This window comes from Lagenorhynchus albirostris, chromosome 13, assembly GCF_949774975.1.
Source record: "Lagenorhynchus albirostris chromosome 13, mLagAlb1.1, whole genome shotgun sequence".
NCBI lineage: Eukaryota > Metazoa > Chordata > Mammalia > Artiodactyla > Delphinidae > Lagenorhynchus > Lagenorhynchus albirostris.
The window spans coordinates 58,533,439-58,657,958 of NC_083107.1; the positions used below are offsets into that span (position 1 = coordinate 58,533,439).

Genomic DNA, 124,520 nt, shown 5'->3' on the forward strand with positions numbered 1-124,520 from the left:
AAGCCTAGTATAAGCCTAGTATAAGTAGGAACTCAGTAAATATTAGTTGAATGTGAAGTAAATGTTTTCATTCTTAAGGTTTTTTTGCAATCCCCAAAGACATCTAAAAATAGAACTCAAAACATGGTCATTATTTTCTCAATACTGTGAGTAAACATAAATGCGGTAAAAGTTTGATGTAACATGGCTGGTTTATTAGGTGGCTATTAGCTCTGACTACTAACTAATAAAGGAATCCCACAGTATGTCCATTTGTTTTTGTTTTTAAACAAAGAAGGGTTACAAAATTCTTCAAAACAATTTGTAATATTTGTACTTCAAGAATGAAGTACAGTTATAAAGCAGAAACTAACACACCATTGTAAAGCAATTATACTCCAATAAAGATGTTAAAAAAAAATCAAGTACAAGTACTGGTTTAAACTAAGTAAAGTACAAGTACATTGTTTTAAAGTAGGCTCTCAGTTTATGTATTCTTACTAGTAATAAGTTCTTTGCAATTTTCACTCACCTCATGGCCTGTTTCCACCTGTAGACATCACACCATGTTTTGTGAAGCTTTCCTGATTTCTTTAGAGGTTCTATAAAAAATAAAATGCCATTGATAATGACAGGTACCTTGTAATGTATACCATCCTTTTTTTCCTATAATTTCATAACTAAAAGTTTTTATTATATATGCAATTGATTGTTTAAAATTTCTAATAGTTAAAATACATAATGTAAAATGTAAAAGTTCTTGTTTCTCTTAGTCTTTTAGTTTTTAAGTCACTTGGTGCTGAGTAGGCACAATGATTTGTATCTTTGGGGTGACTAATAAAAAATAAATTCTTATGTATTTAGAAGCATAGCTGGAATACTCTAACATGGCTTAGGGGGCTTTGCTGAATCAGAAGAATTCAAAGCAGTTCATCTGACCTGAAAATAATGAAAGCCAAAAATCTAGAGGTTTTCCTAAGTATCCCACATTAAATGAAATCACCTACATCAAGTGACAAGTGAAGTAGGTTTATAAGAGGTTTTTCTGTAGGGGCTAATTGAGATGATTCACAATCAAAAGTAAGTACAAATCCTTTTGGAGAACACTCTATGAATTATATGGTTTTGTGAGCAGTACAGCGGTTTCCAAGCCAGCTGTGTGTTTTATTTATTTTTTCATTATCTGAAGCCTCTTGGGCAGTTTGGCCAAGTCTCTGAATCTCTGGGCTTTCAGTTTCTTGATCTGTATAATAGGCACCGTAGTAATAATAGGCACCTCACAGTGCAGAAGTGAGGATTAAGGGAGATGAAAGCTGAGGGTCAGGGGCCAGGATGCAGGAGTGGACAGTGGGGGGACCAAAGGCTTACTCAGTCACCTTTGTCATTTTGTCACGTCCCTGTCCTTTATCCTAAGTGAATCTGTGTTTATTCCCAGCTTGGTTTGCTCTTTTTTTCCCCTTAACTTTACAGAAAATTTGTCTTAAAACATTCTTTTTTGTGCAAATGCTGTTCTTTGTCCTAAAGGAATATGAGAATCAATGGATGGCCTTACTGGCTCTGTCAGTCACTGCCAGTTGCCACCCAATATCCATTTTCCCTGTTTCTTATAGTAACCCAGTTAAAAAACTATATTCCCCCTTCTCCTTCACAGGTAGGTGTAACCATGGAGATAGATTCTACCCACGAGTTACAAGTAGAAATAGTGTGAGTGACTTTTGGGAAGTTTCCTTAAAAGAGGAAACACATCTTTTTCTTCCCTTTCCTCCTTCCTGCTGGCTGAACACCAGTGAGATAGGTGGAGTCCTAGCAACCTTCTTGGACCAAGAGGTGAGACACCAAGGATGGCAGGAGAGCAAGGAGGAAGGAACCTTGGTCTCTCACACCAAGGAACTGCTTGAATAGCTCTAGATTGCCTACGGAGTTTTTTTTTTTTTTAATGAAAGAAAGAAATAACCTTCTAGCTTATGTAAGCCACTATTATTTTGGTTTTTCCAACATATACAAATGAGCCCAACCTTAATGATATGCTGGTCCTCTAGGAAGTTGTCTTGAACAAAGAACCATTTTTAATTCTTATAAGTGTTCTTACTCTTCCCTTGATCCTATGTGTGCTTTCTACATATCAACAGTAGATTTTCTACTCTTCAAAAGCCTCTAGTGTAGCCCTCCAGTCTTTGTTTTTACCTTTTCTCCCTTGCATCACCCATATTTTAGATATTATACACTCATTTGAGCTCCTCAGATAGGAACTTGGAAAATGGGGCCACTCTATTGGGGAAGAAAGAGGGAATTTTGGCTAAAATTAAGTTTTTAGTTTTTTTGTGGATTATAGGAAAAGCAGAGTTCATTTGTACTCAGCAGACATTTATTAAGCATATACCATGTAAAAGGCATTGTGCCGGGTCCTGGGAGGAAATATAAAGATGACGTTGTTCTGGCTTCCAGGAGCTTACAGTCTAGTAGGAAAGATGAGACACACAAATAACTACAGCATATGATGGATTGAGAAAAAATGCAATAAGAAAAGTATAAAGTGCCTAAAACTTTCAGAGGAGAAAAGATGAGTTCCACTTGTGTGGATTAGAGAAAATGTCATGAAGAAGATAGGATTTGAGCTGGACTTTGAACAGTATGTAGAAATGGTAAAACAAACAAACAACAACAACAACAAAAAAAGGGGGGGGAGCTCAGCAAAGGATCAGAGGTAGACAGTTACAATGCATCAGTGGATTTAGGGATCCCAGGCAACATCAAGGATAGAGTAGAAGGTAAAGCTAGACAGGTGGATTAGAGACAGATAAAGGGTGGTGAATATCTTCTTGGGAGCCTACTCCAAAGTGGAGAGAATAAGGAGTCACTGAAAGATTTTAAGCAAGGGAATAACCAGACCACATGTCTTCAGTCAGAAGATGACTCTTGTGAGTGTAGAAGAAAGACCAGCTGCAGAGAGGCTGGGAGTGGGCACCTTTAATAATCCATGTAAAATGTAATGATGGCCTGAATTAGGGAAGCGACCATTAGAAAGGAAAGGAGGGCACAGATAGAAGCAATATTTCAAAGGTTACTACATGAGCTAAATGTATGCTTTGCCCAGGAAAAAGAGTCGGACTGTAATTCCCTGATCCAGAAGTAGAAAATCTATCCATAAAAGAATTTTTAAAACTACTCTACAGTTACATAAACTGGAAAACTAAAAGAAGGCTGAATATGCTGTAATAATGGATTTATCGGTTCTAAAATTTTAGCAGAGCCTTAACATTTATTTTCCCGAGACATCAATTGGGGGTACACTGACTGACCCTGCTAGGAGATGGGGAAAGAATATTGAAAAGCATCTCAGGAAAGAAAGGCAACCATCACTTCTATCCCATTGTTCATCCTTTGCTCAGGTGTTATGGTAAATAGCAGGTGGCAGGGTATTTTACAAGGTAAGGTTCTTTCACTTCTCCTTAGTTATCCCTTTACCCACCCTTATGCACCATCTCTACTCACCCTTCCCCCCCCCACACACACACACACTCCATAAGGAATCCAGTGAAAATTTAAGAGAAGGAGGTGGCTTTCTAAAGAGCATAAGAATTTTCTAATATTTGCCTCTTCATCGCTCACTAAAACCATGCCAGCATAGCCCCCTGCAAAATGGAAAGGGCTGGCATAGACTCATATAACGGCATTATGTTCTCAAATAGCTTTCAGATAAATAACACCCCCCTCCCCCAAATCCTAAATAGCTACTTCCTCATTCTCAGGGGATACATTCTAGAGATTTCCTCCAATGGATAAATTTGAGCATCTAGTCAGCTGCCACTTTGTCTTTTTATTTTTCTGATTATTGAGGCAGATTTAAATAGGTGTTAATACCTAATAATCTCTCTTTTCTCAATAAGGGCAGGAGCTGACAACAAAATAATCATGAACCTATGAATCAGAATAGTGTCCTGTGTAATATTTTGCAAGTTATGGTTTAGTTCATGTTATGTGGGGCACTGAGAGCAATACATGAAATAAAATAATGAGCATTTTTTTCTTCCGTGATTCCCAAGGTGATTCCTGGCACTCCTGAAAGCAGAAGTGATTAATCAAGTCACTGGAGACAAACAGCAGAAATGTGATTGTCAAAACTATGGATATCGGTTAAACTGTGTTTCACTCATGTAAGTTGCGTGTGTGTGTGTGTGTGTGTGTGTGTGTGTGTGTGTGTGTTGGGAGCTGGTCAGTGGGAGAATCAGCATCTTCGACATTGTCTCTGAGAGAAGATTAGCAGGGATTATTAATTTAAAAGATTCTTACATTTAATAAAAACTCAAAAGCTAAGAAAAATATTGAGCAACTTATACTCCAGTCCTAAAATTCAAAATCAAATTCCTTAACCTGGGGTCCACAGTCAGGACATCTGTAAATCTCCTGAAATGATATGCAAAATTTGGTGTGATTTTACAGTTTTTTGCAGAGAGGATGGGCTGGTTTCTAAAAATTCTTAGAGTGACCCTTGACCCTCAAAAAGGTGAGCTCCAGTCATTAAAGAAAAGCAGAGGGAGGAAGAGGGAGAGAGAGAAAGAGAGGAAAGAGGGGAATAACGAGAATCCAGGAGTCTCATCAACTCTGTCCCCAATCAAATCAATCAAATGTATGTGAAATTTGTACAAGGCACTTATCTATTAACCTTTATATTTATATTAAAAATTAACAACAGTATGATCATCTTCCTTTCAAAAGCCTCTGAGGTTTCAAGCTGGTTTAGATTGCATTTCAGAGCCCATGATATTAGCAGAAACATAGATATTAATTAAATTCATGGAAACTAGAAGGAAGGTGTGTCAAAAAAGTTATTTCTTGAGTATGAACTTCTGATTGTTTATGCTAAATCCTTCAGAAGTGCCTTTAGTTAAATGGCTATACCATTTGCAACAAATATAATTTTATATTAAAAGGAGCTATAAAAGGGACAAAAGGGTTATACAAAGGCAAATTTCTATATTTTTAGAATACTATTGTTTCAGCATATAAAATACTAATTATAGTGGATTCCTATTCTCACTTAAGAATAGAAAGCTTTCAAGTGAAACCTAATTCTTCTCATCATGCTCCCAAAACCCCTGCAAAGGATTTAGAATTCTCACTAATGTTCCTATGTAACTAATTAGCACATATTTTTCTGTACATAGAGGAGTAAACTCTGATAGAATCCTCTATCCCTTTTCTGTGTTACAAAAGTCATAAATTAACCTCCTTCCATTCCTAATCTTTTCCATTCTTTATTCTTAATCCCGAAGAGGCATACACATATTGGATTTATCTGCCATGTAAAACAAGCATTCAGTCGTCCTTTCTTTAAGATTACTCTCAAATTTTAATTCAGCTTCAACTAAATATGTAAATAGGCAAAACTCTTCAGTCTAAATGTTTCATTAGTTAACAACCTTTAAAGACAGATTATGACATCATACAAAAATTAAGCAAGAAAATGAATGAATATTTTACAAATTGTTTTAACTTTGAATAAAAAGTAATTTCTTTAAATGACTTCCTTAAATAAAAGTTAGCATATTTTGAATCTAAATTAGTAAGGATTTATGGGATTTCTTCTCTTATGAAAATATTTGCCCTCTCAATGCCTCTCAAAGTACATAAGAGCACATACTTACCCCATGTTGCTTGCTGTGGTTATATCGTCCTCAGATCAAGGCTTATCTGGATTCTGAATTAACTTAAATGTTATAAAAAGAAGCAGTAGAGGTTTGACTTCCCCGGAAACGAGACTGTCATATGCTAACTAGGCTTTTAAATGAGGAAAACTAGTGTCTCGTCTAATTATATAAGCTCCAGGTCAAATTCTAGCATCAACTAATCAAATAACTGAACTGCATTTAGTTTCAAGGAGTAAAAGAAAGAAAACTGTTTAAGAGGAATGACTTTAGTATCTTAGAAAACTGGAGACTTGAGCATTGAAAAGTTACTTATATGTCAATAAAAGTTAAATAGTTTAAAAGCAAAGTATATATCTTGCTACCTTAAATAATTTGAAGAAAAATATTGGGGAAAATTTAGTTTTCAGTAAAGCAGATATTTCTATATTTTCCAGAAGTTTTGAATTTGCATTATATGTCCTGGTCTCTGAAAACATCCTCTCACCTTACCTTAACTTGCCCAGTATTTATCTCCTTGTAAATTCCAGTACAATAAAAGTATTTAATTCTAAAGCCATACCAGTTAATACTAAGCAACATATCCAAAATGTCTAATTGTTAAAATGTATCTTTGAACACTTATAAATAGGGTCTTTTGAAATTAAATACAAAGTTATTATCATGAGAAGCTATAAAAAATACTATTTTAATCTCAACATTTTAAAAGACATCTCAACCCAAATTTATAGTAGTACAACAAAAAATAAAAAAGGATTTAGCAATGATATATTGAGAAATACAAATTTTCACAAGATTTTGAGGGAAGAAATATTATATAATATGGAAGTTATCTATTACATGCACCATCTTGCGGGGGGTCAGTTTTGGAGAAATAGTTTCAGTAAAAACACTAGGGTCTTTATTGTAATTTTAATATGTAGCTGTCATGTACTGCTTTGGTAATTTCAAAATTATGTTATCTAAAAGGTAAAGAAGCTTTTTAGGCATAGAATATATGAGCACACACTGATATACTTTTTAAAAATTGAGGTATAACTCACCTATGTCAGAGAGGAATTTTCCTCTACCCTTCTAGATTCTTCTGGCTGGTCTAAGAATTACAATTGAATTTGACATGAGACAGATTAACAGGAGAAAATCAAACAAAAGTTTAATAATGTGGGAGGGAATCAGGAAAACTGAACAGCTCACTAAAATGGCCAAAGCCCTCCCTTAAAAACCATATCAGCTAAAGACAAAAGAGGATGTTGAGGGTAGTGGTTTGGGACTTCAAAGGAGGGCAGTTCAAGTGGAGATGGAAACGCAAATGCAAACGCTTGGTAAACAATTGTTTGTTGGGCCCTACAGAGACAATGCTACAGAGTGGACTCTGACCTCTAGGCCCTGCTCAGCTTCCCCGGCCACACCTAGCCTAAATTGTTTGCAGATACCTCTATTCTGGGAAGAGGTCCTTTATCTAAACTCTTTAGGCAGCTCAGGGGGGAGGTAAAAAGAAAGACTTCAGGAGTCTTCTGTTTCTTAAAAATAATCTCCCTAAATTAATCCTCATGCCAGAGAGACACATTTTGGGGTGGCAAATTTTGCTCCCCTACACATAACATACATAAAATTTGCCCTTTTAATATGAACAATGCAGAGGTTTTTCATGTTCACAAGTTGTGCAACCACTAATTCTAGAACGTTTGCATCACCCCAAAGAGAAGTCCCATGCCTCTGAACTCCTCCTCCCTGGCAACCACTAATCTACTTCCTGTCTCTATGGATTTGCCTATTCTGGACATTTCACAGAAAAGGCCGTATAATATGTGGCCTTTTGTGACTGGCTTCTTTCACTTAGTACAATGTTTTCAAGGTTGATTTATGTTAGAGCATGTGTCAATACTTCATTCCTTTTTATGGCTGAATAACATTCCATTGTACAGATATATCACATTTTATTTATCCATTCATCAGTCGATGGACATCTGGGTTTTCAGTATTGGGCTGGTATGAATAGTGCTGTTATAAACATTTGTATACAAGTCAATTTTCTTGGATGCATACTTAGGAATTGCTGGGACATATGGTAATTATATGTCAATTTTTTTTTTCTTTAAAGATTTATTTATTCATTTTATATTTTATTATTGCTGCGTTGGGTCTTTGTTGCTGCACACGGGCTTTCTCTGGTTGCGGTGAGTGGGGGCTACTCTTTGTTGCAGCGTGTGGGCTTCACATCGCGGTGGCTTCTCTTGTTGCAGAGCACGGGCTCTCGGCACGCAGGCTTCAGTAGTTGTGGCACGCGGGCTTCAGTAGTTGTGGCTCGCGGGCTCTAGAGCACAGGCTCAGTAGTTGTGGTGCCCGGGCTTTGTTGCTCCACGGCATGTGGGATCTTCCCGGACCAGGGCTTGAACCTGTGTCCGCTGCATTGGCAGGCGGATTCTTAACCACTGCGCCACCAGGGAAGTCCTATGTCAACTTTTTGAGAAACCTGTTTTCCTCAGCGGCTGTACATTTTTCATTCCCACCAGAAATATTTGGGGTTTCCAATTTCTCCACATCCTTGCCAATCTCTGTTATTATGTCTTTTTAAATATAGTCATCCTAGAGATTAGGAAGTGGTATTTTTTTTTAATATTTATTTATTTGGTTGTGCCAGGTCTTAGTTGTGGCAGGCAGGCTCCTTAGTTGTGGCACATGGGCTCCTTAGTTGTGGTAGGCAGGCTCCTTTGTTGTGCCATGTGAACTCTTAGTTGCAGCATGCACATGGGATCTAGTTCTCTGACCAGGGATCGAACCCAAGCCCCCTGCATTCGGAGCACGGAGTCTTAACCACTACGCCACCAGGGAAGTCCTGGGAAGTGGTATCTTATTGTGGGTTTAATTTGTATTTCCCTAAAGAGTAATAATGTTGAACATCTTTTGTTTGCTTATCAGACATTTGTATATCTTCTCTGAAGAAATGTCTATGCAAATCCTTTGTCCATATTTAAACTGGGTTCTCTTTTTATTTATATATATTTATATATGAGTTCTGTATACTGAAAACTAAACCTTTGCCAGATATATGATTTGCAAATGTTTTCTCCTATTCTGTCGATTGTTCTTTCATTTTCTTGATAGTTTCCTTTAACACACAGATATACTTTTTTTTTTTTTTTTTCTCGGTACGCAGGCCTCTCACTGTTGTGGCCTCTCTCGTTGCGGAGCACAGGCTCCGGATGAGCAGGCTCAGCGGCCATGGTTCACGGGCCTAGCTGCTCCGCGGCATGTGGGATCTTCCTGGACCGGGGCACGAACCCGTGTCCCCTGCATCGGCAGGCGGACTCTCAACCACTGCGCCACCAGGGAAGCCCTACTTTTTATATATATATATACATTTATTTTATTTTTGGCTGCGTTAGGTCTTCATTGCTGCGCGTGGGCTTTCTCTAGTTGAGGGAGCGGGGGTTACTCTTCGTTGCGGTGCACGGGCTTCTCATCGCAGTGGCTTCTCTTGCTGCGGAGCACAGGCTCTAGGCGCGCGGGCTTCAGTAGTTGTGGCTCACGGGCTGTAGAGCACAGGCTCAGTAGTTGGGGTGCACGAGCTTAGCTGCTCCGCGGCATGTGGGATTTTCCCAGACCAGGGCTCAAACCCTTGTTCCTTGCGTTGGCAGGTGGATTCTTAACCACTGCACTACTAGGGAAGCCCAGATATACTTTTTAAAGATGACAAAACTCAGGCACAGGATGGGAAATTGACTTTGTCAAGATCTGCATAGTTTTTCTTAAAATGAGCAAACTCTCAATTGAATCACGTTAATTTCTTTTCTTTCTTTTTTTCCCCCCCACCTTTTTTGGCCACACCATGTGGCATGCAGGATCTTAGTTCCCGGACCAGGTATTGAACCTGTGCCCCCTGCAGTGGAAGCACGGAGTCTTAACCACTGGACCGCCAGGGCAGTCCCTACATAATTTATTTTAAACTAATTATAAGATGATCAAAAGAAAGTTCAAAAAACCATAAATGAGTGATGGTTTTATTGGCAAAATTACAATATATAGGTAGTGTATGAAGTTACTGCAGATGACATTTAGCTGTTTTCCTTACAACTAAAAGCTGCAATTACCACATTAAAACTTCAATGCAGAATATCTACATGTGGAGCTTTAGCCTCAGGCCTGGAGCAGCTGTGAAATGAAAGTTACCGCACCATTCTAGTCCGTGGATATCAGTGTATTGTCCTTCACCTTCCACCCTGCAATAGTAAAAAATAAGTGTGTTCATTAACCAAGACCAAAAATTTATGGTCCAGATATGATTGTCCAGTATATTATATACTATGTCTGAAGAATTATATCTTTCCATTATCAAATTTTGTTCTAAAACCTGACATCCTGCTTTCACATCCTACAAACAAAAAAAGAAATTACTATTCCAAACAAATATTGTCATTATACAAATTTTGGTGTCTAAGATTTTAGGATTACATATGCTTAGTTTAGACCAAAACAGTCAAAAAAGTGAAAAGTTTATATTGGTTATCTGGCTTAATTAGTTCATTCATTTATTCAACCAATGTTTATTGACCTTCAACTATGTTTGAGGTGCTGTGCTCTATGCTGGTGTTTTCTGGACTCTTCAGAGTGGTGAAAATGCACTTCACATAACCAAACAGACCTTTATCCCATGGGTTAGAGTTTTCTCCCTTTATTAACATCAGTGGGAAAAGTTTACATGTTGTCATCACAGACTTGGCATCAGAATAGGTGAACACTTTCTACCCTCCTCAATATGTATCAACCACTTCATAACAATTAGGTTGCATTTTCAATTCTGGAAATAATAAAGGGGTAGTTATAAATGAACCATAAACCTCTGGATGACACGGCATGGTATTTGGTGTGAGGATTAAGCTTGGGAAGATACATGGTGGAGGGTAGGGGTAGGGATTTGGAGGAAGGTGGTCAAAAGGTACAAACTTCCAGTTACAAGATAAATAAAGTACTAGGGATGTGATGTACAACATGATAAATATAATTAACACTGCTGTATGTTATATGTAAAAGTTGTTAAGAGAGAAAATCCTTAGTTCTCATCACAAGGAAAAATATTTTTTTCTTTTATTTTGTGTCAATGTGAGATGATGAATGTTCACTAAATTTATTGTGGTAATCACTTCATGATGTATGTAAGTCGAATCATTATGCTGTATACCTTGAATTTATACAGCAGTGTATGCCAATTACATCTCAAACTGGAAGAAAAAATAAAATTTAAAACTAAAAAAAAAAGTTTATCAAGATATTTCAAGTGAAAATAATTTTTGGCCTAAATATTCTCAATAATTGCAACAAGCTTTCCATTTCCAATATGACTGCAAAAAGTTCTATAGGAACAGAAGTCAAGAGGAAATAAATGAAAAGTCTAATAGATTATCACCAAGAACGATATTTTCTTTTGGAGGCTCATGATGGCCTTAGCCTCTCTTATAACATTTTTTTCCCCAACATATAACCCAAATTTTCCAAAATATATTATAAATATATTTTGACTAAATACATTACAAAAGAAATTTAGCATTAACTAAGCTTTTAAGCGAATGTGCCTGAAAAGACTCTTTTAGAACGACAATGACATTTTATTTTAAACTTACCTATTTTCATTGAAATTTCCAGTGTACTTTGCCCCAGTTGGGAATGTATAAGTCCCCAGTCCATGAAACATATTGTCCTTAAAGTTTCCTTCATATACTGCTCCTGAAAAATGCTCAAGTCTTCCCAAACCATTCATCTGTTTGTAACAAAGGAAATTACCTCAGTAACTAATCTTCAGTTCCCTAGAACATTTCAAAAATGTACACATATGTTTATCATCTACTTTGTTATTATTTAATCTATCATTGTATCATCCTTTATTTTCACAAAAATAAGATAACATTTTATCACAGTCCTTTGTATGTATCTTTCTGTGAAGCTCACCAAGTCAATGTTTCTGATCTGGGGCACTTGAACATCTTGGGGGTCCATGATGATAATAACAGGAGTCCTCAAGATACCTTGACTATATCAAAGAGCTTAAAGGACAACCAGTTTAGTTAGCCCAGAAATGGCACAAAGAAGTTGTTAAGAACAAAAATTTGTATTCAGGCAGACCTGAGAACACATTTTTGTTTCATCACTTACTAGCTGGGCAAGAAATCTGAGCCTGATTTCCCTCAATTGTAAAATTGGAACATTAATGGTATCTGACTCATGAGGCTGCTATGAGGATTCAATGAGAAAACTATGTAATGAGTTCACTTTGCTCAATGAATAGGAAATAAGAAAGATGATAATGATGATAATTAGCTCTCTGCATGAGTTTAATACTATTCTTATGTTCATATATGTTAAATATAATCATTTTTTATTTTTATTGCATGGTCTACTCATATGTGTTTTTTGATTAATGGTGAAATGCCTGGAATCATTTAACCAATAGAGTTACTTATCCACTGTCAATGCTCAAAACAACAATAATACCTTGTCATCTTTCCAGCTTCCTGTGTAGACAATCCCATTAGGAGTGGTATGAATACCTATGCCATTTCTCTCAAATATTCCAGAAGATGTTCTTGTACAATCCCCATCTAAACAAGAGAGAAATACTGAAGATTATAAAAGGGAACCCTGTTTGACAAAGTAATAAAATATTTATGTTCAGGCTTAATCAGAACTGCATCCCCTATGGGTCTCTTTGGCTTCCTAGCACTGAAACTGATGAGACCAGAGATGAGGAGCTCTGTGGACCAAGGTCTTGTAATCATTGACACTCAAGGGCCCAGAAGATTGACATATGGCTATGGCCCTCCCATAGCTTTCCAAGGCACACTGTCTATACTTAACATTAGAGTTTAGATTTAAAATCTGTTCCTCCATTAGTATTTCTATGTTATTTTATTTAATGGAGTTAATATCTCAGTAGTAGTTTTATAAAGTGTAACAGTCTCAGTTTTGTACCCTTAATCTACTTAATTTTAGTCTGTATAGAAAAAAGTAATTGAAATGTATGCTTACCATACTTGTCTCCATTTGGAAATATAAAGTTTATCTTAAATACTTCTGGAGCTGTTTTAAAAGATTTCAGAAAAGTCACATAAGCTTAAATATTTTTACATCATAAGACCTATAACATATTTGCTTTAAGAGCTAACCAAATAGACTCACTTCATATGATCACAAGCATATCATGATTACATGCCATTTCCATAGTCTAGTGTAGGGTCCTGGGGAAATAAATGATTTTGTCTAGATGATCAATTTTTACTTGTTTATTATAACAGCTTTATTAATATATAATTCACATACCACCAAAGTTACCCTTTAAAAGTATACAAAATTCATTTTTTAGCATACTCAGAGTTGTGTAACTGTCACCACAATCTAATTTTTCAATATTTTAATCACCCCCAAAAGAAATCCTGTACATATTAGCAGTTACTCTCCATTACCCTAAAACTCACCCAACCCCTGTCAACCACTAATCTACTCTCTGTCTCTATGTACTGGTGTATTCTAGAGAGTTCATAGAAATGGAATCATACAATATGTGGTCGTTTGTGATTAGCTTCTTTTACTTAGCTTCAAGGTTCATCCATGTTGTAGCATGTATCAGTATTTCACCACTTTTTATTGCCGAATAGTCCATGCTACAGAAATAACGCATTTTGTTTATCTGTTCATCAGTTGATGGCCAGTTGGGTTGTTTCCAGTTTTGGCTGTTATGAATAATGCTATGAACATTCATGTATAATTTTTTGTGTGGACATATGTTTTTATTTCTCTTGGGTATATCATCTATTGATTGTCCCACAGAGGTAAGGTAGAGTGAGCAATCTCTGATTTGGCAGTGGAAGGAAATAGAAAATAAAGAAAGACAGTAAGTGAGAAGGGGTGGGGGAGGGAGTGGGGTCCAAACAGAATGAGACTGGAATGGAGACCAGGTGAAAAAGGGACAAAGACAACCGCAGGCCTGGGGGGTGGGGGAGGGGTGGAATCGATGCCTCAGGGCCCTGGGACATTTAGTGGACTAAAACATTAGCAACTAATTTTTTCCAATACTGAAGAAAACGTATGTGAAGATAAGTAAACTATAACTTCTAGGACAATAGTCTACTAGAATGTTACTCAAAGTGTGGCCATCCATTAGAATCATCTGGGATGCTTTACAAGTTCCTACGCCCTTCCACACTGCTGAATCAGAATCTCTGTGGATGGGACAAGAGAACTGATCTTTTTAATTGAAAAATTAATGAGTGCCAGTTGAGAAAGGCTGGAAGCTCATCCCCTCTGAGGAAACAGAGTTAATAACACAATAGGCAGAAGACTTAAACATCATCAGAGAGAAAGGGAGGGTATAGCAGCCTTGAGACAGGAGCAGATGCTTATGAAAAAATAATTAGCAATCTAGGAAATGAATAATGTAATTGTTGAAATAAACCTCTTTAGAAGGGCTGAATAGCAGAATGAATACCGTTGAAAAGTAAATTAGTGAACTGGAACACAAGGTTGAAAATTTTTCCCGGAAAGAGGCATAAAGGAAAACAGATATCACCTGACAAGGCCTTTCATATCTCCCCTCACCCCCAGTCTCCTCCAGGAGCCCCCAGGAGGTCTATCCCTAATGTAGTACTTAGGGCCCTATTAAAATAACGCTTTTGTGCCGGAGTCCCTTCTCACACTCCACTCCTCTGGGTCAGGATCACGGATTAGTTAAATCTCTTTTCCCACCCTAGTGTCCAGCTCAGTGCTTAGTACTAACTGGTAGGAACTGAAAGTTTAGTGAATGAGTGGCACTTGGGAAGCATTCGCTAAAGGCTTACTAAACGTGATCATACAAGAAACCGAACTATTTCAATTGCCCTTAAATGGTTCCACATCCGAAACTTTGGACTGTTAGAGCTAGAGGGAGGGAACCAAAGAGATCGAGACTGGCAACAGAGAGGAAACTGAAACCAGAGACGTTGGCACTTCCCTAAGGTGTCACAACAGCGAATCGACGGCCGAATGAGAGCTAGAATCCAGGTCTCCAGATTCCCACAGCACGGGTTCTCCGCGCCCCCATCCCACCACGCTCAGGAAATATGTCACACCTGTACCGGAGTTGCCAGGGGCCGGCTCCGGCTCAGTGCGAGCTCTACTTAAAGGGGCGTTGGGAGGATGGGACACTCACTTGACAAAGGGGTGCTGGAGAGATTTTCTGGACTCTGCGATTCCCCCTGGGCCGCCAGCTCTGTGGCCTGGAGGGAAGGAAACAGTAGCTCAGCGCAGACTGCGACTTGGTTGCTAGGGCGACCAGGCACCTCTCACCCGGAAGCGAATAGGCAAAGGCCCGAGGTTGAGCGAATCAGAAGGCGCCAGGGCTGGGCCGCTGCAGCTGGGCCGCTGCGGAGCCGCTCCAGGTGAGATCCCGGTGGGCGCCGCGTCCTAACAGACGCCACGGGAAGCAGTGCTGCGAGCCCGGGGCGGCCTCCCCTGCCGCGTATGAGGGATGTATTTCCGTGTGCGTGGTCTGCGCGTCGCCCCAGTAGTCAGTGTGCGGACCCTTCTACCAACTCCCTGTCCCGGAGTGGTCAGGGTCTGAGGCGCCTCCCGGCCCGGTGGGATACAGCCTGTCTGGCAGGGGCCGGTGAGTCTGGAGCATTAGGATCCCAGGCCCTGAGACCGGGCCTGGCGGGGGTCGGCAGCTGAGGCTGTCCACGCTCAGGCTGGAGGCGGGGGGAGCTGATTTCAGGCTCGGAGCCGGATAAAGGGTGGGATTGGAGGGGCTTAGGTTTCGTTTCCTGTCTCTGTCTCCATCTCCACTGGGTGGCTATCTGGGGAGAGGATTTGCTGCGATGTATGCTGGAAGAAAGGTACCAGATCTGGGTATCTGCAAGGAGCTGGATATATGGGGTGAGTCAGAGATTTGCCTGGGAGGGGAATGGTTTGTGGTCAGTTTTCAGCGCCCAGCTTGGTGATTCTGTTCCTGGGAGCCAAACTTGGATATTAAACAAAGGATACTCTTCCAGCCAAACTTAGGTTCCTGTGTCCACGGTGAACAAAGATTGTTGGAATCTTCCCAGATTTTGGCGTCTTGTGGGCCTACCTAGCCGGGAAGAAACTGCCATTCCCAGGGCTAGCTAATTAACAATTAACCTGTGAACACGCCTTTCATATGCAAAACAACCAGTCCTGCATCCTTACTTCCAACCACCTCCTTTGTCTAACCACCAAGCTAGTAGTTCCTCTGCCCTAAATCAGTCTGGGGCCAGGTACCTTATGCCTCAGCGTCTGTGGGAATTACTCAAACTAGCCAATCCTAAACTGATTACCCTGCCCTGCCTCGCCTTTCCCGTGGAAAACCCAAGAAAGGCTACAGCCTATGCCTTACTCTTGTTCCTTTCTGCCTCCTCCTGACACTGGTGCTTCCCCCCGTGGCCCACCGTGGCATGGCATGCCTCTCCTTTCTAGGGGAGTTGTAAGTAACATTAAACTTTTCTTTCAGTGGTATTGATCTCTCTGTGTCAGCACTCAGTCACCTTTACAAATTAAGACCCAGGCATAAATCGGGGGGGGGGCTGGCTTAACAGTAAGTTTTGTTTTTTTGTTTTGTTTTCTTGTTTTATTTATTTATTTATTTAGCTGCGTCGGGTCTTAGTTGTGGCACGCGGGATATTTCGTTGCAGTGCGCGGGGTCAGTAGTTGTGGCACGTGGGCTTAGTTGCCCCGTGGCATGTGGGATCTTAGTTCCCTGATCAGGGATTGAACCCACGTGCCCTGCACTGGAAGGTGGATTCTTAATCTCTGGACCACCAGGGAAGTCCCAACACTAAGTTTTGAATTGAAGATACAAAGTACATGTTTGGGGGGTAAGAGGGAAATATGGGGGAAAGAATTTCATCTTTGGAGTTGAATGGATTGTTTCAAACCCTGGCTCCAGACTTTGCTTCTATAGTTGGTGATATTAGGTAAGTCATGTAATTTATCTGTTCTCTAGTTTCCTCCGCTATAAAATATAGAAAATAATATTTAACTTATAGGAGTTTTAGAGAAGTAAATGAAAAATCTTACCTTTCCCCTCAATGCAGACTTGTATTTCCAACTATTAATACCTTCTACATATCTCCATTTGAATATCTAGAAGACATCTCAAATGTAACATTCATTCTGAACTTGTGACACTCCCTGTATCTTTTCCTCCCCACTATTCCCATTTTGATCACATGGCTGAGCACAGGACCCCTATTCACCTAGTTAATCTAGGCCCTAAAATCTTACAGTAATTCTAGACACTTCTTTCTCATACCTTGCATCTAATTGATCTGTTAAAATACATTGAGAATCTATGGCCACTTTTCAGCTCCACTTGCTCCCACCCTAGTCCATCTCACTGTGGTTTTTTTGTTTGTTTTGTTTTTTATCTCCAGACTGAACAACTGCAGTAGTTTCTAACTGGCCTCCTGATTCTCCTCACCTCCCTAAAGACTTTATTCTTCACAAAACAGCTAGAGTAATTTTTTTTTGACTTTTTTTCTAGATAATTTTAATCTGAAGTTTTAAAAAAATTTTATTTTCTATTGGAGTGTATTTGATTGACAAATATATTTGATGTGTTAGTTTCAGGTGTACAGCAAAGTGATTCAGTTTTATTTATATATATATATATATATATATATATATATACACACACACACACATGTATCTATTCTTTTTCAAATTCTTCTCCCATTTAGGTTATTACAGAATATTGAGCAGAGTTCTCTGTGCTATACAGTAAGTCCTTGTTGGTTACCTATTTTATCTTATTTTATTTTTTAAAGATTTTATTGATACAGACCATTTTTAAAGTCTTTATTGAATTTGTTACAATATCGCTTCTGTTTTATGTTTTGGTTTTTTGGCTGTGAGGCATGTGAGATCTTAGCTCCCCAACCAGGGATTGAACCCACACCCCCTGCATTGGAAGGTGAAGTCTCAACCACTGGACCACCGGGAAGTCCCTGGTTATCTATTTTAAATATAGCAGTGTGTATATGTCAATCCGAAGCTCCCAGTCTATCCCTCCCCCCACCCTTCCCTCATGGTAACCGTAAGTTTGTTCTCTAAGTCTGCAATGTTCTCTAAGTCTGTGAATCTGTTTCTATTTTGTAAATAAGTTCATTTGTATCTTTTTTTTTAAGATTCCGCATATAAGCCATATCATATATTTGTCTTTCTCTGTCTGACTTACTTCACTTAGTATGATAATCTCCAGGTCCATCCATGTTGCTGCAAATGGCATTATTTCATTCTTTCTTTCTTTATTTTTAAATATTTATCTATTTATTTATTTTGCTGCGCTGGGTCTTAGTTGTAGCACATGGGATCTTCGTTGCAGCATGTGGGATCTTTAGTTGCGGCATGTGGGATCTTTAGCTGTGACATGTGGGCTCTTTTAGTTGCAGCATGTGGGCTCTTAGTTGCAGCATGCAGGATCTAGTTCCCTGACCAGGGATCGAACTCGGGCCCCCTGTGTTAGGAGCACGGAGTCTTAACCACTGGACCACCAGGGGAGTCCCCTACATTATTTCATTCTTTTTAATGGCTGAGTAATATTCCATTATATATGTGTACCAAATCTTCTTTATCCATTCATCTGTCGATAGACATTTAAGTTGCTTTCATGTCTTGGCTATTGTAAACAGTGCTGCAGTGAACACTGGGGTGCCTGTATCCTTTCTAACCATGTTTTTCTATGGATATATGCCCAGGAGTGGGATTGCGGGATCATATGGTAGCTCTGTTTTTAGTTTTTTAAGGAACCTCCATGCTGTTCTCCATAGTGGCTCTACCAATTTACATTCCCACCAACAGTGTAGGAGGGTTCCCTTTTTAGAGTAATTCTTTTAAAACCTAAGTCAGTCGTACCAAGCTTTTGCTTCTGCTCTCTAGTGACTTTCTATTATATTTAGAATAAAATTCAAAGTTCTTCCCAGGACCTACATGGTGGCCGTCTACTTTCTGACCTCATCTCGTTTGCTCACTATATTGCAGACCCACCAGACTCCTTACTCTTCATCCAGCCCAGTGCATCGAAGATGTTCTGGACTTGGCCCCTTTTCACCTACTATTGCTTCTGCTTACAATGTACTTTTCACAAATATTTCATGACTCATTTTCTGAATGTTCAGGTGTCTGCTCAATATGACCTCAGAAAGATGACCACTCTAACTCAACTGCTCTATCTAAAAATAGCACTCTTTTTATTTTCTTCATAGCACTTAACTGATATTATGTATTTAGTTATTGTCTGTCTTACTCTGTAGAAGATAAGCTTCATGAGGCAGGAATTTTTGTTGTCTTTGCTGTTATATCCCTAGGACTTGGCACATAATAAGTGCTTAATAAATATTTGTGGAATGAATAAATAAATGAATGAATCTCCATTCTCACATCAGTCATTTATTCAACCTTCAGCCATTCTTCAAATACATATTGAATTTCTTCTATATGCCAGACACTGTGTTAGAGGTACATTGGTAATCAAAATAGACATAATCCTTGCCTTCAGAGAGCTTTTGGGGAGGCGGGAAGATAAACATAAAAGAAACAATAAATATGAATAATTATGAAGGATTTTGAAGAAAGGTCTCTTGATAAAGAGACCTAGTTTAATTTCTACATGTTTGTGAATTTTCCAGATATTTCCCTGCTTTTGATTTCAGATTTCATTCCACTGTGGTTGCAAAACATACTTTGTATCATTTCTGTCTTTTAAAATTTATTGAGGGTTTTTTTTTTATAGCCTAACATGTAGTCTGTCCTGGAAAAGTTTCCTTATACACATAAGGAAAATGTATATTTTTATTGGGTAGAGTGTTCTATAGATGTCTCTTAGGTCTAGTTGGTTTATACTGTGTTTCAAGTCTTCTATTTCTTTTAGATCTTCTGTCTACAGTAAGTCCCCTACATATGAACCTTCAAGTTGTGAAGTTTCAAAGATGTGAACATGTGTTTTCATGTCCAATCACATAAGTTAGCTCATGTGTCTGGCAAACATCGTCACGTGTACATCCTCTACAAGTAGTTGTGCTTTTGTGTACTTTACAGTACAGTACTGTATAGAGTACAGTAGTACAGTATCTTTATTTCAAGCCCAGGATGTCCAGAAGCAAGCGTAAAAGCAGCAGTATATAGCCGATTGTGTTAGTTTGGTACCCAGGCTAACTTTGTTGGACTTAGGAACAAATTGGACTTACGAATGAGCTCTCAGAACAGAACTCGTTCGTATGTAGGGGACTTACAGTAGTTGTTCTTTACCATTGTTGAAAGTGGGTATTGAAGTTTCCTACTGTTATGCATTGTCTATTTCTCTGTCCATTTCTTTTTTTTTTTTTTTTTTTTTTTGGCTGCACTGGGTCTTTGTTGCTGCATGCAGACTTTCTCTAGTCGCAGTGAGCAGGGGTTACTCTTCATTGCAGTGCCTGGGCTTCTCATTGTGGTGGCTTCTCTTGTTGCGGAGCACGGGCTCTAGGTGCATGGGCTTCAGTACTTGCAGCATGCAGGCCCTAGAGCTTGCGGGCTTCAGTAGTTGCTGTGCATGGGCTCAGTAGTTGCACTGCGTGGGCTCTAGGGCACACGGGCTTCAATAGTTGTGGCATGGAGGCTCAGTAGTTCTTGTGCACGGGCTTAGTTGCTCCATGGCATGTGGGATCTTCCTAGGCCAGGGCTCAAACCCGTGTACCCTGCATTGTCAGGTGGATTCTTACCCACTGCGCCACCATGGAAGTCCTCTCTGTTTATTTCTGTCAACTGTTGCTTTATGTATTCTGGTGCTGTGTTATTAGGTGCAATATATTTGTAATTGTTAATATCTTCCTCATGGATTAACTCTCTTATCATTATGAAATGTTCTTTATCTCTAACAACATTTTTTTTTTTTTTTTTTTTGTGCTACGTGGGCCTCTCACTGTTGTGGCCTCTCCCGTCGCGGAGCACAGGCTCTGGACGCGCAGGCGCAGCGGCCATGGCTCACAGGCCCAGCCGCTCCGCGGCATGTGGGATCTTCCCGGACCGGGGCACGAACCCATGTCCCCTGCATTGGCAGGCAGACTCTCAACCACTGCGCCACCAGGGAAGCCCTCTAACAACATTTTTTGCTTTAAAGTCTATTTCGTCTGATATTAGCATAGTCACTCCAACTTCCTTGTGGTTGCTGTTTGCATGATTTGTCTTTTTCCATCCTTTTATTTTTCATTTATTTGTATCTTTGAATTTAAAGTGATAGCATATAGTTGATTCTTGTTTTTATACAGTCTGATAATTTGTCTTTTGATTGAATTGTTCAATCCATTCACATTTAATGTTATTGGTATAGTGGAATTTACATTTACCCTTCTACTTTTTGTTGTCTATATGTCTCTTGTCTATTTTGTTTCTCTGTTCCTACTTTACTGCTTTCTTTTGCATTATCATTAAATGAACATTTTATAATTCAGTATTTTAATTTCTTTAATGATTTTTTCACGATATTTTTTTGAGTTTTTGTTTTTTTTAGTGACTGCCCAAAGGTTTATCTTGTACGTCTTGACATATCAGAATCAGCTTCACATTTATACTAGCTCAATTTTAGTAGTGTATTGAAATGTTACTCTCATACAGCTGTATTCCTTTCCCCTCCTTTTTGCAGTATTATTGTTATGCATATTACATCTATTAATATTACAAATGCAACTGTACATTCTTTTCTATTTTTTTAATTGAAATGTAGTTGATTTAAAATGTTGTGTTACTTTCAGGTGTACAGCAAAGTGATTTAGTTATATGTGTGTGTGTGTGTGTGTATTTATATTCTTTTTTAGATTCTTTTCCATTATAGGTTATTATAAGATACTGAGTATAGTTCCCTGTGCTATACAATAGGTCCTTATTGCTTATCTATTTTATGTATAGTAGTGTGTATATTTTAATCCAAAACTCCTAATTTACCCCTCTCCCTTTTCCCCTTTGGTAACCATAAGTTTATTTTTTATGTCTGTGAGTCCATTTCTGTTTTGTAAATAAGTTCATTTGTATCAATTTTTTTAGATTCCTTATAAAGCGATATCGTATGATACTTGTCTTTCTCTGTCTGACTTACTTCACTTAGTATGATAATCTCTAGGTCCATCCATGTTGTTGCTAATGGCATTATTTCATTCTTTTTTATGGCTGAGTAATATTCCATTGTGTATATATTACCACATCTTTATCCGATCATCTGTCAGTGGACACTTAGGTTGCTTCCCCAGCTGTACATTGTTACTGTTATTACTTTACCATCTGTAATCATTTTCTTAACCCAATACAACTATGCTCCCACTGATCTTCTTTGTTCGTTATTGGCAAATATATTACATTTCTGTACATCACAGGTCCAATACTACATTATGTACATACTATTTTATACAATTGCTTTTTAACTCGGTTATGTGAAGAAAGGAGAAGAATATACATTTACACTGTTTTGTTGGTTTTGAGGGGAGGGGGTTTCTGTTTTTTTGTAATTACACAATTGGTGTACATATTGGTGTACATATTACACAATTGGTGCTCCTTGTTTTTTGTGTGGATTCAAATTATCATCTAGGGTCACTTGCTTTAGCTTGAAGAGCTTCCTTTAGTATATTTTTGTAAATCAGGTCTGCTGTCGACAAATTCTCTGCTTTTATCTGAGAAACTTTTAATTTCACCTTCATTCTTGAAAGATAGCTTTTCTGGATATAGGATTATTGGTTGACAGTTCTTTTCTTTAAGTCCTTTGAATGTATTATGTCACTGCCTTCTGGCCTCCATCGTTTCTGCCAGAAAGTCAACTGTTAATCTTACTGGGTTTATATCTGGAAGTGTCAAGTTGTTTTTCTCTAAATGCTTTCAAGATTTCTCCTTGTCTTTAACTTTCAGCATTTTTACATACTGTGTCTGTTTAGGGATCTATGGGTGTATCCTACTTGGACTCCTTAGAGCTTCCTGGCTGTGTAGGTTATTGTCTTTCAATAAATTTGAGAAGTCTTCTGCTGTTATTTCTTTTAATATTTTTTCTGCTCTTTTCTCTCTCTCTCTCCCCACTATCCTTCTGGTGCTCCTATTATGCATAATACTAACTTTGGACTTAGTTTGGGTGTAGTTAGTTTGGCTTAGTTTGGGCTTAGTTTGTTCTTCTTTTTTCTGGTTCCTTGAGGTGTAAATTTAGATTGTTTATTTGAGATCTTTTCTTTTTCATAATGTAGGCATTTATTGCTCTAAACTGTCCTCTTAAAACTCCTTTTGCTGCATCCCATAAGTTTTGGTATGTTGTGTTTCCACTTTCAATTGTTTAAAGATATTTTAAAATTTCCCTCTTGATTTTGTCTTTGACCCATTGGTTGTTCAGGATCATGTTATTTAATGTCCACATATTTATGAGTTTTCCAGTTTTCCTTCTGTTATTGATTTCTAGTTTCATACCATTGTGGTTAGAAAAGATGCTTGATCTGATTTCAGTCTTCTTAAGTTTGTCAAGACTTGTTTTATAGCCTAAGATATGATCTATCCTGGAGAATATTCCATGTGCATTTGAGAAGAAAATGTAGTCTCCTGCTTTGAATGGAATGTTCTGTGTATGTCTGTTAGGTCCATTTGGCTTAAATTATAGTTCAAGTCCAATATTTCTTTACTGATTTTTCTTTCTGGATGATCTGACCATTGTTGAAAGTGTGGTATTAAAGTCCCTTATTATTTTTGTGTTGCTATTTCTCTCTTCAATTATGTTAATATTTGCTTTATATATTTAGGTGCTCTGATGTTGGGAGCATAAATACTTACAATTGTTAGATTCCCTTGATGAATTGACCCCTTTATCGTTATATGATGATCTTCTTTGTCTCTTGTTACAGTATTTGACTTAAAGGCTATTTTGTCTAAGTATAGCTACCCCTGCTGTCTTTTTTTTTTTTTTTTGCGGTACGCAGGCCTCTCACTGCTGTGGTCCCTCCTGCTGCGGAGCACAGGCTCCAGACGCGCAGGCTCAGTGGCCATGGCTCACGGGCCCAGCTGCTCCATGGCACGTGGGATCCTCCCGGACCAGGGCACGAACCCGCGTCCCCTGCATTGGCAGGCAGACTCTCAACCACTGCGCCACCAGGGAAGCCCCCCTGCTGTCTTTTGGTTTCCATGTGCATTTACTGTCTTTTACATACCTTCAGTTTCAGTCTATGTGTGTCTTTAAAGCTGAAGTGATTCTGTTGTAGGCAGCATGTAGTTGAGTCTTTTTTAACTTTTTAAAATTTATTTTTATTTATTTATTTTTGGCTGCATTGGGTCTTTGTTGCTGCATGCAGGCTTTCTCAAGTTGCGGTGAGCGGGGTCTACTCTTCATTGTGGTGTGTTGGCTTCTCATAGCAGTGGCTTCTCATGTTGCGTAGCACAGGCTCTAGACACAAGGGCTTCAGTAGTTGTAGCATATGGGCTCAGTAGTTGTGGCTTGTGGGCTCTAGAGCACAGACTCAGTAGTTGTGGCACATGGGCTTAGTTGTTCCGCGGCACATGGAATCTTCCCAGACCAGGGCTCGAACCTGTGTCCCCTGCATTGGCAGGTGGATTCTTAATCACTGCGCCACCAGGGAAGTCCCGAGTGTTGTTTTTTTATCCATTCGGCGACTCTGTGTATTTTGATAGGCGAATTTAGTCCATTTACATTTGAAGTAATTATTGATAGGTAAGGGCTTACTATTGCCATTTTGATTGTTGTTTCCTGGGTGTTTTATAGATCCTTTGTTTCTTTCTCTCTTGCTGTCTTCCTTTGTGATTTGATGATTTTCTGTAGTGGTATGCTTTGATTCCTTCCTCATTATCTTTTATGTATCTACTATAGATTTTTGCTGTGTAATTTGTTTTATTTTGTTTTGTATTTTTGCTTTTTACCATGAGACTGACATAAAACATCTTTTAGTTGTAACATTCTATTTTAAGCTGATAACATCTTAACTTTGATCGCATGCAAAACTCTACAGTTTTACTTCCCCCAGGCAAAGTCTCTGAGCTAGGGCTGTGTTTCTGCAAGTGTATATGTAAATATAAATTTTACTTATCAAATTATGTATTAAATACATGAAAACATCTCTTCTCAACTAGAGTTTTTTAAACCCTATGCAAGACCTAACCAGATCAGAATGTAGCATTGGACCCTACACACCCTATATATGATTTGAAACTTCTCCATGTGTTTCTGATGCACATCCTGGTTAAGAAATCTGTGTTAGAGACGCTCACTAAATATTAATCCTGAGGGGGATATGCTCGTAAATCTTTTGTGAAGCAGTTTATCCATGCTTGTCCTAAACTGGCCCTTTTAAAGTATGCATTTTCCTTTTTTTCTTTAAAATAGGCTATTTCCATAACTTGACAAACAAAGGATTATTATACTTGTCTGATTTTTATAATGTCTGTATTACTTTTTTCTCTTGCAGGTGAAAATGAGTTCTTCAGTAAGAAGAAAAGGCAAGCCAGGGAAAGGAGGCGGAAAGGGGTCTTCCAGAGGAGGAAGAGGAGGCAGAAGTCATGCTAGTAAATCTCATGGGGGTGGCAGCGGTGGCGGTGGCATTGGTGGCAATAGAAAGGCCTCAAGTAGAATTTGGGATGATGGCGATGACTTTTGTATCTTCAGTGAATCAAGGCATTCATCCAGGTTATTATACTCTTTGAATATTCAAATGTGAAAACAGTATCAATTCCTGATCTAACAGATGACTAAGACAAAGGGGGAAAATGTCAAGTAATTCTGGCCAAGTTATCTTCCTCTTGTTTTAAAGCCCCTTCTTTGTAACCTTTTCTAAAGGCATGATGGCAAATAACACCTTTTGTTAGGCCGGGGATGGGGGTGGTGCTTTGAAATCTGAAGTTAACTTTAACTTCCACATGACACTGTGAATTGAGTATAATATTGTTATTGTAATCAGTATTACTAGGAAAGTAAATATTGGAAATGGTGAAGGTGATGAAAATTATTTTAAGTATTTCTTAGGCATTGTAGTTTGAAGGTCTCCAAATGAGATCTGGCTATACTCCATCTGTCTAGTTGATGAATTATCTATTTTCCAACCAGATCAACCAAATAGGCAGTTAGATTCAAGAGACTATACTGTATAGGATGTTATAGGCCATTATAAGGATTTTGTTTGTTTTTGTTTTTCTTTAAGTTTTAAAAGTCATGTTCATTGAAGTGTAATTTACGTTCAGTAAAACTCAACCTAAAATTTGACAAATGCAATCATCGCCATAAACAGCTCTTCAAAACTCCCACATGCCCTTTGCAACACACTCCTCCCTGATCCTTAGGAATCCATTGATCTGTTTTCTGTCAAAGGGGTCAGATATAAACATTAAAATTATTTATTATAGAAAAAATCATAAGCACATAAAACCAAGTTTTTAAAAGGATACTTTAGAATATATAATCTTTAGAATAGTTCAAAGAATGGGATTTTAAAATAACCTTTGAAAATTAAAGCACAGTTGGAAAGTTGTCTTAGCATAGTTGTAGAATAGCTAGTCTAGTTATTGTGTCAAGCTTCAGGCTGGGGCTGGTCAGTAGAAAAACTATTTTAAATAATGGGATTGAATTCTACAGACATTCTCAATGGGGCAGACATACGTTCTCACGGGTATTTGGCACCTCAAAAGTTCACCCCTGCTACCACCAGGAAAGGTCAAGGGAAGCAAAAACATCTCTTCTGTATATATCAGTCATCACATGTTCAAATACACCTTACCTACCTGAAGTGCTTCTTTCAAGTGCCACAATTCTGTCTTTCAAGCACCAGCTGTGAGGTTTGTCAGCATCTTGAACTGGACTGAGCCAAGTCACGTGCCATGACCAAAAAGGCCATTATAAGGACTTCGGCTTTGCTTTGAGTAAAATGGGAAGCCATTGAAGGGTTTGAGGCAAGTGTGTGTGACATCAGTCACTCTAGCCAGAGTTACTGCTATTCAGTATATCCCTTCGTGTGAATTAGAAAATGGTGCCCCTTTCTTTGGGCAGTTATAGCTCCAGGATGGATGTCTTGGCAAGCAGAGCATAGACTGGATTTTAGCTTTTGCTGTCCCCTCCTTCCCTACTTTAGGACCCTTTGCATAGTGTATAGTCTGTGCACCCATATTCAGCGGCCCTGCCTCAGTGTGCTCTGTGGAGAATAGACTACAGGGGGACATGGGTTGGAAGCAGGAAGACCAGTTAGAAGGTACACTCCAAGTGGCAATTTCATAGGCAATTTAATATATAAGTCTGGAGTTCAAGAATAAGATCTAGGCTAGAGAAGTAAATGTATGAGTCCTCTAGGAGTAAATGTGCTTTAAGGCTATGGGACTGGATGAGATAGGATATAGAGAAGAGGTCTGAACTTTGAGCCCTGGGGCACTCTAGGCTTTAGAACTGAGAGAGATTAGGAAAATGTGACAAAGTAGATTGAGGAGTTGCCAGTGAAGTAGGAGGAAGACTAAGCTTATTTCTGGAAGTCAAGGAATGAAGGTGTTTTCAAGGGAAGTATCCAATCAGATTGGATTGGATACTTAAAGGGAATACACAAGTTGTATAAAAAATGCTTCTAATAGGTCAAGAAAAATGTGTTCTGGGAGTTCCCTGGTGGTCCAGTGGTGAGGACTTTCACTGCTGTGGCCCCAGGTTCAATCCCTGGTCGGGAACTAAGATGCCACAAGCTGCGTGGCACAGCCAATATAAAGAAAAAAGAAAAATGTGTTCTGACAATTGTCCACTGGATTTGGCAATGTGGATAGCATGGGCAACCTTGACGAGAGCTGTTTGGTTTAGTATACTTAGTGTGGAGAAAACCCTATTGGAGTGTGTTTCAGAGAGAAGAGGAAAGAAAGTGGTGACAAAGACAATGATTTAGATAACCCTTTGAGGGAGTTGCTCTCTAAAGGGCAGGGGAGGGAGGAGAGATAGGATAATAGCTTGAGAGGGATATGCAGTCAAAGGGAAGATTTTTTTTTTAAGATGGTAGATGTTATATAGCATGTCTGTAAGCTGATGGAAATGATCCAAAGGAGAATGAAGAACTGATGATCTGATGATGCAGAGGGAGGGATAAGTGCTGGAATGATTTCCTTGAGGAGGTTAAAGAGATTGTGTATACAGTATACAGAGGGACTGACTTTAGGATCGAGAATGGTTCATCCTTAGGAACTGGAAGGAAGGCAAAGTATAGGGGTTTACAAATAAGAGGTAGATGAGATAGGAGCATATGGAAGTTCTCCCCCTACCCACCCCCCCACCCCCCCCTTTTTTTTTTTCTAATCATGAGGAAACAATCAGACAAGTCCAAATAGTGAGAATTCTACAAGACAGCTAGCCTAAGTGCTTCAAAAAAGTCACTGCCAGGAAATAGGTGGGGGAACTATTCTAAATTAAAGGAGTTTGAAAAACAGCTAACTAAATGTCATTTTAAACTAGATACTCATTAAGAAAATCTGTAGAAGACATGATTGAGGCAGTTAGGAACTTTGAATATGGATTATATATTAGATGATATCAATATAAAATATCTTGTGAGTGATAAGAGTACTGTGGTTATATAAAAGTATGTCTCTGTTCTTAGGAAATAACATGCTGAAGTATTTAAGAGTGAATGTGATGCCTGCAACTTACATTCAGATGGTTCAGCAGAGCATGCATGTACATATATGAGGGAGCATATATATATGCATCTGTGTGTGTGGAGAGAGAGATATAAGAGAAGGGCATAATGTGTGTGTGCATTTAAGTATGGCAATTGTTAACAATTGGTGAATCTTGGTAAATGGTGTTAATTTCTGTAGATTTAAAATTTTTTGAAACCAAAAGGGGTAATGATGAATTTGGGCTAACGTTTCTTTTCAGAGGTTGCAACTAAGTGGTTAAAAACCAGTCTATTCTATTTTCTCCTTTGGTACCCAGTTTTGCCAGTGTAAGTGTGTGGTTCTTTTCAAAGTGTCAATAATATGTTGGATTTTCAATGCAGAGAAAGTTTCTGCCATTTCCCTAGATTTGTGAAAATTTATAATGAAACATGCCAAGTGAAAAAAAGAAATTTAGTGAGTAAAGTTAAACTTTAGAGCTGATTATTGTTTTAAATATTAAAAAGTATCCCTAAAAAAACCTAAATTCCAAAAATGAAAGATTGGTGAAATAAATTCTAGTACCTCTATATGTATGTGTAACCATTTAAAAGTTAAGTTGTAGGAAAATATTTAATTTGGGGGAAATGACAGTTTTATTTTGATAAGGAAATAAAGCAAATTATAAAAGATTATATGTGCTGTACAATTTTATAAAAAATGTATGTGAAAAAGAATGATGTGATTTAAGATGACTTCTGTTTTCTTCTTGGTTCTCTACTTTTCTACAGTGAACATGTATTATATGATTTTTGTAATCAGGAAATAATAATTTAGGTAAATATTTCAAAAATAGGGCTAGGGCTTCCCTGGTGGCGCAGTGGTTGAGAGTCCGCCTGCCGATGCAGGGGACATGGGTTCATGCCCCGGTCCGGGAGGATCCCACGTGCCACGGAGCGGCTGGGCCCGTGAGCCATGGCCGCTGAGCCTGCGCGTCCGGAGCCTGTGCTCCGCAACAGGAGAGGCCACAGCAGTGAGAGGCCCGCGTACCGCAAAAAAAAAAAATAATAATAATAATGCCTAATATTCACAAGATAGGACTCTCTGTTGTTTTCAGATCAAGTACCTCAAATAGAATGAAATATGTACTCTTTGTATGTAGCACATTTCTTTTGAACATCCACTAGTGCAGAAGGAGTCACCATAGCATTACTTTCTCCAGAGGACTCTTGAGTTAGTGAAGCCAGATTTAATGATGAAGCATCGAATCAGGTTTTTCTCCAGCAGTTTCAATATAATGAAATCTGGTAAATACTGTAGAAAATAGAGAATCTCTTCACATTCATTGTCATCTTTTGTAGGATATTTGACAGTCCAGTCATGTTATATATATTTGGGGACCCTGAGGAGAGTGTAAAAGTTCTGCTAATGGATAAATGTGTAATTTTGTTCTTGTGTCCTTTGCAGACCTAGTAACAGTAGCGTGAGAAAAGGGGACGCACACCCCAAATGGAAGCCTGAAGCCAAAGCGCCCCTTCAGACTCTACATATGACTTCTGAGAATCAAGAAAAAGTGAAAGCTCTTCTCCGAGACCTGCAAGAACAAGATGCAGATGCTGGATCTGAGTAAATTATCTTATTTCAGTAAATTACTGTATTGAGGAAGATGCACTGGCAGTGTGAGGGTTCTGTGTGTCTTTGGAATACTGTATCAGTACTGATCCTGTAGTGGCTGTATAACTAGTTGAAAGTGAGCCAAGAGAAATACAAGAATAATTATTCAGCAACAGTTTTAGAGTGAGTTTGTTTTGCAATATCTGTGAGCAATGGTACAGATTGCCTTTTCATCTTTACTTTTTCTAGGACAGTGCTAATAAGGATTCAGTAGTTGCTTTAATGATAACCTTTCAAGTAAAACCTTGTAGTGAACAAGTAGAAGCATTGTTCTAGGAGCAAATATTGAGTTGATCAGATGAAGTCTTATGATTACACTTCTCATGACCATCTGCCTAAGAGAAAGATTGTTTTAGACTTTTGGCTGTTTTGCTTTGTGATTTCAGTTGCAGAGGTTAATCCTTTCCGTTTGCCAGAATTAATGAACGGTCAGTCATGAACAGCTCAATTTCCATCCTATCTACAAATTGCATATCTGTCTTAAATTTAGGAAAGGTGGTTATGCAGCAAAGCAAAAAAAAAATAGCGATGGTTTTTATAAATGAGAAGAGAGAGAGGATAGCCAAGGCTTCTGTAGTTAAGAACACAGATTCTGGGTCAGACTACCTTGGTTAAAATCTCTAGTCGCTCTTTACTTTATAACCTTTGGCAGTTACTAATCTTCTCTTAAATTTTAGTTGATCATCTGAAAAAAAAAATAGAGATTCCAATCTGGCTGGGTTATTGGGAAGATTTTCAAAGAGATAGTACATATAAAACATTTAACGTAGTACCTGGCAGGTAATAAATTCTGTTACTTGCCGAGATATAAATTAATAGGTCAATAAAAATAAATCAGTGACTGAATAGTGGTCAGGATTCTCTGTCCTTTGGTTCCTTGAATTAAATTCTTAGACTCTTACTAAATTTTTCTTTGAGGTAAGTAGAAGTTAATATATGAAAATGTTACTTTTGCCAGAAGAGGTGTTTCTGGGGAGGAAGAAGATGATGAGCCTGATTATGATGATGAGCAGTACTGGTCAGCTGGACGAGAAGCTTCCCTTGTTCCCGACTCAGATCCTTTGGAATGTGCTGGTTCAGGCCTGGTGGAGCCTCATCATCCGGAAATTACAGTCTCAACATTTGCAGTGCAAAAACTTTCCAGGTTTGCTTTCATCATTTATGGGAAAATTGAAGGAAACTGAAAGTGTATTATAAACGCACCTACCACTCCTCGAATACTTTCGTGTGTGTGCGTTCCAGTGGTACCTGATACGCCCAGTATCCTCTCTTTTAGGATAGGGAGATGAAGGAGGCGTTAGTATTATCAGGTACACTTTTCCAAGACACACACCCTGCCTATGTATAGTTGTGCCTTCCCATATATGCATTTAAATGAATTTCTCTTTTGAGGTTTGATATTACTCAGTCGTTTTTGTCATGCTTCTCACTTGGCAGGTATGGTTTCAACACCGAGCACTGTCAGGTAGCCCTGAGAATTTGCAATGGAGACATGGGGGCATCACTGGAACATCTGCTCACCCAGTGTTTTTCAGAGACATTTGGAGAGAGGATGAAGGTCTCTGAGGCCGTTGCGCGTATAAGCTTGGATGAGTGTGTGGAGCAGCGACAGGAAGAGGCCTTTGCTCTCAAGTCAATCTGTGGAGAAAAATTTATAGAAAGAATTCAGAACAGAGTCTGGACCATTGGATTAGAACTGGGGTATTTGACGAGTAAATTCTGCAAATCCAAGCAAAAGGAAAGTACCAAAAATATACAGGAGACGTCACTTGAAATCTGTAAATTTTACCTCAAAGGAAGTTGCAAATTTGGATCAAAGTGCAAATTCAAACACGAAGTGTCCCCAAATCAAATTGTTGGAAGAGCAGAAAGAAGTGTAGATGATTCTCATCTAAATGCTGACGAAGATGCATCTTTTTTATACGAACTTGAAATTCGATTTTCTAAAGACCACAAATACCCCTACCAAGCTCCCCTTGTGGCATTTTATTCCACCAATGAGAATCTACCTCTGGCTTGTCGTTTACATATTTCTGAGTTCCTTTATGGCAAGGCCTTGACATTTGCAGAAACTTCAGAACCTGTTGTATATTCTTTGATAACCCTTTTAGAGGAAGAATCAGAAATAACCAAGTTACTAACATATACCCATCACAAGTACAGTGTCCCTCCTGTGAACTTTCTGCCAGTATCCTCTGGGACCAGAATAAATAATCCTGTCTGTCGTAAACCAGTGATTCCAAGTAATTCGTTTCTTTCAAATCAAATTCCAGAAGGTATGTAAGTCATTGATGTGGTGTTGTGGAGGCGGGATTTGGAATGATGGATTACAGCAATCAGAGGCTCTGAGGGCTGGTGTAGGATCTCCCCTGAGCTATGACCTGACTTTACTTGTAAGGCCTAATTCTGTCACTGTGTTCTGGCTCCCTGAATTGAAAGTTTGTAGTGATGTATAAGTTTATTCTAGCAGTCGAGGGCTGGAAGAACCTTAAAGCATCCTTCCAGAAAAGTCTGTTTCGTGTAATCCATTTGGTTTCCTGTGATTACTTCTGTTATTGTATATAGGATTACTTTAAAATGAGTTTTTAGAGATACTTCTCTTTCTATACCACCATCCATCCCCTCCTGCTTTTAGTATGCTAGACCCCCAAAAGTCATTAGGGGATGTCTCTCTTTATGGGTCCCTAAATCCTCAAATAGAGAAATGTTTGTACGAGCCTCTGGCTTCCTCCAGATCCGAGTGTGCCATGCAGAGTCTTACATCACAAGTAACCCCCCTTTCAGAGTTCACCGTAGGATCTCTCTTATTTTTTGCCACCTCTCTTTCAGAGCAGCAAGTTTTATTATTTCCCAGGAGTTCCTAGGTAAATGTCAACAGGTAGAGAACAGTGAAACTGCACCGAGATGCGGATGCCGGACAGCTGGCTAGGTTCCCTCACTGGCCCCTTGACTCGCTCCCGACCTGCCGCGAGTTCTAGCACTCAGATGTATTCCTCAAGAAATGACAAACTGTGTGTCGTGAACTTTTTTTTTAAGATAACAGCTTTATTAAGATATAATTTACACACCATAAAATTTACTCTCTTGAAGTGTACAATTCAGTGATTTTTAGTATATTAACAGAGTTGTGCAACCATGACCACTGTCTAACTCTGGAACGTTTTCATCACCCCAGAAAGAAACTCTGTACCTGTTAGCAAGTCACTCCTCATTTCTCCCTTCCCCCAACCCCTAACAACCATGAGTCTATATTCTGTCTCTGTGGATTTGCCTATTCTGGACATTTCATGGAGATGGAATCATATAGTAAATATGTGGCTTTTTGTGGTTGGCTTCTTTCACTTAGCATGATATTTTCAAGGTTCATCCATGTTGTAGCATGTATCAGTACTTCATTCCTTTTTATTACTGAATACTATTCCATTATATGGACATACCGCATTTCATTTATTGATTCATCATATGATAGACATTTGGGTTATTTTGTGTCATGGAATTGTAGGTACACTTGCAAATATTTGAAACTTTCAGTTAATTTCTGAATGTACAGAGTCTACTGGATTAACAAGGCAGGGCATGATTTTGTTTTTTGTTTTTTGTTTGTGGTACGCGGGCCTCTCACTGTTGTGGCCTCTTCCGTTGCGGAGCACAGGCTCCGGACGCACAGGCTCAGCGGCCATGGCTCATGGGCCCAGCCGCTCCGCGGCATGTGGGATCTTCCCAGACCGGGGCACAAACCTGTGTCCCCTGCATCGGCAGGCGGACTCTCAACCACTGTGCCACCAGGGAAGCCCTTTTCTTTGTTTTTAATTTGATTTAACCAGAGCCACTGACACTTGATTAAAGTTTATTTGGAGATGCATTTTAAGTTCTTTAGCAGTAGAAGTAGTAGTGTGGAAATGAATGAACTTGTTTTATTCAAGCTTTAACTTTTTCTCCATTTTATGATTTTGTTGTTGTTGTTACTTTGTTAGATAGTGACTTTTCCCTGCTAAAGAAAGGGCTCCATATCGAAAATGTTTCCTTTTATCCCCTTCAAGTTGAAAAGGAATCAGAGCCTGAGGAGGAGACAGATGAGGATGAAGGTCCTGCACCAGTTATGGTGGAGAATGAAAGCTATGTCAACCTTAAGAAAAAGATTTCCAAAAGATATGACTGGCAGGCAAAATCAGTACATGCTGAGAATGTCAAAATCTGCAAGCAGTTCCGAATAAAACAGGTAGGGTATTCTGAGAGAACGGCTAGCATTGCCTCCCTAATGTATGGATGAAGGGATTGGGAATTAGGAAGCTTTGGCTACTCTCCGTAGTATACTTTCAGCTCTCTTTTACTCTGATTGGGCAAAGTTTCTGCATGCCATAGCAAACTTGGGTGCATGTTCCAGATAGTTTTGGAAAATCCAATGGCTGATGAAAATGAAACACATATATACCAAATATTCTGAGAATCATGTGGCTTTGTTACTATGATAGAAATCTGATAAGTGAAAGGAAAAGTAGTACTGTGATTTACATTAGAAATAACAGTATAGAAAAGGAGAAGGAGAAGGAGGGACTCTTACCCCATTTCAAAGGCTCACAGGATAAATAATTTGCCCAAGGTCACATAGCTGGTAAGTGGCAACACAGGGTTTCAAGCTAATTCTCTCTGTTTTCAAAGTCCATGTTGTTTTTACCCCATTCAGGGGTAAAAATAAGATTATTTTAAAAGAACTCATAAGTGAAGTATTAGGGCAGAGTTGGATGGAGGATAAAGACGAGTTGCTTAACCAGTTTGGGGATTAGATTAGATGCTATCTAAGGCCCTTCCGATTCTAAAGTTCTGTGATTCTGATTTTTGACAGAGTATATATAACACTAGTACATATATACCGCAACACCCATAGAATGTCAAATTGACTAGAAAATCACACCATAAATAATAAGATGGTGGAAATAAAAAATTACACATTCAGTTTGAACAGTGTGTTTAGAGGTGATAAAATTACATGCAGAAAATGTGTATGTTAATATAAATGTTAGTATAAATTTCTTACATTAGTCAAAAATATATCCACAGTTTTAACCTACAGTACAATGTTTATAGCATTGGCCATTAGATGTCAAACTGAGTTACATAGATGTGGTGATTGGCCAAAAAGAACCCTTTAAATGAGGGAGTATTCAGAAACAAAACAAAACAAAACAAAAAAGATGAGGGCATGTCAGAAGGACGCAGGAATCAACCTGGAAAATCTCCCAATAGCCAAAATGAAATAATGAGAGCAACAAAATAAATTGGATTATATCGTAGGTATTGGATGTACAGTATTGGATTATAAGCCAGGAATTAAAAAAAAAGAAATCTATAAATCCATACCAGTTTATTTTTATTTATTTATTCTCGACAGATAAAAATTGTATATATTTAAGATGTTAAAAAAAAAAAAGAACCAGTTAGTGAGTTCTGTTACCGTTAGTGATTTTGGTAAAAATCTGATACTGTGTAGAACTATGCTGTCTTGTATGGTAGCCCCTAGCCATGGGTAGCTATTTAAAGTTAAATTTATTAAAATTAAATAAAATAAAACATTCAGGTCCTCGACAGCACTGATCACAGTTCAGGTGCTCAACAATCGCATGTAGCCAGAGGTTGCTATGTTGGACCGCGCAAACAGAACATTTCCATCAGCACGGAAAGTTCTGTTGAACAGTGCTAGTATAGAGACTTACAGAAAGAGCTGGATAGGTGCTAAGAGGGGTTATTTCTCTTATAAGATCCTTCAGTTCATTCAGATGTAGGAAAGCCACACAGATCCCACAGCTTATTCTGGCTGATTCTCGGAACAGCCTTCTGACTAAAGTCACCAGCATCCAACCCCCAACACATCTGCACTTTCTGTCTCTAAACAAATTGGTGAAGAAAGAGCAGAAAGGGGAGGTCTAACTATGGGATTCCACATTCAGAGCTTTGTGAAAGGTGATTGAAAGTAACCAAATTGATGTCTTATCTTTTATTTTATTAGGCCTCCAGACAGTTCCAGTCAATTCTGCAAGAAAGACAATTACTCCCTGCTTGGGAAGAAAGAGAAAACATTCTTAAACTGTTGAGCAAGCACCAAGTGCTTGTTATAAGTGGTATGACTGGGTAAGAATGTGATTTATTTCTAATTCAGCTTTCATCTATAGATACGGTGTGTGCCCTGGTTACCACCACCAGTTCTACTTTGAAAAAAAAAAAAACAGTTGCTGGTGTTATTTGTGCTTTTTCCTGTTAAATATTGAATAATATTTCACAGAGGCAAATAATGTGGCAACTGTAGCCTATAGAGCCAAATTACAAAAAAAGAAACAAAACTCAGAAATTTAGGATTTTTAAAAAGTTTTATTTATTTAATTTATATTTATTTTTGGCAGTGTTGGGTCTTCGTTTCTGTGCGAGGGCTTTCTCCAGCTGCAGTGAGCGGGGGCCACTCTTCATCGCGGTGCACGGGCCTCTCACTGTCGTGGCCTCTCCCATTGCGGAGCACAGGCTCCAGACGTGCAGGCTCAGTAGTTGTGGCTCACGGGCCCAGCCGCTCTGCGGCATGTGGGATCTTCCCGGACCGGGGCACGAACCCATGTCCCCTGCATTGGCAGGCGGATTCTTAACCACTGCACCACCAGGGAAGCCCAGAAATTTGGGAATTTATAGATATTGTATACCTCTGCCTTAAGACAATTTTAAGGCAAAAGGCCTAGCTGAAGGCTTTTAACAAGGCCCATTTTAAAATGTTAAGGACAGTTCCAGAACATTTAGCTTGAAACTTCAGAAATGAATTTTCTAAATTTATTCTTATTTCCTTAAAGCTTTTGTTTAAGAACAACTTAGGGTACATTATTTTTCCTGTTCCACACTCTCCGTATGTTATCCAAACCTACTTGGCAGGGACAAGTTGCAGGCTTAATCTAGTTCTGTATTCAAGGGTCTTCAATTTAAGAATTACATTTGTGCCCAGACTCACAGATATAGTAGTAACTTCGTATCTTCCAGTTTCTTATCTTTTAAACCTCGGTCAGTACTTTGGTATAGCCAAAGCAATACCACACCAATGGGAAAAATATAAAGTATTTTAATAATCATAAGATAATATTCCTGTTTCTTTAGGATTCACATGTAGAGTTCACATTCCTGAAGGCATTTATAGAGCTTAACCTAATGTTTATTCAGTAGTCCCAGTTTTACAAATAATAGTGAACTATTATTTGATTGCCCTGTTAACCTAAGTGCAAATTCCTAGGAGTTACCAGCTATAGGTAATAAGTCAGTAGGTAGGTTTAGAAGGTAGATGAAGCTGAACAACTTTTATTCTAATTAGCTTCTTACTTTCCTCATTGGATATGATTGCTTCTTTAGTTAACTAGAGCACTTGAAAATTCTTATTTTAGGACTTATTTGTTTTGACATACAGATGTGGGAAAACCACACAGATTCCACAGTTTATTCTGGATGATTCTCTGAACGGACCACCTGAGAAGGTGGCTAACATCATCTGTACCCAACCCCGACGAATCTCTGCGATCTCTGTCGCCGAACGTGTTGCTAAAGAAAGAGCAGAGAGAGTGGGTCTGACTGTGGGATACCAGATCCGGTTAGAAAGTGTCAAGGTTTGTATGCTTTTCTTATTTCCTGATGACAGAAATTTACAATTTTCAAGTATGAAGAGCCCTTGGGGTCTGAAGATTCTGGGCAAGTTGGAATATATACTTCAATAGGGCTGAAGTCCTTTTAGAAATATTTTGGTTTAAACTCTTTTTGGGGTGTACTTAATTTCCTCTGTAAAGACCTTCTATTCTTTATTGGCAAAAGTGATCTAGTAGGTGCTGCTTTGTTCCTAAACTGGGACTTAATCCATTTAACCAAATATGGAATGAACAAATTCAGAATTGATTTCATCACTCACTGTTATTTTTATGTTTTATAATAATTTTTGAATGCTTTCTATGAGTCTTAAAAGTTTGATGTAAAGTAGAAAAGCTTTTGTTGTTGCCAGCAAGAAACTATGCATTTAGTTTCTTGGTTTATATTAAAATAGAACTGCTGGTGTTTTCAGTATTCTTTATCCCTATCCATTAAAAATGGCTTTGCCAGGAAAGTGTTTCCTTTTTTCAGAAAGTTCATTAAAGCTTTCTATGCCCTTTTACGTGTAAGTCCTCAGCCACCAGACTGTTATACTGCACCACAGGAGTGCTGCTAAGAAGGCTAGAGGGGGACACAGCCCTACAAGGAATCACCCATATCATTGTTGATGAAGTCCATGAGAGGACAGAAGAAAGGTAAGGCAAAGATTTTACAGATGAATACCCACACACGTCAAATGAAGACATGGCTGAAAGGATTTTATTCTGCTTCCAGTTAAGTTCCTTAATGCTAGTAATGGTAATTGCCATAGGGAAGGCTTAAGTTAGAGAAGAGGAACTGCCTTCCTGGTCTCCAGGGTCTGTGACACGAAAAATGCTAGGAGAGCACATGTTCATCACTGGAAGAGTCATCCTATTAGATGGACATCGTCTAATAAGAGGCACCATGCTGAGCTGGGTGCTGTACTTAGCAGGAATATCAGATGTAATGCATGCTATAGCTGATGGATTGGTCAATATGTGCTTCCTTCTTTGTGCATTTGGTCAGTCATTCAGTCCTGACATTCATTCATGTATTTATTGAGCCTGCATTAAGTGCCAAGTGGCCTATTAATTGCTGGGGATACTGTAGTGAACAAACATATATGTTTCCCCTTTATGTCTTATCGTCTGGTAGGAAAAACAAATAATGAATAGGTAAATAAACAAGTAAGTAAATAACTACAAATTGGAATAAGTACCATAAAGGAATAAACAGGATGCTGTGTTTGGGGAGAGAGAGCCACGAGATAATCAGAAATTATACCTCTGAAGAGATTACATTTAAATTAAAAACAGAAGTATGAAAAGGAGTCTCATGAGATATATGAGGGCAAGGTCAGCATTTGCAAGGACTCTGCAGTGGTAAAGGGCTTCATGAGTCCAAAAACTGGAGGAAGGCCAGTGTGCAGCTGGTATGTAGTGAATGAGGGGAAAAGTGACAGCTAAAAAAAGCAGGAGACTATGCACCATTAATAATAAAGCATTTGGATTTTACTTTAATGGAATTAGAAGTCATTAAAGGGTCAAGGTATAAAATCAAAATTCTCAATATTTTAAAATGAAGGGCCAGATAAATAGATGGCATTGATCATAGTTTGTCGTGTAGATCATGCTCTAAAGTAGTAAAGAAGTAGTGGGAAAAAGAGAGATGATCCTGTGCAAATCATGAGGCTTTCCCAAAAAGGACTATATTGTTATTAATATCTTGAGAAGAAGAAAGTCTAAGTAAAGTTGATGCGCTGACAGAGAAGCAGAAAATAGATCATAGCAAAACTAAAAAAAAAGAAACAAACATGAAAAGAGGTCCCAGCTATTGCTGATAAAATGTTTTTAAAAAATGAACGGGGAAGACATGTAAACAGAAGACTATTTGTTAGAAGAAATAAATACACTAATATAGAAGTAATTAAGAAATATAAAGAAATTTGAAACTAAAGAAAAAGATTTTTATATAAAAAGAATATATCAGGGAATTTCATGGTGGTCCAGTGGTTAATACTCAGCACTTTCACTGCTGGGGCCCTGGACTTGATCCCCGGTCAGGGAACTTAGATCCTGCAAGCAAGCGGCGTGATGTGGCAAAAAAATTTTAAAAAGAATAAAAAGAATAGATCAAAATAAAAGGAAATATTTCCTAGAACAAGACAATAATAAATTTTAAATAGCTATGTAGAAAACACTGAAAGTCTTTGAGGGGCAAATAATGTTTTTTTTTGTTGTCGTTGTTTTTTTTTTTTTTTTTTTTTGCAGTACGCGGGCCTCTCACTGCTGTGGCCTCTCCCGCTGCGGAGCACAGGCTCCGGACGCGCAGGCCCAGCGGCCATGGCTCACGGGCCCAGCCGCTCCGTGGCATGTGGGATCCTCCCGGACCGGGGCACGAACCCGTGTCCCCTGCATCGGCAGGCAGACTCTCAACCACTGCGCCACCAGGGAAGCCCGCAAATAATCTTTAAGTAGAGACTCCAGAAAACAGTGGGGAAAAAAATAAATGGTAAATAATGTCACTTTGCACCTAAATGTTGAAATGATCATTTGAAATAATTTATTTTAACAGAATCACTGAACAACCTAAAAGAGGGAATCAAATAAAACATTCAGCCAAACTAATAATATTTAAATGATTGTATTATAAAAATAAAATTTTAATTTTAGGGGAAATTATATCCAATGTAATTTTGAACATAAAGAGTAGCTTTGGGTTTCATAACATTTATACTTCCACAAACTCAGTGAAACTGGAAGATAGCACTGGATCTGGTTCCTGGCTGCAATGATGTTCTCAAAAAGAGATTTTTATAAAACCTAATGACCTATAGAATATCAACAGTTAAAGTATTTTCACATCCGAATAAAGATAAATTACACACTGGAGAAGGGAGATTTGAGCATTTACAAATACCAGTCTTTGGGAATGGAGTACACAAATTATAAGAAAAAGTAGGGGAATATTTGCTAGCTCTGACTGAAAGAGGCAGAAAATAGGGGGTGGTGGTGTGATGAATTGGGAGATTGGGATTGACATATATACACTAATATGTATAAGATGGATAACTAATAAGAACTTGCTGTATAAAAGATAAATAAAATTTAAAAATTAAAAAAAGAAAGTAAAATCTAGGAACCAAGATCAGTTAAAAAATAAGTAAGATAAAAGGTTGAATATAGAAAATTTAGTTATATTTGTTTAAAATTTTTAATACATTTTCTGATCATAGAGATAATGACATTATTCTAACACATTTAGGCAATATTAAATGTCAAGAAGAAGAATTTCTGTCCCTTATAGAATTGCTAATTACATGTTAACAATTTGTTCTGTTTTCTTCTGGGAGTATATTGGGAGTTAGCAGAGAGATGTATCTCCACAAACACTATTGGGATTATATACTGTTGTGTGCTGCATGTGGTCTAATAGTTAATATGAGAGCATGAACTACCTTTGAAATTATTGCTAATAATTGCATGAGGAAATTCTAACATGTGGATGTACCATAAGTTACTTAACCATTTACCTATTGTTATATTATTTTCCTTTTCCCTAAAAAAGAAAAAGAATAGTCATAAATGTAATTAAATTAGCTCATTAAAGAAAACTAAGTAGTTCAAAAATACACTCATTAAAAATTCAAACAAGGGCTTCCCTGGTGGCGCAGTGGTTGAGAGTTCGCCTGCCGATGCAGGGGACACGGGTTCGTGCCCCGGTCTAGGAAGATCCCACAGGCCGCGGAGCGGCTGGGCCAGTGAGCCATGGCCGCTGAGCCTGTGCATCTGGAGGCTGTGCTCCGCAACGGGAGATGCCACAACAGTGAGAGGCCCGTGTACCGCCAAAAAAAAAAAAATTCAAACAACACAGATAAAGTGAAAGTCCCCTGTAACACTCCCAAACCATTCCCAGTCCCTGCCCCAGAGATAACTACGGTGATCAGATTGGTGATATGTCCTACTGTACATTGACATATATGCTTGCTTTATCAGAAATAGGTACTTTTATTTCCAGAACTTTTTTTCTAATACAAATTATATATTCATTTAGTAAATCAACAAACATTTATTGAGCACCTACTATATCCCAGGCAGTGCTCCAGGTACTGAGTAGTATCTTGTAGAACAAAATAACCAAAATCCCCATCCTCATAGAGCTTATATTCTAGTGAGAGAGCCCAACAATAAGCAAGATAAAGAAGTAAAATATAAAGTATGTTTGTTAAGTGCTAAGAAGAGAAAGGGTAATATGAAATGCAAGGGAGGGGAACATTTGAAATTTTAAACATGGTGGCCAGGGAAGGCCTAGCTGCAAAGGTACATTTTGAGTAAAGACTCAAAGTGAGTGAGTGAGCTACCTCTTGAATGTCTGGGAGAAGCCCTTTCTAGGCACATTAATAACATGTGCAAGGGACCTGGGGTCCATGTCTCAAAGACAGCAAGGAGGACAGTGTGGCTGGATGGAGCCAAGTGATGAAGGGGGAGAGCGACAGGAAATGAGCAGTGAGGGTACAGATCATGTCACATAGGGCCTCGTTAGTGAGGACTTTGATAAGAAGTCGTTGAAGGATTTTGAGCAGAAGAGTGGCACAATCAGATTTACATTGGCACAGAATTATTGGTCTACCGTACTGAGAATAGATTTTAGAGGGGCAAGGGCTGAAACAGGGAGGCCAGTTAGGACATTGCTGTTCTGCGGTACATATTGTTCTACAACTTGGGTTTTTTTCACTAACAATATCTCTTAGAGATGTTTTCATGTCTGTATCTAGAGCTCTACTTTATTCCTTTTATCTGCCTCATGTTATTCCTTAGAATGGATGATATTGTCATAAGTAACCATTTCTTGGTTGATAGACATTTTGGTAGTTTCCACTGATTTACAAACAATGCTATAATGAAAATCGTTGTATATACCTCTTTATCTACATGTAGATATCAAGAAGTGGAATTATCAAATGCAATGATGAATGCTGTTGGTATTTTGATTGGCACTACACTGAATTTAGTTTATTTGGTGGGAAATTGATATCTTTACAACATTAAGTCTTCACATCTAGGAACATGACACATCTTTCTATGAGTTATAAATTTTTTTCACATAAGTCTTACACTTACTTGAAATATGTCAAGTTATTAATTTTCATGTATTAAATTTGTTTGATCCTCAGATGTTTCTTTTATTTCCTTTAGTGACTTCTTACTGCTAGTTTTGAAAGACATTGTGTTGCAGAGACCAACTCTTCAAGTTATTCTGATGAGTGCAACTTTAAACGCTGAGCTCTTTTCAGAATATTTTAATTCCTGCCCAGTTATCACTATACCAGGTGATTAAAATCCATCATTAAATATGTATTGTCCTAATAAGCAAATATAATTATTTTAAAGTTCATTTGAGATATAAATGAATGAGTATTTATATCTTTTTCTAGAAAAGAACTGATTAGTTTATAACAAATAAAATCATAACCATATAATGAAATTATTAAAGAGGTAATGTTATATTCATTTGCTGGGAGATTTCAATTTATATGTGCTTTTAAAAAAGAAGTCTAGGTTATTAGGATTTCTAGCATTCTGTTGTGTTTAACATCAAAATGTGAGTTTATAATGGTAATCTATCATAAAGGGAAAAGTTGTATCTGTGTATAGCATATTTGTTCATTGCTGGATTCTGCTAAACTTCTGGATATTGGTCCACTCTGGGACCAAGTGAAATTGGACAGTCTGTGTCTTCTTTTGGTGCTTTCACAGTCTCATTGTGGGATTAATTTATCACCTTGGGCTTTGGTTTATCATTCTGCAGTTGATTGGTAAAGAACAATTTGGAAACACTGAGTGGTGAATAATTCGTTCTAGTTGTAGAGGATATCGACAGTAGATTTAAAGATGAAATTATATGCTTGATCTAGAATACAATTGTTGACTGTTTAAAGGTCCCCTGCAGGGAAGCAGAGGGGGATACAAAGGTTTAACAGATTTTTTTTAAAAAGAGGTTAAAAAAAGTCTTATTAGCAAATGATCATCTCTCCAACTATGCACTTCTGTTTTATTTACTAACTAGAACCTACTCCTTCCATTTTTATCATGAAAAGCTTTTTCTGAATACTTGTAAGACCACAGAGTAAATAGTACCTTACTGTGCCAGGCTTCGTTTTAAGACAATTTTACATATACAAACAGTTTCAAGATAGTTGAACGGGTATTCTGAGACTTTTCTGTTTTATTTTCTTGTTTTCCTAGGTCGTACATTTCCTGTTGATCAATTTTTTCTGGAAGATGCAATTGCTGTGACAAGGTAAGGAAGATATTAATTAAAGTTTGGTGAAAGTCCTTGAAAACAGAATGACTATTTTACCTCCGTGTGCCTGGATACTAATAAACGGGTTAATTTTTCTTCTAATTTTTCTATTTGAGCATTTTGTTTTCCCCTTTCAGCGAATATTTATTATACAAATTATTTGAATTCAAAGGCAATATTATATATTAAGAGTACTGACTCAGGAATCCCTAATGTAGACTAAGGACCTTGGGTGATAATGATGTATGGATGTCAGTTCATCAGTTTTAACAAATGTACCACTCGGGTTGGGGATATTGCTAATGGGGGAGGCTATGCGTAGGGCAGGGAGCAGGGGGTGTATGGGGAATCTCTGTACCTTCTGCTCAGTATTGCTGTGAACCTAAAACTGCTTTAAAAAGTAAAGTCTGTTTAAAAAATGATGGGGAATTCCCTGGCGGTCCAGTGGTTAGGACTCGGCGATTTTACTGCGGTATACCCTGGGTTCAATCCCTGGTCGGGGAAACTAAGATCCCACAATTTTTGTGGCATGGCCAAAAAAATAAAATAAAGTAAAAATAAATAAAAAATAAAAAATGATGGACCAAATCTATGGAGAATTTAACATGGAAAAAAAAAAAGTACTAATTCTGCAGACAGACTACTAGTATTTAAATCCCTCTACTTACCAACTGTAACACTGGTGAGTAGCTTAATCTCTCTGTGACTTAGTTTCATCATATGTAAAGTGTGCATATTAAAAGTAGCCTCTTCAAGAGTTATGAGAATTAATTAATATTTGGAGTTAATACTTGCAAAGGGCTTAGAACTGTGCCTGGCATATATCAAATGCTTTATATATGTTAGCTATTATTATCATTATTATTCTGCCTTCAAGGAGTTTGCAGTACATATGAGTGTATAAGTTCTGTACCGGATAGAAGGTGGTAATGTCTGTTGGATATCAACAGATTTCTCCCCTCTGAAAGCTCTGCTTCCTCTTCCTACTCTTTGACCTTGAAGATTCCCCAGGGTTTTATCCTTGCACTGTTTCTTGTCACTGTTAAATTCTTGCTTGGCTCTCTAAGACTCATGTGATTTCAGCTGTCACCCCTGTGCTGAGAACTCTCAGATTGGTATCTTCATTCCTGACCTCTGAGCTCCAGAATGGAAACAACTTTGATGTCTGACACCTTAAACTCAACCCAGAAGTTTTTCTTTCTCTTTGCTCCTTCCATTCCTAATAAGCCCCCTCCTAATTCTACGTTATTTAATGATACACTATTCTCAAGCTAAAAACCCTGAAACAGTGGCTCTCAAACTTTAGTGTGCAGTAAGCATACTTGGAGAGCTTATTAAAATTGTTGTTTTGTGGGCCCAATCCCACTTCCATTGAATGTGAATCTCTGGGGAAATCATCTTTCAGCTAGTTTCCCTGTCTTTTTTCTCTCACTTTTCCAAATTCACTGCCTCCAGAATTATCTTAAAACAGAGCCAAAAGCATTCCAGTGTGTTCCCCACCAGCAATAGGGCACGGCAGACAGAATCCTGGACTGGTGGAAGAATAGCACTTGAATTGGGCAGAAGCAGAGCAACATTCTGCTGAATGAGCATGGAAAACAGGTGAATAGTGTCATTCCTCACCAACAGACCCGCATCCACAACCACACATTTCTTTGTCTTCTTTCCTCAGGTATGTGTTGCAGGATGGGAGCCCATATGCGCGCTCCATGAAACAGATGTCAAAGGAGAAGCTCAAGGCGAGGCGCAGCAGAACCGCGTTTGAGGAGGTGGAGGAGGACCTGCGCCTCTCTCTGCACCTCCACGATCCGGATTCCACCAAAGATGCCGTGCCAGATCAACAGTTAGATTTTAAGCAGCTCCTGGCCCGCTATAAAGGTAAGGTGCTTCCTGGGGGGAATATTACAATTATGCCAAAGATAACTAGTTTTTCTCACGCCATGATCCAGAAGAAGAAACGTGGCTGTTGTTTCATAGTTACCTTGTCTTTAGTTCATCAGAACAACCTTAAACTTAGAAAAATAACAGTTCTAATACATATTAGATTAAAATTGTTATTATATTTACCAGTGGGTTTTTTCCTGATTGTAAATGTGTTCATTATAGAAAAATTGGGAGGTAGTAAAATATAAATTATATTCTTGAGTGTTTTGTAACTTTGCATTTTGATATGATTTCGAATTCAGAATTAAAAATTTGCAAGACTACAGTGAACTCTCATATATCCTTTACCCTGATTCACCAGTTATAACATTTTGCTTCATTTGCTTTATTATTTGCTCTGGGTGCATATATATATTTTTTTCCTGAATGTTTTGAGCGTAAATTGCAGATATGATGCTCCTTAACCCGTAATATTTCAGTATGTATTTCCTCAGAACAAGGACATCCTCTTAGATAACAATAGGATATGGGAATTCCCTGGCGGTCCAGGGGTTAGGACTCTGCCGCTTTCACTGCCGGGGCCCGGGTTCAATATCTGCTCGGGGAACTAAGACCCCACAAGCTGCACGGCATGGCCCCAAACAAAAACAAACAATAGGACATGATCAAAATGAAAACATTTAACACTAATACAGTGCTACTGTTTAATCCACAGTCCATATTCTAATTTTGTCAATTATTTCAATAATGTACTTTATTGCTATTTTTTAAGTGGTACAGGACCCAACCGAAGATTACATATTGCATTCAGTCATCATGTGTCTTTAGTTTCTTTCTATCTGGAGAAATTTGCCAGCCTTTATTTTTCTTCTATGATTTACATTTTTAAGGAGTTTGGGCCAATTATTTTGTAGAATGTCCCTCTGTTTGGGTTTATCTAACGTTGCCCCGTGATTAATTTTAGGTAATGCATTTTTGGTTAGAAAACCACAGAAACAATGTTGAGTCCTTCTCAGTGCATCATATCAGGAGGCACATGATGTTGGTTCGTCCCATTATTAGCAGTATTAACTTTGATCTTCTGGTTAAGGTGATGCCTACGTTTCTCCTCTGTGTAGTTACTATTTATTCCCTTTGTAGTTAATTAAGTTAGTTGTGGAGAGAGATTTGAAACTATTTATCCTATAACATCCTCAAAATTTCACCCACTAGTTTTAGCATTTTTCAGTAGGCCTCGAAAATGACATCTTTTTTCAGGGCCCACCCTGTGCTGAGCATTTTTATATATGTTGTTAGGTGCTCCCTCCTCCCATGCCGGACTCCACGCAGCTTTGTTCCTAGATAGTCTTCCATACGTTCAGCTGGGCTGAACCCATAGAAACCCTAAGGTTACTACTTTTGCTTTCTTCCTAAAGCCTAGACAGGTCTCAGCTGCCTTTCCTGCTCTCTTTTCCGTGGACTGCCACCCCAAATCCTCTTGGTCCTTCCAAAAAAAAAAAAAGGTGTTTACCTTTCAAGGAGTAAGAGCCTCCAACCCCTGTTACTGTGCTTCTATAGCAGAAAAGGCAAGTGAGTTTTCCTTTTTCTCCTTCCACCAAAGATGCAGTCCTGCATGGGAAATGGTAATCATAAAGGAATTAGGGCATTAGCCATTTGTTCTGCCGTTTAGGAAGATATACGTGGCTCCCAAACATTTCACTTAATCTTCCCAACATCCTGAGAAGTAAGGTTAAGAACATAGACATGTATCTTACAGACCTGGATTCGACTCCCCAGGCTCTCATAAAACCAGTTATATGCAAGTTTCTCATCCTCTCTATTCCTCAGTTTCCTTACCTATAAAATGCCGTTATTTAGGAGATTAAATAAGAATACAAATCCACAGCATAGTGCCCAGAGCTGGTAAGTGCAGATTTGTGATTCTCATGGAAATGTCTGACTCAAATGTGTTCTTTCTGTACATCATTCCAGCTGACAATTCCCATTTCCTTATTCTATTAAATTAGTTAACAGGAAAATCTCTTTGGTTTCTCTTTTGAAATTCAGAGTTTTCTTTAAGAATTATGACTGGATCTAAGCCACGGTCTTTCTAATGTCAAGCACAGAGATATCAAAGTTCAGAAAGCACCTCTGAGAACTCTTTTCTAAGGATTTGAGGTTGGGAAACCTGGCTCTACCACTAGCTTCTGTATGATGCTGGGCTGATTGATCACTTAGCTTCTCCGAGTCTCCTCTTTCCTATGAAACAAAGACTTTATCTAGTTGATCTCAGTGCTCTCTTTCAGAAAATTAAACAATGTTCCCTAGCTCGATTTTTAAAACTTTTTCTAGTTAAAAAATAATAATAATCTTTTAAAATATATAAATGATTAGTAAAACCTGCCAAAGTATAAAAAAAAATTTTTTTTAATGATTTTCGTTTCCCTTTTTTTCAGTTAGCTGATTCTTTCTCCTTTTTGAAAAGTCTGGCTATTTGGAATCTTGGCAAATAAAAATGATTCCTGCTCTGCCATCCACACCCAACCACACTTTTGCTTGTGTAGCTTATTTCTTCCTTTCTTTCATTTTTTACCAACATAGGGTTCATTCTTCAGAACAACATTGTTTAGCAACTGCTTTTGCCTCTCTTCAAGCTTTTCAGCAAAGCGTAAAAAGCTTCCCTTCCTTCATACCAACTACAGTTATTTTGCTCCAGTTAGACTCTATTTCAGGTGATGGGTCATTAGAAAGAACTAAAAAGAAAAGGCAGCCATCTTCAGAGAATTAGTCTCCCCAGGCATATGCTGTTTGTTTTTAAAAGAGCTGAGGCTTATAGTACAACACAAGGAAGTATGTCTTTTACTAGGCTTCCGATGAATTAGAAGGAGATTGTAGACCCTGAACCTGAGGGTCGATGGGTAGACTTCAGGGGTATTGGTGAAGCCATTAAAATCACATGTATTTTTCAGGGAAGATTCATAACTTTTATGATTTTCCCAAGGAACTTAAAAGTCACTGTTATAAAGTTGCTGCTGTAAAGTCACTGTTGTAAAGTAAAGCTGTGGCCTCTGTGCACTGATTTTCACAGTTACTGTTGCCTGGACTTTTGGCTGATCTGACTCACAAGTTGATTGAATCTGGAAAGGTTTTCTGAAATATATTTGATATATTTATATATCAAATGTATTTGATATATATACAGAGAGAATATACTTATATAATATATAAATATATATAATATATATCTGAAATATATATAAAATATATTTTATATGATAGATAAAAGGGGAAGGAAAGAGAAAAGTTAAAAGTTGCTTCTCTCGGCCTTTCCAGCAGGGGCAGGAGCCTGCTCTTCGGGTCATTGTTCAAGCAAAAAGTGCTTCTAGTGAGCCTGTATTTTCTGAGAGACTGAAGGAAAAAAGTTCATTTCAGTACATTAAATGTGAACATCTGTGTTATTAAATCAAATCAAGACACCCACTTAGTTCCCAGGCATATTTTCTTCAATAAGGTGTAACTATCCTGATTTTTACCTTTCTTTCAGGGGTTAGCAAATCAGTCATCAAAACAATGGCCGTTATGGATTTTGAAAAGGTTAATCTTGAATTAATCGAGGCCTTGTTAGAGTGGATTGTGGATGGAAAGCACTCCTACCCTCCAGGTAACTGCTGCCTGTCTTAAGTGTGAGACAGCAAAGGGCAGGGAGTCTACTTCCTGAGATGGTGGGGATTGTGGGGACAGCCTCTCTTCCTGGAGCCCTCGCCCTGGTTTTTCACCTTTTCACCCCCAGTTGTGTGTACAGTTGTGTGTACAGTGTACAGTGTACAGTGTACAGTTGCTTATTAGGTTTTTCAGGAGGAAATTTTACCGTTTACCTTTTGAGGAAGTTTTACCTTTTACCCACTGAGCAAAAAGATGTTAACAAGACAAAGTCCAAAACGAAGAAGGCTGAAAAGAAGGCCTGGGTGTCCACATGTCAACACTCAGTCCCTGGCTAAATGGGAGTCTAATAATGAGTGTTTGAATCATGTGAAGACTATACCTGGAGGCCACAGGGCAATGGGGTTAAGAGAACAGGCTTTGGAAAGTCTGATAAAATTCCCTGCTACTCTGAGCTCTGTTACCTTGGATAATAAAGTCCTTATCTTTTCTATGCCTCAGGCTCCTTGTTTGTAAAATGAAGACAATAATAAATCCTCTATGTTGAGGATTAAAAGAAACCATACACAAAGCGCTTAGCACAGTGCCTGACATATATTTAATGCCCAGTAGCTACTACCCCTAACAATATTATAGTTATGCTAGTATATTTATCATTGTTATTATTATCACTGTTACTACTACTACTCCTACTGTTATAACACAGAGCAATCCCTCCCTTCCCCTTGCTCAGTGTCTTCCCAGTGACCTCTTTACCTCATTTGTAGTCCGTTATCTCCAGAATGAATGTCCCAGATCTTCTCATAACTGAATCCTTCACATCATTCAGGTTTCCAACAAATGTCTTCTCTTCAGAGGAGTCTTCTCTGACCACCCTATCTGTTGTCTGTCCCCTCACTCTATCACAATATCCAAAAATGGTTTTCATTTTCAATATAGCACTCAACACTATCCAAAATTATAGTTCTGCTTACTGATGGTCTCCTTCAGTAGAATGTAAGCTCTTTAAGAATAAGAATTTCTCGTGCACCACTGTATTCCTCAGACCCTAGAACAGAACCTGGAATCTTTAGGTATGGAGTAAATATTTGTTGCATGAATAGATGCAGCCATTGTTGAGTGATAATTAAGTGGAATCGTAGATCAGAAAACTACATTATGTGCTCACTACACAGTGCTTAATGACTGCCCTCTTCTGATTAGATCTTAATCATTATGTGGTATCTTCTAAGGAAACATGTGAGCCACATAAAATTATTGAAGTGCCTTGTTTCTCATTCCTTGGCAAGTAGCCATTGTTGGCTAATGCATTATCACTGGATGGAATATCTTATTTCATCCCAAAGGAAAAGACTATTACTGAAAAAAATCAAGTATAGCATCCAAAAAGAAATGTTAGAAAATTATCTGAATTCAAAGCAAAGTTGATGTAGTGATTAGGCAGTTGGTGATATATTTGTGAATATTAAAGATATCCTTGATACAGATGGCCAAGCCATGAGGGCAGAGCAGATCAGAAGACACATAAAAATACAGACAAATTTTTTTTTCCATCCATATAGATTATTTTACCACTCTTAAATTTTGTGCTACTTTAGTAGAGAGAAGCATGGGGTAGGTAATGGAAAAAGCATGGATCTGGTACCAGAAACCCTATATTTGTTTTCATACTCCCCTCTTATTAAGTTCTGTGACCTGACCATGTTACTGAGTCACCTTAAGGGTACTATTAATCTTCTTAACGGGTGGTTATGAGGATCAAATGAGATAATATATGTGAACATTCTTTGTAAACTATGAAGTACAGTATTAAAACCAACCTTGAAAGATAATCTTTTGTCCTTCTTCAGAGTTCAATTTTTGTAATAATTTAGTTTCCTTATTTACTTAGTGGGGAGAATAACCATGATAAATTATTGGTCATGAGTTCCTTATGGGCAGATCTTTGTTTTATTCTCCATTGTACCTAGCACAGAGCTGACAAAGACACCCAATAAATATTTGTGGGATTAAAGGCGGGGTTAGTGAAGACAGTGTCAATTTCCTCTGTGAATAAAGCACAAAAGCAGGTGACTATTGCTGAGTGACTGCTCTTGGCACAGAAATACACTATAATCAGTTATCACTGCTTATTTTCTTTAATGTAAAATTTTAAAGCCCATAAACCATTATTATGGCATGGTAAGTTAATATACTGCCTCTTCAACACATATCTAAATTTAGATTACCAGATTGGCTGGCCAATTATAGTTTCTTTTTCTCATTTCCAATAAAATGTTTATGGATTTTATTTACTAATGGGGAGAAGAGTCTTCCTGTCATATAAGATTAGAAGGATAACTCTTTCTACAGAAACAGAATGTCAGTGGCCAGTGCACTGAAGAAGTATGTTTAAAGAGCTTTGCTAATGATTCTTGTATAACGTAGGGCATTATATATTTCTACACATCATTTCTTTTTCTGTTTTCGAAAGATATAGTACCTCATTCATTCTGTAGTTATTAAGTCAGAAAATATATTCTAAAAGTTTGTTTTCCATTTAGTTCCCTGGGGACTTTACAAAGAAAAGAAAATTGACTGTGAAAAATCTCAGATTATTACATTTTTCGTTTAAAATTAAATCTGTATTAGTTTTTTCTTTTTCACATCTATCAGACTGATTCTTTTTATATACCCAGGTGCTATACTTGTATTTTTACCGGGACTAGCAGAAATCAAAATGCTTTATGAACAGCTACAGTCTAATTCTCTATTCAACAACAGACGTAGTAATCGGTAAGTTAATTGCTTTCTATATTCTTAATCATCCATTGCAGTTATGTGTGAAAATGAATAACCAGGAAGACCTCTTTGACTGTCATCACCCTCTTTCAACCCTGGTGTCACTGCTCAAAAATATGTTTGTTTATGCCAGCTGGGAATAGACAAAACAGTTTGTTCCAGGGAGTCAGTCATTTCCATTCCATTATATAAAAATGTTTCTCTTCACTTAGCGTAGTGACTCAGCAAAATTGCATGTGCAGTTAACCCTAGAACAACACAGGTTTGAACTGCATGGGTCCACTTATACATGGATTTTTTTCAATGGTAAATACTATAGTACTACATGATACATGGTTAGTTGAATCCATGGATGCAGAACCACAGATACAGAGGAACCACATATACAAAGGGCCAACTATAAATTATACATGGATTTTTGACTGCTCAGAGGATTGGCTTTCCCTAATCCGCATATTTTTTGAGGGTCAACTGTAATTTCAGTTGCCAGATACTGGGGATTGGAGAAGCCAGTGTTAATAACAACAAAGAAATGTTACCATTTTGAGAAAAAATAATTTTCAGTGGTTCCTATTCCAGTAGTAAGACAGACTGGGTGTGTCTTCATATCTAAGGGGACACTACTTGACAGATGAACACCCCCTAGAAATATAAGACTGAAGTTTCTTAGCATACATGACTGTCTCTGTCTCTCTTTCTCTGAATTTAAAGGTAGGGAAAAAATGATTCTTTGTTGGTTAGTGTGCTCCAGGCTTGTTACTTGTAGAATTGTAGAATGTCAACTATTTAGTCCTCTTGATTATTTACTAGTGAATTACACTCCAGTTTTTCCCAAGTTGATACAAAGTTTTTAGTTCATAGAACTGAGTAAATGTTTTTTAAGGGTCAGAAAGAACTTTCCCATTTAGAAGACCTGGGCCTCGAGGACAGGTTGTGGAGAAGCTGCTGATTTTTGGAGTCACATTGTTAGTTTTAATAGAAATTCACCCATTATAACCCAATTTCAGTGTTTTGTACTAGAACACTAAATCCTTTTTTTTTTTTTTTAGATGTGTTGTTCACCCACTTCATTCATCTTTATCCAGTGAAGAGCAGCAGGCTGTGTTTGTAAAACCTCCTATCGGTGTAACTAAGATTATAATTTCCACCAACATTGCTGAGACATCCATAACCATCGATGATGTTGTCTATGTCATCGATTCTGGGAAAATGAAAGAAAAGAGGTATCCTCTTTTGGTGATGTAAGAGAGGGGTTAACGATGCCGCATTTGGAGCAACACAGCTGTTAAAGGCTAATGCTATTAAGCTACATGGATTACATTTGAAAAAATACTTTATGAAAACTCTGTAGATATGAGTGATTCTGTAGCTAGGATCATGAATCTTATGTTCAAACAGAGGTAGAAATTTTAAGTTTTTACCTTAGAAATAATTATTTTTCCTTTTTCTTATATGCTTTACATGTGCTTGAATGAAAAAGAATTGGTATGGGAGGTGATGGAAATGTTAATTACCAAAAGGTTGGTAATCATTTCACAATGTATACATATATCAAAACATCACATTGTACACCTTAAATATCTGTAATTTTTATTTGTTGAAAATAAAATGAAAAAAAATTTTTTTTAATTGAATAAAGAAACTGTATGTAGTATATAGTACAGAAACCATTTAAATTAGCACAAAGTGCTCCCACCAGGGACTCAACTACCCCAGAACATGCGGGACACTGTCCTTCTACAGAAGTAGGATGGTTCATCTGTTCTGTCCATGCTAAGTAAAATTTTGACCACATTTTTATAAAGTAACTGCTTTTTACCTTTTCTTTTACTTTATAGATATGATGCCAGCAAAGGGATGGAAAGTTTAGAGGATACTTTTGTCTCTCAAGCCAATGCCCTGCAAAGAAAAGGTCGAGCAGGTCGTGTTGCATCTGGGGTCTGCTTCCATTTATTCACCAGCCATCACTTCAGTCACCAGCTTCTAAAGCAGCAGCTACCAGAAATACAAAGAGTGCCATTGGAACAGCTCTGTCTAAGGTACATCTTGATCCTTGTGTTCTGCTTCCGAAAGGTCCCAACGTTTCTCACCCTAAGTTCCATGTTTTCTTTTACTTAGTAGAAGATGTTTTGCTAGGCGTGGACTTGGATGAACTCATTCATTTGCAAAGAAAGAGCTCTTCAGTGTTGGCTTTACCATTCCTTTTAACTTTCTACACATAAAGATCTCTTGCATTGCAGAGGATGGCCCTAAAATAGAGCTTAAGAATACATTTATAAGTCAGGAAAGTAATCTAACTTATCAAGAAATTTCTGCTAGGGCAACACCAATATTAAATCATCGCAGGGGGAAATCTACACCCTCATTATCAGTTAGAACAAAGTGAACAAAAGCAATGTGAAAACACCATTATTTACCTGATGAACAAACAAGAACAAATATCATAAAATAGAATTTAACGAATGAATGATTAAACTCAGTGTTATTGAAGCTGGAGAACCTTTGGTTCAACCTTTCTGAAACTTTGCGTAGCGTATATAAGAACTCTAAAACTAGGGGCTTCCCTGGTGGCGCAGTAGTTGAGAGTTCGCCTGCCGATGCAGGGGACACGTGTTCGTGCCCCGGTCCAGGAGGATCCCACATGCCGCGGAGCGGCTGGGCCGGTGAGCCATGGCCGCTGAGCCTGTGCATCCGGAGCCTGTGCTCCGCAACGGGAGAGGCCACAACAGTGAGAGGCCCGCGTACCGCAAAAAAATAAATAAATAAAATAAAACTATCCATGCTCTTTGACCGAGTCATTATTTTGAGGGAGTATGCCCATAAAATGTTTACCCAAAGGGAAAAAAGTTACTTGTAGAAAGATGTTACAGCTCTTCTTTTATCCAATAGGTGTATTTTGAGAGCCTTCGATTACATTAGTAAAAATGTAAAGAAATTATAAGTGAAATAAATAAACTTTATATATGTTAGATTTTTCTCTTTCAAAAATTGCCTAAATTCATAATTTAAAACAGCTTCTCAAGAGCTGTCACAAGGCAGGACACAATGCAGGTTAACTTTATAAACAATTATTATGCAATTTCAGATGTGGGAAAGAGAGTAGGTGGATCATTTGAATTTTATTTCATGATTTGAACCCACTGTTATAGAAAAAAGCATTTTGGAAGTTTATAGAGAGAAATATATTTTGAATCTCAGTAAATTTCAGAATCTGAAAGTGTTTCTGTAACTTATTGCTAGGAGAAGTAAAAGACATAAGAGATTTTTTTTTAATTTATTTAAACTGGCATGGTTTGGTTTATGAAAGCATATATTGGGGAAATTATAAATTATTTTCATTCACAGAAGAAGCTTACCTCTTTGTGTCATCCCACCAGAAATAAAAATGACAAATTGTTTTGTTTTCTTTTTTCAGAATTAAAATTTTAGAGATGTTTAGCACTCATAATCTCCAATCTGTGTTCTCTCGGCTTATTGAACCCCCGCACACTGATTCTCTCCGTGCCTCAAAAATACGATTACGAGACTTGGGAGCATTAACTCCAGATGAAAAACTGACCCCTCTAGGGTATCACTTGGCTTCTCTGCCCGTAGATGTGAGAATCGGAAAACTAATGCTGTTTGGGTCTATCTTCCGCTGTTTGGATCCTGCTCTCACCATTGCTGCGAGTTTAGCTTTTAAGTCTCCTTTTGTAAGTAAACAGCATCCATCTGAACTGGAGTCTGTAAGTCTCTGAGGGGACCATGGGGGCTTCAGGGTTATGTGGGCCCCTAATACTTTTCCTGTGAGTATATTATATGTGAATCTTTCAGGCACAATGTCTCTTAACTTTTATTGGATCCTCAAAGAAATCCATGCCCCAAATAAAGATTAAGAACTAGAGAGCCAGCTTATTTAAGTCATCTAAATGTGCTTTTTATGGATCTGCTTTACTTGCTCATTATAGGAAAACCAGAAAAGCAAGCAAGCAAAAAGTGCCCCTGCCTGATTTTAAAAAACAATAAATATATTGGAGTACTTTTTTCAACAGCTTTGTTGAAATATAATTCACCCATGTAAAGTGTACAGTAGTTTTTAGTATTGTGCAGTCATCACCAGTTTTAGAACGTTTTTAATCACTTCATAAAAAAAAAACCTCTTAGGGGCAGGACAGGAATAAAGATGCAGACGTAGAGAATGGACTTGAGGACACGGGGAGGGGGAGGGGTAAACTGGGACGAAGTGAGAGAGTGGCATGGACATATACACACTACCAAATGTAAAATAGATAGCTAGTGGGAAGCAGCCGCATAGCACAGAGAGATCAGCTCGGTGCTTTGTGTCCACCTAGAGGGATGGGATAGGGAGGGTGGGAGGGAGACGCAAGAGGGAGGAGATATGGGAATATATGTATATGTATAGCTGATTCACTTGGTTATACAGCAGAAACTAACACACCATTGTAAAGCAATTATACTCCAGTAAAGATGTGAAAAAAACAAACAAAAAAAAACCACCTCTTAGCTGTCACTCTCCTGTTTCCCTCCAACCCCCCATCCACTCCATTCATAGATAACCACCAATCTCCTTGCTGTGTTCATAGATTTGCCTCTTCTGGACATTTCATATTAATGAAACAATATAATATATAGTGTTTTGTGATTGGCTTCTTCACTTAGCATAATGCTTTTAAGAGTCATCTATGTTATAGCATGTATCAGTGCTTCATTCCTTTTATGACCAAATAATATTCCTTTGTATGGGTATAGTATGGGTATACCACATTTCGTTTATCCATTCAGCACTTGAAGGACATTTGGGATTGTTTCCACCTTTGGCTATAAACATTCATGTGCAAGTTTTTATGTAAACATATCTTTTCATTTGTCTTGGGTGTATACCTAGGAGTGAAATTATTGCGTCAAATACTATTTAACTTTTTGAGGAACTTCCAGACTCTTCCAGAGTAGTGGCATTTTACATTCTACCAGCATTTTATCAGGATTATAATTTTTCCACATCCTTACTAACACTTGTTATTATCTGACTTTATTATAACTGTTCTAGGTGGTGTGAATTTGTGGTTTTTGATCTGTATTTCTCTAATGGCTAATGATATTAAACATCTTTTCAGTTTCTTATTGCCCATTTGTATATCTGTCAAGAAATGTCTATTCAGATAGTTTGCCCATTTTTTAATTGGGTTATTTGTCCTTTTATTATTGAGTTATAAGAGTTCTTTATATATTCTGGATATAAGTTCCTTAACAGATACATGATTTGCAGATATTTTCTCCTATACTATGGGTTGCCTTTTTCACTTTCTTGATCTGTTCTTTGAAATACAAAAGTTTTTATTTTTATGAATTCCAATTTATCTAGTTTTTTGTTGCTCGAGCTTTTGTTGTTGTCATGGTTAAGAATCCATTGCCAAATCCAAAGTCTTGAAAATTTATCCTTATGTTTTTTCCTATAAGTTTTATAGTTTTAGCTCTTACATTATGGTCTTTGGCCCATTTTGAGTTAGTTTTTTAATATAATGTGAAGTAAGAATCCAGCTTCATTCTTTTGCGTGTGACTGTACTGTTGTCCCATCACCATTTGTTGAAAAGACTATTCTTTCCCCACTGAATGGTGTTAGCATTCTTGTCAGTAATCAACTGACCATAAATACATGGGTTTATTCCTGGATTCTCAATTCTGTTCCATTGAGTTGTATGTCTATCCTTAGGCCAGTTCCATGCTGTCTTGATTCAAAATACAAAACTCTAGTTTTGTAGTAAGTTTTGAAATTGGGAAGTATGAGTCCTCCAACTTTGTTCTTTTTATTAGTGTCTTGAGGATTTTTACATTCATAAGAGTTATTGGTCTGTTGTATTCTTTTCTTGTGATGTCTTTACCTGGCTTTGGTATCAGAGTAATACTGGCCACATAATGATTTGGGAAGTGTTCCCTCCTCCTTTATTTTTTTGAAGATTTTGTGAGAATTAATGTTAAGTCTTCTTTAAATGCTTGGTAGAAATCAGCAGTGAAGCCACTTGGTCTTTTCTTTGTGGGTAGTTTTTTTTTATAATTAATTCAACCTCTCCACTTCTTATAGGTCTATTCGGATTATCTGTTTCTTTTTGAGTCAGTTTTGATCATTTTTTTTTCCTAGGAATTTGTCCATTTCATCTAAATTACCTAATTTATTAATATATAAACATAGTATTTTATAGTCCTTTTTATTTCTGAGAGCTTGTTAATATCCCCTTTCATTTCTGATTCTAATAATTTGAACCTTCTCTTTTTCTTGATCAATTTAGCTAAAGGTTTGTCAGTTTTGTTGATCTTTTCAGAGAACCAGCTTTTTGTTGGTTTTCCCTACTGTTTTTCTGTTCTCTATTTTATTAATTTCTGCTCTTTGTTTCTTTCCTTCTGTTTGTTTCATTTTTAGTTTGTTCTTCATTTTCCAGTGTCTTAAGGTGGAAGTTTATTGATTTGAGATCTTTCTTCTTTTTTAGTATAGACATATACAGCTATAAATTTTCTCCTATAGACTGCTTTAGCTGCATCCTGTAAGTTTTGGTATGTTTTGTCTTCATTTTCATTCATTTCAAGTATTTTCTTTTTTTTTTTTTTTTTTTTGGTGCATTGGGTTTTCGTTGCTACGTGCGGGCTTTTTCTAGCTGCGGTGAGCGGGGGCTACTCTTCACTGTGGTGCGTGGGCTTCTCACTGCAGTGGCCTCTCTTGCTGTGGAGCACGGGCTCTAGGCATGCAGGCTTCAGTAGTTGTGGCGCATTTCAAGTATTTTCTGATTTCCCTCTCTAGTTTTTCTATGACTCATTGGTTATTTAGGCATGTGTTGTTTAATGTCCACATATCTATGAGTTTCCCAGTTTTTCCCTTTTACTGACTTCTAATTTCATTCTCTAGTGGTCAAAGAACATACTTTGTATTATTTTAGTCCTTTAAAACTTACTAAGCTTTGTTTTATGGCTAAGTATATGCTCAGTCTTGGAAAGTATTCCATGTAGACTTGAAAATGAATATTCAGCTGTCATTGGGTAGAGTGTCACTCTTCCTTTATTTTCACCATGGCTTATCTCAGATAGATAGGGGAATAGATGTAATAATTTTCTTCAGTTTTAATGTTATACTTCATGGAATTATAAACTCACAGATCTGCAAAAAGATCTTAGTTTCAGCCCCCTCATTGAACAACAGATGACAAAACCAAGCTACAGATGTAGCTTGCTCAGAGACATACAGTCAGTATTATTGTGAACAAGACCTCCATTGCCTATTTCTCAAATCATCTAAATAACCTCTCACTGTCTGTTTTCTTTTATTGGAATGCAGAAATTGTTCGTTAGAAATATTGATGTCATCCTTAGCCAAAACTGAACACTTGTCCTTTGCTGGGTTCTATAAACATAGTTAATTCCCAAATGTAATCCTTTTCCCACTAGTCTTCCTAAAAAGGAAGAAAATTTATTTTCAAATAGAAAATAAAATTTTATTATTGTTGTGTTAGCTATAAAGGTGTCCAAATATATGAAAATTAGAGAGAAGCTCCGTAGTTGGTTTAGAATGACTTTCAGTGTGATACAGCTTGGGCCTCAGTGTAACTTGCTCTTGCTGGTGTCTTTAGTACATGTGTATGTTGCAGCAAGAGAAGGCAGTGAAAATTAAGTTCTCAGCTGATTTTACTAATTTGTAGGGAAAAGGAGGACCTGTAAACATTATTTTTAAAAGGAAAAAAACATGAATTATGGGTATAGAAATAAGGGAGACTTAAGTATAGAAGATGAATAAGAATCTGTAAAATAAAGATACCACAGAGTTAACAGAATCTTAGATTTTAGATGTAGCTTTAGAATGAGTGGCTCTTTGATGACATCTTGCCACTAGGAAGTAAAAGACCCAGTAGAGGTTATTTTGGGTGGGCAGATGGACTCACAAGGACAAGTAGGACTGTTAGCTTGGCACTTAACCACCATAATTACTTTTAACCAGCCACCCACTGTGTACTCTGTTCCACACAAAATAGTTCCCGAGGCACCTGGCTTCAGCAGTAGGAAAGTGCCATTTGGAACCCTGGGTAAAACGTGTCCTTCAAACCTGGTTTTCCTCATTTAGGTATCTCCCTGGGATAAAAAAGAGGAAGCTAACCAGAAAAAGCTAGAATTTGCATTTGCAAACAGTGATTATCTGGCCCTTCTACGAGCATATAAGGTAAGCATACAACCTAATAGCTGAGATTTATTACCAGAGTTGGCACTAAAGACAGTAACATTTTGATTTTCTCCAAAATTTAGGGATGGCAGCTAAGTACGAAAGAAGGTATGCGTGCAAGTTATAATTACTGCAGACAAAACTTCTTGTCAGGAAGAGTTCTTCAGGTGAGTTGTTTCTGTGGAAATTTGTTTTCATTCATTTTCTATTGTAGCGCACCGGAGGGTGTTGCAACTTTATCTTGCTTGTCCTGCCTTGACATTGAAAATGTTATTTTTGGAATATGCTTGGCTTTACCACCTGGGTAAAACAGACTCCTGAACTCTGACATCTGGCCTTTTGTGCTGAACCTTTCAACTGATCTGTTCTTCCTCTTTTCAGTGAATCTGTGTTTAACTTCTGTGGAGGCTAGGGGAATATAGGCACTCTGAAGATTTCTGCTTACTGGAAGTCAGTTTTTTCCATAGTTATACCAAACATTCTTAACCCGGATCCATAAGCCCCTGAAATTGTATGCAAAGTCATACCCTTATACGTAACGTGCATTATTCTGGAGAAAGGGATCATAGCTTCATCAGATCCTCAAAGCGGTCTATGACCATCGCCAAACCCCTTACCCTCTCCCTAAAACCAAAGACTGAATACTGAACCAGATTTTCTTTGTTAATTCTTCTGTCCATCAGAGGCTACTATGTCAATAACAAGTACACAAGAAAGAGAAAGAAAGGTTTATTATCTTCTGTGTAATAACAGGCAGGGCTCTGTCTTCTGTTGTAATAGTATTTTAGGCCGCCTTCCAAAGTGGCATGAAAAGCCAGAATAGGGCTTCCCTGGTGGCGCAGTGGTTGAGAGTCTGCCTGCCAATGCAGGGGACCACGGGTTCGTGCCCCGGTCCAGGAAGATCCCACATGCCGCAGAGCGGCTGGGCCCGTGAGCCATGGCTGCTGAGCCTGCGCGTCCGGAGCCTGTGCTCCGCAGCAGTAGAGGCCACAACAGTGAGAGGCCCGCATACCGCAAAAAAAAAAAAAAGCCAGAACAATAACGGTGCATTATCTTTACAAAGCATCTATTTCACTCAAAGATTTTGAGGCTCGGGAGGGGGAAGGAATTAATTTCTATATTAGAAGATGTCTTGGAATAGAACACAAAATTAATGTTCATAGTACTTACCACTACCTGACAGCTAGTTATCTCTCTACCCCATAAGCTCCATCAGAGACGAGATTTTTTTTCTTTTTTTTTCTTTTTTTTTTTTGCGGTACACGGGCCTCTCACTGTTGTGGCCTCTCCCGTTGCGGAGCACAGGCTCAGTGGCCGTGGCTCACGGGCCCAGCCGCTCCGCGGCATGTGGGATCTTCCTGGACCGGGGCACGAACCCGTGTCCCCTGCATCGGCAGGTGGACTCTCAACCACTGCACCACCAGGGAAGCCCCAGAGCCGAGATTTTATGTTTTGTTCAATACTGTATCCCCAGTGCCTAGAACAGTACTTAGCACATAGTTGATGCTCAGTAAAATTCATTGAATGCATGAATGAATGGTTATTTAAAATGAAGTAAGAGACCTCAAAACCATCCCAGTATTTGCCTTTATTCTTCTCTGCCTTTAGGTGTACTGCAGTGAGGCGTTTTGAGAAGACAAAGGCTCTAGCTTTATTCTAAGTACAACAAAAGCAATGATTTTCAATCCTGGCTACAGATTAGATTCACCCGAGGGAGCTTAAAAAAAAAAAAAGTAAAAATACCCAAATTCCACTCCAGGCCAATTACATCTGGATCTCCAGGGGTGGAGCCTGAGCATGTTTATTTTCCTTGTTGTTGAGTTCACCAAGTGATTCTAATATGCTGCCAGGGTTGAGAAGCACTGGTCTAAAGAGTATTTTATATGTAAGGTGCAGTAATATTTTCTTGAGTCATTAAGAGTTTTAAGTATAAAATAATATTTCTTTTAAATTACATTTTTTACTAAATTTATTCTTTTTCTTTAGGATGTGTGTAGATTTTGCTGTGATCTATGAGGGCCATCAAACAGCTACCTCTGGACTTCACTAAAGTCCAGCTTAGATTGTATTGTAGAATGTTTTGTGTTTCTTTTTTTAATCGACTTTTTCTTTTATAATTTATTTATTTTTGGCTGCATTGGGTCTTCATTGCTGCATGCAGGCTTTTCTCTAGTTGCGGTGAGCGGGGGCTACTCTTCATTGCAGTGCACAGGCTTCTCATTGCGGTGGCTTCTCTTGTTGCGGAGCATGGGCTCTAGGTGCCCGGGCTCAATAGTCGTGGCTCGTGGGCTCTAGAGCGCAGGCTCAAGTTGTGGCGCACGGGCTTAATGGCTCCACAGCATGTGTATCTTCCCAGACCAGGGCTCGAACCTGTGTCCCCTGCATTGGCAGGCGTATTCTTAACCACTGCGCCACCAGGGAAGTCCTAGAATTAGTTTTATTTATTAAGATATTAAAACCTTGTGAAATAGAACGCTGGTATATTTAACTCCTAGTTATATTTTGCCATGTTATACATCTGTGATTGACAGTCCAAGAAAATACTTAAATTGTCATCAGATACAGGGTAGCATTGCTTAGCTTTCCATCCCTTTGATTGTCATTATCTGCTTCTCTGTTGTCTGATACACAGCTCATATTTGAACAGATGCCAGAGGTTTGTGCTTTTCATTCTCACACTTGTGCTCAGATGCAGAAAGGGGTTTCTAAATCTAAACCACTTAATAGTATTCCTAGTTATAGGGAAAATGTGAGCCAGCCAAGTTCACAAAGTAAGAGAAAGAGGGAAGGTTCTGAGGTGGGTGTTCTGCATCTTTTAAGAGAGAACACTAACCACTTTAGGCTCGGGTAAGGCACTAAGAGGACCTGAGCAGAAAGGAAGTAGGAAAAACCAGACAGTGTCACAGCACCTTGAGCTAGAGTTCCACAAAGGAAACTACGTTTTTGGCTGTCCTAAGAATTGCGAGGAAAATCAGACCTACCCAAAATCCAATTAATGGTTTGGTTTTTTTTAACATAATCTAGAATTAAATGATCTTTGGGTTTTCTGAAATTTGTGAATTTCTGTGTAATGGTTTTACACTGCTGGTTTGTATGAGTGAAAACTGCCCTTTTGTGAATGAACAGACAAGATAATCTTCATACCTGTTTGGTAAACCCATGAGTCTCATTACTATACGCTGAACTAATTCGTTTTTGTAGTCATTCTTACCTTTGATATGTTGATGCCCCTGCTTAAAGATTTTTTCCATTTCTTTCAGGAAATGGCCAGCCTCAAACGACAGTTCACGGAACTGTTATCGGATATAGGCTTTGTGAAAGAGGGACTCAGAGCAAGGGAAATTGAGAAAAGGGCCCAAGGAGGAGGAGATGGTATCTTGGATGCCACAGGAGAAGAGGTAAAGAATGTGTAGTTAGTTCTTACTTCTCTTTGATGATCACACTCATAGTCTGTTACCTCAGGAACACTTGTAGGCCTTGTTCACTTAAGCCCTATGAGCAGTGGATTAGTGCCATTCTTGATTTTCTTTCCACAAATGTCAGCTAACACTCAGAAAAACAGGAGTTTTTTTGTTGATTGTTGCTTCTGTTTTTTTTAAATTTCACATTGGTTCTTGGTAGGTCCATCAGAGGTAGAACGGACTTTCCAATAATGTCTTCTTAATCAGACCAGCCTTTTTCAAACCCAGGATAGTTTTGTATGTAATAAGTATCAGAAGAACAATTCAAGATGAAACCTGATGCCACTCTGTTCTAAGTACAGTTAGTACTTTCTGGAAATTGTGAACATCTCATGAACCAGAATCTTTCTCTCGACTGATCCTTGGGAACACTGGCTTTGTAACTGCTCTGCAGAGATCTAGAAAGTAATTATGGACTTCTTGGAATGGGTACTGTGTGAATGTGGTCCAGTAGATTTTTTTTTTTTTACTTAGAAATAATTTTTCTAGCAAAGTGATAGAAATGAGATGCTTTTTAGAAATCAAGAGAAATATAATTTCCAGGGATAGAAATAGCCACATTACTTAAAAGATTAATGCTGTATTTCTCATAGGCTAACTCAAATGCTGAGAACCCCAAGTTGATATCAGCAATGCTGTGTGCTGCTCTATATCCAAATGTAGTGCAGGTAAGGAAACATTTTTCCTGGGTCCTCCCACTTCCTGTTTGATTTTAGCCAAGGGTTGTAAGTTAAGACATGCACATTAATCATCTTAAAGACACACACACACAGCCTTTTAAACGTAGTATATATTTCCAATTCTTCAGTTCCCCAAATGTGTTGATAAATCATTCAAGAACACATTTATTATATAAAATAAGGTGCCTTTTTAATCCTTCTGACATTATGACATTCCAGAAATTAAAATGGACATAAATGTCACTGTCAGCCAGTCTGTGCATAACTAACCTATGTTAGGTAGAAATTTGATTCTACTACAATTTCCCTTATGCCCTCTACTCTGGACTAAAATTAGATAAGAACAAACAAGTCAGTGCCTTGTCACGGGACCGCCTATGATCCCCCTCTTCTGGAAACCCTACCTGAATGTACTGTCGGACTTTTACCTGAGATTTGGTTATCCAGTCCTTGTCAAACTTAGAATGTGAAGTTGTCAGAGTACTGAAGCATTTCTCACTTAACTTTTTGATAAATGTTCAGTTGATGTCTGCTGATTCATTTATGGCTTATTTTTGCTTAGTGCTTGCATGCTTTTCAAATCATTTGAAATTTACTTTAAAAAAAAATCATGTGGAGAAAAGCTATGGAGACACTTAAAAAATCAGGGGTGAGGGGGATGAATAAGCAGAGCACAGAAGATGTTTAGGGCAGTAAAAATACTCTGCATGGTACCATAATGATAGATAACATGTCATACTTGCCCAAACCCACGGAATGTACAACAACAAAAGTAAACCCTAATGTAAACTATGGACTTTGGGTGATGATGTGACAGTGAGGTGCTGTATAGCCACTGAGAAGTATGTTTTAGGAAAATATTTATAGAAAATGATCCTATATTAGTTTTAATACGTATATATTTATTTCTATATATAAATATAAATATAACAGAAAACTAAAATGATATATGTCAAACATTAATGTTAGTTATTTCTTAATCATGGGATTACAGGAGTTATTATAGGTTATTACAAGATGTTGACTATTGTTCCCTGTGTTATATAGTAGTAATGTTATTTTCTACAGTAAATATGGAGGGGGGTGTGTGTGCACATAAGCTTTTCATTTTTTGTGTGTGTGAAACAATCTGTTTTTCACTATTTTGAAAAATTCATTTGGAAATGTTGGATTGGTATTGGAATTGTCAGCAGATTCCTGGTCCAGTGTTGCCAGCTGAATCTCTTTCCCTGATAATCAGGGCAGACCTGAAACATCAACGTGGTTTCTCCCCCATGTGGCTGGTGTGTAGTATAGTCACCCAGAACTACATGGTTCAAAAAAAGAAAAAGAAAGCATGCTTATACTGCTTCCAAAAGGAAACAGAGAGAGGGAAGCAGCAACAAGGGCATTCAGACAAGACTTTTTTTGTCAAGGGATACATCCTACAATGGAAATACGTATTACATATAATTTTTTTTTTTAAACAAATACCTGTTGTTTAGGTGAAAAGCCCAGAAGGGAAATTTCAGAAGACCAGTACCGGAGCTGTCAGAATGCAACCGAAATCAGAGGAATTGAAGTTTGTCACCAAGAACGATGGATATGTACACATTCACCCTTCATCAGTGAACTACCAGGTCAGGATGGCTGGGTATACTTAACAGTCAGGTTCCACATCCACAGATTCAACCAATGCGAATTGTGTAGTACTGTAGTATTTAGTATTGAAAAAATCTGAGTGTAAGTGGACCCATGCAGTTCAAAGCCTTGTTGTTCAAGGGTCAAATGCATTTACACATGGCAGGTCCTGGGGTGAGAAACAGTCCCTTCACTTCAGCCAAACCTTGTTCCATCACTCACTGTCTTTAGCAGCATCACTGACTTGGGGAAAGTTGAATAAGCACAAATGTACTGGAAATTGAACTATTAAGCCTGCTTTCAGATATAAAATTGTTTTTTTGTGGTGGTGATTTAAGAGGTCATGATGTAATTCTCTCACTCCATCTGTGCCTTAAGAGGCCATGACCTGTGCTTGTCGATCCAACTTCCTCAGCTCTCCTTCTTCCTTCAGCCAATTGCTGGGAGGCTTCTGCTCCCACCCCTCCACTAAATTCATCAAAAGTCATGAATAACCTCCTAGTTTTCAAATATAGGGAACAAATTCCCTGGCTCTCATCATACTTGACTCATGAAGTATTTGACATTGCTGACTTCCCTACCTCTTGACAATCTTTGATGCTTTTTGCTTCTGAAATATCACTTTCTTCTCTCTCACTGATCATCCCCCTCTAGCCCCTTTACCAGATTCTCTTCCCTTACTCTGAAATCGTGGTTCTGTCCTTGTTCTCTTATTACAGTGCACATAATCTTCCTGAACCACCAGGGCACAACATCGTGGTTCTAACTGCCACCTACATGCTGACACAGACCCCAAATCTCTCTCTCTCATCCTGGGCTTTTTTTTCTGAGCTGTCTTGCTAGAAATCACCACCTGGATGCCTTCTAGTCACCTCAAACTCAAAAGCTAAAAAAAATCAAACTCATTATCTCTGAATTCACTCCTCTGTGTTCCCTGTCTTGGTGAAATGGGACCATCCAAATCAGAACCCTGGAGTCACATGGACCCTGCTTCTTTTCTCCTGATGCCAGTCTAGTTGGTCACCAGGTCCCAACACTTCCACCTTTTGACATGTCTCAGATTTTCCTTCTCTTGTCCCTGCTGCCATTTCCTCAGTTCAAACCCCAAATATCTGTCTCTTGCCTGAAGTACTAATCTTACTTCTGGTGCTTTCTCTCTCCAACCTTTCATACTACTGCTGCCAGAATCATCTTTACAAAACACACATTTGATTATGTCATACTCTTGCTTAAAACTCTTCATATAAACTCTCCTACAACCCTTCACATCTAGCCCCTTCTTAGCCCATGTCCCCTGCCCCAACCCACTCCTGTCATTCTTTATGCTCCAGCGATACCAGACTACCAACAGTGTCCCCCGGTGCCATGACACAGGACACACTGTCCTCTATGCCTGGAATGGCGTTCTAATTCCCCAGCAGGCCCCTACTTAACCTCTAGGCTCCCATCATATATCCGTTTCCCAGTGTCCCTCTCGTAGTTGCTCCTTACTTCCGTTCCGTCACTGTATAGTGTGCGTTTTTCCACTGTTGTACTTATCACATTATTTTATAGCTTATGGTATGTCTCATTCATGGACTTGTAAAATTCCTGAAGACAGGAAATTGAATTTTATTCATCTCTGCGTTCTTGATGTCTAGCACAGTGCCTAGCCAGCACAGTGCCTAGCCAGCACAGCTGAAAGCAGATGTTCAATAAAGCTTCATCTCGATAAAGAGATGAAGGAGGAAAAGAGAAAAGGAGAATGCAGGAAGAGAGTTTGAAGTGTTAGGGCTGGTCAGCCTGTGAAACTACTGAGTAAAGTGTCAGCAAAGCATGAAAAGAAGTGTTAAGCTCAGAAGAGTCTGAGGACCAGGAAGTCATCTGCCCTCTTGGCTGCATGTGTACTTAGGAACCGGGGGCCCAAGTTACCTCCACTCGTCCTCTCCTGCGTTTACCATGACATTTCTTCAGTGAATCCAAGTCATTCATGCATCCACTCAGTATCTGCTAGCACCTCCTCTGTGCCAGGCATTGTTGCAGGCCATGGAGGACAGCGGATGAGCTAGGGAGACAAGGTCTCTGCCCTCAGGGAACCTACATTCTAATGGGGAAGACAGGCAAGAAATAAGTAAACAAATAATCTCAGGTTAATGACAAATGTTATGAAGGAAAATAAAACCGTAAGAGATCGAGAGTGACAGAAGAGGGGCTTTTTTTTTTAAACTATAGTTGATTTACAGTATTGTGTTAGTTTCAGGTATATAGCATCAGATTCGTTTCCACTATAGGTTATTACGAGATATTGCATATAGTTCCCTGTGCTATACAGTAATCCTTGTTATTTATCTTTTATATACCGTGGTGAATATCTATTAGTATTAATCCCATACTCCTAATTTATCCCTCCACCTCCCAAGAGGGGCTACTTTACATAGAGTGACCAGGGAAGAACTCTCAGGAGAAAACAATTGAGCAGATCCTAAATGAAGTAAAGGGCAAGTCACGCAGGTATCTAAAGAGAGGACATTCCAAGCTGAGGAAATAAGTGCAAAGACCATGAGATGGGAGCATATTTGGTGTGTTCCAGGAAATGCAAGAAGGCAGCCAGTGCAAATGGAGGGGATGGTTAGGGGTGGAAGTGGTAGATGAGTTGGGACAAGCGGGCAGGGATCAGGTCGTGTAGGATCCACAGAAGGATCTGAGATTTTATCCTTGGGAAGTCTCTGGAGGGTTCTGAGCCCTAACTGGTTTTTAGAAGATCACTGTGGCCTCTGTATGGAAAAGAAACTGTGAAGGTGCAGAAGGGCAGGTACATAGGAAACCATTGCAGTGGCCTGTATGAGATGACAGTTTGCATGAGGTGGTAGCTGTGGAAGTGGTGAGAATCTGTCAGTTCATCATGTATTTTGAAAACAGAGCTGACAGGACTTAGTGATGATATAGATGGAGTGAGGGAGAGAGAGCAATCAAGGATGGCTTCTAAATTGGGAGCTTGAGCAACTGGGTGCAAACTGGGTGAATGGGAGTATCATTTAATGAGATAGTGAACACCACAAGGAGGGGAAAATTGAGAATTCCTTTTGAACACAACAAATCTGAGATGCCTGTTAGATGTCCAAGTACAGACATCAAGTAGGCAGTTGCACATACAAGGCTGGAGCTCAGGGGAACCTACAGGCTGAAGGTAATTTTGGGAGTCATTGGACAGGTGATGATTAAATCCCTGGGACTGGTGGAGTTCCCCTTATGTTGCCAGTGACATAACTGTCATATGTTTCAGGTCAGACACTTTGACAGCCCCTACCTGCTGTACCATGAGAAGATCAAAACCAGTCGGGTGTTCATCCGAGACTGCAGCATGGTGTCTGTGTACCCGCTGGTCTTGTTCGGAGGAGGACAAGTGAATGTGCAGCTCCACAGGGGAGAGTTCATTGTCTCCTTGGATGATGGTTGGATCCGTTTTGCAGCAGCTTCACATCAGGTAAAGGATAACGAGTCTGTCGCATGAGGCTCAGGCCATGAGGGGCTATGATAATAGGAAGTATAGAGCATTTCTTCAGGGAACAAGGACCACAGAGCTGAGTAAGAGTGAATGATGGGTCTGCAGGGGACACTAAGCAAGACTGAGGCTGAAGTGAGGCCGGGGTGGGGGGGGGGCCTTAGTAAGAGTTCAGGAAGCACACTAGGAGGGGAAGCCCAGGACAGCTGGTGTGAAAGGCGTCGGACAGAAGCTGTGAGGGAGGTGTTGGCACTTCCTAATTGTTATACAAGTTCAAAGAAAATCAAAATATAGATGAGCAGAACTAAGTAAAAATCACCCTGATTCCACAACCACCATTAAAAAAAATGTCTCAATTATTCACTATATGGAGTCTCTAGAAAACGTTTAAGGGGGAGTATGTTTAAGATATAAACATTTTTAATATTTGCATCTCTTAGAAATCTTCTCTTGCAGGAGGCAGAAACACCAACTCAAACATTACAGTTAATTCCCTTTAAAGTCTGAAGCGGCACAGTCCAGGAGAAATATATGTGCCACATACCTAATAATTTTTCTAGTAGCCACATTAAAAAAAATAAATAGGTGAAATTAGTTTTAATATTTTATATAGCAGAAAACATCTAAAAAGTTTTAATTTCAACATGTAATCAATATACTTTTTTCATACTAAGTCTTCAGAACCTGGTGTGTATTTTATACTCACAGCGCATCTCGATTCGGATCAGGCACATTTCATGTGGTCAGGAGATTAGCCACATGGGACAGTACAGGTCAAGAGGTCCAGGCAGTGTTGGTTTGATTCAGCTGCTTAACAACAAAAGCCTGTCTGGCCCTGTGGTAGCAGGACGGCTGTAGTGGCTCCTGGGTCACGTCCGTGCAGCATATACTGTCCAAAAGGGAAGACAGAACGCTTCTTTCCTAAAAGTTCCAGCAAACCTCCTCTCCTAAACCAACTCCTGTGGCTGAAGAATGTCATGGACTCTAAGGCCTGGACCACCTGGACCATTCACTCTGGCAGGGCACATGGCGTGAGCCTGCGTGATGTGGACAGAGTCCACCCTGCAGGGTTGCCAGACAGCGGAGCAGCAGCCGAACAGATGCTGGCAAGACACGCACAGTGGCACTGCGTCAGCACAGGCAAACTGCCGTAAAACATGGAGGCTGTCTTCCAGCCCTGTCCCCACCAACAAAAGCGGACAAATTCCAAAGTTAAAGAGATTTTTTTGGTTTAACATCTGCCATTTTTAATTCTCCATTTTCCTGCTTCTCCTCTCGGAGCAAATTGTAAAAGTCGACCAAGCTTTAATATGGAGAACACTATATAAAAGCCATATTTCCCGATTTAATCTTTTCTTTAAATGAGATGTTAGAGAGGAGGCTTTTTAAAATGGACCCCACTTAGCATATTACAGAGCTGACATTGAGTGTATGGTCCTATAATTGCATCAAGAAATTTTAGAAGCAGTTTTAGAAAAAAATGTTTAGTTCCCCCACCATGGAATTAAAATAGCAGAAATCTAGAATAATGATAATCATAACTGGAGAATTTCCTTTAATAACCTTTCCTCCCCTGTTGGTCGAAGCACTGCTTACATTGCAACTTTCATTTTAGGTGGCTGAATTAGTAAAGGAACTTCGCTGCGAACTTGACCAGCTTCTCCAGGATAAGATAAAAAACCCAAGCATAGATCTGTGTACCTGTCCTCGAGGGTCACGGATCATCAGCATGATTGTGAAACTTGTCACCACACAATAAAGACCAGGCTCGGGAGAGTGCTTGCTACTCACCTGCTTGCTCAGCTGGGAAATGACGGCAGCACCTCTACCTCGAGCTGCAGCTCCGCGATGGGGCTGCCCTGGTGAAGGAGCCCAGGGCAGGCACTGCCAAGTCAGCTGAGGCGACGCACACCTTTAGGGAAATTTTTCACACTAAGTATTTCTAACCAAGCAGTGGGCATTCCCAGCACAATTTGGAGTGTCGATGTGAGTTTGAAAACCAACTTGCCTGTATTTTTCTCTCTGACTGCCCTGGAATGAATGAAATTCATCTGATTAACAGGAAAGTGAATATTTAATACAATTCTGTTTTAATCTATGTATTATTTTTCTCCTGCTTTTTACTGGGGTGAGATAAAGGGCATGAGGAGAAATATCAGTTGTTTTTTTTCTGTCATAAAGGCTCAACTGAAAGAAGTCAGAACAGAGAAGGAAAAATAATCATGTGAGCAAGAAAAATTAAAATTTCATTTCGGCTATAGGCCATTACATAAACTTCATTCGTGAGGGATTTTTACTCATTAAAGTTCAGCTTAAAAAAACCAAACTTAATGAGCACTTATTTGTTATCAGAATGTGAGCTGGTTTTATCCATAACACACTTCTTTTTTTTTTTTAAATAAATTTATTTATTTATTTTTGGCTGAGTTGGGTCTTCGTTGCTGTGCACAGGCTTTCTCTAGTTGCGGCGAGCAGGGGCTACTCTTCGTTGTGGTTCGCGGGCTTCTCATTGCAGTGACTTCTCTTATTGCAGAGCACGGGCTCTAGGCACGTGGGCTTCAGTAGTTGTGGCACGTGGGCTCAGTTGTTGTGGCTCACAGGCTCTAGAGCGCAGGATCAGTCTTTGTGGCACACGGGCTTAGTTGCTCCACAGCATATGGGATCCTCCCGGACCAGGGCTCGAACCCGTGTCCCCTACATTGGCAGGTGGATTCTTATCCACTGCACCAGCAGGGAAACGCCACACTTACTTTTTTTTTTTTTTTTTTGCAGTACGCAGGCCTTTCACTGTTGTGGCCTCTCCCGTTGCGGAGCACGGGCTCCGGACGCACAGGCTCAGTGGCCCTGGCGCACGGGCCCAGCCGCTCCGCGGCATGTGGGATCCTCCCAGACCGGGGCACGAACCCGCGTCCCCTGCATCCGCAGGCAGACTCTCAACCACTGCGCCACCAGGGAAACCCCCCACACTTATTCTTAAAAGCAGAACAGTCTGGGTGTTTTCATTCTCTTGTAGGTTTTCTATTTAGGAATCTTATGAACTCACCTGGATCTAATGGCCACATTTCACATTACCCGAAGGAGAATTTTAATGGTATTCTCAGAACAGAGTTGGCATGGTTAAGGTAGAAAAGGTTGCCATACTAGTGTCAGTTTTGCAGCCATAAAAATACCTTCCATGGGACTGTTATTGTCAACCACCACTTAGGGTAATGGGGCACTAGCATTCTGAAAAAAAAAGTATATATATATTTATACTTTCCCTGGACATTTTTCAGTGTGACCAAGAAGAATCCCAAAAAGCTGGGTGGAAAAAGTATTCCTGTATTTCGGTAGTCCTCAGGTAGAGAGTTACTACAGGTTTCCCACTATACATGGAATTCACACTAACTCAACAAAACCACCTCAGTGAAGGATGTTCACTTTTCAAGGTATTTAAGTTCTCAGGAAACCACTGAAACTGTCCAAAACAGTCATTTTGAAGTGTGTTTAAGCTTCGGTGCACTTAAAGAGCTTAGGATCTAAGCAGTGTTTTTAAAAGGCATTAATTCGGGCTTCCCTGGTGGCGCAATGGTTGGGAATCCGCCTGCCGATGCAGGAGACGCGGGTTCGTGCCCCGGTCTGGGAGGATCCCGCGTGCCGCGGGGCGGTTGGGCCCGTGGGCCATGGCCGCTGGGACTGCGCGTCCGGGGCCTGTGCTCCGCAACGGGAGAGGCCACGGCAGTGAGAGGCCCGCGTACCACAAAAAAAAAAAAAGGCATTAATTCATAAAATCACTTTAAATAACATACATATGCATAGCACCCACAGTATACAAGTTCTGACTTGCTATTGAAACAAGGCTCACATTGCAAAACCGATTAGGCTGGGACATTTAGGAGAAATGAAAGAGAAAACTGCACTAACCCTCTAAACAAGTTTTTTTCAAACCAGTTTTGACTGTTGGCGCTATAGCAGAGCTCATGCTGCCCTAACTAGAGCCATCTGCCCACGTGGACCTGCAGGTTTGAATGCAAGTTTGCAGCAGAGCACGCAGCTGCAAGGTAGTTAATAACAAAACTTTCCATTCAGAGTGCTGAGAAACTGCTCTTTCAGGGAAGCCGTGCTGGGCTGGTTGCTTTCAGCCACACACAAATGCACAAATCCATAGCAGCACTATTTACAATAGCCAAGGCACAGAAACAACCTAAATATCCATCCACAGATTGAATGAATAAAGGAGATGTGATGTATATAGACACAATGGAACATTGCTCAGCCATAGAAAAGAATGAAATAATGCCATTAGCAACAACATGGATGGACCTAGACATCATCATACCAAGTGAAGTAAGCCAGACAGAGAAAGACAAATATCATAGGATATTACTTATGTGTGTAATCTAAAAGTGATTCAAATGAACTTATTTACAAAACAAACAGACTCACAGACATGGAAAACAAACATAGTTATCAAGAGGATAGCCAGGTCGGGTGGGGTGGGCGTGGGGAGGAGGGATAAATTAGGAGCTTGGGATTAACATGTACACACTACTATATATAAAATAGGTTAACAACGACCTACTGTACAGCACAGGGAACTATATTCAATATCTTGTAATAACCTATAATGGAAAAGACTCTAAAAAAGTATATATATGTATAACTGAATCACTTTGCTGTACACTTGAAACTAACACAACATTGTAAACTAACTGTAATTCAGCCAAAAAAACAAAAAACGCACAAACCCTATCATTCTGTAGATGTGCCAGAATGTGAAAACTGCTGGAAAGCCTTGACTGCAGGAATTCATAAGGAAATCCTCCCCCCAAACTAATTTTAAGTCATCATTAAAAGTATGAAATAAGAGATGAAATAGGATTATCTCTTTTTGATTAAAGTCAGAATACAGTAGTATTTCAAGGTGAAACTGGATTTCTAAGCCCCAACAAGATGGTCAGAATTTAATGTTAATTTTATGGAGAACCCTGTAAATGTTTTCTTAAATATCTGTTTCACTGGAATCTAGTTAGGGAACAATATTAATGAAATACTCGCTACAAAATCAGTCTGCACTGCTGTTTTGTAGTACATGTAATTGGGAAGTTCTCAGGAAATGAGACTATCTCAACACTTACAGAGGGGGTGAGATTGATAAAATATTAGCTTTGTCTTCTTCCTCAAGTTCCATATCTGACTGTTACCATTCAAACTCGCTGACAAGTAATGAACTTTGGCCTTTAAACTGCTCGGATAATAGAATGGGGAGGATAAAAGTATATCAAAGCATGCAGCCTGTGGATCTATAGGCATGATCATTATTTTTTCTTTCTAGGCAATGGTTTGAATATGTCCCTTAGAGGTTATCATAAAATAAGATCTTGTGAAAGTGAGATAGGCTGGGACCTGGGACCCTTTGCTGCAGTGCTTGCACCTGGACAAACATCTCCTCAAGCAACAAAATAAAAAAACAACTATAAGGGACTAAAAATAACTGTGCATGAGCAGTTGGGGCAAGTTATGATCAACAAGATACAAGAAGACAAAAATCCCAACAAAAGCAGGGTGTCAGGAGCAAAAGCAGGGTAGTGCACATGCCCCCTGCACACGGCACCACCAAGGGGGTGAGCAGACCACCTAAGCCACCCCTGACCCGACCCCTGGACCCGCGCCCCTACCCTCAGCCCCACGTAAGGGACCAGCTTGCACCCCTCAGGGAGTGAGCAAGGGGAGCCCCAATAAAGGCTTGCTTGAATTTCTTGTCTGGCCTCTTGTCAATTTCTACTGATTAAGGAGGCCAAGAACCCTGGTCGGTAACATAGGGACAGAAAAGACTGAAAAAAGAGAAAGAGAGAGATTGCTGTTTCAACCCACTCCCTGTGGGTATCTATTCAGGCACCAACCTGTAAACTTCCAGAAAGGGCCAGTGAAGGTGGCAGCACCCTGTCCACTGCCCACCGGGGTGATCAAGGCTGGAAACCAGCCAGCTGTATGTTGTCTGTGGGACTCTGACCCACAGGTGGGACTCACCCACGCATACACCAGTATACAGAAATCTGCCTTTTCAGCCTGTTTGCAATGGGACTTCTCTTGGTGGCAGGAAAATAAAGGAGAGAATATTGGGACAATCGTACTTCCAGACCCTACATGATATGAAGTTTGAAATCTATTACTCTCAGAAATCTCCCATCAGGGAGAGACTGCTGGACCGAGATCTGCAAAGTGTGAAAGGAGCCTCTCCCTGCTCTGCTTGTCACCTGCCAGCATGAGCTGTTACCTGCCAGAGGGAGCAGGTCTCACAAGCTGAGAGGAGTGATGCTGTAGCTGCCCGATGTCCACTCTCTCAGGATAGGAAAGAAGAGAGGACAGAGAGAGGAGAAGTAGAGAGATTTCAGGAGAGGGAAAGGGACAAAGGGGAGGGGAAAGTGGTGAGGGAAAAAGGACTAGGGGAGGGGAAAGCGTTTCCTGAATGAGGGCACTGAGGCCCTCAGGGGCCAGGAAGGCAGACCTACCAAACGTGGTAACGCTGAAACAAGAGGTTCAGGCAGCTTTGTAAATTCAGCACCTGCGGAACATCCACATGGACAACGGGTGCTCTTGCAGCTGGGACAGGTCTGGCCTTAGCAGCTATGGGCTTTGTGGGCATGTACATGCAGGGGCTGGGCTGGGTCAGGGTCTGAGCTGCCTCCACAGCTCCCATAGCGGGCCCAGGTGCGTGACTACTGCAGTCCTAGGACCGGCTTCAGTGGATTTGTGCTGGTAGCCTTGTGAAAACAAAGCCTGAGAGGCACCAGGGCCAACCGCCAGCATACAGTGGACCTGGGGCCAAGGGCAATGCCAACAACAGTGTACTTTGTGAGCCCACACAACGGGTTGTGTACAACAGAGTACAGCCACAGGTGAACAGCTCCAGCAGAGGAATACTCAGTGGCTCCTGGGAGTGCTCCAATCCCACCTACCTTGCACCACAGATTAGAAACTCAGCTCAGAATGGACCTGGCAGCTCCTACTCCATCAACTAGGGAGCAGACCCTGCTCCTGACAGGGCAGTGACAACCACAGAGCAAGGAGGAAGGCCTGCTCAATATCCAGTGCAGGCTCTGGTCACCACGACATCATTCACACCTCCTATCAAGGGGATAACGGCCAGTATACAATGAAGAAAGAAGCGACAGCCACCCATACTAAAAACAGCCCTCGCACCACTAAATATTAAACCCACACAGGCTACACAGGAACATTCCCACATAAAAATAGCCCTCCAAGACCACAGTAGATAATTGTTTCCCCTAAACTCATAGAGCAAGAGAAATATAAGTAAAATGAAGAAGGAAGAGGAACCACTCCCCATTAAAAGATCGAGAGATGTCCCCTGAAAGAATAAAACAGACCTCTTCAGTCTAACAGACGCCGAGCCCAAAAAGGAGATAATGAAAATACTGACAGAATTAAGAAAGGCTACCAACAGAAATGCAGATTACTGTAAAAGGGAACTAAAAACTATAAGCAAAAGCCAAGAAAAATTAGAGAAGAAAGCTGAACTAAAGTCTATAAATAGCAGAATGAATAATGCAGAAGAGTGAATATGTGATCTAGAAGATGAATAATGGAAATCACCCAATTAGAACAGCAGACAGAAACCAAAATTTTTAAAAACTGAAAGCAATATAAGAGACCTATGGGATAATATAAAGCATGTCAATCTACACATAATAGGGATCCCAGAAACACAAGAAAGAGAAAAAGGGGTTTAAAATGTATTTGAAGAAATTATGGCTGAAAACGTCCCAAACCTAAAGAAGGAAATAGATATCCAGATACAGGAAGCACAGAGGGTTCCGAACAAGATAAACCCAAACAGACCTACACCAAGATATATTATAATAAAAATGGCAAAAGTTAAAGATGAATAGAGGATTCTAAACGCAGCAAGAGAAAAACAAAGAATTAATTACAAGGGAACCCCCATAAGGCTATCAGCTGATTTCTCTACAGAAATGTTGCAGGCTGGAAAGTAGTGGCAAGACATATTCAAAGTCCTGAAAGGGAAAAATCTGCAACCTGAGATACTCTACCCAGCAAGGTTATCATTTAGAATAGAAGAAGAGATAAAGAATTTCTCAGACAAGCAAAAACTAAAAGAATACAGCAATACTAAACCTATCCTAAAGGAAATATTGAAAGGTCTTCTCTAAATAGAAAAGTAAGAGTATAGGAAAGAGAAAATCACAATTAGAAAGTAAGTCACTTAAATAAGCCAGTACACAGATTTTTTAAAAAATCAAAAAATTTCTGTGAAAGCAATGATAATCACAATGAGCAGCAAAAGGATGAACATGAAGATGCAAAAGAGGACATCAAAATCATAAAATGTGGGGGAGGAGAGTAAGAAAATGTAGATTTTTTTTTCTAGAATGTGTTTAAGTCTATATGACTACCAGTGTAAAGCAAGTAGATACAGGAAAGGGTTAACATACTTGAAAAACAACAAATCAACCACAAATCAAAAACACACAATAGATTCACAAAAACCAAAAAGAACAGAACATAAGCATAATACAAAATAAAATCATCAAACCACAAAAGGAAAAAGAAAAAAAAGGACAAAGAAGAAATATAAAATCAATGGGAAAACAAGGTTTAAAACGGCAATAAATACATATCAATCAATAATTATCTAGAGAGGACGAGGGGAAGATGGTGGAAGAGTAAGACGCGGAGATCACCTTCCTCCCCACAGATACACCAGAAATACATCTACATGTGTAACGACTCCTACAGAACACCTACTGAACGCTGGCAGAAGACCTCAGACCTCCCAAAAGGCAAGAAACTCCCCACGTACCTGGGTAGGGCAAAAGAAAAAAGAATAAACAGAGACAAATGGATAGGGATGGGACCGGCACCAGTGGGAAGGAGCTGTGAAGGAGGAAAGGTTTCCACACACTAGGAGCCCCTTCACGGGTGGAGACTGCAGGTGGCGGAGGGGGGAAGCTTCGGAGCCACGGAGGAGAGCGCAGCAACAGGGGTGCGGAGGGCAAAGCAGGGAGATTCCCGCACAGAGGATTGGTGCCGACCGGCACTCACTGGCCCGAGAGGCTTGTCTGCTCAGCCACCGGGGCGGGCGGGGCTGGGAGCTGAGGCTCGGGCTCAGGGAGAGGACTGGGGTTGGCGGCGTGAACACAGCCTGCAGGGGTTAGTGCACCACGGCTAGCCGGGAGGGAGTCCGGGGAAAAGTCTGGGCCTGCCGAAGAGGCAAGAGACTTTTTCTTCCCTCTTTGTTTCCTGGTGCGAGAGGAAAGGGGATTAAAAGTGCTGCTTTAGAGCTCCAGAGACGGGCACGAGCCGCGGCTAAAAGCGCGGACCCCAGAGACGGGCAGGAGACGCTAAGGCTGCTGCTGCCGCCACCAAGGGGCCTGTGTGCGAGCACAGGTCACTCTCCACACCCCCCTTCCGGGGAGCCTGTGCAGCCCGCCACTGCCAGGGTCCCGTGATCCAGGGACAACTTCCCCGGGAGAACACACGGCACACCTCAGGCTGGTGCAACAGCACGCTGGCCTCTGCCACAGGGTCGCCCCGCATCCATACCCCTCCCTACCCCCGGCCTGAGTGCGCCAGAGCCCCCGAATCAGCGGCTCCTTTAACCCCATCCTGTCTGAGCAAAAACAGACGCCCTCCGGCGACCTACACGCAGAGGCGGGGCCAAATCCAAAGCTGAACCCCGGGAGCTGTGCGAACAAAGAGAAAGGGAAATCTCTCCTAGCAGCCTCAGGAACAGTGGATTAAAGCTCCACAATCAACTTGATGTACCCTGCATCTGTGGAATACATGAATAGACAACGAATCATCCCAAGTTGAGGAGGTGGACTTTGAGAGCAAGATTTATGATTTTTTCCCCTTTTCCTCTTTTTGTGAGAGTGTATGTGTATGCTTCTGTGTGAGATTTTGTCTGTATAGCTTTGCTTCCACCATTTGTCCTAGGGTTCTATCCGTCCGTTTTTTTTTAATGTTTTTTCTTAATAATTAGTTTTTATTTTAATAACTTGATTATATTTTATCTTTATTTTATCTTCTTTCTTTTTTTCCTTCCTTCCGTCCTTCCTTCCTCCCTCCCTCCTTTCTTTCCTTCTTTCCTTCTTTCTTCCTACTTTTTCTCCCTTCTATTCTGAGCTGTGTGGATGAAAGGCTCTTGGTGCTGCAGCCAGGAGTCAGTGCTGTGCCTCTGAGGTGGGAGAGCCAACTTCAGGACACTGGTCCACAAGAGACCTCCCAGCTCCACATAATATCAAATGGAGAAAATCTCCCAGACATCTCCACCTCAACAGCAGCACCGAGATTCACTCAACAACCAGCAAGCTACAGTGCTGGACACCCTATGCAAAACAACTAGCAAGACAGGAACACAACCCCACCCATTAGCAGAGAGGCTGCCTAAAATCATAACAAGTCCACAGGCACCACAAAACACACCACCAGACGTGGACCTGCCCACCAGAAAGAGAAGATCCAGCCTCATCCACCAGAACACAGGCACTTCCCTCCACCAGGAAGCCTACACAACCCACTGAACCAACCTTAGCCACTGGGGACAGACACCAAAAACAACGGGAACTATGAACCTGCAGCCTGCAAAAAGGAGACCCCAAACACAGTAAGATAAGCAAAATCAGAAGACAGAAAAACACACAGCAGATGAAGGAGCAACATAAAAACCCACCAGACCCAACAAATGAAGAGGAAATAGGCAGTCTACCTGAAAAAGAATTCAGAATAATGATAGTAAAGATGATCCAAAATCTTGGAAATAGAATAAACAAAATGCAAGAAACAGATAACAAGGACCTAGAAGAAATAAAGATGAAACAAACAATGATGAACAACACAATAAATGAAATTAAAAATACTCTAGATGGGATCAATAGCAGAATAACTGAGGCAGAAGAACGGATAAAGACGTGGAAGATAAAATAGTGGAAATAACTACTGCAGAGCAGAATAAAGAAAAAAAAAATGAAAAGAACTGAGGACAGTCTCAGAGACCTCTGGGACAACATTAAACACACCAACATTCGAATTTTAGGGGGTCCAGAAGAAGAAGAGAAAAAGAAAGAGACTGAGAAAATATTTGAAGAGATTATAGTTGAAAACTTCCCTAATATGGGAAAGGAAATAGTTAATCAAGTTCAGCAAGCACAGAGAGTCCCATACAGGATAAATCCAAGGAGAAACATGCCAAGACACATATTAATCAAACTGTCAAAAATTAAATACAAAGAAAACATATTAAAAGCAGCAAGGGAAAAACAACAAATAACACACAAGGGAATCCTCATAAGGTTAACAGCTGATCTTTCAGCAGAAACTCTGCAAGCCAGAAGGGACTGGCAGGACATATTTAAAGTGATGAAGGAGAAACACCTGCTACCAAGATTACTCTACCCAGCAGGGATCTCATTCAGATTTGATGGAGAAATTAAAACCTTCACAGACAAGCAAAAGCTGAGAGAGTTCAGCACCACCAAACCAGCTCTACAACAAATGCTAAACGAACTTCTCTAGGCAAGAAACACAAGAGAAGGAAAAGACCTACAATAACGAACCCAAAATAATTAAGAAAATGGGAATAGGAACATACATATCGATAATTACCTTAAATGTAAATGGACTAAATGCTCCCACCAAAAGACACAGATTTGCTGAATGAATACAAAACCAAGACCCCTATATATGCTGTCTACAAGAGACCCACTTCAGACCTAGAGACACATACAGACTAAAAGTAAGGGGATGGAAAAAGATATTCCATGCAAATGGAAACCAAAAGAAAGCTGGAGTAGCAATTCTCATATCAGACAAAATAGACTTTAAAATAAAGACTATTAGAAGAGACAAAGAAGGACACTACATAATGATCAAGGGATCGATCCAAGAAGAAGATATAACAATTGTAAATATTTATGCACCCAACATAGGAGCACCTCAATACATAAGGCAAATACTAACAGCCATAAAAGGGGAAATCGACAGTAACACATTCATAGTAGGGGACTTTAAAACCCCACTTTCACCAATGGACAGATCATCCAAAATGAAAATAAATAAGGAAACACAAGCTTTAAATGATACATTAAACAAGATGCACTTAATTGATATTTATAGGACATTCCATCCAAAAACAACAGAATACACATTTTTCTCAAGTGCTCATGGAACATTCTCCAGGATAGATCATATCTTGGTTCACAAATCAAGCCTCGGTAAATTTAAGAAAATTGAAATTGTATCAAGTATCTTTTCCGACCACAATGCTATGAGACTAGATATCAATTACAGGAAAAGATCTGTAAAAAATACAAACACATGGAGGCTAAACAATACACTACTTAATAACGAAGTGATCACTGAAGAAATCAAAGAGGAAATAAAAAAATACCTAGAAACCAAGGACAATGGAGACACGATGACCCAAAACCTATGGGATGCAGCAAAAGCAGTTCTAAGAGGGAAGTTTATAGCAATACAATCCTACCTCAAGAAACAGGAAACATCTCGAATAAACAACCTAACCTTGCACCTAAAGCAATTAGAGAAAGAAGAACAAAAATACCCCAAAGTTAGCAGAAGGAAAGAAATCATAAAAATCAGATCAGAAATAAATGAAAAAGAAATGAGAGAAATGATAGCAAAGATCAATAAAACTAAAAGCTGGTTCTTTGAGAAGATAAACAAAATTGATAAACAATTAGCCAGACTCATCAAGAAAAAAAGGGAGAAGACTCAAATCAATAGAATTAGAAATGAAAAAGGAGAAGTAACAACTGACACTGCAGAAATACAAAAGATCATGAGAGATTACTACAAGCAACTCTATGCCAATAAAATGGACAACCTGGAAGAAATGGACAAATTCTTAGAAATGCACAGCCTGCCAAGACTGAATCAGGAAGAAATAGAAAATATGAACAGACCAATCACAAGCACTGAAATTGAAACTGTGATTAAAAACCTTCCAACAAACAAAAGCCCAGGACCAGATGGCTTCACAGGCGAATTCTATCAAACATTTAGAGAAGAGCTAACACCTATCCTTCTCAAAATCTTCCAAAATATAGCAGAGGGAGGAACACTCCCAAATTCAGTCTACGAGGCCACCATCACCTTGATACCAAAACCAGACAAGGATGCCACAAAGAAAGAAAACTACAGGCCAATATCACTGATGAACATAGATGCAAAAATCCTCAACAAAATACTAGCAAACACAATCTAACAGCACATTTAAAGGAGCATACACCTTGATCAAGTGGGGTTTATTCCAGGAATGCAAGGATTCTTCAATATACGCAATTCAATCAATGAGATAAACCATATTAACAAATTGAAGGAGAAAAACCATATGATCATCTCAACAGATGCAGAGAAAGCTTTTGACAAAATTCAACACCCATTTATGATAAAAACCCTGCAGAAAGTAGGCATAGAGGGAACCTTCCTCAACATAATAAAGGCCATATATGGCAAACCCACAGCCAACATCATCCTCAATGGTGAAAGACTGAAAGCATTTCCACTAAGATCAGGAACAAGACAAGGTTGCCCACTCTCACCACTCTTATTCAATATAGTTTTGGAAGTTTCATCCACAGCAATCAGAGAAGAAAAGGAAATAAAAGGAATCCAAATCGGAAAAGAAGAAGTAAAGCTGTCACTGTTTGCAGATGACATGATACTATACATAGCGAATCCTAGAGATGCTACCAGAAAACTACTAGAGCTAATCAATGAATTCAGTAAAGTTGCAGGATACAAAATTAATGCACAGAAATCTCTTGCATTCCTATACACTAATGATGAAAAATCTGAAAGTGAAATCAAGAAAACACTCCCATTTACCATTGCAACAAAAAGAATAAAATATCTAGGAATAAACCTACCTAAGGAGACAAAAGACCTGTATGCAGAAAATTATAAGACACTGATGAAAAAAATTAAAGATGATACAAATAGATGGAGAGATATACCATGTTCTTGGATTGGAAGAATCAACATTGTGAAAATGACTCTACTACCCAAAGCAATCTACAGATTCAATGCAATCCCTATCAAACTACCACTGGCATTTTTCACAGAACTAGAATGAAAAATTTCACAATTTGTATGGAAACACAAAAGACCCCGTATAGCCAAAGCAATCTTGAGAACGAAAAACGGAGCTGGAGGAATCAGGCTTCCTGACTTCAGACTATACTACAAAGCTACAGTAATCAAGACAGTATGGTACTGGCACAAAAACAGAAAGATAGATCAATGGAACAGGATAGAAAGCCCAGAGATAAACCCACACACATATGGTCACCTTATCTTTGATAAAGGAGGCAGGAATGTACAGTGGAGAAAGGACAGCCTCTTCAATAAGTGGTGCTGGGAAAACTGGACAGGTACATGTAGAAGTATGAGATTAGATCACTACCTAACACCATACACAAAAATAAGCTCAAAATGGATTAAAGACCTAAATGTAAGGCCAGAAACTATCAAACTCTTAGAGGAAAACATAGGCAGAACACTGTATGACATAAATCGCAGCAAGATCCTGTTTGACCCACCTCCTAGAGAAATGGAAATCAAAACAAAAATAAACAAACGGGACCTAATGAAACTTCAAAGCTTTTGCACAGCAAAGGAAACCATAAACAAGACCAAAAGACAACCCTGAGAATGGGAGAAAATATTCGCAAATGAAGCAACTGACAAAGGATTAATCTCCAAAATTTACAAGCAGCTCGTGCAGCTCAATAACAAAACAAAACCCAATCCAAAAATGGGCAGAAGACCTAAAAAGACATTTCTCCAAAAAAGATATACAGACTGCCAACAAACACATGAAAGAATGCTCAACATCATTAATCATTAGAGAAATGCAAATCAAAGCTACAATGAGATATCATCTCACACCAGTCAGAATGGCCATCATCAAAAAATCTAGAAACAATAAATGCTGGAGAGGGTGTGGAGAAAAGGGAACACTCTTGCACTGCTGGTGGGAATGTGAATTGGTACAGCCACTGTGGAGAACAGTATGGAGGTTCCTTAAAAAACTACAAATAGAACTACCATAGGACCCAGCAGTCCCACTACTGGGCATATACCCTGAGAAAACCAGAATTCAGAAAGAGTCATGTACCAAAATGTTCATTGCAGCTCTATTTACAATAGCCCACAGACGGAAACAACCTAAGTTTCCATCATCACATGAATGGATAAAGAACATTGGCACATATATACAATGGAATATTACTCAGCCATAAAAAGAAACGAAATTGAGCTATTTGTAAAGAGGTGGATAGACCTAGAGTCTGTCATACAGAGTGAAGTAAGTTAGAAATAGAAAGACAAAGACCGTATGCTAACACATATATACGGAATTTAAGAAAAAAAAATGTCATGAAGAACCTAGGGGTAAGACAGGAATAAAGACACAGTCCTAGTAGAGAATGGACTTGTGGATATGGGGAGGGGGAAGGGTGAGCTGTGACAAAGCGAGAGAGAGGCATGGACATATATACACTACCAAACGTAAGGTAGATAGCTAGTGGGAAGCAGCCGCATAGCACAGGGAGATCAGCTTGGTGCTTTGTGACCGCCTGGAGGGGTGGGATAGGGAGGGTGAGAGGGAGGGAGACACAAGAGGGAAGAGATATGGAAACATATGTATAACTGATTCACTTTGTTATAAAGCAGAAACTAACACACCATTGTAAAGCAATTATACTCTAATAAAGATGTAAAAAAATATATATATCCGAATATTATGAACCTTTAAATTTAAAAAAATAAAAATAATAATAATAATAATTATCTGTCAGTGGACTAAATGCTGCAATCAAAAGACACAGAGTGGGCTTCCCTGGTGGCGCAGTGGTTGAGAGTCCGCCTGCCGATGCAGGGGACGCAGGTTCGTGCCGCGGTCCGGGAAGATCCCACATGCCGCAGAGCAGCTGGGCCCATGAGCCATGGCCGCTGAGCCTGTGCGTCCGGAGCCTGTGCTCCACAACAGGAGAGGCCACAGCAGTGGGAGGCCCGTGTACCGAAAAAAAAAAAAAAGACACAGAGTGACAGACTGGATACAAAGGCAAGACCCTACAATATGCTGCCTACAAAATACCCACTTTAGGGCCAAGGACACACATAGATTAAAAGTGAGGGGATGGGGCTTCTCTGGTGGCACAGTGGTTTAGAGTCCGCCTGCTGATGCAGGGGACATTGGTTCGTGTCTGTGTCTGGGAAGATCCCACATGCTGTGGAGCAGCTGGGCCTTTGAGCCATGGTCGCTGAGCCTGCGCGTCCGGAGCCTGTGCTCCACAATGGGAGAGTCTACGGCAGTGAGAGTCCCGTGTACCGCAAAAAAAAAAAGTATTATAAAAGTGAGGGGATGGAAGAAGATATTTCATGCAAACCAAAATGACAAGAAAGCAGTGGTCACAATACTAATATTAGACAAAACAGACTTTAACACAAGGCTATAAACAAAGATTAAAAAGGACACTATATACTGATAAAGAATCAATACAAGGAGAGGATATTACACTTGCCAACATATACGCACCCAATATAGGAGCACCCAAATACATAAAACAAATACTAAAATACATAAAGGGAGAAACTGACAGGAATACAGTAATAGTAGGAGACTTTAACATCCCACTCATGTCAATCGACAGATCTTTGAGACAGAAAATCAATAAGGCAACATAGATCCTACATGATACAATAGAACAGTTAGACTTAATTGATATCTTCAGGACATTACAGCCAAAAAAAAGCAGAATACACATTCTCTTCAAAGTCCACATGGAACATTCGCTAGGACTGACCACATACTAGGACACAAAACAAACCTCAACAAATTTAAGAGTATAGAAGTTATTTCAAGCATCTTTTCTCATCACAACAGCATAAAACTAGAAATCAACAACAGAAAAAAGAAAGGAGAAAAAAAATTTCATGGAGAGTAAACAACATGCTACAAAAAACCAATGGGTCAACAATGAAATCAAAGAAGAAATTAAAAAATAACTTGAGGCAAATGACAAGGAAATACAACCATACAACATCTATGGGATGCACCAAAAGCAGTTCTTACAGGGAAGTTCATAGCGATACAGGCCTTCTTTAAGAAACAAATCTCAAACAACATAAGCCACCACCTAAAAGAATTAGAAAAAGAACAAACAAAACCTGAAGTCAGCAGAAGGAAGGAGATAATAAAGATCAGAGAGGAAATAGAGATTTAAAAGAAAAAATAGAAAAGAAAAATTAATAAAACCAAGATCTGGTTCTTTGAAAGGGTAAATAAAATTGACAAACCTCTGGCCAGTCTCAGCAAGAAGAGAGAAGACCCAAATAAACAAAATAAGAAATGAAAGAGAAGAAATCACAACAGATACCACAAAAATATAAAAACCATAAAGAGTACTATGAACAATTATATGCCAACAAATTTGACAAACTCGAAGAAATGGACAACTTTCTAGAAACATATAGCCAACCAAAATTGAATCATGAAGAAATAGATAACCTGAACAGATCAATCACTAGAAATGAAATAGAATCTGTAATGAAATAAACTCCTTATAAATTAAAGTCCAGGGCCAGATGGCTTCACTGGGGGATTGGACCAAACATACAAAGAAGAACTTCTACTGATCCTTCTCAAACTCCTCCAAAAGACTGAAGAGGAAAGAACACTCCCAAAGACATTCTATGAAGCCACCATCACCCTGATACCAAAACCAGACAAAGACACTACCAAAAAAGAATATTATAGGCCAACATCTTTGATGAATATAGACACAAAAATTCTCAACAAAATATTATTAAACCAAATCCAACAACACATAAAAAAGGTTATACACCACAACCAAGTTGGATTCATCCTAGGGTCACAAGGACAGTTCAACATATGCAGATCAATCAATGTGATACACCACATCAACAAAAGGACAAAAACCACATGATCACCTCAATAGATGCAGAAAAAGCATTGGATAAAATTGACCAAAACTCTTAAAGTGGGTAGAGAGGGAACATATCTCAACATAATAAAAGATATTTATGACAAACTTACAGCCAATATAATACTGAACGGTGAAAAGCTGAAAGCCTTCCCACTAAAATCTGGAACAAGACAAGGATACCCACGCTCACCACTTCTCTTCAACATAGTACTGGAAGTCCTAGCCACAGCAATCAGACAAGAAAAAGAAAAGGTATTCAGATTGTTAAGTAAGAGGTAAAATTGTCATTATACGCAGATGACATGATAATATATAGAAAACCCTAAAGACTCCACACAAAAACTATTAGAACTGATAAACGAATTTAGCAAGGTAGCAGGATGCAAGATTAACATACAGAAATTGGCTGCATTTAGTGCACTTTACATTAACAATGAAATATCAGAAAGAGAATATAAACAAACAATGTCTTTTAAAATCACAACCAAAAAGAAAAAAAAATACTTAGGAATAAACCTCACCAAGGAGGTGAAAGACTTACATGCTGAGAACTACAAAACATTAATAAAGGAAATTAAAGATGATTCAAAGAAATAGAAAGATATCCCATGCTCTTGGATTGGAAGAATTAATATTGTTAAAATGGCCATACTACCCAAAGCAATCTACAGATTTAGTGTGATCCCTATTAAATTACCCATGACATTTTTCACAGAAATAGAATAATACTAAAATTTATATGGAACTATAAAAGACCCAGAATTGCCAAAGCAATCCTGAGGAAAAAGAACAGAGCAGGAGGCATAACCCTCCCAGACTTCAGATACTATTACAAGGCTACAGTAATCAAAACAGCATGGTACTGGCACAAAAACAGACATACAGATCAATGGAACAGAATAGAGAGCCCAGAAATAAACCCACACACCATGGACAATTAATCTTCAACAAAGGAGGCAGGAATATACGATGGGGAAAAGACAGTCTCTTCAGGAAGTGGTGTTGGGAAAGATGGACAGCTGCACATAAATCAATGAAGTTAGAAGACACCTTCACACCATACACAAAAATAAACTCAAAATGGCTTAAAAACCTAAATATAAGACAAGACACCATAAAACTCCTAGAAGAGAACATAGTCAAAGGATTCTTTGACATAAATCGTAGCAATGTTTTTTTAGGTCAGTCTCCCAAGGCAATAGAAATAAAAACAAAAATAAACAAATGGGACAATCAAACTTAGCTTTTGCATAGCAAATGAAACCATAAACAAAAAGACAACCTACAGACTGGGAGAAAATATTTGCAAATGATGCAACCGACAAGGCATTAATTTCTAAAATACACAAACAGCTCTCACAACTCAATAACAAAAAAACAAACAACCGAATAAAAAAATGGGCAGAAGACCTAAATAGACATTTCTCCAAAAAAGACATACAGATGGCCAAGAGGCACATGAAAAGATGCTCAACATCGCTAATTATTAGAGAAATGCAAATCAACACCACAGTGAGGTACCACCTCACACCGGTCAGAATGGCCATCATTAAAAAGTCTACAAATAACAAGTGCTAGAGAAGGTGTGGAGAAAAGGGAACCCTCTTGCACTGTTGGTAGGAATGTATTGGGCTGGCCAAAAAGTTCATTTGAGTTTTTCCGTAACATCTTACAGAAAAAACGGAATGAACTTTTTGGCCAACCCAATAAATTGGTGCAGCTGAGACAGGCTGGGACCTGGGTCCCTTTGCTGCAGTGCTTGCACCTGGACAAATGTCTCCTCAAGCAACAAAATACAAAGAAATTATAAGGGACTAAAAATAACTGAGTGTATGTGCAATTGGGGCAAATTACGAACAAGATACAAAAAGACCAAAAGAACCCAAATGCCATTTCTGAAGAGCCTGGAGCAAAAGCAGAGTACTGTGCCTGCCCCCTGCACACCCACCACCGAAGGGGTGGGCAGACCACCTACGCCAGCCCTCCAGCCCGACCCCTGGACCTGCTCCTGTCCTCACCCCATAGAAGGGACCAGCTCACACCCCTCAGGGAGCGAGCAACGGAACCTGTTACTTGTTTTCACTCTCTCCTGATGCAGCAGGAGCCCCAATACAGCCTTGCCTGAATTTCTTTTCTGGCCTCTTGTCAATTTCCATTGATTAAGGAGGCCAAGAACCCTGGTCGGTAACATACTTTGTGATGACAGCTTGCAGGGACAATTGTCCCCTTCCCAGGAGAGGATCTGGGCACCTCCAGGACGACCAAATGCAGCTTCCCCGTGGGTGACAAGTGGCTGCCTGAACCTCTTGTTTCAGTGTCACCACATTTGGTAGGTCTGCCTTCCTGGCCCCTGAGGGCCTCAGTGCCCTCATTCAGGCAACGCTTTCTCCCTCCCCTTTGTCCTTTTTCCCTCACCACTTTCCCCCTCCCCTTTGTCTCCTTTTCTCTCTCCTGAAATCTACTTCTCCTCTCTCTGTCCTCTCTTACTTCTATCCTTCCGAGAGAGTGGACATCAGGCAGCTACAGCATCACTCCTCTCAGCTTGTGAGACCTGCTCCCTCTGGCAGGTAACAGCTCATGCTGGCAGGTGACAAGCAGAGCTGTGACAGGCTCGCCTCGCACTTTGCAGATCTCGGTCCAGCAGTCTCTCCCTGATGGGAGACTTCTGAGAGTAATAGATTTTCAAACCTCATATTGTGTAGTGGCTGGAAGTCCGATTGTCCCAATATTCTCATCTTTATTTTCCTGCCACCAAGAGAAGTCCCATTGGGAATGGGCTGAAAAGGCAGATTTCTATATACTGGTGTATGCATGGATGAGTCCCACCTGTGGGTCAGAGTCCCACAGACTACGTACAACTGGTTGGTTTGGTACCTGAATAGACATCCACAGGGCGCAGGTTGAAAGGGCAATCTTTCTCTTTTTGAATCTTTTCTGTCCCTCTTCCCTTTACCTCTCCCTTGGTCCTCACCCCTAAAATTCCACCTCCTTTATCCTAAAGGCTTCTTGTCTCTAAGTTTCTGTCCCTGGCGTCTTTGTTTTATGTAGTTTTGTCTGTCCAAATGCTCCTGCAAGTCTCTGCCGAAATTGTGGGCAGGGTGGATCATTTAATCCTTGAAATACAAACACAGCCCACATTGCCCAAACTCTAGCCTTGGGTTGCTTGGTGGGATTTTAAAGAGTAAAAACTAAATAAGTAAATAAATAAGAGGAGCTTGCATCTCTCTCCTCTGCATTTGCAGCGTAACTATTCTGCCTGGGCTCTCAGGAACTACCTGATCCATCTGTAGCCTCCCAGACTGACGGGGGGAAAAAAGAGGCTTTTTAAATTCAAGCAGGAAAACTAGGAGATCTCTGGTTCTGTCTTTATGTAAAAACTAACTTGTAAATGAGCTGTATTTAATTGGCTTAAAGGAAACTGAGTGCTTATATACATTCTCAGAAATATAAAAGAAACTCACCAGAAAACATTTCAGGTTCATGTGATCTGGGAAATATTCAATATTAAATTAATATCTGGTATTAAAGCTAGCTTGAGCTTATGGGTTTAATTACTACAGACCTATCTTTAGAGTCATCAACATTAAGTATACTTTTAATGTACCTAGGGTTACTGGAAGTCAATAAGTGCATATTGTTTATGTTATAAAATCTGTCAACAAGGAGAATAACCTGATATGGTTAAACTTTTAAGTAAGTATAACTGGGATAAGAATTTTTTGGTAAATTCTATAGGAGTAATTATATTTTGGAAATGTCCATCTAAAATAGTCTCTCCAGATTTTGGTAACTTGAAACTAAATTAAGTTAAATGATAGAAATTCATTGAATAAATATCCAGGCCATTTCAAATAAGATGAAATATTGGAACATTAATTGTTGAACAGGTCTAAATTTACCTACTTTTGTCTTCTTGTGAGAGGGAAACTAAAGATGTTTGTGGGACTTCCCTGATGGTCCAGTGGTTAAGACTCCAGGCTTCCATGGCAGGGGCTGCGGGTTCAATCCCTGGTCGAGGAACTAAGATCCTGAATGCCGTATGGCCAATCAATAAATAAAGATGTTTGGATTTATTAGACACGTGTCTTGGACCACATACTACATTGAGGAAATTGTGCTTTGGGATGATCCATGTTTCTAGAGGTTATGGGATATTCCAGTCAGGGAAAGCTAATGTAAAAGACAGTTCATGGTTGCTTAAGCAAAGTAGGATGTATGTTTTCAAGAAAAGAAGGTATGAGGAATACTTTGTTAAAAGAAAAAGGGTGATTTTGCCCTAGAGCTCATTATTTCTGAATAGGAAAAGAATAAGGGAGAAAATATGGCTGGAGAAAATATGGCTAGAGAAGGTTTGTGGAAAAGGAACATTGGGAAAATAACTTTTATGTGGTCAGGACTTTCTAAGTTTGGATTAAATTTAATTAGGTGAATGGATTTTGTTAAGAGTAGGCTGATGCAAGACTGGATTTGGTTTCTCTCTCTCGTAAGAGAACAAAGTTTTTCCTGGAATGCTGCTTTTGATAACAGAAGGTGTGAGTTCCTGTGACAAGTTTAGGGATGACTTTATCAGGCTGGGGTTGACATTCTCTCTTACCTGGCAGGACATCATGGTTATTCTGGCCCACTGTTGCACCTCAGATGAAAAGGAGTGTATATTGAGAAAGGCCAGGGAACACACAGATGGCCTACTGGCCACCAATCCACACCACCAAATTTATCAGGTAGATGGGAATGCAATCCCAGAACATGACCCACACTGGGACTCTGAAGACTGTGCAGGCCAGGCTAGTACTTTTCTATCAGAGGGAATGAAAAGGTGTATGGTGAAGCCTGTAAATTATGATAAGGCCCAAGAGGTTACACAAGAAAAAAAACAAAACAAAAAACCGGCAGTCTTCCTGAGCCAGGTGACAGAGGCATTCAGGAAGTACACGAATACATAACCTCAGTCCACAGAAGGGAGGACACTACTGGCCATGCATTTTATCATCCAGGTTACTCCTGATATCAGGAGAAAATTACAAAAGCTTGAGGCTGGGTACCAAACACCGCTGTCAACCATGGTAGAGGAGGCCTTCAAGGTCTATAACAACCGAGAGTTAATGGAGGAGGGCAATAAGTACAAGAGGCTAATAAAGAAAACACACCTTTTGGCTGCTCTGATTTACCCACCACCCCGAGGGGACCCTGGAGGGCCGAGAAGACTGGACAGACCACCAAGAAGCCACCTGGACCCAAACCAGTGTGCCTTTCGTTGGAAGGAGGGGGGCAGTGGAAAGGGGAATGTCCTGAACGCCCTCCTGTGGGATTAGGCAACCCCAACTGGTCCCAGTTCCTTGTGAATCTCTCAAATGAGAGATTCCCGCACCCCGACTGACGGGACCTGAGTGCCTGCCCAGCTCCAGATCCCACTCGATCCATCCTCATCACTCCAGCGGGGCCTCAGGTCACCCTCAGTTTGGCAGGTAGGAGAACTGAATTTCTTGTCGACACTGGAGCCGCCTGCTCTGTTCTGACTTGGCCGGCTGGCCCCCTCTCCAACCGGGACGGTACTGTGCCAGGAGTTGATGGACAGACAAAGGTAGGACGATTTACATCTCTCCACGCCTGTGGAATCCAGTCCATTATTATTCTCACTCCTTTTTGTATATGCCAGAATGCCCTGCCTCTCTCCACAGGAAAAAATTGCTGAATGAGTTAGGAGGTAGAATATTCTTAGGCCATGGCGAAGTCCAAGGAGGTATTCCAAAATGTAAGTCCAAGGAGAATTCAAACAGAAAATGCATCTATTAGTAGCCCCAGATGACCCACCTGCTGGCCATCAAAATATTCCAAGACATCCCTCAAGAAATTAGAAAACAAGTAGATCCTGCAGTTTGGGATACCTCAGGGCCAGGAAGGGCAAAACGCGTTCCCCCAATAGAAATAAGGTTAAGGCCTGGGGAAAAATACCCCTGGAAGAAATAACATCGTTTAAAGCCTGAGGCCCTGAGGGGAATCCAACCGCTGCTCACCAGATTCCTAAAACACGGACTCATTAGGCCCTGCCAATCCCCTTACAACACCCCGATCCTTCCCATTCAGAAGCCTCACAAGGAATATCAGTTTGTGCAAGACTTACGAGCAGTGAATAGGGCCATTATCCCTATACATCCACTGGTGCCAAACCCATACACCCTTCTTGTCCAAGTCCCGGGAAGCGCTCAGTATTTCTGTTTTTGACCTCACAGGTGCATTTTTCTGTATTCCCCTACATCCAGACTCTCAATACCTTTTTGCCTTTGAATGGAGGAACCCTGACACCCTGGAGGCTACCCGATATACCTGGACAGTGCTTCCACAGGGATTTCCAGACAGCCCCCATCTTTTTGGGAACGTGTTAGTAAGGGAACTGAGGGAACTGGGCCTTGAGAAGGGAACTCTGCTTTAATATGTTGATGATTTATTGATAAGTAGTGAGACCAAACAAGATTCAGATCAAAATACTGTTAGGGTCCTAAATTTTCTGGCAAAATGGGGATATAAATTCTCCCCAACCAAGGCTCAGATCTCATAGCAACAGGTTCAATATTTAGGTTTTGTTTTGACCCCACGGGCATGAACCCTGGCCATAGATGGAAAAACAGCAATTAGTGCATTACCATCTCCAACCACAAAGAGGCAATTCTGAGGCTTTCTGGGGATGGCTGGGTTCTGTCGTAGTATCTGGATTCCACATTATGGCCTTAGAGCCAAACCCCTATGTGAGGCTCTAAAGGGTAAAGAAAGGGAACCCTTTCAGTTGAATAAGGACCATCAGCGGGACTCTGAAACTCTAAAGACTGAGTTGAGTGGAGCACCACCACTGGGGCTTCCAAATTTGGACAAGCCCTTTACCCTACAAGTTCATGAGAGCTCAGGGGCAGCACTAGGAGTCCTGACCCAAAAGCTGGGACCGAATCAGAGACCAGTGGCTTGCTGTTCAAAACAATGGACTCAGTAGCCCTGGGATGGCCAAGCTGTCTGCAGGCGGTAGCAGCCACAACCCTGTTGGTTAATGAGGCTTCCCGCTCACTCTGGGACAACACTCAGATGTATTAACCTCTCATCAGGTACCATCTGTGCTGGAAGTCAAAGGACAACATTGGTTGACTGGAGGATGGTTAACAAGATATCGGGCCCTCATAATGGACACCCCCGACATTACCTTAAAGGTGTGCCAAACGCTGAACCCAGCAACTCTGCTTCCATCGGCCGACAGTGAAGCCCTACTGCATCAGTGTATAGAGAGCAGAGAACAAACTTACCCCAGCAGGTCTGATCTTCTAGATGAACCTCCTAACAGCCCTGAGGTTGAACGGTTTACTGGTGGGAACAGTTTTATAGAGAGAGGAACCCAAAAGGCGGGTGTGCCATAGTTAGTTTAGATGAAGTCATAGAGGCCAAGACCCTGCCACCCCAGACACTGGCCCAGGAGGCTGAACTTATTGCATTAATGGGAGCTTTGCAATTAGGGAAGGATAAGCAATTAAATATTTTTACTGACTCTAAATATGGGTTCCACATGCTACATGCTCATGCTGCCATTTAGAAAGAAAGAGGAATGTTAACCGCCTGAAATTCCCCCATAAAACAAAGATTCGTTTCTGGCTCTTTTAGAAGCAGTGCAAGGGCTTCCCTGGTGGCGCAGTGGTTAAGAATCCGCCTGCCAATTCAGGGGACACGGGTTCGAGCCCTACTCCGGGAAGATCCCACATGCCGTGGAGCAACTAAGCCCGTGGGCCACAACTACTGAACCCACGTGCCACAACTACTGAAGCCCGCGCACCTAAAGCCCGTGCTCTGCAACGAGAAGCCACCGCAATGAGAAGCCCGCGCACCGCAACGAAGAGTAGCCCTCGCTCGCCGCAACTAGAGAAAGCCAGTGCACAGCAATGAACACCCAACGCAGCCAAAAATAAATAAATAGATATATAAATAAAATTTAAAAGTTAAAAGAAAAAAGAAGCAGTGCAGTTCCCAACTCAGGTAGCAGTAATCCACTGTAGGGGCCATCAGATGGATGGAGCCTTTGTGAGCCGAGGGAACAGCAAAGCTGATCAAACTGCAAAACAGGAAGCTCGACTGCAGGAGCCTGAGCAAGTTATGGCCCTAGTGATGGGGCCCCCCTGAAGTCCCTAGTCTCCCCCAGTACTCCCGAGGGGAACAAGAAAATGCTGAGAAATGGGGCTATGAGAAAGGAAGCACAGGCTGGTATAAAAAGGAGGATAAGTTTCTAATCCCTGAGGCCGGAAACTTACTAAGAATTTACATGATGCCACCCACTATGGGAGGGATAAGGCTTGATACAAAAGGCTTTTTCAGGAAAGGGGCTTAAAAGAACAGCAAAACAAGTAATGCTTGCCTGTGACTTATGTGTGCATAATAACACAGGCCTATCCAAGCCCCCCTTCATTACTCAGGCCAGAGGGACATGTCCTGGGGAAGACTGGCAGCTAGATTCACCCAAATGCCCCCACGATCAGGACATAAATATCTTCTGGTGTTTGCTGATACTTTCACAGAATGGGTTGAAGCTTTCCCCACCTGATCTGAAAAGGCTATGGAAGTCTGTAAGCCCCTTTTAAAAGGTTATGGAAGTCTGTAAGCCCCTTTTTCTTTATTTAAAGAAATAATTCTCTGGTTTGGACTTCCAAAGTTCCTCCAGAGCAATAACAGGCCCTCTTTTATAGCTGAAATTACACAGGGGCTCAGACAACGGCTCTAGGGATAGACCACACAGCTTGGCACGCCCCAGGCTTCAGGGAAGGTAGAGAAAATGAACCATAAAGAAAACCATAGCAAAGCTCTGCCAAGAAGCTCATGCCTCCTGGACCAACTTGCTTCCTATTGCACTCCTCAGGTCCGTGTGGCCCCCAGGAGTGGTCTGAGACTCAGCCATTTGAAATGACCTACGCAGGCCTTTCCTTACTACTAACATTCTACTGGGTGAGGAAGTGAACCAGGTGCTGAGATATATTACTAATTTAGGACAAGTTCAGAAGGTAATCCAGGACTAGGCCCACAAGGCACTGCCAGCTCCCAATAAAAATACAGATGCAGGAGCATTTCCTTCACAAATGAACCCTGAGGATCAAGTTCCTCTTAAAACCTGGAAAGACAGGTCCCCAAAAGACCAAATATTGCCAAAATGGAAGGGCCCCTATAAAGTAATTTTAGACACCCTCACTGCTATCAAACTGCAAGGGATATCTAGCTGGGTACATTTGTCCAGACTAAAGCTTTTACCTCCAGAAACCCCGCAGGTCACAACAGAAGAACAATATACCTATAAGCCAGTGGGAAATCTTAGACACCTATTCAAAAGACAGGCACCGGGACTTCCCTGGTGGTCAAGTGATTGGGACTTTGCTTTCCAATGCAGGGGGTGTGGGTTCGATTCCTGGTCGGGGAGCTAAGATCCCACATGCCTCGTGGCCAAAAAACCAAAACATATAAGGGACTTAAAATAGCTGTGCATGGGCAGTTGGGGCAAATTATGAACAACAAGATACAAAAAGACCAAAACCCCACACAGCAGCACCAAGGGTGTGGGCAGACCACCTAAACACCCCCTCTGGCCCGACCCCTGGACCTGCCCCTACCCTCCCTCCATGAAAGGAACCAGCTCGCCTGCGGCTGGGAGGGAGTTAGGGAACCTGTTACTTGTTTTCCTTCTGCCTGCTGCAGCAGGAGCCCCAATAAAGCCTTGCCTGAATTTGTCTGGCTTCTTGTCAATTTCTATTGATTAAGGAGGCCAAGAACCCTGGTCTCTAACAAAAGTACTTCATAAAATTAAAATATAGCTAATGTAAGCAAATTAGGACTGAGGGTGTGGTTTTCAGATGCAGCCCAGGCTGTCTCTGTTGGGGTGCCACTCTGTTGTGTTCTCAATTGCTGGGCTGAGAGCTGGTGAGCTTGGGCTTCACTTTCTGAGGGTGTCTTGTGGGTGTCACCCAGTTGCCACATAAATAATGGATTCCTGGGGACAGCAGAGTATGCCCACAGTGCCATTATTTTGCTTGAACAAGCCTAGGCAGAGGCTGGCTCTTTCATCCTAAATCATGCTAGAATTAAGCATAATTCCTAGGGTTTATTTTCCCCAAAATGCAGGGAGAAAGTTTGCTTAAAATAATACATACAAGGTGAGCTGTTGTTTTCAGAAATTAGAGCTTGATCGTGAATCTGTGTCAGTCAGTATTTGAGTGACACATTCTTAGAGTGACGGGCTTCTTCCATGTCTAAAACTGCAGTGACCGTGTGAACAGTAAACCACATGAGTCATTAACACGTAGAGACTTTTCTTGCCATTTCCAAGTTATCACCCCCAAATGGTATATCAAAGAGACTGGTCTTAAATAGGATTTGCAGTCAATCACTAATCCTTAAGGTGGTTTAAAATCTTTTTCATAATTTGTTTTATCAAACAACAGAAAAGGAATTCTTTTGAAGAATAACTCGAGCCCTGTATGTGAACCATCAGGAAAGCACAGAATCAATGTTTCATAAATATACAGGACAGCAGCCCAAACATGAACTTTTTCCCACAGACAGTTTGGCCTCTGCTCCATCTGTGCCCGAACTGGGCCGGCTCCAGGTCTGCCCCGGAGTCAGTTCTAACCCAGCTGCTTGGGTAAACAAGCCAGAACACAGTGCCCCAGCAAGATAGCTAGGAGGAGGATGGCTTAGAATCAATAAACTAGGTTTTTTCACCTCTATTTTAACCTTTTCAGAAAGAAACAAATGGCAACGAAAGCCAGCACTAGAGGGGTTTGTTTGGAAAAGCAACTACCCAGGGGTGGCCTTGGAAATTCAGCCCAATCCCATAACTACCAACAGTGAGAATCAGTGTTTAGGATGATGACCCTGACATGTTACAAATACACTATTGCTAAAAATGGTATAATAAAGTATATAGTAAAGTGATTTAACATTTCAACAGCAGCATTTCAAAGCGAAGTTTTAAAAAATTATGCCTTATGTAGAAAATGCAGTTACTGCTACCTCTTCTAACCTGGCTTTTACTAAAATGGCCTGAAGGAGTTAATTTTCCTTTTATGTTGAATGATTTTACTTTAATCAAGAGACTATCCATAGCTGTTTTTTTCTACAACAATTAAAGACAGGATAACTTAGCCAAGAAGACTCATGTACTTCATGAGAGTCTCCTTTTAATAAGTTTTGTCTCATTCCATCCTTGGGTTTCAAATGTGTTATTTGAAAGGTTAACAGACACTTGTGTTGTAAGACTTTACTTGTCCAGAGAGGTTGATTAACTGTAACAAATACAGGACCTTATGTACAAAAACTAAAGAAGTTTCCTCACAGGAGAAAATGTAGTTTTTGTTTTAAAATCAGTGGTTCTCAACTGGGGGCAATTTTTGGAGATCTGTCACAACTGAGGGGGGAGAGGGTATTTTCGGCAACTAGCGGTTAGAAGCCAGGGATGCTGCTAAACATCCTACAATGCACAAGACACCCCAACAAAAAAATCACCCAGTCCAAAATGTCAGTAGTGCCAAGGTAGAAAAAACCAGTCTAAATAAAATGAGACAGGGCTTCCCTGGTGGCGCAGTGCTTAAGAATCCGCCTGCCAATGCAGTGAACATGGGTACGAGCCCCAGTCTGGGAAGATCCCACATGTCACGGAGCAACTAAGCCTGTGCGTCACAGCTACTGAGCCTGCACTCTAGAGCCCGTGAGCAACAACTACTGAGCCTGCGTGCTGCAACTGCTGAAGCCTACATGCCTAGAGCCTGTGGTCCACAACAAGAGAGGACACCGCGGTGAGAGCCCCGCGCGCTGCAACGAAGAGTGGCCCCTGCTCGCCACAGACTAGATAAAGCCCGCGCGCAGCAACAAAGACCCAGTGCAGCCAAAAATAAATATAAATAAATAAAAATGAGACAGGTAACTGCTTATAAAGTTTAACTGTTATTAGTCAGATATAGATTATGCCCATAGTTGTCTTTGAAGATGTAGATATACTTGGACTAACAAAAGCAAAACCTCTGCCAACTCAATTCTAATAAACATGTACTATGTGAAGAGGAGCTGGAGAGGACATGATTTTATAAGAAAATAGAGTACTTGAGAATTTGAGGTAAATGTATGTATGAATGGCAAAAGTCATGCACAGATGGGTAGGGATGTATTTCCTTTAAAAACATGTTCCACCATCATATTTTGTTTTTGTTTTTGTGTCTTTTTTGGCCTCACCTTGCGGCATGAGGGATCTTAGTTCCCTGACCAGAGATCGAACCCATGCCCCCTGTATTGGGAGCGCAGAGTCTTAACCACTGGACCGCCAGGGAAGTCCCGAAATTTTGTTTTTTTAAGTCACTTTTTTTGAAAATGTGAAAATAAGTCAAAACATGCTTTTTTGAAAATGTGACTTGTATGTGACACTAATACTGCTAGCACTTTCCACTGCAAAAGTTCTCATACTTAGGCCCACATTAAGATGTTTAAATCACACACACACCCTTACCTTATCTTTGTGTTATTTGAACAGAGTCCAACCTAGTAGACTTTGGCCAATAAGCTAAAACACAAATAGTGTTAATAAAAGGGGGGATGGGAGTACACAGCACTACAGGTATATGACTGTAAAGTGTTTAAATCTAACATGAAGACTAATTAGGAACTATAATTTCTATGCTCAGTAACCCATCTCCCATAAATTGAGCTGGAAAAAAAATCACCTTCTGTTACGACTTATTAGTAAGATTACCAGACTGAACGTCAAAAATGTGTTATGTGTTTTAGAAGACAGATGTCTTTACAAATCAGAGGCCACGCTATACCACGGGCACCAAGGGACTATCCCATGTGAGGAAACTAATCCACTACTTATAGACCCAGCACAAAACAATCTGTAATTAAAGACATTTCTGTTAATGCCACCCTTCTGTCTCTGAAATTCACCTGCGCACTTTCCCATTTCAACTCAAGCTGTCCCCATGATTTCTAGCCCATAAATCTTTATACCATCCTTTTCCACAGTAAGCATGGCTAAGCCTGGATTAATTGAAGCATGCAATCTGATTAGTTAACAAGAAGGCCGATTGTCCACTTTATAACTAATGTGTGCTACATAGCTAGTTTGAGACCCATACTGGGGTTGCAGAAACTCCTCCCACATTTATTTACACTCATAATTTCAATATAACCAACTTATTTTAATCAGGTACTATGTGCCAGTCACCTTAGGAACTCTGGATACAAAGATAAACAGGCACACAGGAGAAACAGGACAAGAGAGAAATAAAGTTTACTTGAATAAATTCAATCAGGAACTAATTTACCCCCCTGCAAGAACCTCTGAAGGTTGCAAGGAGACGGGATGCCTGAATGTTGAAATTAAAAGAAATGGCACTGAATGCTTCAACCAAGCCCCTTAATTCTGTTTTTCGAGACTCTCATCTTGTTCAGCAATTAGGTGTGCTTCTTTAAACTTTGTGAACGACTTCTGCATATCAAGGAATCTGTAGGGAATGAATTTATGGCCTACTCACTTTTCAATATGTATTTGGATGATGTTAAGTAAATAAAGAGGAATGCAAAAGTGTGTGTGATAAGTGAGCAAGTCCATGGGATACAAGACCAACATACAAAAATTATTTCTATATACAAGCAATCAATAATTCAAAAATGAAATTAAGAAAACAATTCCATCCACAATGGCATTAAAGCAATACCAGGAATAAGTTTAGCAAAAGTAGCGTGAGACTTGTTCACTGAAAACTATAAAACACTGTTGTAAGAAAATTAAAGATCTAATAGAGACATTCCAAGTTCATGGAGTGGAAAACTCAGTATTATTATATAAGATGACAATTCTCCTTAAGCTGATCTGTAGATTCAACACAATCCCTATCAAAATCCCACAGGTGGGACTTCCCTGGTAGCACAGTGGTTAAGAATCCGCCTGCCAATGCAGGGGACACAGGTTTGAGCCCTGGTCTGGGAAGATCCCGCATGCTGCGGAGCAACTAAGCCCGTGCACCACAATTATTGAGTCTGCGCTCTAGAGCCTGTGACCACGGCTACTGAACCCAAGTGCCACAACTGCTGAGCCCGTGCACCTACAGCCCGTGCTCCTCAACAAAAGAGGCCACTGCAATGAGAAGCCCATGCACCGCCATGAAGAGTAGCCCCTGCTTGCCACAACTAGAGAAACCCCGTGAGCAGCAACGAAGCAGCCAAATAAATAAATAAATTTATTTTCTTAAAAAATCCCATAGGCATTTTTTCCAGAAATAGACAGCTTCATCCAAAGTTTGTATGGCAATGCAAAGGAGTCAGAATAGTCAAACAACCTTTAAAAAGAACAAAGTTGGAGAACTTATATCAAATCTCTTACTGTAAAGCTATAGTAATTAATACAATGCATTACTAACATAAGGACACACAAATAGATCAATGAACACAATTGTAAGCCCAGAAATAAACTTTTATAGTTTATCATTAACTGATTTTCAACAAAAGTACCAAGGCATTTCAATAGAAAAAGCAATCTTTTCAACAAATTGTACTGGAATAATTGAATCTCCTCATGTAAAAAAAAATTTAGACCTTTACATCAGACCATACACAAAAATTAACTGAAATGGAGCACAGGACTTCCCTGGTGGTGCAGTGGTTAAGAATCCACCTGCCAATGCAGGGGACATAGGTTCAAGCCCTGGTCCGGGAAGATCCCGCATGCCGCGGAGCAACTAAGCCTGTGTGCCACAACTACTGAGCCTGCGCTTTAGAGCCCGTGAGTCACAACTACTGAGCCCGTGTGCCACAACTACTGAAGCCCATGCGCCACAACTACTGAAGCCCACGCGCCACAACTACTGAAGCCTGCGTGCCTAGGGTCCGAGCTCCGCAAAGAGAAGCCACTGCAATGAGAAGCCCGTGCACCGCAACAAAGAGTAGCCCCCGCTCGCTGCAGCTAGAGAAAGCCCACATGCAGCAACGAAGACCCAATGCAGCCAAAAATAAAATTAAAAAAAAAAAGAAATGGAACATAAACCTAAGTATAAGAGTGAATTAAAACATTTAAAAGAAGAGATAGAAAATCTTTGTGACATTGGGTTAGACATAAAATTCTTAGCTTTGAGACCAAAAACATGATCCATAAATGAAAAAAATTGATAAGCTGCACTTAATGCTATTTCTGAAGTGCAAAAATTTTTTGAATTAAGAAAACTCAACCTACTGTATAGCACAGGGAACTCTACTCAATATTCTTTAATAACCTATATGGGAAAAGAATCTGAAAAAGAATGGATATATGTATAAAAATCTCTTTGCTGTGTACTTGAAACTAACACAACATTGTAAATCAACTATACTCCAATATAAAATAAAAATTTTTAAATAATAAAAAGAATTCAAGACAAGCCACAGACTGGGAGAAAAAAGTGCTTTATCAGATATTTAATTTGCAAACATTATCTAGAATATATATAAGAATTCTTACAACTCAAACTCACTTTTTTAGATGGGCAAAAATTTGAGTAAACGTTTCAGAGAAGACACACACAAATGGCTTAATAAGCACATGAACACCACTGAACATCATGAGTCATTAGAGAAATGCAAATTAAAACCACAAGGAGATACCACTTCATAACCACTATAACCACACTAACAAGTGCTGGTAAGGATGCGGAGAAATTGGAGCCCTAGTGTATTGCTGATGGAGCGTAAAATGGCGCGGCCACGCTGGAAAATAGTGCGACACTTCCCTGAACCGTTAAACATAAAGTTACCATATAACCCAGCAACTCCACTCCTAGGTTTTTCACCCAAGAAATATGAAAATATATGCCCACACAAAGACTCGTCATGAATGTTCACAGCAGCATTGTTCATAATAGCCAAAAACTTAACAATCCTAATCAATCCATCAACTGGAGAATGAATAAACAAAATGTAGTATATTCATAATGGAATAGTATTCAGTAATAAAAAGAAGCCACTGATACATGCTACAACATGGACATCAAATTCAAGATTTAGGGGAATATTTTAGTAAGTTGTGGTTCATCAACACAATAGGATATTGTCCTAATATTCTATAAGTGAATAAATTTAAGTAGAAGGAGCCAGACACAGACTGTATGTTGTATGAGTCCATTTATAGAAATGTACAAAAAAATCAAATCCACAGGTACAGAAAGTAGATTAGTGATTGCCTGGGGCTGAGGGTGGGAATGGGAATTGACTGCAAATGGGACAGGGGATCTTGTGGGGATGGTGGAAATGTTTAAAAAATTAGATTGTGATGATGGCTGCACAACTCTGTAAATTTACTAAAAAAAAAGTCACTGAATTATACACTTAAGGTGGATGAATTTTATATGTTAATACCTCAATAAAGCTTTTAGAAATACGTATGAAGATGCCTTTGATTAGGAAGAAAAAGATAATAACTTTACAGTGGAGAAATCTGACGAACACCACCTAAACCAAGTAATCACAGTTAACATCACCAAATATGGGACAAATCAACATCATATGCCTCCTGATAATGATGCACTGAGAAGAACACACTATCATTTCCAGGATACTCCTACCCAAAAAAATGCATACCGTATTGGATCATTCGGAAACAGACAAACCCGAATTATGGGATATTCCACAAAACAACCAGCCTCTATTCAAAACCGTCAATGTCATGAAAGTCAAAGTAAGATTGAGGAGCTACTCCAGAGTAAAGGAAACTAAAGGGACATAATAACTGAATGTAATACATGATCCAAGTAAGTCTTTTTTTGATACAGTGGACACTGAACAATAGGCAAAATCTGGATGTCTGTATTACATCATCCTACTGTATCAATGTTAGTTTCCTGATTCTGATAACTGTACCATGGTTATTTAAGAAAATGTCCTCATATTTCCATCGTGTCCACAATTTATTCTCAAACAGTTCAGGGAGAAAAATGAACACACTCATACATGTGCACAAAAAATGCAAATGTGGTAAGATGTTAGCATCTGCTGGCTAGGGATATATGACAATTCTTTGTCCTGTTCTCGCAAATTTTCTATAAATCTGAAATTAGCTCAAAATAAGTTAGAAGCAATGCATGTATAATTACAGTTGCTCATTAACATATATAGCCATGTAGTAAAAATTAGAAACACAAACTGATGACAAGATAAGTATGGGGGAAATAACTTTTTGAAAACGAAGATTAAAAAAAAAATAAAGATGTGAATCAAACAGTTCCCATACTGGAAACACATGGAAAAATGCTAATAAATACAAATTAAAGCAACTTTAAAACACCATTTTATGTTCAGTTGTAAAAATTAAACAAAATATTAATACTCTAAGGGTGTAATGAAATTTGTATACACATTATTGTTCTTGTTGATGTAAAGCAGCATAAAATATTTAAAGAAGAAAAACCTACGTGTGTTCATACTCTTTCACACAGTACTTTCATTTCTAAGCACTAGCTTTCGATAATAGCAATAAAGCCATATTCATGAAGATATTCTTTAGCACCATAATCTATGATAGCAAAATGAACAAATGTTGGGACATCCCTGGTGGCACAGTGGTTAAAACTCCGTGCTCCCAATACAGGGAGCCCGGGTTCAATCCCTGGTCAGGGAACTAGATCCCACATGCATGCTGCAACTAAGAGTTTGCATGCCACAACTAAGGAGCCTGCCTGCTGCAACTAAGACCTGGTACAACCAATTTTTTTTTTAAAAAAAAGAACAAATGTCAAAAATTTAAGGAAATGTTTTAGTAAGTTGTAGTCCAACAACACAATAGTCTTAAATATTAAAATTATGAAAACCACAGAAACAGAAAACTAAACTGTATACATTGATTACAGTTATGTAGACTTTTAAAGGATTCTACAGTAACATGCAAAAGTAAAAAGCATGTTTGGGTAATGGTATACTTTTTTTAATAGAAATCCTTTAATGTCTGAAAAATCAAAACCAGTTGTATAATAATAAAGGCAGGAAAAGCTGTTGGAGGTAATGGATATGTTTAGGGCATAGATTGTGGGGATGGTTTCATGGGTGTATGCTTATCTCCAACTCATCAAGTTATATACACTAAATACGTAGCTTTTGTATGTTATTCTTACCTCAGTGGTTTAAAAAAAAAAGATTGTATTTGGTAGTGGAAGCAATTAAGTATGTTTAATTATAGTCCTTCACTGTTCCGATTTCTCCCAAAATTTATAGTAATCCATAGCCTTGACCCTAGTATTCTAGAGTCTACTTCAAGAAGCATCATGAAAACTCCACCAGTTCTCAAGTAAAACTGCGAATGCTTTAAATTTCATTAATTTTATTGAAAACAATTAATGGAAAAAATCAATTTCAGCCATAACATTTGGAAGAAGGTGGAGAGTTTTAGGAAATCAGATGAACAATGGGACAGCAAGATACACCACAGAGACTGGAAAGTTTGCTCCAAGATCAAAAGATACTCAGTGAAAGTCCTAACTGTTCTGAGAAGTATCATTCACTCCAGCTGTGCTCAAGGACTGCCCTGGCTACCGCCTCCAGCTGGCAGAGCCAGCTTTGGGGAAGGATCTCCCTCCAGGAATGTGGAACCAGAGGAGGGATCAGAAACAGGTGAGTTAACTCCTAGGGAGAATCTGAGCCGAGGGACTGGCTGGCCCAGCTCCCTAAGCAGGCAGGTTTCCATAGCAGAGCCAGATGGTGTACCCTCTTTAGCACTCGGGTTTTGTTCGCAAGGCAAATTTTTAAACAAATCAGATGACTCAGTTGCCAAGAAAGTCTCTGTCCCCAGCTCACAAGTCTGACAGCAAATAAATCCACCAACACCAGTGCACCTGTCCCTAGGTCAAGGTTCACTCCTGACCAAACACTGGATAATTTCCTACAGGTCTTCTTTCAAGGCCTCCCTCATTTTGCCGGAATCCTTGCCGTTTAAATCTGTTTTTAGGGGCTTCCCTGGTGCCGCAGTGGTTGAGAGTCTGCCTGCCGATGCAGGGGACACGGGTTCGTGACCCGGTCCGGGAAGATCCCGCATGCAGCGGAGCGGCTGGGCCCGTGAGCCTGCGCGTCCGAAGCCTGTGCTCCGCAACGGGAGAGGCCACAACAGTGAGAGGCCCGCGTACCACAAAAAATAAAAATAAATAAATAAATAGATAGATAAAGAAATTTCTTTTTTTTCCCCGTCCCCTATCCACTGTCCAAGGACATTCCAGGGCTTGAGGGGAAAGGCTATGACCTAAATTTCACTTTTAAGATTATGGAACTTTACAAAGTTGTGAGGGAAGGCCTTTCTGTTCCCCAAAGCTTCTAAACTGCTTTTGCAAGTGTGATCTGGAACTGGTAGCACTACCATTATCTGGGAGTTTGTTATAAATTCAAGTTCCTGGCCCCTTACTGAATCAGAATCAATTGCTGAGACCTACTCCCAATGTGTTAAACAAGCCCTCCAGCTGATTCTGATGCTTGCAAAAGTGCAAGAACCACTGGGTTACATCCTGTTATTAGACAACTACGCAGGAAAGTGACAGCTATGTTATCAAACTGCTTTCAAAGACCCCCTAAAACCTGAATATTTTAAAGTATTTCTTCCAAAAATACCACAAGATTCTTTTTGTATGGATGACAGGGGACATAAGTCCACCTTGACCCCTGGCAGACCAGGCTAGTTCAAGGATCTCCTAGGGAAAACCTTTCCGTAAAGAGCCATATCTTTCTGTAAATACAAACCATATCATTTCTGTCAATATTCAACTCTGCCACTAAGGCTCAAAAGCAGCCACAGACAATACACAAACCAGTGGGTATGACTGTGTTCCAATAACATTTTAATAAATGGAGGCAGTAGCCTGGATTTGTCCCCATGGCCTGAAGTTTGCTACCCCTGTCCTAGGGAGTAAGCTGCTTGGGGTTTTAATCTGATGAACCCTGGGGTCAATGTAGACATTCCCCTGAAAAGACCCCACAGGCATGCAAGCCATGTAGTTGCCCAGCTTTGAGTCCAAAGAGAGAGCCCGGAAACAGTGACAGAGACATCAATGGTTTAATAGATGGGGATCTTACGCATCTGAAGCAAAGTCCTGGAGCAACACCCTCACTGTGCATGGCAGACGGCGAGCAGGACATGGTAGCAGTCTTTGCTACACAGGGGAGGAGGCTACCATTTATAGGGGGAATTGACGTCAGGGTGGCTCATCAGTTACCAGGGAAACCAGCAGCTGAGACCCATCCCTTGCAGCCCCTCAGGTTAATGACCAACAGGAGGGCAGATGTTTCCCTTTAATAAACTAGCAGGTGGAGCCATTCTGGACTAAGGCTTAGAACAATCACTGGCGGGGGCAGGGGGCGAGCACGTCCAGGTGAGCAGGGTGTAGGCGCAGCAGGTACTGGTCACGCAGGGCATGTACAGAGAGCAAGAGAACAGCCACCTTGAGCCATCTGACCACACACTCCACCCCCACACACCCTGCACGACCCTTACCATCTGGGTCAGCCCCTCTTACGCGATATTCCTGGGGTCAGGTATCTAGAGGGGCACTGCAGCCCAAATACCACACATGCAGTACACACAATAGCAGCCGAAGAATATCAAGAGTGCAAGACGTGGGCAAACTTTGAGGCCAGGCACTTTATCCTGTCAATTTTTCATGGAAATCCCGAGGAGGACATTTTGCTGTAGATCCAGCAATCAAACTCATTTCACAGTGAGGCCACTGTTATCACCCAGTCCGCGAACAGATTGCCTCTGCTCGGACCAGGGACAAAATGTAATAAATGTTTAACAGGCACAGGAGATCATGACCATTAACGAAAATACAAGCAGTAACAGCATTCTCAGGTAACACCACCCCTGCCTGTGATTTTTGTCCTGGCCTGCAGTACCATTCCACCTGTCCACCCTCAGTGTCCATAGCCAGTGCCAATACAGGCAAGGTGGTAGAACAACAGACCTCGAGGTTAATATAATGGGGCCTTCCTCCAGTAGGGGCCTGGGTTAATTACCTTAGTAGTGGTAGGTGGGGTGGGTAGAAGACAGGTGAAATCTGTAAGTCCCTTTCTAATCCTATTCCCCACAGGGCAGCAAACCCAAACCATGGGGGACTTACCTGCCAGTCCCAGAGCCATTTATTTTATTTATATATTTATTTTTAAATTTTTTTGCAGTACGCGGGCCTCTCACTGCTGTGGCCTCTCCTGTTGCGGAGCACAGGCTCCGGACGCGCAGGCTCAGCGGCCATGGCTCACGGGCCCAGCTGCTCCGCAGCATCTGGGATCCTCCTGGACCAGGGCACGAACCCGTGTCCCCTGCATTTGCAGGCGGACTCTCAACCACTGCGCCACCAGGGAAGCCCCAGAGTCATTTATTTTATAATGTGTTCCCCTGGAGGTAGATCCTGTGGCGGGGGCAAACGTGAATTATCACCCTGACCAGTAGTTGGCAATGGTCCCTGCAGTGGTTAACAGGTGAACTCCGGTGGTGCTGACTAGTTGATTCTGGGTTAACATGGAGTAAGCACTGAGACGACTGCTCCTGGGATCTTCAGTTATAGTTCGTAGGGCCTGAGTTAGCCTCCTGGTCCACACAGAGAGCGGGTTTCCCGTCTCAGCTGTAGTCCACTCATCCTTTCAACTAGCCTGCTAGCAGTGGGGGCGCAGGGTAGGTAGAAAGGACAGTGTGTCATTTCATTGGCCCATTTCTGAATTTCGTGGCCAGTAAAGTGGATTCCTTGGTTGCTATCCATGTCCACAGAGGTCCTATGTCACACACAGCTGTTCTAGACCCTGAATAGTGGTTTTTACATTGCTCCAGGACTCGAGTAGGCCTTTTATAATGTCTTCCACCTGTTATAACTCTCTGTAGACTGCGTATAGCTACTGTTCCATCACACTGCATCACTGCTTTGCCCCCTTCCATAGCTGGGAACAGAAGCCCAAGGGTACTCTTATTATTTTGCCGTTGCCATAGGCCTGAACCAAACCCTTCCAGGTAACTGGCCATGTCCAATTCACAAACCTGTCCCTAAGTTAATACCCCTAAAGCCTGTCTGTAGTTGTTTAAGGGTGGTAGGTTGGGGGTGTACTTGCCCTTTGTGGATAATTCAGGTCCTGACGTTTTGTCTGTATTCACCAGCCATCCCCGTGCAGTCAGATGAGCCACGAGCATAGCGCTGCTACTTTTAAACTCAAAAGAGACTGAGTGGGCAGAGACTGACTAGTGGCGCAGTGGTTGAGGGTCCGCCTGCCGATGCAGGGGACGCGGGCTTGTGCCCCGGTCTGAGAAGATCCCATGCCGCGCAGCGGCGGGGCCCGTGAGCCATGGCCGCTGACCCTGCGCGTCCGGAGCCTGTGCTCCGCAACGGGAGAGGCCACAACAGTGAGAGGCCCGCGTACCGCAAAAAAAACAAAAAACAAAAAACAGACTGAGTTTAACAGGATATCATCAATACAATGGAAGAGAAAAAACACCTTTCACGGTAGTCAGCTGCCACAGGGCTCCACATGTTAGTGGGCGGCCACCTTGGGATCTCCCCCCGGCTCCCCACTGCCTCCCGGAACTTTCCGTCCCTGTCCTTCCTTCGCTACATCTTGGCACTCACGGGAGTTCCCTAGGCCTCCTGGCTGGCTGGTGAATTGTTGGGCTGCACCTCGCAGGTCTGCAAGCCTTGTGGATGACCAGGCTCGAGGCCGAAGAAAGAGCCCAGTGACAGCGCCAGCTTATTGGACAGGGCACCTTACACGTCCGAAGCAAGGTCCTGGAGAAACACCTCCACCGTGCGGGTCACACCGCAAGCGAGACGCAGCAGCCTTCACTACTGGGAGGAGCAGGAAGCTACCTTTTACAGGGGGAACTGACGTCAGGGTGGCTCATCAGTTACCGGGGAAACCAGCAGATGAGACCCAACCCTTACAGCCCCTCAGGTTAACTAGCATCATGGGGGCAGGTGTTTCCCTTTAATAAACTAGCAGGTGGAGCTGTTCTGGCCTAAGGACTAGAACAATCACTGGCTGGGGCAGGGGGCAAGCACATTCATGTGAGTAGGGCGTAGGCGCAGCAGGGACTGGTCACGCTAAGAGCAAGAGAACAGCCATCTTGAGTGGCCTGACCATACAACCCCCAAACTAACAATCTGAGGTGCTTTTGTAGGCCACAAACCTCCCTGACTGGCTTCCAAGGGGTAGAATCAGATGTAGTTAAGTGTACTTCCTGCACTGTCTCCCCTCAGTGAAGCCTGACAAGGGGAGTAGAGACTGTAGGAAAAAAGCACTGTGACCCAGAAGCCTGGGCTGAACCCATCAGGCAAAAGAACTGGGTTGAGCTCAGCAGCAGAATACCTGTCACACTTACCTCTTTCCTCAGAGATATCAGCCAGTGCTCACTTTTTAAGGCTTTGAGAGTTTATAAGGTTTATGTGTTAAGATTTTACCAAAACGTTCAAGTTTCAACCAAAAAAAGAATATATTCTGATTCAAATGCTATAACATCATTACACCAAAAAAATTTTTTAAATAAACATTTTAAAACAGACACATCTAGTTAGTGCAAGGGATGTAACAAGACTGTGATTTTACCTTAGCATTTATATTGAATCTAACATGTTGCATCTTTTTCACATACATTTCTTGCCTAACAGAAATGGAGGTGTGGGCTTCCCTGGTGGCACAGTGGTTGAGAGTCTGCCTGCAGATGCAGGGGACACGGGTTCGTGCCCCGGTCCGGGAAGATCCCACATGCCGCGGAGTGGCTGGGCCCATGAGCCATGACCACTGAGCCTGCGCGTCCGGAGCCTGTGCTCCGCAACAGGAGAGGCCACAACAGTGAGAGGCCCGCGTACCACAAAAAAAAAAAAAAGAAAAGAAATGGAGGTGTATCCCCATCAAAAGGAAAGGCTCTTATAATTCTGATGTCCCTATGTTAATTTTATTTGTGATGTCATCCTTGCCCAGTTCACTTATTAGCACTGATAATCCCCATCTTTGATTTAACCAAAAACAACAAAGAATTTTCAAAAAATGAAGTCTTATTTCAATCAGTGCATCCATAGTTCTTGGCCTCTCACTGGGAAGCTGCAAGGTGTCCTTGAATAAGATCCTGAACACGGGACAAAATAATTTCATTAGAACTGTTGCAATTTTCTGGACCATATGGTGGATCTATAGTCAAGACCCCAGCCACACAGAGAGTCCTTCGTGAATCTCCCTCTTCAGTGATGGGGATGTGGTTCTTCTCCAGCCATTTCTTCAGGCTGTTCTTTCTCTTTTCCAGATCCTCAGGGCTGTACGCCTTACAGTCTCCAGACATGAACAAATCCATCAGCTTCTCTCTCACGCTATGGTCCCCTTCATTCAAAATTTCAACAGTCTGCACAGCATGTCCCATAATTCCGGTCACAGACATGCTGCCATCTTCAAGGAAGTTCACAAGGACAATACTTTGGAGGAAAAGTAAGTTCAGAGCACAGTTGCAAAAGAAAAACCAAAAGGTCTATAAAACTATGGAAGAAGCAGTGAAATGAGAGTCAGCATCAACCCCCAACAGGTCACTAGAACAACAGGGAATGCTCTTCCCCATTTTAAATTACTCCTCTCACCACCAAATGTTTTCACTTGTTCAATACGAATTCTCTGATGGTCCTAAACATCTAAGGCTTTTGTCCAGCCTAAAGCTAATCATTGTGGGATGTCATTAAAGCATTACTTAAAGAGTTATGAATGCTTTAAATGTGTATTAGGAAAGAAGATAGGGTACAGATTTAACTTTTAGAGTTCAAAAGCAACTGAATAACTCTCCTTCAGAGCAGACCAAAGAAAATAACACAGCACAAAATTAATGAGAGAGAAAACAAAAGAGTATGCAACTAGAGACTGTCATACTAAGTGAAGGAAGTTCAGAAAGAGAAAGACAAATACCATATGATATCACTCTTATGTGGAATCTAAAATATGGCACAAATGAACCTATCTACAACACAGAAACAGGGAATTCCCTGGTGGTCCAGTGGTTAGGACTCTGTGCTTTCACTGCCAAGCACATGGGTTCAATCCCTGGTTGGGGAACTAAGATCCGTAAGCCACCTGGCGTGGCCAAAAAAACAAACAAACAAACAGGAAAACAAAAAAACACAGAAACAGACTCATAGCCATAAAGAACAGACTTGTGGTTGCCAAGGCAGAGGGGGAGAGGGACAGGGATGGACTGGGAGTTTGGGGTTGGTAGATGCAAACTATTACATTTAGAATGGATAAACAACAAGGTCCTAAGGTATAGCACAGGGAACTATATTCAATATCCTGTGATAAACCATAATGAAAAAGAATATAAAAAAGAATGTATATATGTGTATAACTGAGTCACCTTGTTGTACAGCAGAGATTGACACAATATTGTAAATCAACTATACTTCAATTAAAAAAAGTCAATAAGAGGATCATCAAAGCCAAAAGCTGGTTCTTTGAAAAGGATATATAAATTTCACAAAACTCAGGCAAGATTAATAAAAAGAGAAAGAAGGCACATATAAATAATATTAGGAATAAGGTAGCGAAAATTAATAGTATAAAATATTAAGAACAAATTTAGGTAAATAATTTTGAAACTGAAAACAGAAAACTTCCTAGAAAATATAAATTTCTACTACTGACTCAAAAAAAAAAAAAGAGAGAGAGAATGTAAATAGTCCTATAATCGTTTTTAAAAAACCTGAAATAACCAGTTTAAAATCTTCCCATGGAGCGGGAAAAAAAGGTCCAGACAATTTTACCAGGAAGTTCTATAAAATTTTCAAGGACCAGACATTTCTAATCCAACCAAATTCTCCTATGGACTATAAAAGGGAGACTATGCCTTAACTCATTTAATGAGGCTAATATAACCTTGAGACCAAAAGCAGAAAAGAACAGGATTAAAAAATAAAACTATAAGCTAATCTCACTCATGAATACAAATGGAAAAATCCTAACTAAAATATGATATGATATGGTGTATGACATGATGTGATGCAATGTGATGTGATGTGAATTTCATTTCTGTGGTACTTTTCCCAAAAACCTATAACCCCAGTCTATGAGAAAACATCACAGGGAATTTCCTGGCAGGCCAGTGGTTAGGACTCTGCACTTTCACTGCCGAGGGCCCGCATTCATTCCCTCGTTAGAGAACTAAGATCCCGCAAGCCATACGACGCAGCCAAAAAAAAAAAAGAAAAAAAAAAAGAAATCATCACACAAACCCAAATTGAGAGATATTCTATAAAATACCTCACCAGGACACTTCAAAAGTGTCAGGGTCATGAAAAACAAGTAAAGACTGAAAAACTGTCACATATCAGAGAAGACTAAGGAGACAGGATGCCTACATGTAATGTAGGACCTTGGACTGGATTCCAGAACAGAAAAAGGCCATTAGTGGAAAAATTGATAAAATCCAAATGATTGCAGTTTAGTGAGTGTAAATTTTTAATTCCGACAAATGTTTGACAGTTGTGTAAACTGTTAACATTAGGGGAAGCTGGGTATATAGGTACTCTCTGTACTTTCTTTGCAATTTTTCTGTAAATCTAAAATCATTCCAAAATAAAGTGTGTGGATCACCACCTTTAAAGTTGCCTTGCAAAAAATAAATCTGATCCTAATCAAACCTCTAGTTATGAATACCAGTTTACAGGAAATACGAAGGATAAAAGAACATGTTAAACTATGCCATGATAAATGCAATGAGCTAAATCCAGAGTGTGTTGAATTCTATAGACAAATGATTCCATTTCTTCAACAAATAAATGACATGGAAAACCAAAGAGAGAGAAAGTACAGTTATAGATTAAGATTCTTCAGAGACATATCAACAAATTGATATGCTTAAAAAGATACATTGGAGACAAACAGGAAAATCTGAACTCAAACTAGGAATTAGCTAATATTAAAGTTATTATTACTTTTGCTAGGTGTTATAATGGTATTGTGGTTACATTTATTAGAGAGTCCAAATCTGCTAAGAGATATATTGAAGGATTTATGAACAAAATTATGTCTGTAATTGCTTTAAAATATTTGGAAGGGGGAATAAGATTAGTGTTCATTATACTACTCTCTTCACATTTGTGTATATTTGAAATTTTCCAATAAAATGTAATATAAAAGGAGTGTCCCATTTCTACGAACTTGGCTGGTCTGACACAAATCTATAATTAGAACAATACTTAGCTTCAAAGGAAATTAAATTCTTATGTGGGAATAATTAGCCTTTCATTTATCTGCTTTCTTAGTATGGATGTAACAGTGCAAAGGGGTGATTTCTGGGAAGCAGGACCCATACTCACTTGGTAGAGACTGGGTCTACGGTTAAAACCCATCCTTTATACTCCTTCTCACTGGCTGTCACTCTGACTTCTTTGTAAGTGTAATCTTGCCATTCTAAGGGGCCTTTCTTCATCCATTCATTCATGGTTGCCAGTTGGCTAGATCTAAAACAACCACCAGTTCGGATTAATATATATGTTCCACCCAGGCAAATGTCTTACTCCAATCTCCATTCTAGAGGTAGAGAACACCTGCAATTTGCCTCAAGTTCCATAACAGAAAGGCAGTTAAATTTTACTATTCAGTCTGAAAGCCACGGGGACATCGAGTTGCCGCGGGTCCCAGTCTGGGGTAACTTATCTGCCACACTCCTATTTCACCTCCCAATCCCATTCCAGATCGCCTTCACGCTGGCTTTGATCTCCAGTCTACAGATGCTCAAATCCTTGAACTCTGCTCTCCTTCCATCAAAGGAGCTCACGCCACACGACTCTTAGCCAAAAATGAAAAAGAAAACTCCTCTGATATCCACCCACTCCCTCTCTGGCTCTGTGTCTCCGCTGGATCCCGCCAGGGAGAGGCCCCCGGATCTGTGACACTTTTCATCTTAAAATTTGTTTGGAGGATGCGTAAACGAAGGGGCAGCAGCTAAGGCTCTAGAGCTGATGCCCTGGCGTAACCCGAAGCCGCATGATACTTTGAGCTGTACTCAAGCCAGGTGATACTTAGCGTGTAATCCTGACAAATGAGAAAAATACCAGTTAAATCTCCTAGCACCGCCAGGTCCTCAGCAGCCGCGTTGGAAGGAAGGAGTCTCTTGAGCCGAGCCTGCCGGAGTCCAGCGTGCTTTGCGCCGTGTCGTCACTTCCTTCCCCCAGAATTCTCTGTTTTGTAGTCCGTGGCCTTGGTCACAATTCGAGGTCTGAGAGTCCCGAGTCCTGGGGTGATGAAATTGGGGTTCAGGGTGTGGAGCGGGGCTAAGATTTTTTTGTAATAATAATAATAATAAGATTTCTTGTTCGCTGGGGTCCGCCTTTCACTGCCACATTGGACATTTCAAGATAAAAATTTTAAGAGGGAAGACTCGTGCCACCTCTTCCTTGAGAGTGGAAGTGGAATTCCACTTTTGCCATGAACCCTCCAGGTAAATCCTTAAGCTCTGGAAGTGTGAGGTGACAGTGCCTTGGAGAAGAGCCACAGAACCAACGTATTTCTTCTTTGGCCTGTGTAAGGCAATTAAGATGCCTACTCTTTTGGGGTGTGCCTTTGGTACAGTCCTGAGGGTGTGCAGGAGCTGGAAAGAAAAGCGTAGGATTGGGTTGAAAAAACGCAGGAGTGGAAAAGTGCAAGAGACTCGCTTCCACCACAGATTTCTGGTCACTGGAGTACTTCATTGGCTTCTGGCATGGTCCAGAATTTTTTCCGGACTATGATCCTGAAAAATGGTACAAGGTGGTAAATGTTGATTGAATTCCTGCAAATGTGAACACGAAGGGAAATTTACAAAAACTGAGTTAGAGGACTGTCAAACCACGGTACAGAAAACACCGACAGTTAATCCGCTTTCCCCTTGCTACTTGGGATTTGAGTTGCATATAATCTTTGAAGTTTTTGTTTCTTAATGTCATCGTTTCAAATAATCCTTCCCCAAACCTTCACTCATTGAATGACTGGCTTATGATATTAATGTGGCTTTCATAGATTAGATTTTGACATCTAATCTACAAAATCTAATTTATCAGTTACAGTCCTCTATAGATCTACAAAGAGCTAATATAAATAGCAGTTATCATTGTTATGGTACTGTGAAGTAAAATATTTGAACTCATAAAAATTCAGTCTAGGGCTTCCCTGGTGGCACAGTGGTTGAGAGTCCGCCTGCTGATGCAGGGGACGCGGGTTCGTGCCCCGGTCCGGGAAGATCCCACATGCCGCGGAGCGGCTGGGCCCATGAGCCATGGCCACTGAGCCTGCGCGTCCGGAGCCTGTGCTCCGCAACGGGAGAGGCCACAACAGTGAGAGGCCCGCGTACCGGAAAAAAAAAAAAAAATCAGTCTAAAAGAGATACAACCAATTTGTGACAATTGGTCATTTGCATTTTAAGCCTACTATCTATACTGCAGAATGAAAGACTTTGGCCTTTGTTTTCCAGGTAAAAGCTAGCCTCAAGCTTAAAGTTACCCCCTGTAAAGCAATGAGTGAGACAGGGCCATTTCCCTCCCTTCTCTCCCTTCTCTCCCCTCTCCCTTTAGGCTCCTAAGTAAACTAAAGTCTCATTCCCAGTATCCACTGATACAAATCACTGACTTCTAACAGAATGAGTCCAGCGCATTACCTTACACAAGTTCTCAGAAAGACCCTCTCCTGCAGCCTGTCCTCACTGAGTTCAGAGAGTGCGGCACTTCCTTTCCCTGGTCAACTCCTGCTCTTGGTACCCCTGGAGCCTCCCTCATCTCCAGTTGATGTCCCTTCTCTCACATTCTCTACTCTTCTCCCTCTCTTTCCCCACCCACTCCATCCATCTCCTTCCTAAGATCTACCTCTCTCTCAAACCTTCACATTTAACCCTTTCCTCTGCCAAGACCAAAATTGCTTATTTTAGATTTTGGAGCACATTTTGTTTAGTAAGAAAGACATTCTAAAGAAACTTTTCTTAAATTCCCTGAGGAAAATCAGAAGTTAAAAACATTGTCAATAGTCTTATGCTGTTTACTTTGTCATAGTGCAAAGATAAACCTGCCCTGCCCTGGCTAAACTATCACAAATTTCAGTTCACAGTGTTGAGTCTTAAAAGTAGGTAAAAAATGAAGTGGGGGTGGGAGTGGTAATTTACTGAGTATATTTCATGAAAGGTAAGGTCAGAAGAAAATAACCCTGGTCATTTTGGCCCAAGATTTTTTTAGTTTTCTTGCTTTCTCATTCATTCAATAAATAGAACCCATTAGAAATATCCATTCTTTATCTCTGTTTATTCATCAAGCATATATTGTGTACATATACATGCTACGCTTTCTGTTGAGAACTAGGAATTAATAAACTAATTGTAAGAATGTTTTGCCTTTGGGGAGTTGATAATGTCTTCTTGTACTTGTAACCAAGTAAGCTAGCATTCTACCTGGAGGTGGTAGTAAATGTGAAGGGGTGGGGAAGGCATTCTTAGAAAAGCTTTTTAAACACGTACCCCTTGGGCTTCCCTGGTGGCGCAGTGGTTGAGAGTCCGCCTGCCGATGCAGGAGACGCGGGTTCGTGACCCGGTCCGGGAAGATCCCACATGCCGCGGAGCGGCTGGGCCCGTGAGCCATGGCCGCTGAGCCTGCGTGTCCGGAGCCTGTGCTCTGCAACGGGAGAGGCCACAACAGTGAGGGGCCCGCGTACCGCAAAAAACCAAACCAAAACAAAACAAAAAAACCCAACAAACACGTACCCCTTGGACTTGATTTATAGGCAATGAGAAACACCCACAAAAAATTCTGTGTCTATGGGACACAGAACCTGATCAAGGGAGGTGTGGGTTGGATTGAAGAACAGTGGACAGGGGGTTTTAGCAACACTGGTTTCAATTTGGTTAAATCCTGTAGTGTCCTGGCTCCTGCACACCACTGACTGTGCTCTTACCAGCTGTATGATTTTGAAAGTCATTGCCTTCTTAAATTTCAGTTTCCTCATCCATAAATGAAAACATGGAATTAGATGATCCAAGATCCTCTCAGCACTAAGTTTTCATGACTGAGACATACACAGTCACTTAGGAAAGCCCTGTAAACTCTCAGGGCAGGGGCCATGTCTGTTTTATTCACTGCCATATACACCACCTCTAGCAGATTGCTTGGTATATAGTAAGATGCTCAATTTGAATTGAATTTTTATTAATAAAAATTATATTTTATTGTTATATAGCACCTAATATGTGCCATGCACTATTCTAAGAACTTTCAAATATTAACTCATTTTTATGAGTGAATAAACAGACTAAAGACAATGGAAGATATGTGAGTAATGGAATGATATGGTTAAATTGATGTATTAAAAAGGATGCAGAGAAATTGGATGTGGGGAGAATAGGGAGGTATAGAGCATATACAGCATACAACTTTATGTAAAATGTAGCCTTTCTACTAAAACAAAGCAGTGGTATTAGGTGGAAAAAATTCCAGAACCAGTTTCCAAATGGAAAGTCAGTTTTTGGGAGGCAGCGTCTCCAAATTGATTCATTATCTGACTAGCCCAGCCCAGCCTAGCCCTACCCAGCCCTGTCTACCACAAAGAGGGCAGATCTGTTTCCCCAGCAGTAGGGTGAAGATAGAATTTTTTCCTAGGATAAAAACGATTTGAACAGACTGTGGGGACTCTAAAGAACTAAACAAATGTAAGGCATAAAAGTTTAGAAAACTGCTTCTGTACTGTTGTATCTCAAATATGCCCAGATAATAACTTTATGGCTAAAAATCAGTGCCTTTTTTTTCCCATTGAGTTCCTCTTATTTAACCAAGTAATCAATCTAAATGGTAAGATGTACATGTTTTACACAGATTTTTTTTTTAAATTTTTATTATTTTTTGGCTGCACTACACAGCATGTGGGACCTTCATTCCCCGACCAGGGGTCCAGCCCGCGCCCCCTGCAGTGGAAGTGCAGAGTCTTTAACCACTGGACCACCAGGGAAGTCCCGAGATTTTATTTTTATTTGAAAAAAGAAGTGGAGTTAACCATTTTAATTTTTCCCTGGAATTGCCTTGGAACAAAAAAGGATGTCGGTACTGAGTTCCTAAGAACTACTGCAGTAGTCCAGACAGGAAATAGTAAAGTCCTAGCGTAAGTTGATAGCAGTGGAAATGAAAAAGAGAGAAAAAAAAGAATAGCTTCAACAAATATTTCAAAGGAGAAATCAAAGGATTTAGTGACTGTTTGGGGGCAAGGACATGTTGAGAACTTTGACACTAGGCCTTTAACAGAAATTCTCTTTGTTCTTTTATTCATTCATAACTTCCTCTTCCTTTTTATTTTTCAAGTATCTCAGGCCTCTGAATAGTTATCTACTAAATTAGATAAGAAAATTTTATCATTAAATTAAAAATGCTTCAATAGGCCTATATCTGTGTTTATGACACAGGAAGGCAACAGTGAGGTACCTCCTCCAAGCTCTTATAAACTAACCCTCAAGATTAAATAAAATGGGTGTGATTAGATGTGATACATTTGCACAAGGAGACCATCTATTATCTGGGTAACTAAGAATGTGGAAATGACCAAATTCCAAACTAAGTGAGTTTGTTGTACCCTCTGGAAGCAGGACTATATTTTAGTAAATGGAAACAGTTATATTGTATCCTACTTGGACTGAGTAACCCAGGGTTGGCAGAAGGCATAGAAGAAGGAACGTCAGCAGGCAAAACGCTGGGAGGTATTTCTTAGAGACCCTGAATCTGGAAGGCAGGGGCTTTCCAGAGACGTATGCATATTGTGGGGAATGGATGATTCATCAAGTCTCACCCTGGCCTGGAATAGATGTTTCTGAAACTATCTGCCTCCTTATACTCAGATTCCATGCCCACCAGACTGCCTTGTGACTCCTCTACTGGTTTTCTAGGTACACAGTTTATCAGGAGAGATGGTTCTCGAGACAGAAACATGAACACTATAGGGAGGGTGGGAGGGAGGGAGACGCAAGAGGGAAGAGATATGGGAACATATGTATATATATAACTGATTCATTTTGTTGTAAAGCAGAAACTAACACACCATTGTAAAGCAATTATACTCCAATAAAGATGTTAAAAAAAAAAAATGAACACTTTCTAGTCAATAGAAAGGAATAGACCAGAATTCACAAACCAGGGCCAAAAAGTCTTATCAGGAAGTGCAGATAGGTTTAATATCTGCACAGTGTTTAGTTTTGTCTTTCAGTTTGAAAGCCTTTAAATAGGTTTTCTCTCTCTTCTTCACAACTCGTTTCCACCACTTTTATTGTTTTACCCTCGGCTGATTCATAGGTTTACATTACCTGCCTGATTCCTACAGGAAATTGAGTTTTCAACTCTGGAATGGTCCCTACTACAAATGAATAAATTAGCAGAGTAAATTATACCTTAATCTCTGGTGAGTTTGGTGAGAATCAGCCTCAATGTGTCTAGTCAACTCTTGGGCCAGTAAAAGGCCAGAACCTGGGCTGTGGGTAGCAACTTCAAGGAAGTACCAGTTGCAGGATTTCCTGTTAGATCTCCATACAGACTTCTCCAGGTGATTTCTTGATCTCATTGTCGCCTTGCCCCCTTTTCAACTGTGCCCCTCTGATACCATTTTGTAGCTTATTGTTATTCACATGTGTGCTGTGGCAGTTACTGTAGGTTGGTTCATTTAACAGTCCTTTCCCACAACCTTCTAATGAGGCTTGAAAGCTAAAACTTAATCTCCAGCTGCCCTTGCTGGGAGAAGTGACCGTATGAATGCTTCTGGCCAGTGAGATATACATGGACGTCCCTGAGAAGGCTGTCCCTTCTGAAATAAAAAGGCAAAGTCTCCTAAGAAGGAGAAAGCCTTTTTGGTCCTTTAACCATTTCTCCTCCAGCCTGCCTGGAGGTGAGGTAGCCTCTTTCCACCACAAGGAGAGATGCATGAGAAGGCCTATATGCCACACGGAAAAATAAAAGAAAGAGAAAGAGACACAGCAGACCTGAACTGCCTACCTTTGTACTTATTTTGTTTGGGACAAATAAACTCCTCTCCGTTTAAGCAACTGTTTCAAGTGTTTCCACCCCAACAAAATCCTTTTCTAATTTATCTCCCTAATAAAGTCCTCAGGAGAGAGACCATGCTTTACCTTTATATCCTCAGTACCCTGTTCAATAACCGCATATAGTAGGCAGTCAACATAGATTTGTTTAGCCAATTAATAAATTTGCTATTTTTTGGGACAAGCTGGGACAAACAGAAAACCATAATTTAAGCAGAGAGTTACTTATTTCATAAGTGACCAAGATAAACTAAGAACAGGATAAGCAAATTGACAGGTCAAATTTTAGATTGGCAAAGCAGGTAACAAACGGACTTTTGCTTTTTTCAAGAAAGTAATTTAAATCCTCTGCACTGAAGATTACAATGTATTACCATCCTTACTAGTAGTAATAATAAATGCATATTAACTCAACCTTAATGAACATAGAAAAGCCATGAGATCAGAACTATTATTACCCTTAGTTTACAGCTAAGGAAACTGAGGCACAGAAGTCCAACGCCACATAGCTAGTTAGTGACAGAGCTAGGATACAAACCCAGGCAATCAGGCCAAAGCCTAAAAGTCTATTTTTAGTTAGTGAGGAACACGTTTTTCCAAAGTAAGAGTTTCTAACTCCGAAATACCAGCTCTTCATTGTGCTCCAGTTGGTTGCCTGGACACCCAAAGCATTAAGTTAATGTGTTTCACCCATGTGTTCTGGCAAAGCAAACTCTCCCAGCAACTTCTACCTCCAAGCGTGACTGCAAGGAGGATACACACAGCCAGAATTAATGGTCTGGAAATTAGGGACTGATTTTATCCCTAAAGCAGGTAAAGCCATACAAAGCCCCATTCCTACAGCTGCTGTTAGCTCTCAGTTTAGCCCATGAACAATGGCAACAGGGTAGATGCAAGCAGTTCAATGATGTGGAAGAGCTGATCTTAAGAGGAATTACACCTTACGGAGGGCAACTAAAGAGAGCGCTATGCGGTAACTAAACTCTCCTGCCTACAACCTAATCTTTTCTTTTTTTCTACCCAGTGAATCTGTTCTCTTGTCCTCCTCCAATTATCTTCAAAATGTTTATGTGTGTGTGGAAGGGAGGCCTCTTTCTTCTCTATTCTGTGGCAAATTATAGGCCCATATTTGAGCTTCCTAATGGAAAAGGGTAAAATATACCACTGATCACACAGGGGAAGATATCTTCTCTGGTATAAAAAGCCAATGAAAAGCATTGTGTACAAGGGAAAACCATTCAGAGCCTATGCTATTCAGTGCATCGTTTTGAAATGTAAGACCTTAAAGTCTTTCTTCTTTCTTTAACGATTAAATAAAAACATTCATAGGGCACTGGGATTCCTAGTATAGCTACTTTCCCTATTTTATTTGTGAGCTGTATACATTATCTAGTGAGACATCAAAAATATTTGTTTTTAAAAATGATGTCTAACTTAATCGATAAATTCATAACATATAAGAGAGCCAGTACATTTTATAATGTACCTCATTTGCCTTCTCTTTTTCAGAAATGCGCATCCCTCCATTTGCCAGTCTAAGACATTCCATTTTATAGGTATGCAGAAGGAAAGAGGGAAAAGTAATGGCCAATTCATTTCTTCCTGGTTACTGGTCAGATTCTTAGCAGCTGCCTCTTCTTGGATTTCTTCCACAAAGAAATTATTTTTCTACCTGTTAATTACCTTGCTGACTGTAGATACTTCACCCATTAAAAAAACAAAACCACACTTTGTGTCTAAATCACTTTTCTTTAGCTATTTGTTCAAGGGCTATGTGAGCCCTAAACTGCAATCGGGCTTCCACGGAATAGTCTTTGTAGTTTTTTATGTTTTCTAGGTTTTTCATTGCACTGGCATAATCTCCTTTTAGATAGTATAGAATTCCCAGTTCATGGTATGAATACGGCACCAAATAGTGGTCCTGTTTTAACAATTTCTCCTTTTGAATGATTAAAGTAGTGCTCGGCCATCGAATATTTGCCTAAGTATTTCAGGCACAGACCTTTAAGTAAATTTAAGAAATTTATGTCATCTGTGCCATACTCTTTACTTGGATTTTCTTGTAAAAGTTCTCCTCCTTTGTCCATTATTGATAGCCAGGTTGAAATAAGCTCTAGGTTTTTGCTCATGACTTGGAAACCACTCCAGGCATACATGAGTTCCAAAATGGGCTGTGCTGTAAACCAGCCTGCAGTGGTCGCATAGCGCTGACCCTTCTCAGCAACAAACTTTTCTATTGGCACAGAAGTTCCTAAAATTCTGATTCTCAGGTTATCCACGTTTAAGAAGAGAGAGCTCATGTCCTCACTTACCGATTTCACAAAATCAGAAGGAAGCACGGCCAGTAGGGAAGCTTTAGCGAACGAATACATTGCCTTGGAGCACCTGCTGTGTTGAAACAGTAGCTCAGCAGAGCGGTAAGCCTGCTTCCAATCCAGCAGAAAAATGTGGTACCACATGAGTTCCCAGTAACAGAGGTGATGAACCTGCTTCCATTCGTTCTGAATAAAAACGCACTCCTCTAATGTTAATTGGGCAGGTTTAAAATATCCTTTCAACATACTAAAACGTGCATGAAAAAATTGAAGTATGACACAGTTTGGAAATTTCTGGAGGTAGATTAGGGAGAGATTCTCTGCAGCAGAACTGTGGCTCTTTTCAACACCAAAAGCTACGGAGATATAATTGTAATAAAAGAATAGAGTCAAAACACTTAAGATATTATTTGTATGGGATTCAGATGCACTGTCATGAAGCAAAGTCAAGCCTACCTCTCTATTGCCGGAATATCAACAACATTGAGTAGTTTAAGTGTCTTTCGTGGCACAAGTGATAATATCAAATTGAATACTCCAAGTCCAAATTTTATGCCTCGGGGCTTCCCTGGTGGCGCAGTGGTTGAGAGTCCGCCTGCCGATGCAGGGGACACGGGT

The 124,520-nt window shown here is 40.0% G+C and overlaps 3 protein-coding genes across 8 annotated transcripts; 1 reads left to right on the forward strand and 2 right to left on the reverse strand.

Annotated features, from left to right (window-relative positions):
• Window positions 1-9,609: 9,609 nt before the first annotated feature.
• MORN2 (MORN repeat containing 2) lies at window positions 9,610-15,736 on the reverse strand. Its single transcript, XM_060168961.1, has 6 exons — window positions 15,715-15,736; window positions 14,800-14,931; window positions 12,645-12,695; window positions 12,111-12,217; window positions 11,243-11,379; window positions 9,610-9,844 (listed from the first exon to the last, which is right to left on the reverse strand). The coding sequence occupies exons 1-6, from the start codon at window positions 15,734-15,736 to the stop codon at window positions 9,742-9,744; spliced, it is 552 nt and encodes a 183-aa protein (XP_060024944.1). The 3' UTR covers window positions 9,610-9,741.
• DHX57 (DExH-box helicase 57) lies at window positions 15,099-71,985 on the forward strand. 6 transcript variants are annotated; one of them, XM_060169184.1, is made up of 24 exons: window positions 15,099-15,255; window positions 25,073-25,290; window positions 29,682-29,840; window positions 30,847-31,032; window positions 31,326-32,164; window positions 33,863-34,107; window positions 35,893-36,014; window positions 37,318-37,513; window positions 38,058-38,182; window positions 42,704-42,837; window positions 43,754-43,808; window positions 45,484-45,689; window positions 49,219-49,335; window positions 52,013-52,109; window positions 53,165-53,338; window positions 53,954-54,154; window positions 55,531-55,807; window positions 60,218-60,313; window positions 60,397-60,480; window positions 63,574-63,711; window positions 64,368-64,442; window positions 65,939-66,073; window positions 69,337-69,537; window positions 71,171-71,985. In XM_060169184.1, the coding sequence occupies exons 2-24, from the start codon at window positions 25,079-25,081 to the stop codon at window positions 71,312-71,314; spliced, it is 4,218 nt and encodes a 1,405-aa protein (XP_060025167.1). In that variant the 5' UTR covers window positions 15,099-15,255; window positions 25,073-25,078; the 3' UTR covers window positions 71,315-71,985. The 6 variants fall into 6 exon arrangements, with proteins under 6 accessions (XP_060025167.1, XP_060025169.1, XP_060025165.1 ...); XM_060169182.1 differs by lacking the exon at window positions 15,099-15,255 and adding an exon at window positions 15,500-15,521; XM_060169183.1 differs by lacking the exon at window positions 15,099-15,255 and adding an exon at window positions 15,500-15,521 and having other exon boundaries at window positions 30,850-31,032.
• A 39,017-nt stretch (window positions 71,986-111,002) lies between these two features.
• Window positions 111,003-116,191, reverse strand: GEMIN6 (gem nuclear organelle associated protein 6). The gene is made up of 3 exons (XM_060168615.1): window positions 115,616-116,191; window positions 114,878-115,021; window positions 111,003-111,994 (listed from the first exon to the last, which is right to left on the reverse strand). The coding sequence occupies exons 2-3, from the start codon at window positions 115,000-115,002 to the stop codon at window positions 111,619-111,621; spliced, it is 501 nt and encodes a 166-aa protein (XP_060024598.1). The 5' UTR covers window positions 115,003-115,021; window positions 115,616-116,191; the 3' UTR covers window positions 111,003-111,618.
• Between the last annotated feature and the right edge of the window lie 8,329 nt (window positions 116,192-124,520).

Coding starts and splice junctions, on each gene's coding strand:
- DHX57 (XM_060169184.1), top strand. CDS start 25,079: ATGAGTTCTTCAGTAAGAAGAAAAGGCAAGCCAGGGAAAGGAGGCGGA. Junction 38,183..42,703: donor CATGAGAGGACAGAAGAAAG/GTAAGGCAAAGA, acceptor TATTTCCTTTAG/TGACTTCTTACTGCTAGTTT. Junction 43,809..45,483: donor GATGCAATTGCTGTGACAAG/GTAAGGAAGATA, acceptor TTCTTTCCTCAG/GTATGTGTTGCAGGATGGGA.
- GEMIN6 (XM_060168615.1), bottom strand. CDS start 115,002: ATGAATGAATGGATGAAGAAAGGCCCCTTAGAATGGCAAGATTACACT. Junction 111,995..114,877: donor GTAGACCCAGTCTCTACCAA/GTGAGTATGGGT, acceptor TTTCCTCCAAAG/TATTGTCCTTGTGAACTTCC.
- MORN2 (XM_060168961.1), bottom strand. CDS start 15,736: ATGGCAGTTTCTTCCCGGCTAG. Junction 14,932..15,714: donor GGCAGTTTCTTCCCGGCTAG/GTAGGCCCACAA, acceptor CTTCCGGGTGAG/AGGTGCCTGGTCGCCCTAGC. Junction 11,380..12,110: donor GAAGCTGGAAAGATGACAAG/GTATTATTGTTG, acceptor TGTTACAAACAG/ATGAATGGTTTGGGAAGACT.